This window comes from Balaenoptera acutorostrata, chromosome 12 (genome assembly GCF_949987535.1).
Source record: "Balaenoptera acutorostrata chromosome 12, mBalAcu1.1, whole genome shotgun sequence".
In the NCBI taxonomy this organism is placed as follows: Eukaryota; Metazoa; Chordata; class Mammalia; order Artiodactyla; family Balaenopteridae; genus Balaenoptera; species Balaenoptera acutorostrata.
This window is the reverse complement of record NC_080075.1, coordinates 55,118,668-55,262,846: the sequence shown is the minus strand read 5'-3', so window position 1 is coordinate 55,262,846 and position 144,179 is coordinate 55,118,668. Positions and strand designations below refer to the sequence as shown.

Sequence of the window (144,179 nt, the reverse complement as noted above, 5' to 3'; positions counted from 1 at the left end):
TTAGTGGCAGTGCCACATGGATGGGTCTGTCTGCCTGGTAGCCTTCTCACACCCACAGAGTGTAAATACCAAGAGCAGCCACGTTCCTTGGGATCTGCATAGGGGATGCCTCTGAGGGCATCTGACCTGATTTGAGTCAGCAGAGGAGAATCTGTCAAGCCAGATCTCATTCGGGAAACGTGGAGCTGTTTTTAGACTCTGACCTGGTAGAGTCCATCCTGGAACCACGAGCTGAGGAAAGTTGGCTGAAAAGAGCAAGACTCATTTAAGAAGCTGTGATGGAGGAACACCCATCCTGCCCTGGTGGCTGGCTGCCAAAGTAGATTGGCTCCAGGTAAGTCACTGGCAAAGACAAGAATACTTCTTCCTGCTCTGCCTCAGTACACTGTGCATGGATCGTGAGTGGCTGGAGCAAGGGCACGCTGTGGAATTGGAAGGGCACCAGGAGGTTTTTGCAGTCTGTACTCCTGGGGCTCAATGAATTCTTCCATCTGATCTCCTACTTCCAGGAGGCTTCCTCTCCTCGCTTCTCTCCAGGTACCGTGATAGGCCTTTCATTTGATATTGAACAGCTATTTCCATACCCTCTCTGTCCATGCCTTCATCTAAGAGAATTTGTTGTGTTCTTGGCTGACCAAGGTGAATACAATCTGGGCTTTTTTCCCCCCAGTTTCTTTCACTTGTAACTGAGAAATGAGATTACCATGCAGTAAGTACTCTAGGAAGAAGGTACACATATTTGCTGTTACCAAAAGTATCTAAATCCATAGCAATTCGTGTTAGAGGGAAAGGCACAGCAGCTTTCCTTTTTCAAGAGTTTTCCCTCTCATTGTTCCTTTTGTCCTTGTAACTCTTAGGACCTTGTAGGAACGAGTCAAATTACCTCCGTTTGACAGCTGAGGACAATGCAGCTCCATAGTGACTTGTTTGAGGGAGTCCAGAGAACTGGTGACAAAACTGATGTCTGGTCCTGATTTCCATTCCAGGGTTCTTTTTACCAATCTTCCTTATTTCATTCATTCAGTGTAGCAACTGAAATGAAAAATTGCCTACTACATGACATGGTAGAAACAGGTTTGTAGTCTTATCTCCCACAGCCTGCCCACATAAACCATCTGTCCAGCCACACCAAAATAGCATCGTGTTTCAGCCTCTGCACCTTTGCTCCTGCATGTCACTTGCTTGAACTGCCCTCCCCCAATTCTCTGCTTAATGAAACTTAACCATCCCTCAAGCCCAAGCTCAACTGCCCTCCCTTCTATATTGCTCTCCTGATTATAGCACCAAGAAGTAGTTTTTCTTGCTTGGGATGGAGTTAATAAAAAAGGGGCAACTTTGATGCCATCATATACTGCCTTGGATTATAGCTTTTTGCAGGTGAATTTTATCTCCCCAAATAAACTGTGAGTCAAAAGGAGACAGAAATTTGTGTCACAGATCTTGTGTTCCCTAGAGAGTCTTGCATAGACTATAAGCTCAGTATTTACTGAATGAGCAAATGCGACATGGAGGAGGTTAAGTGGCTCCTCTACAGTTTCACAGTACTGAAACTTGAATTCAGAATTCCAGAAGCTGATCTCCGTGTTCTTTCCACCAAGTCATGCTGAAAACAATGCAGTTTTCACTATGATTAGCCTCTTTGCAGGTCAAAAATGGTTGAAAGTAGGCTACTTCATATTGGCTCAATCTAATACAATGCATATTGAGTTATTCTGAAAGAACAGAATAGTTTAAATGATTGGGCTCAAAAAACTGAACTTCTTGGGCTGTTGGCTTGCATGAAATGAGCAGCCCTTTCCCAAGGATGCCGCTTCCTTTCATAAATTTGAATTGATTCTCACCATGAGTCGATATGGGAATAAAATATGGTGGTCATTAAGGTGCCTTCATGGGCCAAACAAAGAGAATGAGAGAGTGACCCAGTGTTACCTTCTTTTGATCATCCATGCACTATTTACATCTGCACTGACTAAGCATGCTCTGTCTGCCCACAGTGGACCAGTTAATGTAGATACAGAAAAAAGACAAAAGTCCCTAATGGAATGCCAGTCTAGTGACCATCTACGGCTACTGCAAATCATTTAAGTAAAAATCTTAAATTCAGTGGAATTTTTTGTCTCTCTTCTTTTGGTTTCATCTGAAGAGTTGAATTAAGGTTGGAACTCCAGGTATCGTTCTGTAAATGAAATGTATACTCAGTCTGTATACTGAATCAATCTATATACTGAAATGGAATAAAATAGAGCTAATTATGCTTACTTGGAACCTCTCAGGAAGCTGCTTGGGGAGGGAGACTCCCAAGGGAGTTACTCAAGTGACAGCAGAAGTGTGCTCACCTGCCTTCAGAGAGGGGTGGGGTGTGGTCAACTGTAGAGCTCTTCTGCTGAGCAGAGGGTACAAGTTTGGGTCAGAACTAAATTGCTCAAGCCAATAGAGAAGAGACAGATTCTATCCTCTTTCCCTTGTGGTTGTCAGGCTGTCTTTATATAAATATTAAGCCAATATTTAAGATTATGTGTTTGAAGCAATACCAAATTGGCCCATTAAGGCAGCTGTCTGTCTTGGTCTAGGCTTGTTTATCGGTGTCATTTTACTTATCAAAGGAAATAGACCACTCCTTGAGCAGTCACAGAAACCACAATGGAACTCAGGAATCTTAACCCAGTCTTGCATCCTATGCATTAACATCCCATTGCTAATAGCAATTCATTCCATTTGTTTATTTATTAATGACAAGTATCTGCATTGCTCAAATGACTTCCTCATCCAAATTAAACATTAGGATATTAGGTCAACAACATCAGTTTTCTGAAGGCCATTCCTCTCTGAAGTACAAAAGAGAGTTAACAAATGAAGTAAAGACCAACAGCCTACTTCCTACCAGGCACTGTGCTGGGCACTGGATGTCACAGTAGATTAGATCTAGTTTGGTTTATTCAGAAGACAACTCTGGTAGACAAACCAAGGAAAGTTTTTGTAGAAGGATAAAAATAGTCTTTAGTACATAATCTTTACAAAATTATAGACACATCCTAAGCAGCTCTTGCTTCCTTTAACAACTCATTTTGAATTCTTTATCCATGCAGTTACCTACATTCCTATAGCATTTATTTTGTTCATGTCTCCAGTGCTTCTTGGTAAGACAAATTTATAACTCAAAGACTAAAAGCAGAATTTCCTCTTACATGTTCTAAAATTACTCCTTTCAAACTTCAATGGCTCCTTCTTCCCTTTAGTTTTAGTGATGGAAAATCTGGTGGATCATTGCTGATTACACAGTGTATAAACTTCATATTTTCATAAAATCTAATCATGTTTCTGTTCAGTCTTCTTTCCAAAGTGCTTCACCCCATTCAGTAAGTCAACAGTCCTCAAGTCATTTCTGAGACCTTTCTGGAACTTTTCTAGATCTTCATGTTTATATTGATGTGTATTGTTTCCAGGAGAGAAGGCAATAGGTACTCGAGGTACAGACTACCACGATTCTATATATATCCAGGTTGATGTCTACATAGTTCTTTAATAATAAACAGGTCAGTATTTCACACCACAGTTTGTCATTAATCCATGCTTCTTACCCAGATATTTCATTGCTATATAAATTTCCTTACTGCAAAAACAAACAAAACAGCTCTACTGAAGCAAACACCTGTCTAGAACATTCCTTCAAAACTCCTTGTCTACTGCTACATTCTCTTCCCTGATTTTGGTTTTCTGTGTACACTTAAGCACTCATCTATGTGCTCAAAATAAACAAACATGCAAAACAAAACAAAACCAACATATCCTTCCTTTTCTCCTGCAAAATACAAATCAACAAACCCTCTCCTTATTCCCTACACATCCCGATTCTTCTCTTTACCATACTTCTACTCTCTCACTAAACTCCATTTTCTCTTCTGGCCCATAGGGGTTCTTTGTCATCTTTTTTTTTTTCCCACTGGGTATATGTTGAAAACACAACAAAAAGAAAAGACTTCCCATTCTCCAACTAATGTGTAGCCAACGCAGCAAGGAGAAAATAGGTCTCTTAGGCCCAATAAATTTTAGCAATTAACAGTATCTTCTGTGCCTCGTACTTAAAAATACAGCTTTTGACATTTCATACTTCACAAACGTCAATTGTGAAACTTGCATTTAGGTAATAATTAACTGCTTTAAAAATAGACTCCACAACATTGAGTATGATTTAGCATGGTGCCTTGTGTATAGCAAATGTATAGTAAATAACTGATGAGGCTTTACTCTGATAACTACATGAGAAATGCCTCACTATCCTATAGGTTATACTTCTTACTGCAGATGTCTGGTGGTAGTTTAGTTAGCTCTATGAATGTTTTGTTGGATGGATAGAAATCATGTTGTGGATTGATGAGGAATGGATGGAGTGTATGGGTTTTAAGTTTTTAGGAGGTAATATTCCCTTTGGGACCTTCTAGATAGTTTGAGGGCTAGTACTCTGCAGAATTAACACAAATATGACAGCGATATATATTTAAGTAAATTAATTAGTTCTAGAAAATGATGCATTTTAATGTTTCATTGTTGTGTCTTCAAAAAAGGCAGCATTGTATCCATTCACTCAGGAAAAGCTTTTTTTTAAAAAGCAGATTAAAATTGGAAAATTGTCCAGAGTGTCTTTAATCTTTCACTGAACTGTCCACTCTAAGTAATTTTAGTCTAGGGAATCATCATTGTCCTCAAAACTTCCCAAAGAAAGCCTCTACTGAGTTTTCATCCTGAGTTTTCTAGTGACAGGTTCAATGCCAGTAGTGCTGCATGGACATGTAAGTGGGATCTTCACCTTTACATACTCAGGCCACTGAGTAGGTGGCATCATATTTCAGTATTGGGAGTGAACACAAAATTCACAGGGACAAATGTTGACCCAAGCATAAGAAGATTGCTGAGTCTAATATTCTAAAATATATAATTAGTCAATGACTAGGAACCCTTCCACACATCAGTCTGGAAAGATAGTCAAATACAGAATGTTTTCTTTTTCTTAAATATCTGCACTAGTTAAGTAGACAATACTATGTCTGTTGCTAATTTTAGAGGCCTTGGACTCAATTTTACAGTATAGACATAAACGAAATATGAGGACAAAAAAAGCAATTTTTTTGAGAACATAACGAAAGTCCCTGTCAGAAGCTACATGTCGTTCATGAGAATCCTGTTGAAATGGAAGAATATAATAAAAACCAACTGTCCATCCCTGCTGACTTACTTTTTGAAGAAAGCTGAAAAAACACAGACATATGACTTGTGATTTGAGAGTTGCCCAAATAAACTCCTTCAACATATTTATATTCAAACGACCCCACAGAGATCTTCAGTTTCTGCTTCAAAGATGCTATGGCTTATGGAAGGATCCATATGCACCTTCCTCCTGACTGGGCCTCTGAAAGGCAGTATGTTTCCCTGTCCTCCAGCTGCCTTATTCATCTCAGAGCAGTCCGTAAAGATTCTATAAAAATTCTACAGAACTGAAGATCCCACCAGCTCTTATTTACAAAGCTCTCTGATACCTATTCACAGACTTTTGGTTCAGAATGAAAATGCACAGCACATACAGCCTCTTCCTAGAATATTCACTATTCACTATTTTCCTTTTGCTATTTAAGAATAGGAAGTGTATTAATTTAAAGCAAATTTCCACAGAAAGCACAACATCCTCCAGGTAATTTGGTCATATCTACCAAATTTTAAAGCGAGGAGGGAATTCTGGGAAGATGGAGGAAGTGGTAGCATAGCTTTGAATGCCCCCAGATCCCTTCCCCAAAACAAAGTAACTAGATAGCAAAACTCAAAACCCTTGAAAATATTTACAGTAAAGCTAGGTGACACAGTAGCTCCATGAATATCAAAATATCAATGAAAGGGGATAGCCAGAAGACCTGCATGTTATCAGCACCTATGCAGGAGGAAGCAGAGAAATCCAAGAGAAACAGTGTATCCGAAAGATCTGGGGACAGGAAAGTTCAACAATAGCTAAGGGGTATTCACTGGAAAGCATTGTGGGCTCATGTGACAACAACCCTGAGTTCTTCAACAGAGAAATTGGAAAGGAAAAGAAAAGTTTGGAAGGGAAAACTGCATATTTAAAGAGATTTAAAAGATACATCAAAAGTTTTTTTAGTGGACAAAACTAAACTGTCATGTTTATGGATGCTACTTGGGTGGTAAAACCACCAAAAAATAGAAGGAAGTGATTTCTATAAAAGTCAGAATAGTTGTTATTTTCAGGGAGGGAGGAAATTTTGATCACAGAGCACATGGAGGGCTTCTTTCATTGCTGACAAAGTTCTCTTTCTTGATCTGGGTGATGGTTAAAGGGGCCTTGCCTTATAACAATCCATTAAGCTCTGCATTTACTTTGTTTGGTTTTCTGTATTTGTATTTTATAATAAGAAGAGGATTTAAAATTTTTAAATGCACATATCCTTTGTCCTAGTAATTCCACTGCGAGGGATTTGTCTATAAGATAAACTCACCAAAGTATGCAAAGATAGGCATGCCCATTGCATCACTGTTTGAAATAGCCAAAAAGTTGGGGGTGGTGGTGGTGGAAATGAATGTCTGTTAGGTGGGGACTCATTGAATAAATTATGATACAGCCAGCCATACAACAGAATAGTATGCAGTCAAGAAAAAAAAATGAGATGGGTCTGGTCTTTGGGTTCCCAGACATATCGTTAAGTTTTTAAAAGAGAGAGGCATACAATAATATTATTATGATCCCATGTGTGTAAATACACACAGAGACACACATTGTATTCGCATTTAAAATATTTGGAAGAATATCTAAGAAACAGTTAAATTCTTTACCTTTAAAGTTGAGGTGGGACTAGGGATGGAGTCAAAGGGTGAGAATTCACTTGTCATTTTATATGCTTTTATACTTTTCAAAAGTATGTATATATTTTACTTTTATAATTTTTAAAAAGCTGATGCCTTGATTGCAGTCTTGTGAGAGGCCCTGAGTGGGAGAAACCAGCTAAGCTGTACCTGGATTCCTGACAGAAAGAAACTCTAAGATAATAAGTATTGCTTAAGCTCTCAGTTTTGGGATATTTGTTACACAGCAACATAGAACTAATGCGGTTGACTAAATCCCATCCCTTTTGGAAGTAGACCACATAAGGAAAGACACTTGCCTTTGGGAGAATATCTGGCATACTGGGTGGATGTAGTAAAGTCATGATGGTTTGATTTTTAGCAAATGTCCTCACCTGTGCCACTTTGTTTTGTTTCACCCCTTCCAGTGAGGTGACCTTATCTGTGAAGGCTCAGTTCAAAATGGGCTTTCTTTACAAATTCATTTTGTTTTCTGGCATTGAGTTTTTTCAATCTCATTTTTTTTTTTTTTTTTTTTTATGGCTGTGTTGGGTCTTCGTTTCTGTGCGAGGGCTTTCTCTAGTTGTGGCAAGCGGGGGCCACTCTTCATCGCAGTGCGCAGGCCTCTCACTCTCGCGGCCTCTGTTATTGCGGAGCACTGGCTCCAGACGCGCAGGCTCAGTAATTGTGGCTCACGGGCCCAGTTGCTCCGTGGCATGTGGGATCTTCCCAGACCAGGGCTCGAACCCGTGTCCCCTGCATTGGCAGGCAGATTCTCAACCACTGCGCCACCAGGGAAGCCCTCAATCTCATTTTTAATTTGAAAACTGCAATTTGAAAGTGATTTAGTTAAGAATCATCCCAGACTCCAATTTATTACTCTATACACTTATTATTTTCTGTCCTTGACTGCTTTTCTCCATTGTCTGCATTCTTCTACCTTTCTTTAAAGTTTTTCTTAATTCTTTCAGCTCTTGGATGGAGCATAAGAATCTACTTGAGTAAGACCTCATATTATTTCCACATTTCAACATTTTTTCTTTTCTTTTTCTGGCTGGAACTGCATTTTTTATATTATAGTCATTTCTCTGAAAGCTTGTGCATGACTTCCTTTAATTTCTCATTTAATTAAAAAAGAAGGAATAAATTCTACTTTAAGAGATAGACCATATGACCACATTTAGTAGTGGGAGAACAATATTTGCATTATTTTTTGCAGAATTGTCAGAATACTTGTTCTTTGAACAACATAAGGAATCCAGATTTAGGAGGCCTGAAATTAGAGGGTGCTCTTGCCTCCTCTCCCCACCACCTCTCAGAATGGCAATTCCTCAGCTATATGGGAGAATTTAGAAAGATAAGTGGAAAGGGAAGATTTTTGAATACCGTTTTACTTTGTTTACCAAGTTCTGAGAAAGCCTATTTGGCATGAAACACAAAGGGATCCAAAGATTATTTTGACTGAATCAAGATTATAGGCTCTCTGGGACTTCCCTGGTGGTCCAGTGGTAAAGAATCCGCCGTCCAATGCAGGAGACGTGGGTTCGATCCCTGGTTGGGGAACTAAGATCCCACATGCCGTGGGACAACTAAGCCTGCGGGCCACAACTACTGAGCTCAATGAGAGATCCCACGTGCCACAAACTACAGAGCCCACATGCCCTGGAGCCCACGTGCCACAACTGGAGAGAGAAAACCTGCACACCACAACTAGAGAGAAACCCACGTGCCACAACTAGAGAGAAACCCGCGTGCCACAATGAAAAGCCCATGCCACAACGAAAGATCCCACATGCCTCAACTAAGACCTGATGCAGCCAAAAAAATTAATTAATTTTAAAAAAATGGACAATGCATTAAACACAGTTAAAGCATTAAAAAGAAAAGATTTTAGGCTCTCTAAGTTACGAAGAAGAATAATAACAAAACAAACCAAAAAATACATCACTTTTCCTTCTAAAATATTTAAAGAGAGATGCACGCAATGTGAGGAAAATAGCCTTAGAAGAACATAGCAATATATGTCTTCTACTACGAAAATACACATGAGATCACGTCAAATAAGAGATCAAAAAAGCTGACAACCAATCCTGCAAGGTTTTTACTTATTTTACCCCTTTCTAAGTGCAGCACAGACCTGACATAGTAAATGTACTCTTCACCAATCAAACCACAGTGGCAACAACAACAAAGACATGCATAAAAAATTTGTTAAATTTTATTTTGTTTGTTTGTTTAATTAGCACATGGCCCCAGAGAAGCTAACCGAAGACTCAGTCCTCTAGCTCTGGCTGTTACTCTAAGTTGCTCCTCAGGGCAATGCAGACATCAGATATGGGTACTTGAAGAAGAAAGATACTCCTTTCCAACCTAGAAGAAAATATTCAAGGATTTGGGAGAGAGCATATGATATTTTGCAAGGTGCCACCAGTCTTTCTCAATAAAATATCACCAGTGAAAAAACATGGAGGCCAGAAAGGGCTGGTGAAGGAGAAGTATGACAAGGAGGGCTGGCAAGAGTAAACCCTTGGTGAATTCAACCCAAGGGAAGATACAGAGAGAGAACATAAGTGAGTATTTCTCAAAAGTTTTTCTCACCAAATTCCTTTCATTTTAGAGTTTAGGAAACTGAGACATGGGCATAATGACCAAAGGCATACAACTAGTAACTGACAGAGCCGGCTCTTTCTACTATATCGCAGTGCCTCTTCACGTTCCTAATTTCCTACCTCTGTTCTATTCTAAATTGCCCTTGTTAATTGGCATTAAAGTCTCTGCACCTAGTGTTTTAGACATATTCAGAAACTTCTTTTAAACACGTTGATTCATTCATTCAGGGCTGAATTATTTGTGACGGCAGTAACAACTCCACCCTGGGGCGTATCCAACAGGGTGAGGGATTCAGGAATCAATCGTGTTGTGTTCCATTCTTCCAGGCTCTTGATATTTTCACAGAGGAGAAATCAGTTTCCTGAGAGTGCACAAGCCCCAACAAGCCATCATAAGGGTGTCTGTGGAGAAAAGAAGGCAAAGTCCCATGGGTCCAGCTACCCTCCACAATCATCCTTAGGATGACCTTGGGGAACTTGTTTCCTCCTTTGGCAAGGATGTATGTGGATTGGGTGATTTGGGAGAGGCAGGTTAATGAGCTCTTATGTATGTAGTTAAGTCTTTGGTCCTTCTTAGCATCAGCTGGCAAGACCATGTCCTTGTCGCACTGCCTCTGAGAGCCGTTGCCTCTAGGCAGGGAGAGGAAGAGGGGGTGATATTGCATCTAACTTTGAGAGTAACCATTACCGTGTCAGTGTGCAAATGACATGTTCCAATGGGCACAGAATTGTCTACCTATCTTGTATATTATAGGCATAGGTCTAATTCTTCCTCATATTCTTTCTTCCAATAATGAATTGTGAGAGAACAGGATGTACTGTTGTGCTTTATAATTCAGGAAAACAATACAGGTATTGGCTAACATTGACATGATCAGCTGCTTTTTAAAAATTTTTTTAAAGCCAGTCTGGCAGAAAAGCATTGGCCTATTGTGGGAGTTGTGTTGGCCCTTCCAACCCTTTTCAGTCCAGTCCATTAATCAGCAGCAGAATTGCCAAGAGACCACATTACTACGTTGTAGCTCAAAAAGGTCTGTGGTTGTGAGTGAGTTGACTGGGAACAAAGTTATATCATTCCAATTCTGATTGATTAATGCTGAAGTCCTTGCTAAATAATGATCACCAGTCCCAGTCTCCACAAATCATTCAGCGGTGAATAAGGACTAAGTTAAACAAATTTGGGCCTGTGAACACAGATTTTTCTTGCAGTGGGGGGCAGAGGTGTAGAGATGGTAGGAGAGGCGAGAGAAAATTTAGATTTGACTGAATAAGCGAAGAAAAAACAACTGCAGTCTGGGTTCTCATGGCGCCTTGGGCACTTCCCTTCCTCCTGCTGTTGCCTTGTCCCCATCTCTGCATTCGCCATCTCTCTGCAGTCAGATTACCTCCAAATGGTACCACCATAGTCACTCCCTTCTATCACCCTTGGCTCTTTCCTTACAGATGCCCATTACTAGCCAGATGGAGTTATTGCCTAGTCAAATGGTTTAAACCTCCCCTCTCTGAAGGCTTTTCTACCCAAATTCTCCAACTCCCCCCAATTCCTCCCAATTACTTGTTTCTAGCAAAGTACATTCCAAGTCATTCCCTTTGTCTCTTTCTCCCAGTTTCTCTTCTTTTTCACTCCCATATCCAAGTATGCTCATGCGTGGAAAGATAGCATTCTTCTGCTTCAGTTAGATGGCCTTTTCAAAAATGCTTAGTGTATTTCCACCAATCCTGGACATGGAGTAGGTAGGGTATTAGAGTTGCAAGAATGTTTTGGACAATATCAAATTTAAATATTGCTTTTCTGTTTGGGGTTCTTTGAGACATATCCAAACAATAATGGGGAAAATTTTTTTTTCAGTTTTATGTAAGCTCTGGTTGCTTCGGTGTCAGCAATCTCAAGTGTTGCTTCTTGCCAGCTTTCCATTTGGTAGAAGGTGCTTTCTAAAGATGAACTTCTGTGAAGTCAGAACCAGCATAGACTGAGCCAAATCACGATTAAAATGCTTGCTGGCTGCTCCTTTTGCCAGTATAGGTCTGTGTTTCCACTTGTTGGAAATCTATCTGCCTATCAATGTTTGCAAACGCCAGTACCTTTTTGTTATAACAAACTCACAATGTTCCTCTTCAAGAATGCCAGCATTCGTAATTTTTAAGCTTCCAACTTTGAAGAAATGGAAGCCTCTGAATTTAAAAGTAGAAAGGGTAGTATTACATAGCTAGAATTTCTGTAAAGTAGATTGGCAATAATGTTATTTATGCTTTCAAAAATAGGGTTCTTCTAAATTTATGCCTGTGTATCAGTCACAAGCTAATAAATTCTTTGACTTTAAACTACTTCGTTTCTTGTCCTAGAAATCCTGAATGATTGCTATGATGTAGACATTTACAGAAGTTTGACTTGAGACAAAATGTTTCAAAACTCAGGTAGATGTAAATTATAATTTATTACTGGAAGGAAGACACTTAGTTCCAACATCTCTGACTGGAAAGTTTTTGAATTTTCTAGATATGACAAATAAAGATTTATGAGGTGTGATTTCACAGAAGAAAAAGCATTTTTTTTTTTTTTTTTTAATGAGGATCTTGAATCAGATGCGTATGTTTGATTGATTGATTGATTGATTGATTTTGGCTGTGTTGGGTCTTCGTTTCTGTGCGAGGGCTTTCTCCAGTTGTGGCAAGCGGGGGCCACTCTTCATCGCGATGCGCGGGCCTCTCTCGTTGCGGAGCACAGGCTCCAGACGCGCAGGCTCAGCAGTTGTGGCTCACGGGCCCAGCCGCTCTGCGGCATGTGGGATCTTCCCAGGCCAGGGCTCGAACCCGTGTCCCCTGCATTAGCAGGCAGATTCTCAACCACTGCGCCACCAGGGAAGCCCCAAGAAAAAGCATTTTGAAGAAAACTATTTTTGGTAGGTAAAATAGGAAATCACAAGAGTAACCAGGATGAACTTCAGTGAAAATCATCTGTGAACTTAATTGATCAAATGAAATCCATTAAACTCTGGGAAACTAAACATACATGTTTATTATTTAGTTTCTGGTATTGAGTCCTTTCCATTTCCCTACAGAGTTGTTTGTGGGATCTATTATTTGGAAAACATGCTATTTTAACTTGAGTTGTCAATAACTTGATCCTAGTAATTTGGTAGAAAGGGCATTAGATTAGGAACCAGATGGCCAGGGTTTCATTCTCACTCTGCTAGTCACTGAGTTTGTGACTCTGGACATCTCTCTTCCATACTTTGGACCTCTGTCTTCTCATCTGTTTGACAATAAGAAGAAATACCTGATCTTGTTGCCTCTTAATGTTGTTGTGAGGATCAAAAAAGGTCCTAGTTGTTAAATCATTTTGAAACTATAAAGTGCTATATAATATAAGACAGTCTACTCATTATCACCTCAGAATTCCTCTCAGATTACATTGCCTCAAATGCATTATTTAGGAAAAGCACAAACTTGAATCCCATATGGAGTCCCTGTTGACACTGCAGATGTTGGTTAATTTTAGATTCTGAAAGAACAAAAGAACAGAAGCACCACCAAGCAAATTAGCCTCTCTTTAGCTTTTTCTTCGAAATCTCCTATTATACAAATACCAAACTAAAACTGGCATGCTAAATATTATAGAAAATTACATCATTTGAAGCACTGAAATTCTGTATATCCAAGCCTTTTTGCAGTTTATTTTTGCAGGAGTTTATCCCCTTCAAAGCACATCACCAGTGAATTTAATGCTATAAGATTAATTATGGTTATTTCTTCGAGGACCAAGTAAGAGGATTTTAATCTTAAACTTTAACCTCAAATAGCACAGAGACAGGGGAAACATAAATGTTTCAGAAGAGTCACAAAAAGATACGCAATCCATTTTGGTGGTCATAGTCTCTCTTGAACTAGTGGAAAACTGAACTAAGCTCAGCTAGCCTTGGGCTCTGATTCTGAAGGTTCATATTTACGAGTGGGAATTTCCTTGTAGAACAGGTGTGCACATACCTGTTCACGTATGTGAACAGACTTGCACATACTCATGACAACTGCTTTTACAGCCTTATCAGTTTGGGAAGACCCGTTCTGCTCATGTGTGCCATCTGTAAGACATCTCTTTGCATTTTGTCAAATCTGACTCCCTGCTTACACATGCACCAGCAAGAGGTGTTTTTGTAAAATATATAGATGGCATCTGTCTTTCTATCTCTTGTTTGTATACCACCCACTAACAAAAAATATCCTGGAACAAGCTGAGCATTCTGTAAGTGTCTTGAAATTATTTATATTATAAATATATAATAATTATATATATATATATATATAAAGGTCCAGTTGATATTCTAAACCTAGATTTTTACTTTTTATTTTAGAGGATAATCAATGTCCCCAAATTGTTCACTAAGTCTTAGTGCCTTGAGATATTGACAGACTATCACTTTAATTAGAAAAAATTTTCAAACTCAGGCCATAAATGTTTCGCCTACAAGACACTTGCTCTTCTAAAAGAGGTAAAATTTTCAAAGTATGTTTCAACCTATCTTTTAGTGATTTGGTGGATACTATATGATATTTCAAAATATGCTCTCATGTGGATTAGAAATATTAAAAGAAAATCCAAAGAGTAGATTTTATGACACAGCTTATTATGGATGCAGTCTAGGCTGATTATTTTAGTATTAACTATACTATTAATCACCTCCCTCTCCTGCCCATATGCTACCTCTTTTAGCACAAAATGCCTAATAAGACAGGTGCAACTTGATTCTACGTTACATAGTTCTCTCAAACTGGAACAAAATTTTAACTCCCCCAAATATTTTCTCTTTGTGAAGGACTTTGGATTACTGCAGGTGATTACAGGCCTAAACCAGAAATGGATTCAAACAACTCTCATTCACTGCTGAAACTGAACTGGAACTGACCCCCAAAATAAATTGGCTTAATTCCCTATAAGAGGAATATGAATCAGGTTGCCATCTGTTCCCCTCTTTCTTTAACTTCACCAGTGGGCTGGGTTTAAACATAGAACTGGAGGAGTCTTTAGGGGAAGGGGAAGAGATTTCTGGTTTGGTGTCTAGACAGGTATGCTGCAAGGGTAGATTCACTCTAGATGCAAGAAGAAAGGAGTCTGCGTATTAGCTGGGGAAATCATGTAATTTGGCAAACCGTGGGAACAACGTGAGTTTAATTTGTCTAATTTTGTTTGAAGATGTTGGATCAACTAAAAATCCTTTGCTCTCCAGAGGTGAAAAACGTAATCCAAAGTAGCTTAATCAAAAAGGTAAATTTACTGGCTCATGTAACTGAATAATTTAGAGTATCTGGTTCAGGTGAAGCTTGATCCAGGGCTCAAACAGTATGACCTAGGACTTGATTTCTCTCTCTCCATTTCTCAATTCAGCATCTTCAACATTGGCTCCATTCTTGGGCAAGCTCTCACCTCGTGTACCCAATATGGATGCAAGCTGCTACTTACCTGTAGGTTCAAATCCAGAGCCAACTTTTCTAGTAGATCTAGAATGGATCACTGTGACCAGGGGAATAGGATATACTGATGACCTAGACCAAGGTCACATGTTTCACCCCTGAGGCATGGGGGTAGAGATATCGCTATTCTCCCCTAGCCCTGAGAGTATGGAGGACCAGAGTCCCCAGAACAAAATTAGAGTGTGGCCAGTAGAACTGATGTTCTCTACAAACACTCAGGGACCAGATGCACAAATAATTTTGTCAAGTATTATTCCTCACTTAAGTAGGAATTCTGGCTATCTCCTAAAGACAGAGTCCAAGTCTTACCAACTGAAGAGAAAAAAGGGGAATGTATAATTGACATTTCCTAATGTTCACATAGAAGAGTGAGTGCTTAATGAAAACTTGAAGGATAAATATTGCAAATAGAGAAACCAACATATATGAGAAGGAATTTAAAAATTAATTAATTTAAAAACAAAAAAGGTGGGGGTGTGGCGTAATGGCCAAAAGAGAGACTGTAGAATCCTTGTGTGAGACATTTAAAAAATTGAAGATAGTTTCAGTTAGAGCTGGGACTAGATACTCTTCAGAGATATTGTACAGTTCTAGTTCTATAATTTGTAGATTTTGTGATTTCTGACGAAGAGAGCTTTAGAGCTAAGGAAAGCTTCCTAGATGGCTGTTGGCTGAAACTTGTCAATTTCATGGGTTTTTTTTCTTTTAATAAATTTATTTATTTATTTGTTTTTGGCTGTGTTGGGTCTTCGTTGCTACATGCTTTCTCTAGTTGCGGCGAATGGGGGCTACTCTTTGTTGCGGTGCACGGGCTTCTCATTGCGGTGGCTTCTCTTGTTGCGGAGCATGGGCTCTAGGTGTTCAGGCTTCAGTAGCTGCGGCACACGGGCTCAGTAGTTGTGGCTCGCAGGCTCTAGAGTGCAGGCTCAGTAGTTGTGGCCCACGGGCTTAGTTGCTCCGTGGCATGTGGGATCTTCCTGGACCAGGGCTCGAACCCGTGTCGCCTGCATTGGCAGGTGGATTCTTAACCACTGCGCCACCAGGGAAGTCCCTCATGGTTTATTTTTAAATACTTCCTTTCATGCTATAATTAAAACAAACAAGCAAATAAACAAACCTCCCCACACATAAAATGGAACCAAAGAGAAGTTCTATGTGGAAAGATAATTTTATTTTCTAATAATGATAGTAATATGGACAGGCTAGCTTCTTAAGATGTATACATATATTTTTTAAATGGCAGCTCTCACTGACACGTTACTTGTACATATTTCTACATCTGTATATGCTCTCCTAAATATTTCATGTAAATTAAGTGCCCTAGGATTCTTCCATCCTGGTCTCATGTATCTGGAATCTAATAAATAAGAAAAAGTATGGGTGGTGGCTAGTGTAAAGACAAGATACTTACTTTACATGGCTCAGTTATAAAGCACGTTTACCGAAGTCTACCCATTTCACCAAGCCGTTAAACCTATTTTCCAAAAGCAACCATGGAAAACTGAAGAATTACAAAGAGAAATGTAAAGGGGTGCTAATAAAAAATGGCTGAAGGATATTTGACCCTGGGGCTAGGGTAGCACTAGAGCTGTTTGGGGCAGTGTATACCTTACAAGTTCTCAACTCCAAACCCATCAATCCCATCTGAGACTTCATTCTAGAGATGCTTCTATAGGTTGAATTAAGAAAACTCAAGTATTTTCTAGAGCTTGCAATTCATTAACTGGGGCATAATCAAGCTGAATTTTATTCTCTCTTTTTTCTTCTTTTTTAAAACATTATGCCAGCTATTACTGGTTGCAGGAGAAGCAGATTAAATATTTTTAAAATTTCCTTTTTGGGGCTTCCCTAGTGGCGCAATGGTTAAGAATCCACCTGCCAATGCAGGCGACACGGGTTCGAGCCCTGGTCCAGGAAGATCCCACATGCCACGGAGCAGCTAAGCCCGTGCACCACAACTATTGAGCCTGCGCTCTAGAGCCTGCGAGCCACAACTACTGAAGCCCACGTGCCACAACTACTGAAGCCCGCACACCTAGAGCCCGTGCTCCACAACAAGAAGCCACTGCAGTGAGAAGCCCCCGCACCGCAACAAAGAGTAGCCCCCACTCGCCGCAACTAGAGGAAGCCTGTGCACAGCGATGAAGACCCAATGCAGCCAAAAATAAATAAACAAATAAATTTATTTAAAAAAAATTCCTTTTTGGAAAACATACAAAGATATAATTTACAGGCCAACGAATGAGGAACTATTCTTAATGGAATGTGAGAGTTAATCCTTGGAAAGCTAAGGTTCTACTTTGGAAATCTAGTCATACCACCTTAGAATATTCCTTTAGAAGATTTTATTAAAGTGTTTGGGAGACTTCTGGGGATTTATCCTATGGATAAAGCTGCAGACATATGTGTCAGGTTATTCATCACACCACTGTTTGTAACAAATAGCAAAGATTGTAAACAGCCCAAGTGTTCATCAATAGGGGAATGGTTAAATAAACTGTAGTGTAATGCTATGCAGCTGTTTAAAAGAATGAGGAAGCTCTCTTAGTACTGATACGAAAGATCTCCAAGAGACATTGTCAGAGGGAAAGCAAGATGCAGATCAGGAGATATAATATGCCACCTCTTGTGTAAGAAGGGAGGAAGAGAAGAAAGAAGAATTGGTTGTATTTGTGTGAAGAAACACTGTAAGGACACATGGGAAAACACTATAAATAGTTATCTCTACCTATGAGGGTGGGTGGGCATGGAGGGTGGAAGAAGCAGGGTGGGAGGGAGACTTTTCACCATATACCTTTTAATTTTGTTTTGATTTTTGAAACATGTGAATGTATCAGCTGGCCAAATATTAAAAATTAAATAAATACCAGAAAGAAAAAAGCTTGAGAAAAGCCATTCAGGAGTCATATGGTAACTTCATAAAAGTTCCAGTTACAATTACAATAAAAAGAAGAAGAAATCTGAATTCATCCTCAACCAAAGGCATACTGTTGGCCTGGTACGAGTAGGCGTGTACAGCAGAAGCTCAGACCATACTGATTCCCATTCCTGTTGGCTGAGCACCTTGCCTCTGTCCAGCATCTTTAACCTACTGGCTGTTTTTCCATATTCTTCCTTCCTCTTCTCTTAAAAAAAAAATCCAAGATCCTGGAAGATGCTGCTGACAACTATGGAAAGTTATTCATAAAGAGTTAAATTAAAGCTTTATCTAGAATGTGGATTGCTGCACATATTCACAAAAGCCAAGAAAGTGCCCTAGTTATCTTCCCAAGAGAGTAGGGCTCCTGGTTCACTTAGCTGGACTAGACTAGGGGCTCCTTCCTGACACTCTCAGTGTACTCTATGCAGAGCTCTGACATTGTGCTTAAAACATCCCACAGAAGTCACCGGGGTAGGAGGCAGACCTCCCCACTAGCCTGGGTTTTTTGAGAGCAAGTACTGTGTCTTACTCAGTGGGCTTTGTATTCTCAGAGCCTAACACAGCGCCTCCGTAGGCACTGTGTCAACTCAGTAAACTGAACTTTTATCCACCTCACTGCTTAGCTCTTAATCCTGAGTCATCTTTAATGTCTTTCCCTCACTCACTGTCACTAAATCCATCAGTTAGACTGGTCAATTCTATCTGCCAAACATACACCTAAACCTACTACTCTTTACAATCTTCAGGCTACCACCCTAATCCAGACCACCACCATCTCTAGTCTGGACCAAAATCACTAGTCTGCTTTCTGATCCTCTCTCCCATTGCCCCCAGAACGCATTCTCCATATGTAGTTAGGGAGATCTTTTTAAAAAACAATCAAATCATATCATACTCCTGCTTAAAATCCTTTAGAGGTTTCTATTACAATTAGAATACAATTTAAACTCTTTACCCTGCCCTTCCAAGCCCTGCCTGCTTCTTTGACTTCACCTCCTACCACTGCCCCTCCCTTCCTCCACACCATGTCGGCCTTCTTTCAGTTCCTCACATCTACTTTGCCTTCTCCTGTCTCAGGGCCTCTGTCTGTGCTCTTCCCTCTGCCTGGAAGGCTATTCCTCCTTCCTTCTGTAGGATTGTCTCCTCGTTACTGATGGTCAAAGGCCACTTTCTCAGGGAGGCTTTCTCTGACCACTCCTGTTCCACCAGCCCCACCCTCAACATTGTTCTATTTGTAGCACCTTTGACTCTACAGATTACCATCTTTATTTGTTGGTTTGTGCTTACTGTCCCCACTCTAATGTAAGTTCTGTGAAGGCTCTTGTTAGCCTCTGGATGACCAGTGCCTAGAACAGGGCTGGCATTTAATGGCTCTAAAAAGTTTTTGTTGAATAAAAATAAAGGCATTTAAAATTAATCATGGATAGACTATATATTCCATTTCCTCAGAGACCTTTGATGAAACTATTTAATTATAAAGGCAATAAACAGTTATAAAAAGAAATGAGGATGTCATGATTGGCTTTTATATTGTACAAAGTAGGCTAAGAGAGTAAACAGAGAGAATATGATTCTGCAAGAAATGGTAACTTACGTCATAAACCAGTCTAGGCAACAGGCAGCTCTGAGTATTATGTTAGGTAGAAGGGATATAAAGATAACCAGATGCTGGTTTTGCACTCAAGGAGCTCACAATATATCAGAAGATACAGCTTTGTTATTATATCTCTAATATCTGTATAGTGCAAATCACGTTCACATTTATAATTATTTCATTTAATCACCAGAAGAGTCTTATGAGGGGGTTATTATTATGTGTTATCCCAATTTTATAGATTAAATAACTGAGGTTCAGAGAGGTTATGTGACTTGCCTCAGATGCACAGCAAATGGTGAATGAGATTTTTAAGTTAGACCCAGATCTTCTGACTCAGCTCTCCTGTTCTATTTCACCACTCTGTCTGTTCAGTGTGATAAATGTATGTGCAGCATGCTATGGGAGGTCAAGTGTAACAGACAGAAAGATTATTTTTATCTGGAGAGGTCTGGGAAGACTTTACCGAGGAAAGTCATATAAATGGGGCTGTGAAAGTTGGAGGAGTTTCCCGGTGGAGGAAGAGGCACATTTCAGACAGAGATCTGAGAAAATGCACAGAAAGATGAAAATGTATAGCATGCTTTATGTGGCAGGGAGCAGAGGAATCCAGGAGGGGAGGTTGGGACTGTACGGTGAAAGATTTTCAGTGCCACTTTGTATGCAGTTGGGCAGTCTCTGAATGTAGAGGTTTTAAACAGTCAGATCTGGGTTTTCAAAAGAAAATTAGAGTGGCAGATTGGTGGATGAATTGGATCATGAAGAAACTAGTCAGGAGTTTTTTTGTGATTGTGCAAGTGAGATGTGTCTGAATGGGGATACTGGAAATGGAAAGGACTGATTACAAAATGTTTGTGTGAAGTAGAATCACTTTTTTGGGAGGTTGAAGAGAGGGAAGAGTGAAGATTATTTTTTAAATTTTCTAGCTTATATGACTCAGTGGATGATGACTACCTCAGCCAAATTGAAGAATACAGAAAAATGATTTGAGAAGGGAATTGGAAGTAGGAGAGGGGGGTTTTCTTGTAGCTAAGATAAAGCACTTGCTTTATCTTTTCGTCCTGTTTGATTCGAGGTACCTGTGTGTAGTATCCAGGTAGATATGTCAAGTAGGTAGCTAAAAGTATGGGCCTAGAATTTGAAAGCGAGGTTGAAGCTGGTGATCTAGATTTAGAGTAACCAAAATATAAGTTGTATTAAAATTCCAACTGCAAAAGGGGCACAAGGGAACTTTCTGGGGGTGATGTAAATGTTCTATTTCATGATTACAATAGTGGTTACAAGGGTATACGTGTCTCAAAACAGATCAAACTGTACACTTTAAACAGGTTCATTTTATTGAATCTTAAACTCCTTGAAAAAAACCCCACTAAAAATAGAAGTGAACTGCCTTGTACAACATAGTGCTAAATAGTTTTTAAAAAATTGTTAATCAATTGTTTTAGAAGAAATAAGAGAATGAGAAATTGTTCTACATACATCAGTTAAAAACAACTGATAGGCAGCAGGGAAAGCTGCCACGGTTCCAGTTGTTTCAGAAGCCAGTGCCCGATGTGCCAGTTTGTGGGCCATTTGGGAGCCCTCCATTCAAAAACGTATTCCCTCCCCAAACCACCCTCCTCCATCCTCAGCCCACCCTTGTACCACCTGGGTTGACTTCCTCATTTGGAAGAACTGAGATTATAAAGGTACTTGAAGAATATAATATGACTCATCACTGAACAAGAAATCTTTCTCCTTATTGATTGATTTTAGGCTTATGGCCAATTTGGCCTCCTTGTTTGGCACCATTCCCTCAGCATCACTTCTGAATTGTCCTTTCAATGCTCAGCTTAAAATCTATTTTGTTCAAAAAACCATTTTTAATTTGACAGAAGGAGGTGGTATCTGATACCTATATTCATCTCCCAGTGTGGACACATCTACCATGAGTATACAGTCACCAAATTTGCATATTTATGTTAGAATCTCAGTTCTGTCACTAAGTCTTTGAGACCTTGAAGAAAATAAGGATAATAAAACCCACCTTGCAGGGTGGTGTGGATCAAGTCAGTTAGCATATGTGAAAATGCCAAGTATGGCATTGAGTAGGCGCTCAATAAAAGGCAGATGCCTTGTCAAGCCTGACTATACCTGCTGAATTATTTAGTCTGTATTATAAGTTTCTTGAAAGTAAAAGCACTCTTTTCTGCACTCTGTACTCCCACCCTAACTAATACATCCTCTTGAGACATTGTAGAATGATGTTTAGAAAGCTGGCAGATCAAGGATAAAGTTGAAAAAGATTTACACAATAAATATGTAGATGAGAAGAGATCATTCAGGGGACATGGAAAAAAAGGAACTCCATTTAGAGGTGGTGGCAAAGGTCTTTCTTTACATTTCCTCTTTTCATTCATTTAAAATTTTATCTTGCCAAAAAGAGGGGACAGAAGGTTTCATTTTGATGAGCTGAGCTGCAGGACTGTGTGCCAATACACCTGGTATTGATTCATGCCAGCTGGGAGAGGAGCTTGGCTTCTCTGTGTTTTACTACTGTGGTTTTCTGGGCTGGGCAGCTGGGTGCCTAATAATGATAAAAACCATAATAATACTTCATAATTATGCACCGCCCTTTGCCAGAACTTGGGTTTAATTACAATGACTATGTTGGAACTGGCAACATCTCACTCCCTGTTGGGGTGCAATACCCAAGGGCCTGGAAATAGAGTCAAGTGGCAACTGCAATCCTTCTCCTGCAGGGCCTCTCCTGGCAATTCACCCAGAGTGCTCTGGGTTTGAAGCTCGTCATCAGAAACAAAGAATACTTTTAAATTGCCCACATGTACTAGGCACTGTCAAGTAAAGTAGTGCTTATGATGCAACTCCTGCGCGACATGGGGCACAGCATCATGGAATCCCAGGCCTGGAAGGGACCAACAGAGGTAATCTCATTCATTATTACCCTGCCCCCTGCCATGAGGCATCACTGCCTCTACACTCTAATAGATGAGCTCACTGACCTTCCATTCTGATTGGGCTGGAGATGCTTCTGTGGCAGCCTGGTTCAGGGGTCAGGGGATTCACCAGTTCATTTCAACATGCATTTTGTGAGCACCTATTCTGAGCCAAGGCCCTGTGGAGGCACAAAAATGTATAAGGTGTGATCCCTGCCCTCAAAGTAGCTTATCTCCTAGTTGGGGGATTTGTATGAAGGCAGCTGTAACATAAAGATAGAGGGAAGTCCTGGCAGATGAAAGGAAAGAAAATCACTCCAGTTGAAAGGATCAGGGCCATCTTTTCTTCGAGAATAAGAGGAAAGGATGAGAAGGTGTTGAGCAGGGTGGGGAGGCCGAGGGGCATGGGGGAGCGGGCTGGGGGAGATTGACGCGAAGAGCTGGGCAACAACTTCAGGAGGTTCTTGCAGGTTTCCCTGTTTTTCTGGGTCGGGGGGGGGGATCTTTATAGCACATATCACCCCTGAATTATTTTTTTCCTTAAGAAATATAGCTTATTTATTTTTTTAATTAATTTTTATTGAAGTATAGTTGCTTTACAATGTTGTGTTAGTTTCTGCTGTACAGCAAAGTGAATCAGCTATACATATACATATATCCCCTCTTTTTTGGATTTCCTTCCCGTTTAGGTCACCACAGTGCACTAAGTAGAGTTCCCTGTGCTATACAGTATGTTCTCATTAGTTATCTATTTTATATATAATATCAATACTGTGTATGTGTCAATCCCAATCTCCCGATTCCTCCCACCACCCCCTCTTACCCCCTTGGTATCCATACATTTGTTCTCTACATCTGTGTCTTTATTTCTGCTTTGCAAATAAGATCATCTGTACCATTTTTCTAGATTCTACAAATATGCGTTAATATATTTGTTTTTCTCTTTCTGACTTACTTCACTCTGTACGACATTCTCTAGGTCCATCCACATCTCTACAAATGACCCAATTTCGTTCCTCTTTATGGCTGAGTAATATTCCATTGTATATAGTACCACATCTTTATCCATTCCTCTGTTGATGGACATTTAGGTTGCTTTCATGTCCTGGCTATTGTAAATAGTGCTGCTATGAACACTGGGGTATCACCCCTGAATTATTTATTTGCTAATTTACTCATATATACTTTGTCTCACCCTACTCAGGAACTTTGTCCGTTTTGTTCACCACTATATCCTGAGCACCTCAAAAAATGCCTGGCACATTGTAAAATGCTTAGTAAATACTGGGCTAATGAATAAATGGCCCAGGTGAGGCAGTGGCTGTAGAAGTTGAGACAAAAGGGCATTTAGTAAATATAATCAGCATGACAAAGTTCAAAGGGGTAGGGAAGTGTTACAGCAGTGAAGGAGTAGCCTGGAGGACTGCTCGCAGATTCTGGTTTGCTTAAGTGAATGAATGGTAATGTTATCAAAGAAGATAAAGAACAGATGGGAAGGAGCAGGTTTGTGGTCTTCTTAGTACAGTATTTGAGTGCTGATTTGGATATGTCAAGATTAGATTCAAGTGGAGATATCCAAAAGCACTTAGGTATGCAGATCAGGATCTCATTAAAGGTACACTCAGCCATCAAAATGGTTAGACCACCTAGCGTGCAGTAGAATGACTATGCACCAACTGAGGATCAGATCCTGGGACTCTCTTAAAAAGCCAACACAGAACCGATTTATAAAGGTTAACTGAAGAGAAATACAATCTGAGGGTTTATGGTCTTAGGTAAACTGGGGTGAGGGGTACATTGGGGAGGAGAGAAAGGATGTAGTCCATAGAATCAACTGCAAAAGAGATCATATAAGAACGAAAAAGTGATCCTTGAACTCGATCATATGGATGTCACTGGTAGCCTTAAGAGAAGCACTTTCAGTGGGTTAGTAAGGAGTATAATTTAGTCTGTACTGGAAGCATGAATTGAAATAAGGATGAGAACTAGACAGGGTCTCATAGTCAACTTTGTTCTGTCTGGAGGCGTTGTAATACGATCAGGGGTATGTCTAACACAGAAGTGGCGGGTAAGTTTGTGAATGACGACAAGGCTTCTATAAGGCCAGATGGCCTGCCCTGGCGTCGGCACAATGCCTCAACTACGCTTTTATTCTTTCAGCCATTTCTAGGGCGGGGGCCCTTCCATACAAAGTGCAAGCAAAAAGTGGGAGACACTCCTCCATCTGATCATTGAGTCACGTTTGTGACAGCTGGGAGTGGGGATGGGAATGCTTGAATTAAAGTGCCCTGGTTCCCGTGGATCTTGGAATTTAGTAACAGGGAGGCTCCTTGCTGAAGGGAGTTGGGAGACTCATTCACATTTTCCGACCGGGCACTCACGCCCTCCATTCAACATTTTTCCTTTCCTTTTCCCTGACAGACTTGAAACCAGGGACAAAGCTTTCCTGCTTCTCCCACCTCAAGGTTGACCTTCCGCCCCCAAGCCCACCTCTGGACCTTCTCCGACCACGTGACCCTCTTCAGCCCCCGTGACTCGCCGCCGCCAACCCCTCCCCTCCGGCCGCAGCCCGCCTTATCCCGCCTCTCAAGCTCACGTGACCCCCTCTCTCCCACCTGACTGGCTCCTCCCTTTCCCCCGGGCCGGACCCGGCCGCCGTCGCAGCGGCCCGACTCCAAAATGGCAGCCGCGCACAGCGCGCACCCGAGCGGCCGGACCTCCCTGACTCCCGGGCCTCCCCGCTCTCGCTCCCTGCCTCCCTTCTTCGGCCTTCACCTACACGCCTTTGGATTGGCCGTTAGGAATCCCGCCCCTCCAGAGCCCCGCCTGCTATTGGTCACGGTAGGCTGCCCTTCAGAGAGGCGTGCCCCCTCCGTCCCCCGCCCCGGGAGGTATTTTCCATTCCGGTGGGGGTTGGGGGGAGGGGGGGAGGGGAAAAGGGTGAAGAGGGGGAGGTGGCCGGGGAAAGGGGTGGGGGCTTGGCGGGGGCATCCGGCGGAGCTGGGGTCCCCGGACTCCGTCCGGAGGAAGCGAGACTGCACCCGCTCGGGCAGTCGGAGGGAACGGGACGGGACCGGCGGGCGGGCGGGCTCGCCCTCTCGGTGACTGCGCCGTCCGGGCCCGTCCTGCCTGGCCGCAGGTGCCCCTGGATGAGGCCGCCCCGCGCGCCCCGACCGGTGAGTGTCCCCGGTGGCCCGGCCTTTGAGTGCTCCCCGGCCCCCGCACAGCCGTTAGCGGCCGCCTCTCCGGCCCCCGGTGCTCGCGCCCGGCGCAGTCCGCCTCCGGCCGGCGCCTCCACACCCCGGGCGGAGGCAGCGCCGGCCCTCTGGCCGAGAAGAGGACGACGGGCGGGGGACGGCGGACCCGGGCCGCGAGCCCCGTGCAGACCGTGCGGCGCGTAGTGGGAGCTTGCGCTCAGTGGGCTCTTGATGCATTTCGTTGAACTGTTTTTCTGGTTGGAGGAACGTAGGGCCCCTAAGAGGAAGGGGGTCGCTCCGGGCTAGCCGGAGGGCGTTCGTGATACGGGTCGTGGTGAATTGGGGGGGAGGTCACCGGAGACTGTGGGGCATTTGCGCGCGCTGCAGGGGAGGGGGCACCCGCCAAGTCACTTGGGGCTCTAAGGCTCCGATCCGGGGGTCCTCAAGGTCGACGAGAAGAGAGGTTCATCCGGAGATGAGAGAGGGAACTGGGGAGCTTGGATGGGGGAAGTGACTGGAGCACCTCCGGAGTTTAACCCGAGGTGGAAAGGGATGCGCAGGCGGGCGCTGGAAGACCCTCTGCAACTACTTGGGGTCCTCAGATTCTTTGGTGCTGGGATTTGGGGATTCAAGCAGCTGAAGCGAAGCGACTTTCTGGAGAGGGAGTTGCATTTTAAAAAGGATGCTCAGAAGCAGTTTAAGCACACAACTTGCTTGGTTCTGAACTTTGAGAGGCCGGGGTATTGGAGTCACGAGGTGATTTCTGACATTTTCTTTCGGCATTCCAACCAAAAGGTGGACCTTGGCAGTTATCTTTTATTTTAAAAGGTATGTATGCGTTCGATGGTGTTTTACCAGTTACTAGTTTTGCTGGAGATTCTCAAACTGCACCTTGAAATTCTTGTAGCAGCTTCTCCATCTGCTGAAGATCCTTTCTTCAGGTCTCCATCCATAGCAGTGGCTTACTTCCAATTTAACATTTAGACTGGACTGTATTATTACAGTTTGCTATTGGCATTTATTCTAGAAGATTAATAAGTATAATTCACATGCTTTCTTTCCCTTGCTTTTAACTGTTTCTTTACAAGGTCATGCAATTTTAACTTTTTTAAGTGTTGAACTGGGCAGATGTTGGTAAGCTAGCAGCTCTAGAAAGCAGTATGCAAATTTGGGAATCTTAATGTCAGATGCTTAGTTTAATTTTAATAATCTTGTATTTGCATAACGCCCTTGAGAGTTAAGAACATAGAAAATGCATACCAGGGTTGGTCCACAGAATCCACCTCTGTGGCAGCCCACGAGGTGCTTCATGTCACTGAGAAGAGGAAGCTAAGAATTGCACAGCTAGCTTTTTAATCTTTTCTTAATCATATATGTTATCTTACTAGTTCCTCACAATTTACAAAATAAAAGTTTTTTTTTTAAAGGGAGCACTTAAACATGTATGAGAAAATTTTGTAGATTGTATTTTCCCTTTGCTATAAAATGTAATTCATCAGAAAACATTTCTGCAAAAAGGTGTTAATATATTCAGTTGGCACCTTCTTAGTTATTGAATAAATAATGGATAATTAAATTTTTTCTCCCTATTGTCCTTGAATTTTACTATCCGTCTTTAGGGAGAATGTACTGGCACACAAAACAGTAGCCTAAAATATTGAAACCTAACACCTTTTAACATTATAATAGCTTTTACATTATGCACCTTCAGACTCATCTATGGCAAACCAGTGGTCAGGAAGGCTTTCTCCTATCACCTTTGTTTAGAATGGGCTGTTTTCTCCCATTGTAAAACTAAGGAAAAATAACGCTTAATGCCTGCAAAGTAGTGGTAATAACTAAACAGAATGAGAATGGGAAGCTTGGAAAAAAGATGTATGTGTATGAGTCACATTTCTTTTAGAGCTGGAAGAGTAGACCATGGATATGATTATGTTGCAGATCAGGAGACCGAGACCCAGACCAGTGGAAGGGACTAAAATGCTAGCTAGCGACGAGCCAGGATTGGTGGGCAGGTCTCTGAACTCTAGTCCAGGGTTTTTCTACTTTATGACATTCACATTGTTTATTTCTAAAGCATTCTAGTGCCAACTGTAAGTGGTTTTAGGATTATGGGTGATGTTCCCTTCTAAGGATAGAGAAGTTTGGGTTGACTAGTTTTATGCATGAGATGACATAAAACAAGATGAGCTTTTATTGCAAAGTTTAAAACAGTATGCTGCAGTGTTAGTGGAAGTGCTGATGTTCCCCTCTTATTGGGAAGAGACAAACTGTCATCTAGATTGAAGTATTATTGGATGAACTTCTTAGAGTAGGCTAGTGTGCTTTAACTTTTATGCTAAAAATTAATTGCTTAAAAATTTCTCAGAATTCAAAAGGCTCTAGTATTTTCAAGATAAATTATACAAAAATTATTATTTTAAGGAAGTGTGGGGGTTTTGTTACGTTAAAATGGGTTTTGGTACCTTTGCAAAGAGCAGTAGTAGAATTACATGATACTTACGAAAACATGATTTTGATCATAGTTGTAGTAAGGACTGGATTTGTATAATTAACATTATGATCCTTGGCAAGTTATTTAACCATTATGTACCTAGGTTTCCTCACATGTAAAGTGAGGTTAATAAAAGTACCCACCTCAGTAGGGTATTGGTGAGGATTAAAAGTGTTTCCTTAGCACAGAGAAAGGGTGCAACAAATACTAGATATTATTTGTAATGTTCATTAGGTATGTACAGGTACTTGTATGCTCATTTGTTTCCTTGCTGTTAACGAAGTCACTTTGTGGCTACAGAAAATTCCCAGATAAATACATGATCAGTATCTATCATATTTATTTTATAAATAACAGTCTGCTTTAAGGGGCACTTAGTGCAAATGATGCCCTCATTTATTATTTTTTTTAGTCCTTACTCTGCTCACCTTGGACCTTGAATTAGGTGTACCTATCAAGTTAGAGTGAAGGTGGCTGTTTTTCTGAATGTCATTGGGAGACCCTGTTGCAGTTTCATTATTCTAGAATTAAAATGTTAATAATTGATTTGCAGATATTCTACTGAAAATACAGTGAGTTCTGGAGTCCTACTGGTCAAACTTAGCTGAGGAAACCAGGGCTTTATAAGGTCTATTATTATTTGCAACCCCTTTCTCCCAATGGAACCTTGAGAAAATCATTGAGCCTTGTTTTCTGTTAAGTGAATATTTTGATGACTTCATTCATTAAACTGTTAGGTTTTAGTGATAAAATTTGCTTAGCTCCAATTTTGTAACGTTTCGTTCTTTTTGATTTGCTATAGTCCAGGCCTAGTTAGTCTCAAGAACATGTGGTTTAGCAAATGTGCTTTATGGTGACAGTGGTGGATTTCTTCTCCTGGATATTCTGGAGTTCTTCCTTATCAGGTTCTGCAGCTGATTTTATAGCAGCTCGTCTTCCATTTACAGTCCTCTTAACTTTTATTCTCCCGCATGTTTGTGGTCTTTCCTTCTCACAACATCTTTACCATCTGTACCTCCACGTAGCTTCTTACCAGCTGTCACACATGAGCTTACTTTTTTTTATACCTCTTTTTTTTTAACATTAATTTCAGTTATTTTTAAAATGTATATCACATAATATTTTAAAATTGCCCTTATTTTTAGAGTTTCATTGAATTGAGCCCATTTTACAGGTTTGAGATTAAAATCAGAAACAGGTTATAGCTCAAAAGCATCTTTATTATGCCAGTAGTTGATTTTTCCTATTTTGTTTTAGATCTCAGGCAGGCATTCTGTTGGTGGTACTTCAGATGATAAATACGTCCCTTTACTCTGAAGTAATGCTAACCAGCAGGGCTAAGAGAGTTACATGGAGCCATCAAAAGCTTCCAGTCATTTTTTTTTCTTTCATTGATACAGAATTTTAATGTTTGAGAGTGACCAGCTCCTAATCTTCTTCTGATAAATTGTTTTAATAAAGATTATGAAATTATTACAATTTGTTGGCCATTTTTGGCCTCATGACATGCTTTTAGGAAGTTTGCAGAACTTAGACATGCAGATCTTTTCTTCACGTCTATTGCATAATCTAATTACGTGAATAAAATATTTAGTTAAATATGGTTTCAAAAGATACCGTAAATACCGTGCTATAATAAAAAACAACCAACCGTTGCTCAGTTTTTCATTAAGTTGATTTTCTTTATATATTTAAAAATAATAAACACATATATATGGAGTCTAAAAAAAAATGGTTCTGAAAAACCTAGGGGCAGGACAGGAATAAAGACGCAGATGTAGAGAATGGACTTGAGGACACGGGGAGGGGGAAGGGTAAGCTGGGACAAAGTGAGAGAGTGGCATGGACATATATACACTACCAAATGTAAAATAGATAGCTAGTGGGAAGCAGCTCCATAGCACAGGGAGATCAGCTCGGTGCTTTGTGACCACCTAGAGGGGTGGGATAGGGAGGGTGGGAGGGAGGGAGATGCAAGAGGGAGGAGATATGGGGATATATGTATATGTATAGCTGATTCACTTTGTTATAAAGCAGAAAGTAACACACCATTGTAAAGCAATTATACTCCAATAAAGATGTTAAAAAAATAATTATGGCTTATGAATTGCCTGTTAGTCATATTGAAAATTCATGGATACATGGACTGAGTAGATACAGCCCATGCAAACTACTTTCTTAGCTTCAATGTAGATGTTAGAGAGTGAGAGTTAGAGATGTTAGAGAGTGAGATAGTCTAAATTATATTTAGAGGCTGAGTTGTGACCCAGGAAGGGGATCCAGAAGTCATGGAGATAACTTCCTTGAAGGCATTTATTGTAGTTACTGGCTGGCTACAAAGTCCGAGGAAGAACATGTTGAGTGTTGTGGGACATGGTTCTGAAAACAAGAGTGATGTTGTACGTGAAAATAATTATAAAAGGGGTTACCATTTTTTGACTGTTATGTTCCAGGCCAAGTGATTTGCAATCATTCTTTGATTTAATTCTCTTAACAGTTCTGAAAGGTGGGTGGCATTATCCAGTTTTTTTTTTTTTTTAAAGTATATCTTTTTTTTTTTTTAATTTATTTATTATTTATTTATTTATGTCTGTGTTGGTCTTCGTTTCTGTGCGAGGGCTTTCTCTAGTTGCGGCTAGTGGGGGCCACTCTTCATCGCGGGGCGCGGGCCTCTCATTATCGTGGGCTCTCTTTTTGCGGAGCACAGGCTCCAGATGCGCAGGCTCAGCAATTGTGGCTCACGGGCCCAGTTGCTCTGCGGTATGTGGGATCTTCCCAGACCAGGGCTCGAACCCGTGTCCCCTGCATTGGCAGGCAGATTCTCAACCACTGCACCACCAGGGAAGCCCCTATCCAGTTTTATCAAAGAGGAAATTTGATTCAGGGAGGTTAAGTGACTTTCCCAAGTTGGCCAATATGTGGTACGATTGGGACTAAGGCCCTGGTCTTTTGATTGTTAACCCTAAACATTTCCGGGATATTAGAAGGCAGCTCTTAAAACTTGTAATTGTTTAGAGTTTATGAAATGTCATTTTACTTCTTTGCTGTGGCAACTTTGGATGTCATTACCACAAGAGGTAGTATCTAGATATTTTGAGAGGATTTAGAGACATTCCTTAAATTCTTGATTGTTAAGGAAATCTAGGGATGTTTTGGTGTACAGTCTTATCTGCAGTGCTGGCTGCCCATAAAATGTTTCTCCTGTTGCCTTTGTAAAATGCTGGATCATTAATGGGCATTAATAAGGGTAACATTAACAAAGAAAATAGTTTTTGGTGGAAAAGACTACAGAGTAGGCGTCCAGAGACCTGGGTTCTTCTAGTGGTCTGAAAGACTGGTGTGAAAACATTAGGATAGCATTGAAACAGGCTTAACGTTCTTGCTCTGGGAGTACAGCCTGAGCTGTGTCTTAAGAGACGAGCAGGTGAGGAGAGGTTGTAGAGTTGTAAGCAGAGGGAGTACCAGTGTGTTAGATGAATCACTGAGCTGTATTTTTTTGAACTGTAATTTCTTCAAATGTGAGTTAAAATATAAGAAAATATTTTATATTTTACTTATAAGGGTAACGTATTGTATAGAAACTGTTACACATATTTTGTATTTGTTGATTTTGGAATCCCCCAAAAATGAGGTTCTAAGAACCAAGTAAATGTGAAAGTGCTTTGTAAATTTTTAAGTGTTCTACCAGTAAGAGGGATAGAGGAATACTGATACTCTTGTGAAGGATGGACAAAGAGGATGCTGTGAAAACTTAGGTAGCAGGAAGAGAAAAGTACAAGAGGAGAAACAGCAGAAGTGGAGAAGGGAGGTGTTAAAAGATGAAAGAAAGGAAGTGAATAGATGTGAAGAAGATTGAGTTGTAGTTCTCTTTGTGCCTGTTGATCAAAAGGAGGGTTATAAGTCTGTAACTGAAGACTTTTAACATTAATTTATGGTAAGGAAAAAGCTCAGCAGGTAGTTGAAACATTTTATTCACTTTTCGTGTAGTCTACACTGACCATGTTAACAAGGCTATGAAAATAGGCTAATTGAGAGTTGGCTGTATTGTCTGATTGTTTCCTCACTTCTGTATAGGTTTAGCTAATGGCTTTAAATTGTATAAGGGTGCTCATAAAAATAAAATAAGCTGCACTGAGTTACTGTTTATTCTAGATTTATTGAAAATAAAAGGGCATAGTGTGTTTAAGGAAAAGGGTGAAGTTTGATCTGTCAAAATGAGTGCAAAAGAAAATTAGGAAATCAGACTAGAACCAAGGTAGAATGGGAACAAAATGCCATAGTAGGAGTTAGTATTTTTATTTTGTTTTATAGATGAGGCAGTGATACAAATAGTTTGGTTCTTTAAAAACTGATTATAGCTGTAATGAAGAGTACAGGCTGGAGGAACAGAGAATTGAGACATTTATTCACCAAGGAATACATATGGCAGGGTGAATGAATGAGGCATTTTCTCTGGCCTCTGGTAGGCAAATCACAGTCAAGGATGCCATTTAAGGCTCTGCCCTAGTTCAGGAACGAGATTATGATGGTCTGGATTAAGGAATTTGTAGTAGGGATAGAAACAAGACCACTGATTTCAGAGATATTTAGGAGTTTAAGTCCTCCAGACTTGGTTAGTGTTTGGAGGTGATAGAAGTTGAAGACGAGTCTAAGGTTCCTGACTTGGCAGGAGAATAATATGTGCAAGTTTGAGAGAAGGGGAATACTGAGTTTGCTTTCAGATAAGTAGTTACACTTTTTAGATAAGTAATAACAAGATATCAGTTGGAAATAACAGGTCTAGCTCAGGAACATGGTTAAGTTTATAGATGTGATTTGGAAGGCATGATGTTTATAGTTGAAAGTTTTGAAATTAGACAAGTAATGACCATAATTCCTAAATAATAATGCATGCAGAACAAAAAGTAACTGCCAGTGCTGGCCCTAAGTTTGAGAGTGTAGACGTTTTAAAATATGTATTTTAAATTTTGCCCACCTCCAGTCAAACCCCCACCGTGTAGCTTTATAAAGAATATATAGAAATATTTGCTGCCAGAAATATTTTAGTGTCCTTGAAATAGTGTACCACATCCTGTCTGGCCATCAGCATAACAGGGAATTTGTAGACAAATGCACTTCCTTATTCTTCACTTTAGTCTCTTTTTGGAATTCTCTTTGCTTCCTTGAGCTGGTGAGGTAGTCTGAACAGATTTTGAAGCCTGAAGGCTTTTTTCACCTTCTTTAAAATCTAGCCCAGATCAGCCCTATTCAACCATCTCTTTGCCTCTCTTTCTCTCCTACTCCTACAGCCCTATGGAGCTCAAGGCTCTGGCAAATAAAATGGCACTCCAGGAAAGAAAAGTAAAAACAGCACAAGAGAAAGAACCTTGAAGAGGACTGTAATCTTTTCAGTTCTCCCCCAAAGGTTCTACTCTCTAAGCCAGGGGATGGAGTTGGTGAGTCATTAAGAAGTGATGTCCAAATTCAGTAAAATAAATACATCTATTGGGAGCAAGGTCTTCAAGTGCTGAGGGAATTTGGAAAGAATCTGAGGTGGTTTAGCACTTAGTGGAAAAGATGAGTTTTTGGTTCAGTTTTAAAGGAGGTAGAAAGACAAGGCTGTGCAGCAAAAGGTAACAATAACATTATTAAAGAGGGAGGGAAAACAGTATGTACCAAGGAAGTAGAACATTAAGAAAAAACAAAGGAACTGGTGAACAGGACTCTTTATCTAAAATGCACGGTTTGGGATGGAGTTAATGAGAAATTAGGGTTGTTAAATGATTGAAGACTAAAATTTGGAGTTAGTACTCCTTGAACACATAGTAGAAAATTGAACATGAACAGAAGAGTATGTAACATGATTTAAATAGCAATTAAGCAATTATGGAAGATGACAACTGTTATATATAGGTTATGATGTATATGGCACTGATTAATTTATATACCACCCAAATCCCTTATATTTTCTCTTTTTGTTTTCTTATTATGTACTTCTATACCCGTAGTTCTCAAACTTTCCTGGGCATACAAATTATATGAAGCTCTTGTTTGAAATATAGATTCATCCATGTTACATGTAACAGTGTTTAGGTCCTTTCAGTTGCTGACTAGTGTTGCATTGTATGGATATACTGTAGTTTGTTTATTATTATTGTGGAAAGAGTTGTTCTAGTTTTCAACTGTTATGAGGAAAGCTGCTATGAACATTCTTGTATAGGCTTTTTGTGACACATGTATTCTTTACTTGTGGGTGAATACCTAGAAGTGGAATTGCTGGGTATATGGGATAGGTGTGTTTAACATGAGAAATTAACAGAGCAATTTCCAAGGTGGGTTTACCATTTTACACTCCTACCTGCAGTGTTCCCGCTTCCTTTCTTTTAGGGAAGAGTTTGGGTGCAATTGATGTTCTTCCTTAAATGTTTGTAGACTTCACCAGTGAAGCCATCTGGACCTGGAATTTTCTTTGTGGAAAGGCTTTTAATTAAGGATTCAGTTTTTAAAAGAATAGGTCTAAGACTGTTCAGATTTTCTGTTTCTTTTTGTGTCTGTTTTGGTAATTTGTGTCTTTCAAGGAATTTGTCCACTTCATCTAACTTGTCAAATTTACCAGCTTGAAAATAAATTATATATTTTATGAAACAGTATTTCCTTTTAATGTGAGTAGGATATGTATTGATGTTCCCTTTTATTCCTGGATATTGGATTCATTTTCTCCTTTTCCTTCCTGATTAGTGTAGCTAGGGGTTATCAATTTCTTCAGTCCTTTCATATAATCAACTTTTGGTTTTGTTGATTTTCTCTGTGGTTTATCTGTTTTCCATTTCATGATTTGAGCTCTTTTACTAATTCCTTACTTTCTCCATACTTGGGTTTAATTTGCTCTCCTTTTTCTAGCTTTTAAGGTGAAAGCTTAGGTCATTGATTTTTAATTTTTTAAAAAAATTATCAACACTTAAAGCTATACATTTTCATTATCATTATATACAAAATAGTTCCTAATTTCTCTTATAATTTTTCTTTGATTCATGGGTTGTTTCAAAGAGTTTTGCCAAATAATTTCCCAATATTTGGAATTTTCCAGGTGTTTTGTTACTGTGTTTTCATTTAATGCCATTGTGATCAGAGAACAAACTTAATAATTTCAATCCATTTAAGCTTTTTTTATTGTTTTATGGCCCAACACGTGGTATATCTTGCTGAATGTTCAATGTGTACTTGAGAAGAATGTATATTCTCCTGTTGCTGGGTGGAATGCTCTCTAAATGTCAATTAAGTTAGGTTGGTCTTTGTATATCTTCTACATTTTTACTAATTTTCTGCCTGCTTGTTCTGTCAATTACTGAGAGAGCAGAGTTGAAGTTTTCACCTACAATTTTGGATTTCTCTGTTTCTCTTTTCAGTTCTATCAGATTTTGTTTCATGTTTCAAGCACTGTTAGAGCACTGTTAGGTGCATGCACATTTAGGATTGTTAAGTCTTGTTAATGAATTGGTCCCCATGTCATCATGAAATGTCCCTTTTTATTCCTGGTAATTTCCCTTGTTCTGAAGTCTCTGTGTCCTTTTGATTTTGCATGGTATATCTTCTTCCATCCTTTTACTTTTAACCTATCTGTGTCGTTATATTTAAAGTGGGTTTCTTGTAAACAGCATGTAGCTGGGTCTTGCTTTTTTATCCAGTCTGACAATATCTCTTTTAATTTGGTGTGTTTATACCAGGAATTGGCAAACTATGGCTGGCAGACCAAACTCTACCACCTGTTTATGTAAATAAAGTTTTATTGGGACATAGTCATGTTCATTCATTTACATATTGTTTGTGGTTGCTTTTGTGCTACAGGTGGCAAGGTTAAGTAGCTGGGACAGAGACCAAAGCATAAAATATTTTCTGGTTCTTTATAGAAAATGGTTGCCTACCACTAGCTTAGACCATTTACACTTAATGTAATTAAGGTTGGATTAAAATGTACTATCTTACTATTTGTTTACTATTTGTTCTTTTTTCCTTGTCTTCTTTTGGATGGATTATTCTTTATGGTTCCATTTTATTTTTTCTGTTTATAAAATATTTCTCTTAAAAAAATTTTTAGTGGTAGTCCTTATAGTTAATTAATAACAGTCTGCCATCAAATAATATTATACCACTTCATGAGTAATGCAAGAATCATACATAATGTTACAATTTCTCCTTCCCATCTTTTGTGCTTTTTTGTCATACATTTTGATAATGTGTGTTTTAACCCTGTTGCTGATCTTTTTGCTTTTGTCAGGCAGTTACCTTTTAGAACAATTAAAAATGAGAAAAATGTCTTTCATATTTGTCTCATTTTAATCATTTCTTTAGATCTTCATTTCTTTTTGTAGATTCAAGTTTGTGTCTAATATCATATTCCTTTTGCTTGAAAAGCTTCCTTTTACATTTCTTTTAGTGCAGCTTTCTCTCTCTTTCCCTCTCTCCCCACTTTGTCTCTCATTTTGCCTTCAGTTTTGGAAGTTATTGTTAGTAGTTACAGAATTCTAGGTTTTCAGGGGTTTTTTTACCCCTTTGAGCACCTTAAAATGTTATTCTCCATCTTCTCATATGCATAGCTTCTGACAAGAACTCTGTGGTGATTTTTATGTTTGTTTCCCCATATGTAATATGTGTTTTCCCTTTGGCTGCTTTTATGATTTTTCTCTTTATCACTGGTTTTCAGCAACTTTATTATGATGCTCCTTGGTGTGGTTTTATTTGTGTTTATTCTTGTGATTTATTGAGCTTCTTAGATCTGTGGGTGTATTGTTTTCATCATATTTGTAAAATTTGTAGCCATCTAACTTCGAATTTTTGAATTCCCAAGTATTTTTCTCCTCAGACTCCAGTCCTGCATATGTTCATTCAGCCACTTAATATTAGTTCACAGGTCACTGAAGCTCTCTCCATTTTTCTTCTAATCCGTTTTTCTTTTCTTTCAACGTGAAAAGTTTGTGTTTCCCAGTCTTCAAGCACACTGATTTTAAAAAATTCTCCTTTGTCTAATAGGCTGTTATACCCATCAAGTTAAATTTTTATATCAGGTGTTATTTTTTTTTTAGTTCTAGAATTACCATTGATTTAAAAAAAATAACTTCCACTTCTCTGTTAAGATTTTTTTCTTTTTTTTTCATTATGTCCATGTTTTCCTTTAAGCCTTTGAACTCTTTTCTAATAGCTATTTTGAAGTCCTTGTATTAAAATTCTCTTTATCCCTACCACTCCTGGATCCTGATTATAGGTTACCATTTCTTATTTTTTCATACATCTGGTTTTTTCTTTGGGGGTTATGGTGTTGAATATTTGCCTTGATTTTTTTTTTTTTTTTTTTGTCTTTCTTTCTTGAGTATTAAGTTTTATTCTGGCAGGCAGTTGCTTTGTGGATCAGATTGATCTTTTGAGTTTTGTTTTCAGGGTTTTTTGGGTTTTGGTTTTGGGCAGTTCTAGAATAGCTTTCAGTTTAGGGCTAGTTTGGGCCCATTACTGAGGCATGCCCCTTCTTGTGTCTCACTTGATTGCCCCATGTGTTCATCAAGGTTTATTCATCCCAGCTGGTGGAAACTGAATGATCCTGGCCCTGTGTGAACTCTGGAAGTTGTTAGGCTTAGAGCTCCCTGGTATTTGTTATTTTCTTGAAGTTTTTCTTTGTCTAGCCTCATAGATTTACATAACACACATATGCAGATTGGTGTTTAGCCAGAAACTCAGGGAGACCTCTTCTGTAGATTGTTGAGCATTTCTGTTTAGTTTCTTCCTTTATGGTAATATGCTCTGCAAATTCTAGTCGTCTCAGACTCCACAAATTCTGAGCTCTGTCACCTCATCTCAGTGAGACTGTTGGCTCTGTTTGGGTTCCCACTCCTTGTGTTGTAGTTCCAAACAGAAAGCTGGGGCAGTCTTTGGGTTCACCTCATTTCTTTCCCTTTTTTCAGAGGTCATATTTCCATACTGCCTGTTACCTAGTGTCTGAAAATAATTGTTTTATGTTTTGTCTAGTTTTCTACTTGTTTGTGTCAGGAGGACAATTCTGGACTTTGTTGGTCCCTTTTGCCTTCATTTTTGAAGGGTATTTATGCTGGATGTAGAAATTTAAGTTGACAGCTCTTTTTTTTTTTTTTTTCCTTGTAGCACTTTAACATCATAATTTCAATATTCTCTTGTTTAAGTTGTTTCTGATGAGAAGTTAGTAGCCATTCTTACCATTGTTCACTTGATGTAATACGTCTTTTTACCCCCCTCTGGCTGCTTTAAAGATTTTCTCTTTATCTTTGGCTTTCAGCAATTTTATTTATTCCAAGACTAGCTTAGCCCTAATACCAAGGCATGGCCTTTCTGAGATCTCTATCAAATGCATGTCATGTTCATTGAGGTCTCTCTACTCTAGCTGCCAGGAATTTGAACAACTCCCAGGTAGTTGTTCAGCTCATGCTCCATAGTTGTTCTTTCCCCAGATTTTGTTCTTTGACTCGCCTCATGCAGTTTTGCCTTGTGCATATGCAGCTTAGTCCCTAGGCAAAGGATTAGGAGATCTCTCTACAGGTTTTTGAAACTTTCTCTCTCCACAGCTCCCTTCTTTCTTGTATTGTGCTCCTTAAATTCCATGCCTTCAGTAGCCTCAGACTTGGAGCTCTATTTTCTCAACTCAGTGAAATATCTGTGTTCTTTGGGGGGTTCCCCTTCCCTGTGGCACAAGCAGAAAGCCAGGGTGTTCGTGAGTCTTTGTTTCCCTTCTCTCAGAAATCACAGTCCTATGCTGCCTGTTGTCCAGCATCTGAAAATTATACTTAATATATATTGCCCTGTTTGATGGGCAATACGTATAAAGTATTATTTTCAGATGTTGGACAACAGTCAACATAGGACTGCCTTTCACATCAGGAGGTCATAACTGGAAATGGAAGTGTAGAATTTCATTTTAATTTTTCTTCTTTTTAAAAACTTTTTTGCCTCACGGCTTGTGGGATCTTAGTTCCTGACCAGGGATCGAACCTAGGCCCTCGGCAGTGAAAGTGCAGAGTCCTAACCACTGGACCGCTGGGGAATTCCCTGAAAACTTTTATAATTTTTGGTACTGTATATCATACTTTTTAGAGTATGGCTTCATTAAAAAAATAATGCCAGCTCATATTTTAATTTGCAAGCCATACAGAGAGCTACAAAGAAGAAAGTTCACAAGAAAGAAAGAAAGAAAGCTCAATATCCCAAAACCCAGAGTTTACCATGGTTACCTTTATCATTTCAGATCTCATATTGCAAATATGCACATAGAAGAATAATTTATTTTTTAAATGGATTCATGCAGTTCATGCTATTTTTAATTAAAAGCACTTAAATTTAATTAACGGGGTAAATTTATTAAACAGAAGCAACACTGGAAAAATGGCTCAACCACAGATAAATATTTATTTACTACAAGAGATATTTCCTAAAATATTTTTCTCTAAGGTTATGAAATAAGATTATGGAAAAAGCCTAAGAGGTTAGAATCATTATGTCATAGTTCGCATGCTTCAATAGGTCTCTCATATAAAAAAGAATCACGTGTTGGTAAATACCTGCTGTTGGTAGGAGAATAAATTGGTACAAATTTCTAAATGGCTATTTTAGCTCAAGCTGCTATAACAAAATACCATAAACTTATGGTATTATAAACAACAGGTGGCTTATAAACAACAGAATTTATTTCTTACAGTTCTGGAGCCTTGAAGTTCGAGATTGGGATGCCAGCATGGCTGGGTTCTGGTGAGTGCCCTCATCAGGGTTGCAGACTGCAGACTTCTTGTATCCTCAAATGGCAGAAAGAGAGCTAGCTAGCTCTCTGACTGCTTCTTATAAGGGCCCTAATCCCATTCATGAGGGCTCCATCCTCGTGGTCTAATTACCTCCCAAAGGCCCCACTTCCAAATACCATCACATTGGGGATTAGATTTCAATATATGAATTTTGGGGAGATACAAACATTCAGTCCATTACAATGGCAATTTGGCAGTATTCAGAATCCTTAAAAATGTTCACATCCTTTGCCCCAAATTCCATTTTTAGGAATTTATTATAAGCAAATAAGAGATGTGTACATTATGTGTACACATGAGTGTGTGTGTGTGTTATTCATTTCAGTGCTATTTATAATGTTTAAAAATTAGAAGCCTGTTAAATGATTAAATTATGATACAGCCATATAACCAAATACCATAAAAACATAAATTATGTTTTTTAAATTTTTTGTTTAGTATACTACTAATAAAAATAATTGGCAGGTGATAAAAATCATGAGCTTTAAGATGTTTAAGGGTATAAGGTATAAGAAAATATTCAAATATAGTAAATAAAAAAAGTAAGATGATATTTTGGAGTATCTTAAAAAGGATATATTTATTTAAAAAATAGGATGTAAAATAAAATACGCTAACTTTGAGTAGTTAAATTATGGGTTATTTTTCAATTATATACTGTTTAATATTTTTCACATTTTCTACAATAAGCATGTACTATGTTAAAAATCATACAAAAAACTTAATTTTTAAAATTCTGATAAATTGAATGATTGGGAGGATGAGGGAAGAAGGATTTAAGTGATTGTAGTTTTTCTCATCTTAATCATGCCTCTTCTCCATTTTTGCAGGTACTTTAGCTTGAACTTTATCTGTATAGATTTAGTGAAACAGGCATTTATTCTTATACTGTATATGTAATATATATCCTAAACTTTTTCTAATTTAAGGCAATCTCCCATGTTTCATAGTTTAAAATTGTGGGTTTGTATCAAGCACTGCTTTGCACACTTGAAGAGATTTAATATTGCTTTCTTTCCCTTTTCCATTTATTTCCAGAGGTGTTTTTTTAAGTTTTTGTCTTGCTTTCTCAGCCAGTGTTACTGCCCACCTCCTTGCAGATGTGGATGCCTTTATGTTAAAGAAATAAGTCGTAGTCTTTAGTTTTCTTAATAAAATATTACATTTGCTATCTCAATCCCTAGCATCTTAGGCATATGGACCTGGTGCTCTTCAGGAACTCACTCTAGTGACTCAGCTTCACATTTTTTGCTATATATTGAACATGTTAGAAATCCAGTGGAGAAAGTTACTATTCTAAAAAAGAGACAAAGGAATGTTGTGGTTAATGAATAAAGAAATAGACATGTCCTCCAGGGAGGTATCATTTATACCAGACTTCAGAGAATGACCTTCACTTGAATAGTCTAGTGTCTATACCTCAGCAGTTACAGATCCAGAAAACTCATTTTGGTCAGGGGAACTGATTTCATGCTAAGCAAATTTACTGAAGACTCATGTGGGAAACAAAGTTAATTTCTTAATTTACATTAAGAAATAATATCAAGCCATAATATTTTGATAGCCTACATCTTCATTGTAGGGCTACATCTACCAAAGGGATGTGAACAGTTGGGGTCCAATAATCAGACTGTGTTTTCCTGAAGGCTCAAGGCAGTACATTCTTCTTCGATTACCTTATTTTTAGTCTTTGTGAAGGGCTCTATAGCTGTGGGCAAATTTTTTAACCTCCCGAGTCTCATCATTAAAATTGTGATAATAACTAGCTACTTCCTAGGCTTGTTGTGAGAACTAAATAAGATAATCTATGAAAAGTGACTAACCTAGTGCCTATCAGACAGTTGCCATTCAGTAATTGTTCAGATGATTTGTTGTCTTCTACTTCTAGATTTGAGGTCTGGGGTTTAAGAAAGGCACTCTTGTTCTTTTCTTTCCCTCTGCAGGCATTGCTGGGAACTCTACTGGGCTAAGTGGTGTTGAGGTACTAACACTACTTGATTTACAAGAATATTGTTGTTCTGAGTGATAAAGTTTAACTTAATCTAGTGAAGAACTGTAATGAATCTTTGCATAGGTTATGTTTCACTGTGAGATCTAGCCATTTTAATATTTTGAGACTAAGGTAAGAATCATTCTTTTAAGGAATTCAGTAGTGTTTGCTTTTCCAATTTGACATTTGTAAAACAGCTTGCTATTTCTTGTAAAACAAACAAGTAAATTCCAGATAACAAATTTAATAAGCTGTTTTTACTCGTTGCTGACAACTTAGTAAGGTTCGTGCTCTGTAGTTAATATTTCTAATTCATTATATTCATAGATTGTAATGTTGTAAAAGACCTAATCCCTTCCCCTTTCCTTCAGATGAGCTTACTGAGGCCCAGAGAACCAGCCTGAAACTAAGCCAGACAGCTGATGCATCATAGCGGGTCCCTGGGACTGTGAGGTGCCAGTGCAGCTGGGCCCAGGACAGTGAGGCCCTTGATATAAGAGTTTGTACTCTGGAGGAGGCAAGGAGAGCGGCCAGCTCCTTCTTTTGGATGTCAGCATCCTTTCTTTCACATGGTTGTGAGAAGGCGGTATTGAATTCAAGCAGTGAGCTTGCCATAGTCCTGAGTGGCAGACATCCTAAGTGAGTCCCTTCTAGAAGGAGCCCCTGCTTGCCCCTCCTTCCTTGCTTAGCCAAATCCAAATCAGAGTGAATGAACAAATGTCCTTTTTGTGTCAGGTACCACGTCTACTAACTAGGCACTGTGGAGCAGTTGGGACTTACCTGGGAGGTTTTTTTTTTTTAATTATTTATTTTTGGCTGCGTTGGGTCTTCGTTGCTGCGCTTGGACTTTCTCTAGTTGTGTCTGTGGAGCAGTTGGGACTTACCTGGGAGGTTTTTTTTTTTTAATTATTTATTTTTGGCTGCGTTGGGTCTTCGTTGCTGCGCGTGGACTTTCTCTAGTTGTGTCTAGCGGGGGCTACTCTTCATTGCGGTGCACGGGCTTCTCATTGTGGTGGCTTCTCTGTTGCAGAGCGTGGGATCTAGGCCCGCAGGCTTCAGTAGTTGTGGCACACGGGCTTAGTTGCTCCGTGGCATGTGGGATCTTCCCAGACCAGGGTTCGAACCCATGTCCCCTGCATTGGCAGGCGGATTCTTAACCACTGCGCCACCAGGGAAGTCCCTACCTGGGAGTTTTTAATGGCAGAGCTGAGACAGGTCTCTAGACTCCAGCACACTCTTCTTTTTGCCATATCCCTGGCCTCCCTACATCAGATGAATTTTTTTTTCTCTTCTGAATTACTGTTTGACTTATATGGGAGACTTGTTAAAGAATATTTTGACATCTGTTTAGAAGTTATTCTCTAATTGTCCTAAGTAGTACTTTCTTATTTACAGTTCTGGTTTCTCATTATCTCGTGGGTGTGTATTATGTCCTCAGCTAAATCCTTGTGGACCTATACCATTTTGATCTCTTTCCTGTGACCCTTAGGGCTTGGAATATTTTAAGCATTCAGTAAATTGTTGATCAGTAAGTAAATATTGGTTATCAATTTTTTAACTGTACCAGAATTTACATTTTAACATACTTTCAACTAGAGAAGGATCTGGATTTGCTACTTAAAGCTTGTAATCTCAGAAGATTTAAGATTGAAAAGAGTTATAAAAGTGCTGTTGTCATTTGAAAGAAACTGAGTGCTCTCACAGATAACTAACTTCGAATGCTTTAAGATCTAGGAAAAGTTAGGGACGGTGAGGTTGGTCCCTTATTTAAATAAATGACTTGTGGCCATCCGGTTGTGTTTTTGTTTTTTAAAATCACAATCTAAGATCTAACTTTTTTGGCAGCCAGCAAAAAATATATATGGTTATAGAGAAGAGCTGTCTTGAATTATAATCCTCTGTGTGTTTTGGTGGACTAATTTGCTATGGGTTTATTTCTTGAGAAGAAAAAAAAAATTTCATGCCTCCTTAGGATGGTTTACAGAGGTGCAGTTATGACCAGTCTTAGCACGTGGTCCCAGTCAGCAGTCTTTTTTCTCCCCCCAGCTTTATGGAGGTATAATTGGTAAGTAAAAATTGTACATATTTAAGGTATACAGTGTGACGATATGATACACATATACATTGTGAAATAATTACTGCAATCAAGCTAATTTATATATCCATCATCTCACATAGTTACCCTCTTTTGCGGGGTGGCTGAAAACATTCAGGATCTACCCTTTTTGCAGATTTCAAGTATACGATACAGTAGTATTAACTGTAGCCACCATGCCATACATTAGATCCCCATAAATTATTCATCTTATAACTGAAAGTTTGTGCCCTTTGACCAACATCTCCCTATTTCCCCCACCCCCAGGCCCCTGGCAATCACCATTCTACTCTCTGTTTTTATATATCTCACCTTTTCTTTATCTATCCTGTCAGCATTCTTAAAAGTGTATGTTTTTTATATCAAGGAGAATCAGATGAGAAAAATCTGGATAAACCGTTGTAAATCTATAATTGCTATTAGGAAAAAAAAGGGACATACCATACTAATAATGGACAATAATGTCATTTTTATTTCAAGGACCAAATGAATATCTAGTATGAATGTGGAATCTTTCTTTTGACTTGATATTATTTGTTTTGTCTCAAATTATCTTTCTTACATGGTGATGTTAAATATTTATCTTTAGTTGTTACTAGGTATTAACAGCCTCTATGGTTGGTTGAGGGATGTAATTGTTTCTGAGTCTAGAATTTATACTTACGCCATATCTTTGTATAATTTTTTAAAATTTAAGTCTCCTGTCTGCTATCTCTGCATGCTCCCATTTCACTGGTGTTCACATTTATTTTGAGCCTTAATTTGTAAATAACTAGAAAGTTCTAGGATAATTTATACTATGTATTTTTTTTTAAACAAGTTTTCATAATCAGAACAATTTTTGTGGTTTTTTTCCGGCTGTGTTGGGTCTTCGTTGCTGCACGCAAGCCTTCGCTAGTTGCAGCGAGCAGGGGCTACTCTTCGTTACAGTGGCTTTTCTTGTTGCGGAGCACAGGCTCTAGGCACGTGGACTTCAGTAGTTGCAGCATGTGGGCTCAGTAGTTGTGGCTCACGGGCTGTAGAGCACAGGCTCAGTAGTTGTGGCTCATGGGCTTAGTTGCTCTGCAGCATGTGGATCTTCCCGGACCAGGGCTCAAACCCGTGTCCCCTGCATTGGCAGGCGGATTCTTAACGACTGCACCACCAGGGAAGTCTCTACGTATTTTTAAAAGCTTTAAAAACCTTTGATTAACGTACAGTAAAATTGACTTTTTTGGTGGGGAGGGCATATGGTTATTTAAATTTTACCTCGTATATAGATCCATGTAACCACCACCACAGTCAGGATAGAAAACAGTTCCATCATGCCCCAGAACTCCCTCATGCTGTCCCTTTGGATCACACCCCAAACCCCTGGCTATCCCCTCTTAACCCCGGACAATCACTGATGGTCATGTAAATGGAATCATACAGTATGTATACTTTTGAGACTGGATTCTTTCATTCGCAGTAATGCTCTTGAAATTCATCCAAGCTATTGCATATATCAATAATTCTATTTTGTTGCTCAGTAGTATTCCATTGATAAACTGTACTACAGTTTGATTATCTGTTCACCTATTGAAAAACATTTGGGTTATTTTCAGTTTGGGGCAATTAGGAAAGAACTGTTATAAACACTTATGTACAGGTTTTTGTGTGAGCACAGATTTTCATTTCTGTAAGATAAATACCAGGGAGTGGGATTGCTGGGTCATATGGTAAGTGTATATTTAACTTCATAAGGAACTTGCCAAACTTTTTCAGAATTTATGTCCCATTTTGCCTTCCTACTTAGAATGTATGCAAGTTGTAGTTGCTCTGCATCTTCTCCAGCATTTGGCGTTACACTTTTTAAAAACAATTTTAGCTGTTATAATATCGTTATGCCTTTAATTTAGATATCCCTAATAGCTAAAAATATTGACCACCTTTTAATGTAGTCAGTTGCCCTCCATCTAGCTCTTTGGTGCACTTTTTGTTCAAGTCTTTTACCCAGTTTTTAATTGGGGTCTGTGTTTTCTTACTGTTGAGTTTTGAGAGTTCTTTACATATTCAGAATTCAAATCCTCTGTCACATATGCCATTTGTAAATATTTTCTCCCAGTCTTGTAGCTTGGTATTCATTTTCTTGACAGTGTCTTTCACAAAGCAAAAGTTTTTAATTTTGAAGTCCAATTTATAATTTTTTTTCTTTTATGGATCATGCTTTTGGTGTCGTGTGTAAAACTTTGCCTAACCCCATGTCACTACAGTTTTATCCTGTAGATTCTAAAAGTTTTATAGCTTTGTATTTTACATTAAGATCTGTGATCCATTTTTAGTTAATTTCTGTATAAGGTGTGAGGTTTAGGATATATTTTTGCCTATGGATGTCCAGTTGTTACAACACTATTTTTGGAAAAGACTATCCTTTTTCCATTAAATTGCCTTTGCAGACATCTTTGTCCAAAATCAGTTGCCATATTTGTGTGGATCTGTTTCTCAACTATAGTCCATTGATTTATGTGTCTGTTCTTTAACCCAATACTGTACCCTCTTAATTACTGTAGCTTTAGAGTAACTTTTAACATCAATTAGTATGATTCTTTCATTTTTATTCTTTTTAAGAATTGTTTGGCTTTTTTAGTTCCTTTACTGTTGTTGTTAGAACAAGTTTGTCTATATATACAAAAAATATCCTGGGGGGTGGTAGTTTGATCAGAACTGTGTTTAATCTACAGATTAAATGGGAAGAATTGACACCTTTACTATGCTGAGCTTCCAGTTCATGAATGTGATACGACTTTCCATTTATTTAGATCTTCTTTGATTTCTTTAATAGTGGTGTAGCTTTGGCATACAGCTCTTATACCTGTTCTATTAGATTTATACCTCTGTATTTCAAATTTTGGGGAGCTATCATAATGATATTTAAAAATTTTGGTTTCCACTTTTTCATTGCTAGTATTATATACGTGATTGATTTTTGTGTGTTGACCTTATACTTTATGACTTTGTAATTTTACTTATTAGTTCTGGGAGATTTTGTGTAGATTCTTTGAGATTTTTATGTAGACAAACATGTTGTCTGCAAATAGGACTTATTTTTTTCTTTGTAATCTGTATGCTTTTTTTTCCCCCTTGCCTTCTCATACTTGCTAGGACTTTGAATACAGTGTTGAATAGAAGTGGTGAGAGTAGGTATCACTGACTTGTTCCCAATCATAGGGGGAATGTATTCAGTCTTTCACCATTAAGTATGATGTTAGCTGTAAGCATGTCCTTCCTTCTACTTGATTTGGGTTTACTTTGCGCTCTTCTTTTTTTCTAATTTAAGGTGGACACTTAAGATTATTGATTTGAGAATTTTCTTCTTTGATAATGTAAGCATTTAATGCTATAAATTGTCCCCTGAGCATTGCTTAACTGCATTGTACAAATTCTGATGTGTTTTAATTTTCTTTCAATTAAAAATATTTTCTAATTTTCCTTGAGATTTCCTCTCTGACCTGTCGATTATTTGTAAGTGCATCATTTAATTTCCCAATTTTTAGAGATTTTTCTGTTATCTTTCTGTTATTGATTTCTAGCTTAAATTCATTGTGGTCAGAGAACATATTTTGTGTTACTTAAGTTCTTTTAAATTTGCTAAGATTGTTTTATGACCCAGGAGAAGGTCTGCCTTGATGAACATTCTCTGTGGACTTGAAGAGAAAGTTGTTGGGTGGAGTGTTCTACAAATGTCAGTTAGATCCAGTTGGTTGACAGTTTTGTTCAGTTTTCTATCCTTGCTAATTTTTTGTTTACTAATTAGAAAGATTACTGAGATAAGCATGTCGAAGTCTCCAGCTATAGTTAGAGATTTCTGTATTTTTCCTTCCAGTTCTGTCAGATTTCACTTCATGTATTTTGACACTCTGTTAGGTGCACACACATTTAGGATTATTATAATCTTCTTGGTGAATTGACTCTTTTATCATCATATAATGTCATTTTTTATGCCTGGTAATTTTCTTTGGTTTGAAGTTTACTTTATTTGGTATTAATATAGCTACTCCACCTTTCTCTTGATTAGTATTTCTATGATATATCTTTCCCCATTCTTTTACTTCTAACCTACTTATATTATCATAGTTGAAATAAATTTCTTGTAGGTGACATGTAATTGGATCTTATTTTTTTTTATCCATTTTCATAATCTTTGTCTTTTTTTTAAAATTTATTTATTTATTTATTTATATTTATTTATGGCTGTGTTGGGTCTTCGTTTCTGTGCGAGGGCTTTCTCTAGTTGTGGCAAGCGGGGGCCACTCTTCATCGCGGTGCGCGGGCCTCTCACTATCGCGGCCTCTCTTGTTGCGGAGCACAGGCTCCAGACGCGCAGGCTCAGTAGTTGTGGCTCACGGGCCTAGTTGCTCCACGGCATGTGGGATCTTCCCAGACCAGGGCTCAAACCCGTGTCCCCTGCATTGGCAGGCAGACTCTCAACCACTGCGCCACCAGGGAAGCCCCAATCTTTGTCTTTTAATTGGTATGTTTAGGTGCTTTACATTTAATGTAACTGCTTATATATTTGGATTGAGTGCTACCATTTTATTGTTTGCTCTCTGTTTGTTCTTTTTGGTTTTTGTTTCTCTTTTTCCCCTTTCTGCCTTCTTTTTGGTTATTTGAACAGCTTTTGGAGTTCCATTTAAGTTTATCTTTTTTTTTTTTTTTTTTTTTTTACTATATCTCAATCTAGTGTTGGTGTGGGTGTGTGTGGTTGCTCTAGGGATTGTAATATACATATCTAAATTCTTATAGTCTACTTAGGATAAGTATTTTCCCACTTAAGTGGGATGTAGAAATCTTAATACTATATATCTCTTTACTCCCCTCTTTTTTTGTTGTGTTGTCATATATATTATGTCTACATAGAGAAAACGCCATCAGACAATGTTACAGCTTTTACTTTTAACCACCAAACATTTTCAAGAATTCAAGAAGAGAAAAATAGTTTATTGTATTTACCCATATGGTTATTAATTCTTCTTTTTCATAATTCTTTTTCATTCCATTTTTCCCTTGGCATCATATCCCTTCTGCCGTTTAGTAATTCTGTTAGAGCTGATTTGCTTGTAGTGAATTTTCTTGGTTTTACCTTCACCTGAGAGTGTCTTTATTTTGCCTTCATTCCTGAAGGATATTTTCACTGCATCTAGAAATTCTGTGTTGATGGTTCTTTTCTTTCAGTCTTTTAAAAATATGCCATTTCCTTCTGTACTTAATGGTTCCTGGTGAGAAATTCACATCCATTCAAATTGCTCTTCCCTTATAAACACTGAATCACTTTTCTTTTTCTGTCTACTTTCAATTTTTTTCTTTGTTTTTAGTTTTTATCAGTTTGACTTTTATGTGTCTGGGCATGGATTTCTTTTTTTGAATTTTATTTTACTTATTTTTTTATATAGCAGGTTCTTATTAGTCATCTATTTTATACATATTAGTGTATATATGTCAATCCCAATCTCCCAATTCATCCCACCACACCCCCGTCCCCACTTTCGCCCCTTGGTGTCCATACGTTTGTTGTCTACATCTGCGTCTCTATTTCTGCCCTGCAAACTGGTTCATCTGTACCATTTTTCTAGGTTCCACATATATGGGCATGGATTTCTTAGGGGTTTATTCTGTTTGGGTTCTCTGAACTTCTCAAATCTATATATACATTGTGTCTTTTACCAAGTTTGGAAAGTTTTCAGCCATTATTTCCTCAAATGCTTTTCTGCACTGCACTCTTTCACTTTCCTTTTAGGATGCCAGTGACTCCAGTGTTGGACCTTTTGGTATCCCAGTGGTCCTTGAGGCTTTATTCATTTTTTTTTTCTCCTTGTTTTTCAGACTTGATAATTTCTATCCATCTGTCTTCAAGTTCACTGACTTTGTTTTGCCATCTCCATTTTGCTTATTGAGCTCATCCAGTGAATTATTTCAGCTGTATTTTTTAGATCTAAAATTTACATTTGGTTCTATTTCTTTGCTGAGACTTTTTTTAAGTCTTGTAAATTATTAGATTAATTATAAAAATTAGTACATGCTTGTAAAATAAAGATATATGTAGAAGTATATGAAGTTTTAAAATCTCATTGTGTGGCTGTTACTATTAATAGCCATATAAATTTTTACTTTTTTTCTATTGCAAACCAACATGCAAGTTTATATGTGTATATTCGTGCGCACACACTCCCACTTGTACGTCTATAGAGTAAATTTTAGAAGTAGAATTCTGGGTAGGCATCATTGTGAATACCCACAAAAGAGTCCACATAACCTTTCCCCATTGAGGTGTAGTGTGAAGGTTATTTCTTGTTTTGCACTAGCATAAATTCTTGAGGAAAAAAATTTTTTTTTGATCAGAAAAGCTTTTCTTATGTTTTAGATTAGTTCAGTAAAATGGCTTCCCAGAACCAGAATTAGTAGATTAATTGTTATGAACATGCTTAAAGTTTTTGATAATTTGTAAATTGATGTTCCAAAGACTTGGTTGATTGACACTTGTAACTATGGAATTTAAGCTCAGGAATAAAGCCTTTGTGTCTCCACTACCAAAGAACAAGAGAGTATTGGCAATTTGCAGAGACCTTCTATTCATTTCAAAAGTGTTTGCCCTTCTTGGAGCATTTTTATAATAGCTGCTTTGAAGTCTGTCAGATACTTCCAACAACTGTGTCATTCTCAATTGTTGATGTCTCTTTATTGTACCATGCAAGTTGAGATTTTCCTGGTTCTTCATATGCCAAATAATTTTGGATTGCATCCTGAAGTATTATGAGACCCTGGGTCTTGCTTAAATTCAGTGGTGAATGTTCATTTTTGTGTTTTAGCAGCCAGTGGACCCTGTTGGTTTAGGCTGCAAGTTGCAGCTAGCTTTCTGTGGGTTGTGATTTCAATATCAGTTTGGTTTTCAAAGCCTGTAGTGCTTTGCTATTTGGATCTGTCCTGTGTGTACACTGCCCATTGGCCAGTTTGAGATAGGTGACTATTTTTTTCTTTGTTCTATTCTCAAAAGTTTTTGGTTTGCTATTTAGGATAAATTCGATGCCATGTTCAGCTCTGGAGTGAGCCCAGGCGTTCATAAGCAACCTAATGGAGTCGCTTTTCTGAGTTCCTCCCACTCAGCTATTTCCGCTATACTTTCTACTTCCCTGGGAACTCCCCTTTTTAGTCCTCCAGCCAGAAAGCTTTGTCTACTGTGCTCACTTCCTGTGATTGTGCCCACATGCAGGGACCAGCGGTAGGAGCACAGAGAGGGGGAAAAAAAGGTTAGGAGAGGGTTTTGCCCCACCCTCTTGAAACCACAGCTTCTGGGATTGGAGAGGATTTCTCTCCCTCAGACCTTTAGGTACCTGTGGGCCCCCTGTTGTTACTGCCTCCCTTTTCCTGCCCAAGCCTGAACTAAAGCACTTCACGTGAAACACTGTCTACATTGCTGTCCACTTCCAGGTTTCCCGCAGTCCACGTGGCAGGATACAAGAGGGAAAAAAGTAAACCCACCCTTGGTTCCATGACCCTTTGAATTCTGGTCGTCTTCCCCAATCTACCTGCTACCATTTACTTTTTACAGTCTTTAAATAACTGCTCCGTACATTTTGTTTAGATTTGATAGCTGTATTCAGTAGGAGGGACAGGGTGGAGTGTTTTTACTTTATCTTAGCTGGCACTAGGAAGAACCCTGTATTGTGTACTTTTAAGAAGGGCATTATTTATTCAGCCAACATATGTCCTTATCATTTGAGTCCTCACCATGTGCTGGGCACTTTAAATATATTATTTGTTTAATTCTCTGACAACTGTCCCCCTTTTAGACATGAGGAAATTGAGGAGTAAACTCTTAAACTAGGTCCAGAGGCACAGATAGTAAGTGACAGGCTGGGATTTGAACACAGGACCCAAGGTGTGTTCCCAGGACCAGCATCATCAGACCCACATGAGAACTTGCTAGAAATGCAAAATCTCTAACCCCGCCTCAGATCTACTAAATCAGAATTCTGGGAATGGGGCCCAGTAATTTGTTTTGATGAGCCTCTGTTAATCTGATGTATGCTAAATTTGAGCACCACTTCTCTATGCTGTAGGACTTAACAATACTATGTTTTAGTTTCTTAGCAGAACTTTAATATAAGAAACAGAAGTAGCTTTTCACCCTTGCTTGAGACATATGGTAGTATGTGGAGTGAGAACTAATTTTCTTACTCATGTCACTAACATATAGCTTTAAAATCACACTTTTCTATATTATTCAAGCTTATGGTAGTTAAAATATAAATACTATGAATTTTAAAAATTTAAATGTGTGTGTATGCAAAGAAATCAATTTAGATGTGGTTTTTGACCAATAAATCACTTAGCCTCTGGTAATTACGATGTTATATAATGCTCTGTATTTTAAATTTTAGGATATTATTACTGATTTCCCTCAATTTCAGGGTAGCTTTTGATACAGGTTTAGAATAATATTGGGTTGGGATAAATGGCCCGTATTTGCAGGATAGGTCCTATTTTGTGTAATTTTATCTTTTTTCACCAAAGATTAAATGTATCATTATAACTAAATTTAATTTGCATATTCTTATAAGACATTTTATTTTTTTTATTGAAGTATAGTTGATTTAAAATGTTGTGTTAGTTTCTGGTATACAGCAAAGTGATTCAGGTATACATAGCTATATATATTCTTTTTCACATTCTTTTCTATTATGGTTTATTACAAGATATTGAATATAGTCTCCTGTGCTCTACAGTAGGACCTTGTTGTTTACCTATTTTATATATAGTAGTTTGTATTTGCTAATCGGAAACTCCTAATTTATCCCTCCCCACCTCCTTTCCCCTTTGGTAACCATAAGTTTGTTTTCTATGTATGTAAGTCTGTTTCTGTTTTATAAATAAGTTCATTTGTATCGTATTTTAGATTCCACATGTAAGTGATATCATATGGTATTTGTCTTTGTCTGATTTCACTTAGTATGATAATCTTAAGGTCCATCCATGTTGCTGCAAATGGCATTATTTCATTCTTTTTATGGCTAATTAGTATTCCATTGTGTGTGTGTGTGTGTGTGTGTGTGTATGCTACATCTTCCTTATCCATTCATCTGTTGATGGACATTTAGGTGGCTTCCATGTCTTGGCTATTGTGAAGAGTGCTGCTGTGAACATAGGGGTGCATATATCTTTTTGAATTGTAGTTTTCTCTGGATATATGCCCCAGGAGTGGAATTGCTGGATCATATGGCAACTCTATTTTTAGTTTTTTAGGGAACCTCCATACTGTTTTCCATAGTGACTGCACCAATTTACATTCCCACCAACAGTGTAGGAGGGTTCATTTTTCTCCACACCCTCTCCAGCATTTATTATTTGTAGACTTACTTACTTACTTACTTATTTATTTATTTATTTATTTATTTATTTTTGGCTGTGTTGGGTCCTCGTTTCTGTGCGAGGGCTTTCTCTAGTTGCGGCAAGTGGGGGCCACTCTTCATTGCGGTGCGCTGGCCTCTCACCATCGCAGCCTCTCTTGTTGTGGAGCACAGGCTCCAGACACACAGGCTCAGCAATTGTGGCTCACGGGCCTAGTTGCTCCGCAGCATGTGGGATCCTCCCAGACCAGGGCTCGAACCCATGTCCCCTGCATTGGCAGGCAGATTCTCAACCACTGCGCCACCAGGGAAGCCCCTTGTAGACTTTTTAATCATGGCCATCCTGACCGATGTGAGGTGATATCTCATTGTAGTTTTGATTTGCATTTCTCTAATAATTAGCAATGTTGAGCATCTTTTCGTGCGCCTTTTGGCTATCTGTATGATAAGACATTTTAAATAAATTTACCAATCAGGAAAAAAAGTCTATTAGAGCACATCTTCAGAATCTGTTTGTTTTTTTTTTAATTAGCTTACAATCCACATATACTTTGAGGTATGTAGATTAGTAGATTAGATTAGTAGGTATATGTAGATTAGTTATGGAGCATTTTCTTTTGTGATAATCTCTCCTCTTACTAATAGAGTAGCTGGCGGTTGGGGCAGAGAAGATATTCTCTATTGTAGAAATAGGTTTTATAGTTATCATTATTTATATTAGATTTTAGGTCTGTTACCCTCTGGTATCTGCATTAGCAAGACACATAATAATCACTGAGTATTCTTGAGGGAATGTCAGCAAAAAGGGCCCTACCCTCAAGGAGCTTACTGCCTATTGAAATAAACAGAGAAACAGTTATTCAAAAAAATAATTACTGTGACAAAGATATGTAGAGTACTGTGGGTATGGTGTGTTGGAGAGAGGCTGGACCCGTGAACCTAGCTGTTAGTATTTGAAATCATCTGTGGTGGTATGTATACTACACAAATCAGCAGATGCTACATACATACAGTCAGTTTTGCTGTAATGGGATGCATTCCTAAAAATCACTAAGTGTAGGGAAAAATGGGATTGGGCACAATACTCAAAAACTTCCTCAGCAACACATTAAAAAAAAAAAGGAGAAACCAAATTAAAATGGTAACACAGTTTTGCATGTTAAAATGGAAATAGTTAAGAAAAAAATAAATATTAAAATAAATATGGTGCTTTACCTTGAAAAAGACCAGAGGTTTGCTTGAGAAGTGGGAGAGGGAGAGGTTGCCTCTTGTGAATTATTGTGGAATGGTGGAGGGAAGGTGTCTGAAATCTGAGGAAAAGTTAACACCCCATGTGGATGGGTGAGGCTCCCGACAGGAGGTGGGCTGAGGTAGCTGGGAGATGTTTGAGGTAGGTGTGTGTGCTGTGTATTCCCAGGCACTGGGCTCAGTGCAGCTGGGCGCAGTTTTCTGCATTCATCTAGTGTTTAATGGCACGTAAGCAAATAACAGTTATTCAGTGCTCTTGTTGTTCCCTAGTGTAACAAGCACATTGAAACAAATTTGAGTTTTCCAGACAAATGTTAGAGCAGAACTGACTGTAACAGGGCTTTTTTTCCCCTTCTGCGAACTGATTGACCAGCACACCTCTGGAAATGGAGCTCTTCGGTCAGCCTGGAGGAGTCTTGGAAGACTTGACAGAGAAGATGACACTTGAACTGAGACTTGGCAAATAAATACAGCGTTTTGCCAGGTATGGCATAGGTAGAAGGAGGGCATTCCAGGCAGGGGGACAGCAGCATCTGAAAAAGCATGCAGATGTAAGCCTGGTATGTTCAGGAAACTCTTACATAGTTCAGTGTTAAAAGAGTAGTTCAGTGTTAAAAAAGGTTAGAACTTGGAAGGAAGGAAGGAAGGAAGGAAAAGAAAACATTATAAATAAAACATAATGGTTAGGCAGGGGCCAAATTCTCAATATCCCTGTATGCCACATGAAAGAATTTACATTTTATCCCTCAGGGGGTAGAGAACACTGAAAATTTTTCAACAGTGAATTGTATTTTCTAACACTAATTTACATAGCACTCACTGTGACAGTATGGAAGGTAGACTGAAGGAGACTGAACTGGAGTCTGGGAATCTATTGGGATAAGGAGGAACTAGTGTGGATCTTTCATAGGCTTGACCTCTTTGAGAGTATTATAAAAGCTGTAGATGCTTATTAGCAACTGTGTCCTTTCTGTGTTTTTAGAAGCTACTACTTCTGTAACCCTGTTTCTTGGTATTAAGGACTAGGGCCATGAGAGTTAGTCTATAATTTAGTTATAAAACTAAAAATTTATAAAAATGATACATGATTATTGCAGAAAAATAAAAGAATACTAGCATGAATAAAAATTAAAACTCTTAATAACCTTAAAGAGTATTAATTTTTTTTCCTCCCTCATCATTTTTATAACTCTTCTTTGATAGGGAAAGGTGTTTGACCATCAAATACCAAGTTCTTACTATAGACTAGATGCTGTTCCGTTATTACTTAGTATGATACCCTATGATAGCCACTTGTGAAAAGAAACCATGGATATAAGCATATAATAAAAATGTGTTATAATCAGATGGTCATAGTTATACTGTAGTTCACGGACCTCATTTGCCTTAAAAGGCAGATTCTAATCTTTACCTAATCCAGACATTACCAAATTATATATGTATGCTTCCTCTTTTCTGTATTGTCCATATTCCTCTCCCATAGCTCTCAGGACTCGTAATCTTTTCTTTGTGCCAGCTATTTCTTCTAGTCCTCAGCATTTACAGAAATAATAGTGTGCCTTTCTCTAATAGAAATAAGGCTTTCTTTTTCTTCCTGACCCTGTCCTCACCATATCTTAATCCATATTGCTTTGTTTTCTGACTGAGCCATTTGGCTCCTCTAGAATATGCAGAGAATCACCAGTGAAGTCAGTCATTTAATACAACCAAGTACAGGAATAAATCACCCTTTTTAAGCATGGCATGTAAGACCCTTTAGAGTCTTTCTTCCTGGCTTTTCAGGCTGCTTTTTCTTTTACTTCACTCCACCTGTCCTGTACTTCAGCCATCTAAACCACTCCTCACCTTTGGAAAGCCAGATCCTGTCCTCTCTCTCTGCCTGAAATGCCTTTCTCCACTCAGCAGGCAACTAATTCATTCTTTAAAACCTCAATTTTAAGCTCAAAATTACCTTTTCTGTGAAACCTTCCCCGACCCTCTGCATTAGTTAGGATCAGGTACAGTGGCAAATAACAGAACCTCCAAAATAACAGTGGTCTAAAAACAAGAGAGAATTTATCTCTCTCCTATAACAGTGGACTTTGCAGTGTGGGGCTGAAATGACAGCTCTGCTTCATGACGTCATTAGGGAAGTAATGTCTACCTCATGGCTTCAGAATCTCTCACATTTAATCCTTGTCCTCACCATCCAAAATGGAGCTATCTGTTTTATGCTCTATGATGTACAAGGGAACAAAAAAGGGACTAAGGACGTTTGAGAGCTATCTCTTAACATTTCCCTAAAGCTCCCAAATTACGTATCTGCTTGCATCTCATTGGCCTCAGGGAAGGCCTGGAAATAGTCTTTATTCGTGGTGGCTCTGTACCAGCTAATTGTATTATTAGGGAAGAAAGGGAGAACAGGTGCGGAGGACAGCTAGTAGTGTGCCACACTTTCCCAGCTAGAGGTAGTTTCTTTGTGCTTTGTGTTCCCGACAGCACTCTAATTAATTAGTATTTAAGTTGTTAGAATTCATTTGTCTTCTTCACCAGATTGTGGACTTCTAAAGGCATTCAGGAAAATTATAGCAAAAGTCTCAGAGACAAAAGCAGGGAATGATATTTAAATACCCATGTGAACAAGGGAATTGCTTATATAGAGCTGATTTCTTAGACTTACATTTTTTTTTTCTATTTTCTCCATTTTGTAGAGGGAAGTGGACACTGCCAATAGTAGAGGGCATGGCTTCTCCTTTTCAATAATGCCTCAAAATTGATCACACAGAGAGAACACAGTTATTTAAAAGGTGATATATTCTCTGTATTATACTGTTTCTTTTAATTGTGGTAAAATATACATAAAAGTTACCATTGTAACCATTTTTAAGTGTACTGTTCTGTGGCATTAAGTACATTCACACTGTTGTACAACCATCACCACCATCCATCACCAGAACTTTTCTGTCTTCCCTGAGATTCAGAACCCATTAAACACTAACTCCCTGTTACCCCTCCCCCAAGCCCCTGGCAACCACCATTCTACTTTCTGTCTATGAATTTGACGACTCTAGGAATTTTATATAAGAGGAATCTGTATTTGCTCTTTTGTGACTGGCTTATTTCACTTAGAAGGTCTTCAAGGTTCATTGTGTTGTAGCATGTGTCAGAATTTCTTTCCTTTTTAAGGCTAAATATATTGTTATATATATGTACCACATTTTATTTGTCCTTTCATCTATCAGTGGACACTTGGATTTCTGTGTTACACTGTTTTTTTGGTAAGATTTTTGTTTTCTAAAGATACTCTCCACACAAATAATGTCTTATTATAATTTCACCACAACTACCCCCAGACACAAACCACATAATAACATATCTTTTTAAAAGGAAATTTAACAAAAATGCAAAGAAGATAAAAACCATCACCTATATTAGAAATTTATTTTTATAGGAAGTAATCCACCCTCCCAATCACAGTTTCTGAAGTATAAACTAAAAAATAAAATTAAGTTATGAAAAACATCCTGGTGTCAAATCTGGAAAATAGGTACAAGAATGGAATTAGAAAGAAATATAGTAGTTTTTCACAAGAAAATATATTTTGTTATATTTAAGAGTCTCTTGATGATATGATAGAGACACATAGGAGAGTGCAACCTGTGAATCCCTATTCTTTTGAAATATGGAAATTTTACCAGTGGACAGTGAGAAAGAAATGGTTATAGCTGTAGCCTGCTGGATTTGCTTTTATGAAATTTCTCCAGCATTGAAGAGAAAAGGGTTATAAATGGGTGGAGTAAGGAAAAATAGCTCCATTTCTCTCACCTCACCTCCTTTGTTATCAGATGGGAGTTAGTTTAGTGACAGTAATTATTGGATGTTTGATTGCCAGTAATGTGACTGATGCCTAGAAAATTCTGGGTTTTGGCCTCTATCCCACTGTATACATAGTCCAAATTGGTAGTTAAATTCTTACTAAAATTCTGAGTAAGCTTTCAAATAGTTACTTAAATAAAATGCATGTCCAGTGGTTTAAACTGGATCTCACAGATACTTTCCCATTTCAGCTGATTGTTTGGTCAGTTTGGCAAAATGGTGAGTCATACTTCTCTAGCTAGCCACAGACCAGCTGTTGATTTACTACTCAGTTACTTGAGCCAAGACCGAAGCACCAGAATAGAATAGAGCACCTTGGCTCTGATACCGTTTTATCTTTTTCCTAAAAGTCTGGATGTAAATTTCCATCCTTCCCCTAGGTGTTTTGAGTTACAAGAAGCAGTCTAAGAGTTCTTTGTCTTTTAAATCTTCTAGTACTGTTGTAGAAATAAAATTGACATGCCTGAAAGGATCTGAGAAGAAAAAAACACATTGTGGTGTTAGCTGTAAACTCTTCTAGGGAAATTAGAACTTGATGTAGACATTAAAAATAGAATTGAATGGTGAAGGACAAAGTAGTGGAGGTGTTTTACAGCAAGAATTAAGTTTGGATAAAATGGGGCCTAATTATGGATGGCAGTGAGTGAAGGTCAGCCACGAGAAGCTGTGTGTGACTGTTGAATGTTCCTGAAAGGAAATGAGTCTGGCGGTGTTAGGAGTTAGGAAGAGAGGAGAGACTAAGGTGTTGCAGAAATCTAGGAAAGTGGCAATGGAAATCTGGACAAGGTTACTGGCAGTGAAAGTGCAGAAAAAAAGGTAAATTTGAGAGCCATTCTGGAAAAAGAAACTATAATTTTGTCACATGGAAGAAGAGTAAAATAAAAAAATTTCTAAGAAATTCCATGATGTACTGATATCCCATTTTGGGGAGAACTCTTGAATTAACTCTAGATATGGTGAATTTGAGGTGCGATGGGGAATAGCCAAAATAAGACAGATTTTTTTAGGCTATTAGTGGACTGAAAAGTGGGTGGAATGTGTGAACTAGACTTGTGCTTCTGATACAAATCTAGCTGTACTCAAGGAGGTAAGAATTGGTCCTAGAAAATACCTGATTATAACAGTAAAGGCAAGAACATACGTTCTCATAGCTTCTGCATACCTGAAAAGCTCTTAAAATCAAATAAGTTTTTTTTTTCCCCCCATTAGCTTTATTTCAACTGAAGGCACTAGGTTAGTTAAATAGGTGTAATTCATAAATTACATCCAGGACACTGAAGTTCTTCTCCCATACTATTAAATAAGAAAGTAGAATGTAGATTGCCTTACCTAGAAAGATGCAGAACAGGGGCAAGAACTTAGATTCTTTCATAAAGAACAACATCTTAGAGTAAATAGATACTGTGGCAGAATAATGGCATACCAAGGAACATTATATTCTTAAATATTAAGTTATTGAGTTAACTGTATTTAACTTGTAGTGTAATTTGTAACATTTGAGTAATCTAGTGTGTAATTGAACGTTTTGTGTTTTTCTTTAGTGGAGCCTTTAGTTGGAGCTGCGTGCCAAGTGTTTCTTTATGGCTTTCTCTCTCTGAGTGGCTCTTCGTATATGTAGCAAAACATTTAGAACCCTGTGGAGTAAAGTAGAAAAAAAACTTGGCAAAAGAGTATTTCTCTTATAATTAGAAATTGTCTTAAGATACAATATGTTACAGCAATGATAAAGCTAATATATTAGAGAAATAATAGCTTAGTGTAGAGGTGACTGGCATTTCGCTGAAGATACCTAAGGGGGTAGCGTTTCCCTAGTGCCCTAGTGCCTGCAACAAATACTGCTTACTGCTTTCTGCTTTCTTCTCGCTCGAACCCGCGCCCCCTGCAGTGGAATCGCGGAGTCTTAACCACTGGACCGCCAGGGAAGTCCCTCTTCTCTCTCGTGTACACTTCTTTTTTTGCTCTTTATTCCTTCTTTTTATGGTGAAATATAACATATATATAGCACAGTGAATAAAATAGAAAGGTACAGTTTAATGAATAACTATAAAGCGTATTCACCACCCAGATCAAGAAACAGAACACTGCAAGTATACCAGAAGCCTGCTACGTGCCCCTTGCCAGTCAAACCCCGCTTGTAGGCATCCCGTCCTATCCTCCAGAAGTAACCATAGTCTTACTTCGGTGATTATCATTTCTTCCTTCTCTTTGAAGTTTATCACCAAGTATGTGTCCCTAAATGATGTGGTTTACTTTTGCCTCTTTTGTATACATATATACAGATATATGTATATATGTCAATACATAGTTTTTTGTATCTGACTTATTTTTGTGCCATTTATCCGTGTGTGTATAACATTTTCATTTCTCTGATCCATTATTTGCATACTGTTCCACTGTATGAATATGCCATAATATATGTATTCTCTTCCGTTTCCTAATATTGAAAAACTCAGCCTGTGACTGTTCTTGTATATTTTTCTTGGGGCACATGGGCACCAGTATTTCAAGAGTTTATACTTAGGAGTGGAATTGCTGGATCATAGGAAATTCACATCTTCCAATTCACTGCATAATACCAAAGTGTTTTTTAAAGTGGTTATTTATACTCACCCCAGCAGGATATGAGCATTCCTGTTGTTCTCCATTCTCGCCATCACTTGGTATTGACACACTTAAGTGTTTTGGGCAGGAAAACTGTGTCTCTTATGATTTTATTAAGGAGGATGAGCCCCTTTTCATATTTGAATTTCTTTTTGTGAAGTGCCTGTTAAAAAGGTCTTTTATCCCCTTTTCTATTTGGTTATCAGTTTTTTCCTACTGAGTTTTAGAAGTTCTTTATATTTTCTGGATATTAGTCTTTTAGTCTCTAAACACTTTTGTGTATTGAGAACTTTGTTTCCTTCCCTGTGTTTTTGATGATTAGAGAAGCCTTTAATTTTAACGTCATATGACTTATTCTTTTCCTTACAGATTATACTTTTTTTTTCCTGTAAAAATTTGCAGATATTTTCTTAGATTTGTCCTAAGTACTTCATATCATTGATACTATTGCAAATGGTATGTAATTTTACATTTTGTTGTTTGTTGCTGACAGGTAGGACCACAATAGATATTTTATATACTGATTTGTATCTACCAATGCTTCCACATTCTTGTTAATTCTAACAATTTTTTAGATAATTTTGAATTTTTTAAAATACACAATTATTTCATCTGAGAATAGTGATAACTGTTTTTTTTCAGATCTGTAGAGATGAATTTAAACAATGCCTTTTATTCCTTAACTTGCCTTATTCTGCTGATTAGGACCTCTATTACAATGTACAATAGGAAGGATGATAATAGGTATCCTTTTCTTCTTCCAATCTCAGCATTTCTTCAAGGATAACGTTAGCTGTCGTTTTTTGGAAATGCTCTTTATTTAAGTTAGGTAAGGTTACGTTTCAGTCTTAGTTTACTAAAAATTTTCATCAGAAATGGATGTTGAATTTTATGAAATACTTTTTTTCCATTTTATTTTTTATTTCTTTTTTTATGAAATACTTTTTCTACATCTCATGAGATTATCATGTATTTTTTGTTCACTAACTATCAGTGTGATAAATTACATTAATTTTCTAATGTTAATTCAACCTTGCATTCCTAGGCTGTATCTAACTTGATCATTTTTATATACATTGGATTCAGCTCGCTAATATTTTGTTTTAAAAAACTTGTATTTATATTCATGACTGAGATTAGCCTGTATTCTTTCTTCTCATAGTGTCCTTGTTAGGCTTTGGTATCAGGTTATATTAGCCTAATAAAATAAGTTGGGGAATGTTTCCCTGTTCTGATCTCTGAAAGAGCTTGTGTAAGACTGTAATTTTTTTTTTCCTTAAATAATGATAGAATTCACCAATGAAGTTATCTAGGCCTTGGGATTTTCTTTTTGGAAAGAATTTCACTACAGATACTTTAATATTATTATATTTTATTTCCTGTGGACTCTTGTTCTCACTTACGATGTCTTCTGTGTGCTTATATTTGACTGTTCCTAATGCTTTTTGTTTTTAAAATTACTTGTGGGTATTCTTTGAGGCCTAGAATGAAGTTGTCTTCCTTCAGAGAGGGTTTATGTTACCTTCTGCTAAGATGTGTGTAGGTATCATTAGCCCAGGAACATTTTAAAAGAATTTCACAGTTTGAAGTTCCCTGGATTAGGAGTCCATGCAGACACAGACTGCAAACCCCTGCCCAGGCTGCTCAAACTTCTTAGGGACCTACATCCTGGATGTTCTACCCACCATTCTCTTTTTCTCGTGCTTCTCTCTGAGCTAAAACAATCTTCCCTGCAATCTCCTGAGGGTGGGATTAGGATTTAGATTCAGTTGTAGTTTACCTTTACCTGAGGTTATAGCCTTTTAGGATCCCAGTTTAATGTGGGGAAGAGTTCCCTTGCGCTCTCTACCTTTCGAAGAATCTGTGTTTGAGAAATTTGTTGCCCTCATCCTATGAGACCAGTGAAACCAAAGACCTAATTTACTGAGCTCTATCTACAATTGCCCTCAGGGCCAGAGTATCTTCAGGGAGTCCTGTTACCTCTCTAGGTTCTAGTTGCGCCTAGTTTGTCTGGCAGTTTCCCACCATCTTGTCAGCTTTTTATTTAAGGTGTTTTTGGTTTTTTTGTATCTAAGGATTTTTAATCGTTTTCAGTAGGAGGGTTGATCTAAAAAATCCTAGTCTGTCATTACTAGAAATGGTAGTTCCTCTTAATTTTTTCCCCCCACTCAGTCTTCTATTTCTTTTGTTGACTTCAGCCTCCATGTTAATGCCTTAGTTTCACAAATATTCATATATTGAGCATCTAATATGTATCAAGCATGGCACAAAACAAAGTCCTTTGCTTTCTTGAAGCTAACATTGTAGTGGCTTCTGGATTGTGGGGAAAGTTGCAGCACCATTGGACAGCATTTTCCACACTGATTCACAGAGCATTGGTGACCTGTGAAATCCTAGTAAGGTTGCCATTGTCAAGTAAATTTGAGAAATAATGCCCAGGAGGATATCCTCTCTTAGAGAACTAAGGCACTAACTTATTTGAACTAAAACCTTTATTTGTAGAATACCTCTTAATATCTCATTAGCATACTAGAATTCCAGGGAACATGATTTATGAAATGTTGGAGTAGGACTAATGTATTAAACATCTCTATATTATTTACATGTTGTCACAGAGCAGTTTCAACTTCTGCTCTCCCACAGTAATGTCTAAGGGGAACATCTGCTGAGGGAGTAAACCAAGGCAGCTGGGCTCTGCATTCTGAATGACTTTCCTTACTTGGCCGTGGGTAGTTAGACTAGCATGGGTACCCAAATCAAAGATGCCAGACATAGGTCAGTCACTGGCCAACCAGAGAAAGTGTAGAAAGTGCTGAATTAAGTTGTCACAGATCTCATTGGTTGGTTAAAGAAATAGAGCTCCTGCTTTCAACTTTATGTCTAGATGTACTCCGGATTGACAAGTAAGGGAGAGTGGTGGTTTCTGTAAGGATACATATGATGATGTGGATCACAAAACTCACAAAAAGAAACATATTTGGCAGTTAAGCAGTGGAAGAAGCAGAATTTGAAAAATCAAGAGAAAGAGATAGAAGGGACCTATGATGGACCAAGAATTAGCCAAAGGTATGGCAGGTTGGCAACTATGAGATAGAAAAACAATCAAGCGGAGAAGCACAGAGACCAGCTTGTGGTTAGAGGCAAATCAGATACCAAAAGCCTGGTATCCAGGGAGTTGCTGAGCCACAAGAATGGCAGGAGCACTAAAATAAGGACCCACAAACTCCTGAGGCTCGGTGCTCTAGGGCAGCGTTGGGACTGGACCAGGATCTCTGTTCCAGAATCCTTAGGGCCTAGGCCCACTTGTTACTGATTTTGTTCTTGGGTTTTTGTGTGACTTCTTGTTTCCCTTATCATCAAATTCATACTTATAATCAGTTCTCCTCCCCCACCACACACACCTACATCTGCCAACCTGAGTGTCAGTGCCCTGCCACCAGAAGAGACTGATACATAAGGAAAGAGTTGGATTTATAAGACTGATGTATGAGTTGAATTCATATCAGTACTACTTTTTTGATTAACATTTTTATAACAACGGAACACCCACCATTCCTACCACTGCTTTTTATCTTCTCTTTTTATTACATTTTGGAAACTCATCTTCTAAGCTCAGCTGTGCTAGCAGTGTTAATGTTGTATTGCATCACATAATCTATTTCTGTTGGTTATCCTATAAATCAGGGGTCCCCAACCCCCGGTCCACGGACCAATACCGGTCCGCCGCTTGTTGGGAACCGGGCCGCACAGCAGGAGGTGAGCGGCGGGGGAGCGAGCCAAGCTTCATCTGCCACTCCCTGTCGCTCGCAGTACCGCCTGAACCACCACCCCCCAACCCACTCCGTGGAAAAATTGTCTTCCACGAAACCAGTCGCTGGTGCCAGGAAGGTTGGGGACTGCTGCTATAAATAGTATCTCCATATACAAAAGAATGCACATTACTTACTCTTGGTACTCTTTGGCAAAGGATATTTCCTACTTCCCAATCCAATGTTATTTGCTACTGATCCCCAATACTGTTTGAGAATCACGTTGGCTTTAGTGGAGATCTCTGTATTTGTTATTCCTTTCTCCACTGATTGTGTTCATCTGCCCCTCTAACCCCCATTTCTTTGTGTCTTTTTCCTCCACACTCTTCCCCCACCTTTTCTTTAAAAAGTTTTTTTAATACTTCATTATTTATTTCTTCTGCATTTTACACATAATTTTGGGTTTATAATATGAAATTAGATTGGTCTTTTTGAAGATCTACTTCCTTTTTAAATAACATTTTTCCAGCCAAGAAATCCGTACATTTGAATGTAATGTCTTGGAAAGTACAGAAAAGAAAAAAGAAAAAATGAAATTATAATAATCAAAAACCACCCAAAATAGCCACAGTAGTATTTCCTATCCCTAATGTTTTTATTAAAATATGTTTAGGGCTTCCCTGGTGGCGCAGTGGTTGAGAGTCTGCCTGCCAATGCAGGGGACACGGGTTCGAGCCCTGGTCTGGGAAGATCCCACATGCCGCGGAGCAACTAGGCCCGTGAGCCACAACTACTGAGCCTGCGCGTCTAGAGCCTGTGCTCTGCAACAACAGAGGCCACGATAGTGAGAGGCCCGCGCATCGCGATGAAGAGTGGCCCCCGCTTGCCACAACTAGAGAAAGCCCTCGCACAGAAACGAAGACCCACACAGCCAAAAATAAATTAATTAATTAATTAAAAAAAAATCATTTCCCTAAAAAAAAAAAAAATATATGTTTATATGTATATGTATGTGTTGAGGTCAATTTATATACTGTTTTATAACCATATTTATTTTATATCATGAATATTTCCAGAACATTAAATGCTCTGGAAACATGGTTTTAATGTCTATTATTCCAGTAAATGAAAGCACTACAATTTATTTAACCAATCCTCTATTAACTGAACAATACAGTTATTGCCAATTTTTTTGCTAATATTATACCATGGTGAATATCTCTTGTATATAAACCTTTGTGTCTTTATCTGATTATTTTCTTGGAATACACTTACGTTGTGAAACCTTGAGTCAAAAGGTATATACATCTTTTTAAAGTTTTGATACATAATACTATATAAAATTTCCTTCTTGAAATGCCATGTGGATTTATGTCCTCACATCAATGTGTAAAAATACTAGCTTTGCAATACCATGCTTAGATACTACCATTAAAATGTGAAAGAAATAAAAACAAACTTTGCCAAGTTGATAAGGGAAAAATCTTATATCACACTTAAATTTAGATGTCTGATCAATACTAAGAATGACCTTTTTCATGTATTTATTGGCCAAGTGTATATCTGATTTTGTTATTTTTCTGGACATGTCCTTTGCTATTTTCTATTTGAGGTGTGTTTTATCTTCTTCTTATAAATGTATTAACACTTTGTCATATGTTGAAAATTTTTTCCAGCTTATCACTTGTCCTTTAATTTTGTTTATGGCATTTTTTGACATGTAAAAGTTTAAAATGTTCAGTCATTAAGTATTTTGATAATTTCGTTTTGGTCTCTTTTTCAGCATTTTGTTTAAATAGACTTTCCCATCTCTTCTTTGAGAGGTTAAATGGTTTCTTATATTTACTTTATTTATGTTGAGTCTGTTTGTTTTTACAATTCATTGAAATCACCCGTTCTTCTAATATTGGAATATTTGAGATTACAAACTCTTAGATCCAGATGTATAGAGTTTTCTAGTTTCAGAAAATCTGTTAACTTTATTTTTACTCCCATCTACTTCCAAAAAGAAGGAAAAAAATCAATTAACAATAAACCTACACTTGGACATTTAGTATGATGATAATTGATTTAGACTTATGCAGGGGCATGCGAGGGATATCTCAAAGTCTGTCAGAAATTTATAAACTAAGGCCTTCCATTTGGGTTTCCTGTTAGTTAATAGCAGAAAGGAGGAGGAACAATGAATTACATGTTTCTCATTGTCTGCTTAAAGGAAACATCAGTTTTCTTAAAAGAGAAATCTTGGCAGTAAAGTCAAAGAGGAATTTTTTGTGTGGGTCTTTATGTGAGGAATGATGTCTTGATATACCATTTTTATAGAACATAGAATAAAACAAGGCAGTTTATTTTATAAACTCTTAATAAAAGGGCATAATATTAAGTTCTAATTATGGTAAAGTACTGTATCTGCAGGCAGTCAAAATAATACAAACCACATATGTGTCTTTCTGGTGAAGTAATTTGATAAGGGGTAGAGCTTAGAAAATCTCTGGTTAGATATTTCTTAAACTAGCTCTTTCAACATAATAGTTGAGATTTTTAAAAATCAGATTTTGATTCATGTATATTTGTGATTTCTAGTTAGAAATAGCAATTGTGGAATGATTCATACACATTAGGTCCAAGTGTTTAACTGGAAAGTTTGACATTTTATTGTGAGAATTAGCCTATTATTTGAGAAGGTGGAGAATTATCTTATATAAGTGGATTTCCAGAATTACCTGCAATCAATTACAGACAATTTTTGCTTGCTACACTTCAGTTATAATGTGAACAGTTTTAGTAAATCTTACTTCATTTCAGATCTGACAGAATGTCTAAGAATTTTTTGTTTTTCATCAAGTACTGCTTCCTTCATTATCAAAGAATATTGAGAATTAAGTGTACTTTAAGCTGCTCAATTCATCTTTGAAACTATTTAAACTTAACTTTATCTGTGATATAACCCTCATTTTTAAGCTGTGTGTAAGGGAAGTAAATATATCTTAAACTGTGTAGGAAGGTTTTTTTAAGGGAAAACAGGAAGGGGAAAATGTGTTGACAGAACAGTATTGCTTTTATTAGTTTTTTTTTTTTTTTTGCAGCTGACACTAAACTTGCAGTGTTTATATTGAACATTAAATCAGCACCTGACTGAAACATGACTAGCTAGAGAGTTCAAGACTATTTAGATAACTCAGTATGTTGGACGTTAGGGGACTGTACTTTAATCAGACAGTAGTATGATTAGGAATCAGAGTTGTATCTGATGTGCTACCGCTAGACCTGAAATAACTTGAGTCTATTTGTGGAATGCTATGCTTATATTTTAAATTCTAATATTTAAAAAAAATCACAGATCGCTGAGGTTAGTTAATTCAGTTGCTTGTAGAGGAAGGACTACCTGGGCTTGCTAGAGACAGAGGGTTGCTTATCCTCTGTAACATCTCCCATGAAAGACTCCTCACAACTCTCTTTTGGTTGTTTATTTACATTTTTAACTTTTTGAAATATTAATTTTTTCTAAGAGTTTCTTTGTTTTTATCTTCAGAAGGATTGAAGAGTGACCACTCAGAATTCTACTTTTTAGAGAAAGACTCTTTATATACATAAATACAACCCATTGGTTATGTTATTTTTCCAGGTGAGATGATTTCAGCTGTGTCTTTATATTCCTAAATTATAATACTGATAACTGTTGTTTTGTTGCCCCTTTTGTGCTGAGTTCTTAAGATGTGGAGGAAGCAGCCAGACATAGAGTCCCTTGACTTTTCTTAGCTGCTTGAAATTCTGGGATCAATTTTATGGCAGATGTTCTAGAGGGGAGTGAGAGTGGAGGAAGGTACACTATTTAAGCAGCTGTTTCAAGTAATACATGCAAATGATGATGAAGACTGAACCTGGGAGAAGGGCAGTGGAGATAGAGAGGAGGGGAGGACCTGATAGGGCTCTGGAGTGGACTGTAGACCCCATTTTTCCAGTTCACCACTCCCTAGGGGAAGTATAAAGGCAGTGGTAACTCTAGGCTATCTAGCATATTTCTCCCCCTGCAGTTTGAATCTCCTCATCCTTCTGGAACATACAGAAGTTAGGGCTTTGGCTAAAGGCATTATTTTAAAGAAATGTCCCATCAGCCTGTTTCCTTACCCTTTAAGGTCATGTTCTTTGTTGCATCCATTTTAATTTCAGTTTCCATATGTTTGTTTTTAGCATATAGATCTTGTATCCTGTAACCCTGCTGGGTTTTCTTTTCCTTTTTTTTTTTTTTTTTAATTTTTTTTAAGATTCCTTAGGGTTTTCTATGTGGACAATCATGTCATCTGAAAATGGGTAGTTTTATTTCTTCCTTTCCTATCAGTTTTGCATTTATTTATTTATTTTTTCTTGCCTTACTGTGCTGGCTCTCGCTTCTTTTTTGACCCTAACCTCTTGCTCTGGCCACAAGTGATTAGAAATCATAGTTGTTAGACAGATTGACTTTTGCCTGGAACAGAAGTCAGGGTTGCCTGGGTTGGTGCTTTTCTTATGCAGAGATTTTTAATTACTGATTCAAAATCTTTTAGAGTTCTGGGTTTTGCTTTTTCATTTGTTTTTGAGTCAGTTTTGAAATTTTATGTTTTTCTAAAAATCTAGCCATCCCTTTTTAAAAAGCTTTTTAATTTATTGGCTTAAAGTTCTTCATGATGGTTTCTTTTAAATGTTTGCTCCTTTTTAATGTCTTACAGTGTGTATCCCTGTAGTTTGTGACCCCAGGCTATTATGCTTTCTAAGGTTTTTTAGTCTCTTGCTCTGGTCTGTGTACTGGCTCAAAAAAGCGCTTCTCTTCTCTCTAAAGCCCCTGCCCCCACGGCCCTTTTCTCATTTGCAGTTTCCAAACTGCTAAGCACTTCTGCATGTAGTATCAGTAAATGTTAAAATGAATATATATTTTTATCATCTTTTCAGATTACCTGTTTTTCAGCTTTTGATAGGTGAGGTTTTATTTCATTTCTGTTAACAAGGTAAAGGTTTTTTGATTGTCCTATTTTTTTTTTTTTTAAGGGCAGTTGACTTTTAAAAAAATGTTTATTTATTTGGCTACGTCGGGTCTTAGTTGTGGCACGCGGGATCTCCGTTGCGGCGTGTGGACCTTACTCTAGCTGTGGTGTGGGCTTTAGAGCACGCAGGCTTAGTTGCCCCACGGCATGTGGGAGCTTCCTGGACCAGGGCTCAAACCTGCGTCCCCTGCACTACAAGGCGGATTCTTAACCACTGCGCCACCAGGGAAGTCCCTCATTGTCCTATTTTTAAAAAATAAAATACATAACATAAAACTGGGGTATATTGCTTGGAATTTCTGGTCTATAATTTTGGTCAGAGTGCTTCTCTTGGAATTAGTTTTCTTAAATGGTTAAAAGGTATCCTGTTTGTCTTTACCTCTCCCAGTACTCCTCCCAAATATCTTTCTAAAGCATAGACTAATTTCAAGATGTTTAAAATTTCTTTTTACTTAGGCCAGTTTGAGGATCTAGATAAAAAAACAAAGGAAGTTGTCCCGGTTATGGTTTTTTTTTCTTTCTTTCTTGGTTCATTACAAGCTGTCAAATTATTTGAAGACCCTGGTTTCTTCAGGCCTATAATTTGGCATAGAAGAGAGTAGTATCCTTTAGTTTGTAAAGGAATGATAACTATCTTCTAAGTAGTTTTAGGTAAACAATAGAAGGAAAGTGTTAGTATTTTTAAAAAATCATTTTAGTCCTTAGAGTCTTTGTATTTCTTGTGATACTAAACTACTAGAGTTACAAAATGGTTATCCTTCCTAGAGAAGGAAATGGTCCAGATTACAGTTGCTCACTTACCATTGGTAATTGAGTATACTTTGTAAATTATTAGCAGGATCACAGTGAGCTCATTGTTAAGCAGTCCCAAATCAGAGATTCTTTTCTGGGTTAAGGCTAACCAGTGTGGTAGCTTGATCCACTAGGTTTTTCAACTGAGAGTTGTTTTGCTTTGTTGGTCTTCATTTCTTTCTAGTTCACCTTTTGGCCGTAAGGGAGATTTGTGTGCGTGTGGGTTGGGGGGTAGGGGTGGGGTTGATGCCCTTTGCTCTAGGGAACGTTACAGGCATTGCCGAGACAGCACTAATCGCATTCCATTATGATGCTTAGTAGAAACAGTTTTGCTTTTTGCTGCTATCACCAACATGTAGCTTCTGCTGCCCTGTGGATTGGTTGTATAACAGAAGCTACCATTTTTGAGCCCTTGTTATAGACTCAGCTGTATGTACCTTTATGTCGTGTTATCCTCTTAAAAACCCTTGTAAGAGAGGGGTAGTTGTTCCTGTTTTTAGATGGAAAGGCTGAGGCTTAGATTTCACACAGCTAGTGAGTGCTTGAATTTGCTTTTAGGGCTCTCTGAAGCGAAAGCACATGTTCTTTGTGTTCCACCACAGTCTGCCAGTAATGCTGGCCAGATAAGAAATATTTCAATGAATAGTATGTTTGTTAGTATATTACATAAGATACTTTCTCCATAGAAAAGGAAGCCTAACTTAGGATTTTATGCCTCCCTAGTGTGCAGTATCTATATGGTAAAATTTAAATTGTGGTGGTGTTAAAGACTAAAAAGGAATTTTGAAGCAAAAAAATGAATAAGGATTATGTTCCTGGGCCTTGCCCAGTACTACACAGATTGGCTATGTTTAGTTCAGGTTGTAGATGAGCTATAGCTTCAACTGCTAAGGAACACTGAAATCCCTGTAATGTTTCCTAGGGAATAGTATAGAGGTTTAAATGATTAATAATAGAACTTGCAGGGGATTCCCTGGTGGCACAGTGGTTGAGAATCTGCCTGTCAATGCAGGGGACACGGGTTCGAGCCCTGGTCTGGGAAGATCCCACATGCCGCAGAGCAACTAGGCCCGTGAGCCACAAGTACTGAGCCTGCGCGTTTGGAGCCTGTGCTCCGCAACGAGAGAGGCCGCGACAGTGAGAGGCCCGCGCACCGCGATGAAGAGTGGCCCCCACTCGCCGCAACTAGAGAAAGTCCACGCACAGAAATGAAGACCCAACACAGCCAAAAATAAATAAATAAATAAAGTGTTAAAAAATTAAAAAAAAATAGAACTTGCAATCCCGCACGTGTTGTACATACGAAAATACTGACATTTGTGGCATGTCGTAGAAGGAGTGAAAGGGAGAATTATTTTTAAAAAGAAAGAGAAGCTAAAGCTTTATGCTAGATAGTACTGGTAACATTTTAAAAACTCCTGTCTTTGAGTGTCTCCTGGGAGCCAAAGGCTTTATAGATATGGTTTCTAATCCTCACATCCAACCCATGAGGTAGATATTGTTATCCTCGTTTTACCAAGAGGGACATTGAGGTTCAGAAATCTGAAGAACTACATCAAAGTTCACAGCATTCTTAAGTGGTGAAGTTGGAATTCAGCCTCCTCCCTACCACACCCCCTCAACTGACTGTCTCTTGCCTATGCCCTTTTCATTATGTTGCCCTAAGCAAAGTTCAGGCAGAATCACTACAGGCTTTAAGAATCTGGGATTTTGATGGTTCCGAGCACCCTCCTGTATGACACTGGAAATTAGAATTCTGTGAGTAAAATTGAAGAAGCAGAGATGCAAATTTTAGATACTTTTTTTTTTTTTAATCAGAAAAAGAAATAGCTCTTAAATTGTCTTTTTTTGGGGGGGCGGTATTAATGCAGAGTCTATATAACACTGTTACTGTTAATTTGATTTTATGTCCTTTTTCTTTTTTCTTCTTTTTTAAGATGTACTACTGTATTTCCCTTAATATAAAGAAAGAAATATAACAACTTCTTAAACTTCATCCCTTGAAATTAGGCATGTGGTTTCAAACGTATTCTTTTTCTTTTTTGATAATTTTAATGTTTTTATTTATTTTTTAACATCTTTATTGGAGCAAACGTATTCTTAATTGACCATATAGTTGAAAGCAGTATTCTAGAAAAGAAGCGAAATTTAGTCATATAGATCCATTAGTTATAATAATATCAGAACATTTTTGAGTGGTATACAAGCCTACAGAGTTATGACTTTCATAGTAGATAGGCATAGAATACAGACACCAAAACATTCACAATAGGCCTGTGAATATACCTTTTGCTCTGGGTTCTTTTGGTCAGAGTAATGTTTCACACGTTGCAATTAAAATGGAGCAAGCCAGTAGTTTTCTTTTGAGTGTGCACGTGCTGGGTTTGTCAGATTGTAATATCAGTTCCATCCTTTAATGGAACATTTTGATTGATAAACCACCAAATTGCCATACAGAAAAAAATCCCCCAAATATTAATATGCTATTTTCTAAATAGTCTAATTTTCAGTTTTGAATTCTTGTTTTACCTAAGAGTTATGAGAGCCTTTTATTTTCCTAGTGGGTTTTTCTTTGTTTAATATTTGGTTATTAATTCCCATTATGGTCAAAATGTGGCTGTATAATTTTAAAAATTTTATTGTGCAATGTATCATGTACAGGAAAGAATGTGTAAAATTGTAGGTGAAGTCTAAAGAATATTTAATAAGTAAAAACCATATAGCCATTACCCAGCCAAACAAATAGGAAATTAACAGTGTTTTAGAAGCCTTCTGAGTGCCTCTAATTCTATATCCCTCCCCACAAAGGTAGCCATTTACCTGCTTTTTATATTCTTACTAGATATGTATACATAACTCAACAACATATTTTGGACTTTGCCTGTTTAAAAGATAAATTGATTCATAGTGTATATATCTTAATTTCTTATCTTTCTCTAAGCATTATATCTTTGAGATTCATATGTATAGATGCAAGTAACAGTAGTTTATCACCCCTGCTGTATAGTAATACATTATTTGAATATACACTCAGACTGATGAGGTTTCACTAGGATGTCTCAATGACAGTCTCAACTGCAATGTTTCCTAAATTGAATTTATTAACTCTCTTCAACCCCTCACTTGCCAAAACTGCTCTATCTATTGTGTTTTCTGTCTCTGAAATAGCATCTCTTTCCACCCATTTGCCCAAGCTGGAAACTCGTTTTTGACACCTCTTCCTCATTCCCCATTTCAAGGCAATCTTTAATCCTGCAGGTTTATCTTCTAAACACTTCAAATCTATCTCTATCTCCACTATCACCACCCTAGTCGAGTTCTTACCTGGACCTCTGTAGTAGTCTTTGTGCAGTATCAATATCCTTTTTCATTCTCTTACCGTGGATTATAGGCCTGCCTACGTCTTCCACTTCGTCTTGCCACTCTTTCCTTCACTTGCTAGTCTATGTTAACTTCAGCCATTGTTCATGCCATGCTTATTCCTGCTTCAGGACCTTTGCAAATGCTGCTTCCTCTGCCTGTGGAACACTGTCCCTAATTCATTCTTACTCATCCTTTAGGACAAAATTTTGACATACCACCTCCTCAGAGAGAAGTCTTCCTTGCTCACCATCCCTTAATCTAGATCATGACTCCCTGTTATCATTAGGCCTTTGTACTCATCCCACCTGGCACTACTATAAAATTAATTAAATGATTATTAAGGAAGACCTTTCCTTTGATTCAGTCAGTGACAGTAGTCTACAGAGTCTAATAAAGCAAGAAATCATAAAAAGGGATGCATGCCTTAAAATTTTTACTCTAAGAACATGACTGCATGTTCATTTGTCAGTCTTTTTATTAAGGGACAAAGGCCTTTTCTTTGGGAGTAGGTCCATTAGCTGCCAGTTCCATATTGTTTATCTTTCAGAAACCATACCCATAATATATCATCTCAGATTTCCAGTTTGGGTTTTTTAAGTAGAACAAGAATTTAGACTCTTCTGATACATTCTGAGTTTAGAATCCTTATGGGTTTTTGCAATATTTTTTCCAATTTTTAAAACTATTTTCTTGCCTGTACCTAATTCAGCAACGTAAGTATCTCACTTTTACTGAGTATTTCAAAGTCATTCAACTCAGTCTTCCCCACTCCCCCGCATTCTGTTAAGTTAATTAACAAATCACCTAATTACAATAATAAGTATAAATGGCATGAACAGGTCTGGAAGCAAACTCAGTAAAAGTATAACGTAGCTGATGGGAAGAAGTCTCTAAGTGTACTAGGTTGGTGGACTCTACGGTTTTTGAGTGCACATGTACATGGTCTAGTGTATTGATATATTATCTATAGTGCAATACTGTAACTCTGAGGTTGAATTATGTGGCCATTTATTACCCACAAAACAGCAATTTTATATGGTTGAATATAATATTAAATAACAGTATAAAAGATAAACAGGCATCCAGTTGGATAATATAGATCAAGTCACAGTAAAGTATGTAAATAATTTTAAAATAATTTTCTAAAGAACTCCAGTGGTTCTCAGATTCTTTTAAGGGACTATAGCTATGATAGCCATGCATCCCTGGATTTCTGGGTCAGTCTTTAATATTTAACATTGTATTATTTTTTCTAAAAATTATTGAAATGTTACCAAAATATCAATCAAAAATGGAATCTCCTAAACTGCCTCTTGTACCTGACTTTAGCACAGAAATACTTTAATCAGCCATGTGTCCCAATTTTTGTACTGTAACTGAAGAGCTTTCTATTGGAAAGGTATTACCATGACTTAAGTAGTCTAGGTAGACTAAACAGTAGAGGAGGGATTTTAGTTGGGTCACATTCTTCCTCTTTACTCACTGTGGCATGCCATGTAGTCTTAAAACTTGTTGAATTTAATTTATTTCTAATAAAGTGTGGATCAAGTCCCATTGAAATGAACTCCTGGGAACTATTTCAATTATTTTGTTTTGTGGAAATTTTGTAATAGATACTACTTGGTATTAAGAGGGCCATTGACTATGGTCTTTACTTTTTTAATATATGTAAATTTTTGTAGTAATGGAATTTGACCTCTGATATTTCATAATTCTGATTTATAGCTTATCCTGTTAAGTATCATTTTTCAGCAAAAGCTATTTTACTTACTATATTATTATAAAACCAATTTTTAATTATGATTGATTGTCCTTCAAGGAAGGAATGACTTTTTAGAAATTTGCTTTGGATAGTTTTAAGGATAACTCTCCAGGTATAGAAATGTGAAAGATTGTAATAGATGATGAACTTTCAATCTAAAATCAATACAATTGAAATTTAACACTTTTTTATAGCCCTGTGTAACTTTATATAAAACCATAAAGTAATAGAGTTTTAATTTAGTTCTCAAAGGGTTTCATCCAAACACATTTCCAAAAATTTAACAAGAAAACAAATAAAAGAACCTCAGAACTGACATTGTAATTTACAATGTAATTTAATTTTCAATTAAGATAGTTGAAATGCCTTCCTGATTCTTACATGGACTCTTCTATGAATCACTATCAGTGATTTTGTTCCCAGTATTACAGCCGCCCACATAGCATTCCCCATCTTAGGAAAAATCTACTTTCTGTCCCCAAAGGGGTGTGGGAGCATAATAGTCTTTCTTTAAATTAGGGTATTTTGTCACGATGCAATCTAGCAGCAGTCTCCACATTATGAATAGAGAAACCACTAAATTTCATGCTCTGTCTGTGAAACTGAACCAAAGGCTTAGTGTTAGAAACTGCCTACTGTCACCTAGCAAGTACAGATGTTTTCTGCATGTCCCACTTGTTTATACAGCTTACAAAGAACTGTATATGGAATAAGTGGTTTTAAGTTTAGTCGCTTTCTAAAATGGACAGTCATTTTTTTAGGTATAATTTGCTTGTCAAAGAAATATCTTTAGATAGCTACAAAATTTATCTTATAAACATGGAGAAGAGAGATTTCTGTACTTTTTGAATATTGCTCTTTTAGTTTCTGCAGTGGTGTGGTTTATAATCTTAACATACACTAGACCAAGGTCAACAAACTTTTTCTGTAAAGAGCCAGATAGAAAATACTTTAGGCTTTGTAGGCTACATGTGGTCTCTGTCGAATGTTCTTTGTGGGTTTTTTGTTTTTGTTTTTTTAATCCCTTTTAAAAATGTAAAAACCATTCTTAGCTGAGTCTATACAGAAATAGGCCACAGGCCAGATTTGCTTCTCGGTCTGTAGCCTGCTGACCCCTTCTCTAGAACAGTACTGTCCAATAGAAATATAATTTGAACCATATATGTAATTTAAAATTTTCTAGTGGCCACATTTAAAAAGCAAAAAGCAGATGAAATTAATTTTAATACTATATTTTACCAGTTGTATGCAAACTATTTTTATTTCAATATGTGGCACTAGCCACATTTCAAGGACTCAGTAACCACATATATCAGACAGCACAGCTCTAGAGCAGAGCTATTCAAAGTATGGACCATGAACTGGTGGCGGCCTACAGTTTGTTACCAGTTTATGACAGGTTAAGTATAGAAATTAAAAGCAAGAATTTAAAATATTTTATAGCAATTTAACAGTTATTTTATATCTTCAAACTAATAAGAAACTTGGCACTTGTACTTCATATATCTTTTTTTACATTTCATTTTTTAAACAATTTATTATTATATCTTACAAAAGAATCAGTCTGTGAAGTTAAAAAGAAACTGGCTCTTCACTACAGATAATTTAAGAGGCACTGTTCTAGACAGTTCCTCCTAAGATTCTGCAGGCCTCTTGTATACATGGCAAAAATAAAAAAAGAAACGGTAATAAGATTGTGGTAGGTAGTTTATTTAGTACTATTCACATGCCACCAACCACTACAGAGCAGTGTCCTTTTACTTGTCTCTTTCAGAGCTACCATTGGAGCCTCTGACCAGGCTACCCTAGGCCAGTGGTTTTCTTACTCTGCTCTAGAATCACGCAGAGAGCTTATAAAAAATAGCAGTGTCCAGGCCCAACTCCAGGCCAGTTGAATCAGAATTCCTTGGGAGGGGGCCTGTGTACAGTTTAAAAAGGTGTATATTTTTCCATTTACATCCAGGTGATTATGTTTTACAGCCAGCATTATTGTATGGATTCCCTCATCCCAGAAAAATTTGCTCTTTCTCCGTTTGGAAGAAATCATTAATCTGGGTGGGGGATTTTCTATGTGGGACCATTCACTTTCTTTAACAGTGAAAGGGGGACTTTCCGGTTAAATATGTCAGATTGAACTTTGGCATTTTATCTTTACGCCCTCCTAGAACCCCACTGAAATGAAAGGAATAAAAAAAATAGAAGGCATAAATCACAAGTAGAAAGCAAATGAGAGGAGACAGAAGTAGGCCTGATTGGTCAACAAGTTTTTGATAGAAGCAGGTTTGTAGAAATTAGCAGAACTGAGAAAGCTGATCTAAAAACCTGATGTTAAAAAGAAGCAACCCAGTTTATGCTGCTGGCTCAGAAATTCAAGGAACCAGTTACCTCAGAAGGTAACGGTGGAGTATGGAGCTGAAAACAGGCACGGTGGGAAGTCTGTGTATCAGTCTCCCATGTGTCCTCCTTCACCCCGAGCAGCCTGGAAATGATTGTTCCTTTACCTTGGATAAAACAAGAGGTTAGAGCTGGGAGAAATTTAAGAAGTTATTCGTAACTGAAGTTGGGATATCTTGTGAAAATAAGGACAACTTTTGAAAAACAGGGACTAAGCGAAAGTCTGAATATTGAGGTTAAGACCTCACCATTCCCTTTTCCCTGTTCTCAGAACGTGGCAGTCAGGTGTCTATGCCCCAGACAGGAGATTGGAGCATTTCTCTCTGGGATGAGCAGCCCAGAGACAAGGTTTACAGATGCCAATTTCTGAGGATTTCCCTAATAAAAAACCAACTCATTGTCTCATCACCTTGTAATAAAGCCAGTTGACAAGCACCGCCCACCCACCCCCACCTCCCCAAGTGGACAGAGCTTCTGATCAGCATGTCAGTGGTGATGCATCATCAGACACTTGTAGAAAGCCTCTGAAGTAAAAAAACAGAGACCTAAAGATTTAAGGAGAAAAAAATAAGGTACTAAGAAGAAACAGATAAAAATATTTAAAATGTTAAAAAAAAAGAAAACATTTTAAAACTTTGTATCCTTAGAGAAATGAGATATTATATCCAAGAAGCTAGAATAGGATGCTATTAAAAAGAACATTCAGGACTTCCCTGGTGGCGCAGTGGTTAAGAATCTGCCTGCCAATGCAGGGGACACGGGTTCGAGCCCTGATCCGGGAAGATCCCACACGCCGCGGAGCAGCTAAGCCCGTGCACCACAACTACTGAGCCTGCGCTCTAGAGCCCGTGAGCCGCAACTGCTGAGCCTGCGCACCACAACTACTGAAGCCCGCGCGCCTAGAGCCCGCGCTCCGCAACTAGAGAAGCCACCACAATGAGAAGGCTGTGCACCGCAACGAAGAGTAGCCCCCGCTCACTGCAACTAGAGGAAGCCTGTGTGCAGCAACAAAGACCCAACACAGCCAAAAGTAAATAAATAAATAAATCTATTTTTTAAAAAAAGAACATTCAGAGAAGAAGATGGTCTTGGAAATTAAAACTGTGATAGGAAGAATTGTAACTGCAAGAGAACTGTTAGAAAGTGATGCCAAAGAAATCTAGCAATAGAAAATGAAAAGAAATGCAATCTTGAAGATATATGATAATCAAAAGATGAATCTAAGTGGTCGAGTGTCTAATGAAAAGGACTTTCGGGAGGGAGGGAAGATGGGGGAATAAAAAGACACTGAAAGGGCATGGCACAACAAGTGTAGAAAAGGCCCCACACTAAGGAGAAAAAGAAGAGGTACAATGTTTCATGAAATAAAAACAGGTCACATACAGAAGACTGGGAATTGGTGTGATATTAGACTTTTCAACAGCCATGTTGAAGCCACTAGAACAGTGGAATAATACCCTCAAAATTTGAGGGGTAAATTATTTCCATCACCCAATAGAATGTTATCAACCAATAGCAATATGAACATGTTATCTAGAAACAATGAGGAAAATAGCAGCAAGAAACAGCTAACAGAATTCAAAGTAATTTTCCTTGATTCACTGGGAGTGGGAATCAAGAATGGAGAGGATGTTGCAGGCAATGCTCTTTTTTGTTATAAGCCTCGCAGTAGTATTTGACCTTTGGAACTATAAGTGTATGAATTAGGTAAAAATAAAAAGCAACTTAAAGAAACGAGAAGGAAGCCAGGCTAGAAGGGACTAGGGTATCGGAAGAGTAGATCTACAAATTTTGGAGTCAACAGGAATGTAGCAGGAATTAGTCCTAAAAATAACAGGGCTATGAGTGAAATCTTAACATAAAAAACAGTTAAGTGATAACAACAGGCATGTTAAGTTCAAATGGTGTAAGCCTCAAAAAAAGGCTTACAAAAAATTTTTTTTGCAAGGAGGAAGAGACAGAATGTTCTGACAGAGTTTAATAAGATTTAACAGTTCCATCTAATAGATTTTATTAGAATATATACCACCTACCACGCAAGCTTCTATGTACTTAACAGTAAGCTTTTAATAAAGAAGAATCTGAAAGTACAATTTATGATTTTGTAGACATAAATTCTCTATGTTGGCATTGTCACTAGTCCAAGAGCAGTGTTAGTCCAAGAGCCCTTTCTGTAAGAAACTAAAGGGAAGATATGTAATTCATCTTAAGAAAGTTTATTCTTTATTTCTCTTGATCCTACTCAGCTTCTTGAAAAATGCAAGTATTTCTGACAAAGAGGATTAGTCAGTTATGGAAGGATCAGCTCTAATGACTCTCACCACTGTAAGAAACAACTCAGATAGTTTTACGATACTGATTCTAAACTGTGCAGAATAGTACATAATGACATAGTAAACATGAACAAAAAATCCAGCGGAAAAAGTGCCATACTTACTAAATGGCAAAATAGAAAAAGAACACTTTTTAAAAACTTTTTGCTGTCATGTTGTGACAAAACTAGTTGAATTTTAAGTTTAGGCTTTTCCATTTCATCTAATGTTGACTTTTAGGTTACTGAATGAGACAGTGTGCCTATAAATATTGTAGTCTTAAAATAACTCACTTGTAAAGTGCCATAAACTGCTTTAGATTTTTTTTAAAGGAGCAAGAATAAAGATGCCAAATTGCATATTTTTTGTTTTTTTTTAATTACTAAAGTATCATAACTTTTTTTCTATCACTCTGCTATTTTCAAGCTCTTCCAGGGTTAAGAATTGGGAAGCTTAAAGACATGTTCCATTTAAACCTAAATTTTATATTCTCTTTCTTTTCTCCTATTTTCCCTTATACTCAAACTGCTTCTTCAAAATCATGGATAAAATTTGTTATGTCATAGGGCGAGGAGGGAAGATATGGAATTTTTACAAGTGATTGACCTGTAAGGTTTAGACTGCCAGATGAGTAGAGCGGCAGTTAGTTGGTAAGTGAAATTGGTAAGATTACTACTTAAAGGTTTTTTAACTAATTTTAATGTATTACACAAATGTGGCCTTGATTATCACTTTTGAGAAGTTGAATGCAGATACCTTTCAACAATACAGAACATACTTTCCCTTTGTAATACTTGAGGCAGTACCTAAATTATTCAAAGAAAGGAGACAGAAATCAATGTCATAATGAAATTAGGTCGATGCATAGGAAAAAAACAACCAGAGTTTAAGGGTTTGTTTCCTTTCCCCTGAGTTCTGAGTATTCTATCTGAACGGAAGTGGAAAGTGAGGACTAGCTTGAATAATGGTGCCGCAGAAGGGTCTGATGGCCTTACAGCTGCCAAACACTGTAAGAGCCTCATCACCTTAGCAGGGCAATGTAAGGTGAATTTCTGACCAGAACCCCTGAAATTTCCAATGAGAAGAAGGAGGGTGGTGAGTACTTACTGCCTTTTCTGTTTTCACACACTACTTTGATTAACTTGTTTTCTCCTTTTCCTGTTTTTGTCTTTAGGTCTTATAATCAATGGATAAAGTGGGGAAAATGTGGAATAACTTCAAATACAGGTGTCAGAATCTCTTCAGTCATGAGGGAGGAAGCCGTAGTGAAAATGTGGATATGAACTCCAACAGATGTTTGTCTGTCAGAGACAAAAACATCTGTATAGGAGACTCAGCTCCTCAGCAACAAAGCAGTCCCTTAAGAGAAAATGTTGCCTTACAACTGGGGTTAAGCCCTTCAAAGAATTCTTCGAGGAGAAACCAAAACTGTGCCACTGAAATTCCTCAGATTGTTGAAATAAGCATTGAAAAGGATAATGACTCATGTGTCACTCCAGGAACAAGACTTGCAAGAAGAGATTCCTACTCTCGACATGCTCCTTGGGGTGGGAAGAAGAAACATTCCTGTTCTACAAAGACACAGAGTTCACTGGATACTGATAAAAAGTTTGGTAGAACTCGAAGTGGACTTCAAAGGAGAGAGAGGCGATACGGTGTAAGCTCTGTGCACGACATGGACAGCGTTTCCAGCAGAGCCGTAGGAAGTCGCTCTCTGAGACAGAGGTTGCAGGATACTGTGGGCTTGTGTTTTCCCATGAGAACTTACAACAAGCAGTCAAAGCCCCTCTTTTCTAATAAAAGAAAAATACACCTTTCTGAATTAATGCTTGAGAAATGCCCTTTTCCTGCTGGCTCGGATTTGGCCCAAAAATGGCATTTGATTAAACAGCATACAGCCCCTGTGAGCCCACATTCAACATTTTTTGATACATTTGATCCATCCTTGGTTTCTACAGAAGATGAAGAAGATAGGCTTCGAGAGAGAAGGCGGCTTAGTATTGAAGAAGGGGTTGACCCCCCTCCCAACGCACAAATACATACGTTTGAAGCCACTGCACAGGTTAACCCGTTATATAAACTGGGACCAAAGTTAGCTCCTGGAATGACTGAAATAAATGGGGACAATTCTGCAATTCCACAAGCTAACTGTGACTCTGAAGAGGACACAACCACGCTATGTTTGCAGTCACGGAGGCAGAAGCAACGTCAGGTATCTGGAGACAGCCATGCCCACATTAGCAGACAGGGAGCTTGGAAAGTCCATACACAGATTGATTACATACACTGCCTTGTGCCGGATTTGCTTCAGATCACAGGTAATCCCTGTTACTGGGGAGTGATGGACCGTTACGAAGCAGAAGCCCTTCTGGAAGGGAAACCTGAAGGTACATTTTTGCTCAGGGACTCTGCGCAGGAGGACTACCTCTTCTCTGTGAGCTTCCGTCGCTACAACAGATCCCTGCATGCCCGAATTGAACAGTGGAATCACAACTTTAGTTTTGATGCTCACGACCCATGTGTGTTTCACTCCTCCACTGTAACAGGACTTTTGGAACATTACAAAGACCCCAGTTCTTGCATGTTTTTTGAACCATTGCTTACGATATCACTAAATAGGACTTTCCCTTTTAGCCTGCAGTACATCTGCCGTGCAGTCATCTGCAGATGCACTACGTATGATGGAATTGATGGGCTCCCTTTACCATCAATGTTACAGGATTTTTTAAAAGAGTATCATTATAAACAAAAAGTTAGAGTTCGCTGGCTAGAACGAGAACCAGTCAAGGCAAAGTAAACCCTCCTGTCCCCAAAGGGCATTAACTAGATCTGCTTTTATGTGCATCGGGCAGTACACCTCTAGCAAGCACACGTATCAGTGTTAGGTTTTTTTCAGTACAGTATGTAAGCTTAGTGTTAGTGTTTGTCAGGTGCAATCTGCTGTTACTTACTCAGATAAACGTGGTGCCTATTGAGACAACAGAGGATACAGCTACAGGTGTTCAGTAAGGCTACAAAAACATTCTGCCGATTTAGCTGACAGTTTGGTTTTTAATGGCTGTAGTAACTGAGTGAAGCAACTCGGGGGCATTTGCTATGAAGAATTCTATTTCTTACTGAAGAACAAATTATTAATATTGGATGAGTATTTCAACAGTGTGACTAATGTTTGAAATTATTATTTTTTCTAAGAATTTTTCTATAACCTTCCAAAAGTAGTGATGTTTGTAGTTACTATAAATTAAGCTTTGGAAGTCCAAAAAATAAAGACTGCCTTCCTTTTAGAAAAAAAATGCAATTTTCTGGCCACAAGGGCATAGTGCAGTTCACTTAAGTGTTGATATAGTTTATAGTCAGTCTCCTTTTCTCTTCTGCAAAAGGTACTGTTAAGTAAACCAGGTTTTCTAAGTAGTAGTTCTTAAAATTTCAGACTTATGAAAAGTTGGTAGTAGAATTTTATTTAAGGCCTTAGGTATTCATTTTTTAATGAGTGCTTTAACATAACACATTGGGAATAGCTGCTGCAAAGTAGGCCTGCATGTGATTTTTTTAAGTTGACATGTGCAGTCAAATCGCTGATTCATTAAAGTTGGGTCTTTTTCTATGCCCGTGATGAGTTTGTGAACCGTGAAGAAAATGAGACTAAAAGATACCAAACAAGTCAGATACTACTACAGTGGTTGCTGATTGTTGAGATTATTGTTAAACTGTAATTCATAATTTGGATGGCAGTATTTATCTCTTTGTTGTAAAGTCTCATAGCTGAATTGCTTAAGTACAAGTTATAGAATTTCAGTGCACTTAATTTTTAATGGAAAATCTTAAACCTAAATTGCTGATTTAAAAGGTACTGTACAACCATTGAATCTGTAAATAACTTTACTTAGCACCTTTTTGTCACTTAGAATAGTATGCAATACTACTTGAGTGAGCTATTTTGGAAGTAATACCAAGTTCTAGTGTTTGCTTCTTAGTATTGGACTGAATTTACAGTTCCATCCTGGACATTTTGCACTAAAGTAGTCGAATCCATTCTTCTGTCTTTTTGTTAACGTGCTCTGTACCACTGGTGAGTGCTCCTTAGTTTCCTTACCTGCTGCTACAGAAAGTTGTTTTACATCCCAATGGCTATCGCCAAGGCCACAAAAAAGAAAAGCTATATTTGTATGCAACACTAACCCTTTGACTGCTAATGTATGTTTCCGCTTGCTGTGCCTTGTTACGGCTGCTTTTTTGTGCTAATAAAGTACGTTTGGTGTTCTCCTTGTATATCTGCTGTTTTATACATTTGCAACAATTTCTCTTGTAAATGGAATGGTTTGGGGTTTTTAAATAAGCATTACCTGACAACCTACTATAGTTAATGCAGAATTACTGAACAGTCTAATATTGACTTATTCTGACTAAGCTAACTCTAAATTTAATTCTATACATCTTTCCAATCATAATCACATATACTGTGGAACAGTATCTATAGTTACTGCAAATTACTGTGTAGTTTAGATTATAACAGAAAATGAACAGAGAAATACTGACTAAACCTACTGATTTCTCTGCTTATAAGTGAAAGATTGAAACTATCACTGACATGTTATAATAAATGAATATCTATAGCCTCCCACTGCATCAGAAACAAGTTACATGAAGTCTTGTAAACTAATAATACATCAGCGCCATTTATTGGTTTGGGGACCATTTTAATTAATAATAAATGCCCAAAATGTAGAACTTTAACCAAAGACTTGTCCATTTTAAAGCAAAATGGGGATTGAAGGGACTTTTCCTGTTGTTTCTAATAGAAGTCCCTGAAGAACATACACCAAAGTGTTTGAGAACTTCATCCAAACCTACTTTAAAGCATTATGTGCAATTAAGTTGTTATGACATAATTACATTGCATAACTGTTGGGTCCGTTTTCTTGAGCTTATAATGTACCTGGAAAATAAACCTCTTGGGGAAAAAAAAGTTCATACTGATTATTGGAGAAAGACTATATATGCAAGCAAGATCTTATTTTAAAGAGGTAACTTGAAACTCCAAGAAAGCACTTGATGTTTTATATGCTTGTAGCAAATTGATGTTTTAATTGTAGTTTTATAGAAAGTATTAATGCTTTTATGTATTTCAGAAATTTCATATGTTAAATGGAAATTGTTTTAAATGTGTAAATATTTGAGTTTATGTAAGCATGTATGTACTGTGCTAAAAGTCACTTATGTTTCGGTTCGTGTGTAATATTAATATGCAACTTTTGGTTTAAAATTTTTTCTTAAACAATTAGTGGCTTACATTTTAAAAAAGAAAAAGCACCAGCATGAAACTGCACCTAAGTCTATATTCACTGTGTCTTTTTCTGAATCCCGCTGTAGCCTGTCAACTAAATTTGTGTTTTCATGGTCTTTTTGAAGTGCATTTTGATAAGAACTAGGAAATTCTTTAGAAGTTTAGACACTTCATAGTGAAGTAATTATAATTTAACCCAAGGAAAGATTGCTCTGATTCATATCCATTCTCATTCTTACGTTCACTTATTCATTCATTCACACTCCCTATATACATATGGATATATATATATATACACATATATATATTTATGCTGTTATTAATTTCAACATTAATATTGCCATCTGATTCAAAATCATGTAAAGGCCTTATTCTATATATATACTATCCTTGTACCATTCAAATTTGATTATCTGCACCTGAAGTTTAGTCTTACAACTATAATCTTGTTTGTAATACAGTTACCTTACAAAGAGCAAGCATTCATTAGTATTTTTTTTTACTGGCTAAACACAGTAAAAAAATTTTTGAAGAAACAGCTTGGTTTAAATATAGTTATTAAGAGTCATAATTAAATTTATATTTTTTAGACAAAAATTGAGCCCAAGTGATCATACTCCACAAACTGATCTGTGTTCCTGTGGTCCATGAGAAGGTTTATATAAGATTTATCTTGAACTATAAAAATTGATACTTGAACTCTAAGCTTCATTTTGACAAAATTCAAAGTTTATGAACATTTTTATTTGACATTTTGACCTGGTTGCTATTCATTTTCCATCCTAAGCTCCCTTTGCTCCATGGCACTAAATACTAGTTTGGGAAGTTTTATTGAGATTGATGTTAGATCCCTTATTTTTGTAGCAAAGAAAGTTATAAAGTTCCTTTTTGGTAGAGGCAAAGAGTCTAGAGTGAGTCAGAACTCTCCTAGGAAAGATGCAGAGTCTATATCCATCTCTGGGAGTGTGTTACCACCACAGATCACACCAGTTCCTTCATTTATTCTGTACCGCAACACATAACAGTTTTACCTAGATGAAATTAGGTAAACATGCACACTAAGGGCTGACTTAAAGGTGAGAAACGTTTCCAAAGGGGGCAATGCTGCTTGGTGCATAAAAACTTCATATCTATATGGCTCAGGTTTTGTTTCATGTTTTTCCAACAGCCAATCAGTCTCTTATAATGTGGTATATTTCTAAGGAGATTTAGGGTAGGATTTCTGTGGGAGGTGGTTGGTTGTTGTTTTGGGGGGTGGGGCGTGGAGGGATTGTCCTTTCAAAGTAGGGATCAGTTGGAACAACTGTTTCCATGCCCAGGAAGCTTGATTGAATATTTAGACTCATTTCAGCCATTCATTCAACAAATATTCATTGAAGACCCATGTGCCAGTCACCATTTTAGGTGATGGGTATACATTGGGTTACAAGACAAAGTTATGGGGTCACTGGAGAACAGTGACCTTGAGTGATGAGAAGATCACCAAGATCAAAGAAAAGAGTATTTTGATGAAAGAAACAAAACTAAAGGTCTCAAAGCAGGAATGAGCTTTTATACTGAAAGAGAGAATGCCAGTAAGACAAGTCCAGTGAGTGCGCTGAGGAATGGTGGGTGATAAGTTTGTAGAGATTGGCAAGGGCCTGATCACTTGGGACTATGGGCCCGAAGTAAGGAATCTAAATTTTATTCTGAGTCTGATGGTAAGTAAGGGAGTGACATGGTCTGCTTTATATCCCTTTAATAGATGGAGATCAAACTATAGTGGGGCAAAATTAAGGTGACTGTTGCAGTTACCTAAGTGCGAGATGGTGAGAGCCTGGACTGGAGTGGTAGTCATAGGGAGGAGTTTTTTGGTGGAAAAACCTGACAGGATTTGGTGATGGGTTAGATGTGAAGAAGAAAGAAGAAATCAAAGATGAGTCCGATTTTGAGCAAAGGATGGTGATGCTGAGATTTCAGAACAACAATGGAGGAGCAAATTGGAGGGTTTAAATCAAATCTTGCCTTGGATATGTTGAGATTGGAGATTCCTATTAATTATCTCAATGGAGACATACATTGGGTAGACAGATGTATGAATGTAGAGTTAAGGGGAAAAAGTAAAATATGGGGAGTTGCTATATGGATAATATTTAAAACTATAGGACAGGATGGTAACAGCTAGGGATTTTGCAGGGGGTTAAGTATTTCTTCGGGGGAAGTAATTATGGCAGCATTTATCTTAGTTTGTCGATTCAAGATTCTGTATCATTGAAAGCCATCTACTCTCAATAGAGGACTTGCCATTCAAAGAGTTTTTAAATACTGGAATCATAAGCCTTACACTTAGTTTTAAAACTTCATCCATGTCAAATTGGTTGTCATGTTTTCCATGTCAAGTTGACTTGTGTATCTTTTTTAGTACAAATTTTTATATGAGAAATGCAAGTTTATTGTGGAATATTTAGAAAATACTGAAGATTATAAAGAATCAGGACCACGGAAAAGTCCATATTATCATTTTCTCTACCATCACCAACCCCAACCCTGACCCTCTCAACTCCCATTTTGTAATCTTCCAGAGGTAACTGCTATTAACATTTATTATATTCCCTCCCACTATTTTTAATGCATTTCTAACAATTAGAAGATGAAAGTTTATGAAATATGGATACAGATAGATGATAACATACCAAGGGAGGAAGAGAGTTATAGGCCTTGAGTCACTTTTAGAGAGTATACTCAGATGTGCTCCAAATTTTACTTTTTACCTGATTCAGTGTGGACCTAGGTTTCTTGAGACTTTTGAGACAGGTCATTCAATGGATAGAGTAACTGACACTGCTAAGGCCCAGTCACTGAAGGTTTCTTGAAATAAAATTTCAGTAGAAGATGAGAACCCTCATCTCATAGAGCTTTTAAACTAATGGGGACAGAGGCAAATATATAAATGTGTAATGACGAGAATATATGAAAATAAGCAAAAAGTAATTGAGCAAAAACTGGTTGCATGCTTGATAAGGAAAAACACAAAAGTGACCCACGTGGAGGCAGGGTGATTCAGTGCCTTAGATTTGTTTCATCACAAGAATGTCTAAGAAATTGACTTAGCAGATGGTAGAGCAGTCAGGTGTGGAAGTGTAGTGGTATGTAGCAACTGATGAGGGCAGGGTGTGGTAGAAGAATTTGTTGAGTGTAGCATTTGAGTATACTAGACTGAAGAGTCTGAATTTATCTAGGTTCATAAGCAAGGTAGAATTAGATTCTGCCAGCAGCTGTAAAATGGATTATGACCAGGAGAGATTGGAGAAAGGATGCCCTGTGAAATTTGCCTGGGTCAGATTGATAGCACTGGAATTAAGCTGAGGAGCACATCAGAAAGAAACCACAAAAGGGAAAAAAAAAAAATAGCACCAAAAATTTGGGGTAAGGAAGACAAGCAGTTTGCTTGCCTAGAAGATTGTTAGTTAACTATGTCATAATTTCTCCAAATTCAAGCAAATTATAAGAAAGCCAAGCTAGTATCTCCCATTTAATATGAATCCTATCTGTTTTTAAATAAAACTAAATATGGATAGTATATTTTTGAAAGGCACATTATTAATGCAAAAAAGTAATATTTAAATAAGGAAAACTTCATCACTCTTAGCTATACTTACATAGAGAAATTAGGAAAACTATGAAAAATCTAAACATCAAAACTTTTTTTCAACCTGACAAAAATGCTGAGAACAGGTAGCAAAATAAGATTTAAGAGGGAGTTACTGAATTTAACCCCCCAAATGCTATTGTGATTGATGTATTTTTTTCTCATTCTTAATTTGAGTGAAGCCTGCATTGAGTTTTTATTTAGTAGTCAGTCTTACATTTAGAAATGTATAGTATTACTGCCTGATATTTCTTCCTCTAAGTATTTACTAAGCATCCCTATATAACTGGAAAGCCAAGATTTTAGGGTATTTTTTTAAACTTAATATAACTTTATCATTACACTGAATGGTTTAATACTTTCTCATCTGTCTTAAAATACATACAATTATGCACTTAATCCTACTTAACTTTTTATTTGCTTCTATTTTTAAGATGAATTATTTTAAATTTATAGTGTTTTTTGTAAACACTTTAATATATTTTTTAAAATTGAACTGGAATAATTTAAAGCTTTTGTCAGCTAATTTTATAAATATTTTTTAGGTACCCTTGGGTGAAATACAGGCAGTATCGAATTTTAATGACATTATAGGAATAGAGAAAAATTTTGGTATACAGTAGTAGTTACAACACCGTGAATGACAAAATCTGTAAACTATATTTTTAAAATACTGTCTTTTAGCAATTTTTATCCAAATAACAATAGGATTAGAAAACTAAAATTAATTTCTAAAATTTGGCTATGCTTAATTTCTCATCTTTCAAATAGATAATCTTAGAGGCAGTAGAGTTTATTGGTGAAGTGAACAAAATAAACGTTAAGGGCCTACATTTGATCTATGAATTCTGCCAGAGGCCGAGTGATGTACCTAAAATAATCCTAGAGGGAAAGCTGCCAGAATAGCTTCCTGGCCCAGCAAACAAACCATATATAACCTGATGCAGCAGACAGATTATTATGTAATACATAAGATTTACCTGAGCTGCTGTGTTCTAATCCTCTACTTGTCTTTGATACCTGACTTAGAGGTATAAGTACTTGTCCAAGGTCACAGGAAGAGTGAATGTTGGAGCTAGGTTTTAAACACAGGTTGAGGCCAGAACCTAAACTCTTATCAATGATACTTTAATTTTTGGATCCTAATTTTGTTAGCCAAGTTCATATCTCTTCCAATGCTTTGTCCCTTATTTTCACCTCAAGGGGACAACAGATTTTCAACTGATAAAAATAGATTCTAAACCATTGATGAAAGTGTTGAAACAACAGGCCTCTAGAGTTTCCTTAATTCATATTCTCCAGTTCATTATCTAGGGAGTCACCCACATATTTCTCCAACTTTTTCTAGCACTGCTCTTCCCCTTGCTCCTCTGCTGTCACGCGGGCCTTCATATGATGGCTCCAACACTCCAATATCGTTCCCACCTTAGAGCTTTTGCACCTGTTGCCCCCTCCTGAAATTCTCAACTTTCCTCTCTTCCACATAGCAAGATAGGTTCTTTTCATTCTTTATCTCTTAAGCTTAAATGTCACCTCCTCAGAGAGACCTGATTATGCCATTTAAAGGAGATCTCCCCCATATCATTCTCTGTCTCTGCCCTGCTTTTGTTTTTTTCATAGACTTTATTACAAGAAACTTGCAAATATGTTATTCATTTGGGTTTGGGTTTTGACTTTACCTTTTGAGAAACTCAGAAAAGAGACCACCTCTACCTTGTTTGCTATTTTATCCTCAATGCCTAGCAGAGTACTAACCCAGCATAGATTATTAATATTTGTTAAGTGAGTGAATGAATTAATCATCCTCTTGTATATATTTATCCACTTTACTGACAAATATATCATGAAAACCTTATTCCATGTCCTCCTAAAATCTAGATTTCTAAGAGGGAAGTTTATAGTGATACAAAGCTTACCTCAGGAAACAAGAGGAATCTCAAAGAAGAGAAATCCCACAGCCACCTCTAAACACACCCTTTGGCATGGCCCTGCCCACCAGAGGGACAAGACCCAGCTCCACCCAGCAGTGGGCAGGTGCCAGTTGCTCCCACCAGGAAGCCTGCACAAGCCCCTGGACCAACCTCACCTACCAGGGGGACAGACAGCAGAAGTGAGAGGAGCTACAATCCAGCAGCCTGAGGAATGGAGGCCACAAACACAGAAAGTTTGACAACATGAGATGGCAGAGAAATGTTCCACATGAAGGAACAAGATAAAACTCCAGAAGAATAACTAAGTGAAGTGGAGATAGGCAATCTTCCTGAAAAAGAATTCAGAGTAATAATAGTAAAGATGATCCAAGATCTTGGAAAAAGAATGGAGGCACAAACTGAGATGATACATGACATGTTTAACAAAGAGCTAGAAGATTTAAAGAACAACAGAGATGAACAATACAATAATTGAAATGAAAAATGCACTAGAAGGAATCAATAGCAGGATAAATGGGGCAGAAGAACGAATAAGTAAGCTGGAAGACAGACTGGTGGAAATCACTGATGCAGAACAGAATAAAGAAAAAAGAATGAAAAGAAATGAGGACAGGGACTTCCCTCATGGCTCAGTGGTTAAGAATCTGCCTGCCAATGCAGGGCACATGGGTTCTATCCCTGGTCTGGGAAGGTCCCACATGCTGTGGAGCAACTAAGCCGGTGCACCACAGCTACTGATCCTGCACTCTAGAGCCCGCGAGCCACAACTACTGAGCCCACATGCCACAACTACTGAAGCCTGCATGCCTAGAGCCCTTGCTCTGTAACAAGAGAAGCCACTGCAATGAGAAGCCAGCGCACTGCAATGTAGAGTAGCCACCGCTCACTGCAACTAGAGAAAGCCTGCACGCAGCAATGAAGACCCAACGCAGCCAAAAATAAATAAATAAAATTAAATTTAAAAAAAAAAAGAAACGAGGACGGTCTCATAGACCTCTTAGACAACATTAAATGCACCAACATTTGCATTCTAGGGGTCCCAGAAGGAGATGAGAGAGAGAAAGGGCCTCAGAAAATATTTGAAGAGATAATAGCTGAAAACTTCCCTAACATGAGAAAGGAAACACTCATGTCCAGGAAGCACAGAGAGTCCCATACAGGATAAACCCAAAGAGGGACACAGTGAGACACATATTAATCAAATTGACAAAAATTAAAGACAAAGAATATTAAAGGCAACAAGAGAAAAGCAACAAATAACATACAAGAGAATCCCCATAAGGTTATCAGCTGATTTTTCAGCTCAAATTCTGCAGGCCAGAAGGGAGTGGCACGATATATTTAAAGGATGAAAGGGAAAAACCTACAACCAAGAATACTCTTCCCAGCAAGGCTCTCATTCAGATTCAATGGAGAAATCAAAAGCTTTACAGACAAGCAAAAGCTAAGAGAATTCAGCACCACCAAACCAGCTATACAACAAATGCTAAAGGAACTTCTCTAGATGGAAAACAAAAGGCCACAACTAGAAACAAGAAAATTATGAATGGGAAAGCTCATTGGTAAAGGCACAAAAGACAAAAAGGTACAGGAGACAAAACACCTGTACTCTGAAAACTATAAGATGCTGATGAAAGAAATCAAAGATAACACAAACAGATAGAAAGATATACCATGTTCTTGGATTGAGAATCAATATTGTCAAAATGACTATACTACCCAAGGCAATCTACAGATTCAATGCAATCCCTAAAAATTAATAATGGCATTTTTCACAGAACCAGAACAAAAATTTTCTAAATTTATATGGAAACACAAAAGACCCTGAATAGCCAAAGCAATGCTAAGAAAGAAAACCAGAGCTGGAGGAATCAGGCTCCCTGACTTCGGGCTACACTACAAAGCTACAGTAATCAAAGCAGTATGGTACTGGCACAAAAACAAATATAGATCAATGGAACAGGGTAGAAAGCCCAGAAATAAACCCATGTGCCTATGGTCAATTATTCTATGACAAAGGAGACAAGAATATACAATGGAGAAAAGACAGTCTCTTCTATAAGTGCTGCTGGGAACACTGGACAGCTACATGTAAAAGAATGAAATTAGAACATTCTCTAACACCATACACAAAAATAAACTCAAAATAGGTTAAAGACCTAAATGTAAGATGAGATACTATAAAACTCTTAGAGGAAGACATAGGCAGAACACTCTGTGACATAAATCACAGCAATATCTTTTTGGATCCACCTCCTAGAGTAATGAAAATAAAAACAAAACTAAACAAATGGGATCTAATTAAACTTAAAAGCTTTTGCACAGCAAAGGAAAGCATAAACAAAGCAAAAAGACAACCCACAGAATGGGAGAAAATATTTGCAAGTGATGAGACTGACAAGAGATTAATCTCCAAAATATACAAATAGCTCATGCAGCTCAATATCAAAAAACAAACAACCCAATCAAAAAAAATGGGCAGAATATCTAAATAGACATTTCTCCAAAGAAGACATACAGATGGCCAAAAAGCACATTAAAAGATGTTCAACATCACTAATTATTAGAGAAATGCAAACCAAAACTACAATGAGGTATCACCTTACACCGGTCAGAATGAACATCGTCAAAAAGTCTACAAACAATAAATGCTGGAGAGGGTGTGGGGAAAAGGGAACCCTCTTGCACTGTTGGTGGGAATGTAAATTGGTACAACCACTATGGAGAACAGTATGGGTGTTCCTTAAAAAACTAAAAATAGAACTACCACATTATCCAGCAATCCCACTCCTGAGCATATATCAAGAGAAAACCATCCTTTGAAAAGATACATGCACCCCTATGTTCATTACAGCACTACTTACAATAGCCAAGACATAGAAGCAACCTAAATGTCTGTCAACAGAAGAATGGATAAATAAGATGTGGTACCTTTATACAATGGAATATTACTCAGCCATTAAAAAAGAATGAAATAATGCCATTTGCAGCAACATGGATGGACCTAGAAATTATCATACTAAGTGAAGTAAGTTAGACAAAGACAAATATTATATGATATCACTTATAAATGGAATCTTAAAAAAATGATGCACATGAACTTATTTAAAAAACAGAAACAGACTCACAGACTTAGAAAACAAACTTATGGTTATCAAAGGCGAAAGGTGGGAGGGAGGGATAAATTAGGAGTTTGGGATTAACATATACACATTACTATATATAAAATAATCAACAAGGACCTTCTTTATAGCACAAGGAGCTCTACTCAATATTCTGTAATAATCTATATGGGGGAAAAAAACCTGAAAAAGAATGGATATATGCATATGTATATAACTGAATCACTTTGCTGTACACCTGAAACTAACACTACATTGTAAATCAACTATACTCCAAAATAAAATAAAAATTGAATTTAAAAAACAGCATTAAAAAAAGCATGTAAAAAAACAACCATATGAGTATCTCAATAGATGCAGAAAAAAGCTTTTGATAAAATTCAACATCCATTTATGATAAAAGCTCTCCAGAAAGTGGGCATAGAGGGAAAATACCTCAACATAATAAAGGCCACAAACCCATACTAACATCATACTCAATGATAGAAAAACTGAAAGTATTCCCTTTAAGATCAGGAACAAGACAAGGATACCCACTCTCACCACTTTTATTCAACAAAGTTTTGGAAGTCCTAGCCACAGCAATCAGAGAAGAAAAAGAAAAGAAATCCAAATTGGAAAGGAAGAAGTAAAACTGTCACTGTTTGCAGATGACATGATACTATATATAGAAAATCCTAAAGATGTTACCAGAATACTAGAGCTCATTAATGAATTTCGTAAAGTTGCAGGATACAAAATTAATACACAGAAATCTCTTGCATTTCTATATGCTAACAACAAACGATCAGAAAGTGAAATTAAGGAAACAAGCCCATTTACCACCACATCAAAAAGGATAAAATACCTAGGAATAAACTTACCTAAGGAGGCAAAAGACCATACTCTGAAAACTTTAAGATGCTGATGAAAGAAACTGAAGACGGCACAAACAGTTGGAAAGATATACTGTGTTCTTGGATTGGAACAATCAATATTGTTAAAATGACCATACTGTCCAAGGCAATCTACAGATTCAATGCAATCCCTATCAAATTAACAATGGCATTTTACACAGAACCAGAACGAAAATTTTCTAAATTTGTATGGAAACACAAAAGACCCCGAATAGACAAAACAATCTTGAGAAAGAAAAATGGAGATGGAGGAATCATACTCCCTGACTTCAGACTATACTACAAAGCTACAGTAATCAAAACAGTATGGTACTGGCACAAACACAGACACACAGATCAGTGGATCAGGATGGAAAGCCCAGAAATAAACCTACACACTTACGGTTAATTAATCTATGACAAAGGGAGCAAGAATATACAATGGAGAAAAGACAGTCTCTTGTATAAGTGGTACTGGGAAAACGGAACAGCTACATGTAAAAGAATGAAATTAAAACATTCTCTAATACTATATACAAAAAATAAACTCAAAATGGATTAAAGACCTAAATGTAAGCCCAGAAACTATAAAACTCCTAGAGGAAAACAGAGGCAGAACACTCTTTGACATAAATCGCAGCAATATTCTTTTGGCTCTGTCTCCTAGAGTAATGGAAACAAAAGCAAAAATAAACAAATTGGATCTTATTAAACTTAAAAGCTTTTGCACAACAAAGAGAACCATAAACAAAATGAAAAGACAACCTACAGAATGGGAGAAAATATTTGCAAACGATGCAACTGAGAGATTAATTTCCAAAATATGCAAACAGCTCATACAGCTCAATGTCAAAAAAAAAAAATACAACTCAATCAAAAAAAGGAAGAAGACCTGAAGAGACATTTTTCCAAATAAGATATACAGATGGCCAACAGGCACATGAAAAGATGCTCATCACTGTTAATTATTAGAGAAATGAAAATCAAAACTACAATGAGGTATCACCTCACATCGGTCAGAATGAGTATCATCAAAAAGTCTACAAATAACAAATGCTGGAGAGGGTGTGGAGAAAAGGGAACACTCTTGCACTGCTGGTGGGAATGTAAATGGGTGCAGCCACTATGGAGAACAGTATGGAGGTTCCTTAAAAAACTAAAAATAGAGTTACCATATGATCCAGCCTGGGCGTATATCTGGAAAAGAAGAAAAATCTAACTTGAAAAGATAAATGTATCCCATTTTTCACAGCAGCACTATTTACAATAGCCAAGAGATGGAAGCAACCTAAATGTCCATCAACAGATGATTGGATAAAGAATATGTGATAGATAGATAGATATAGATATATATATATATATATATATATATATATATGGAATGGAATATTACTTAGCCTTAAAAAGAATGAAATAATGCCATTTGCAGCAACATGGATGGACCTAGAGATGATCATACTAAGTAAAGTAAGTCAGACAGAGATAGAATACAAACTTATGGTTACCAAAGGGGAAAGCGAGGGTAGGGATAAATTAGGAATTTGGGATTAACAGATACACACTACTACGTATTAAACAGATAGAAAACAAAGACCTATTGTATAGCACAGGGAACTATATTCAATATCTTGTAGTAACCTATAATGGAAAAGAATCTGAAAAAGAATAGATATAGATACAGATGTATAACTGAATCACTTTGCTGTACACCGGAAACATTGTAAATCAACTATACTTCAATTTAAAAATACAAAAAAAAAAAAGAGAGAGAGAGAGACAAGGAGGTAACTAATATGATGGCCCTCCTGTGGTGAATGGGGAAACCCATGGATAATACACAGAAATAATGAATGCTGGAAACACTAAAGCAATAGTCTTAGGTAGTTGGAGGTAACTATACCTGTGAAACTACAGGCCCTAAGTTATATGTTACTGAAAGTCATCTTTTTTAAAAAATGGAAGACAGTGCCCTTGAAGAAACATTGTATGAGATTTTATGAGATTTTAGGGAGTTGGGTTTTAAAAAATGGAAGACAGTGCCCTTGAAGAAACATTGTATGAGATTTTATGAGATTTTAGGGAGTTGGGATGTGATGGGGTTAGAAGACTTGGGTTCAGGTTCGGAGGCTACCACTCATGTCACCTTGGTCAAATCACAATTTCTCTTGGCTTTTGTTTCTTCTCATGGTGAAGGAAATATCTGCGCATTTCACAGAATCACATTTTGGAAATTATCTCAAATAAGAAATGACAGAAAAAGCACCGACCATTAATTTTCAGAATGCTGGCCTTTGGGAAAATGAACATTTCATAATATGTGGCTTAATGTAAGACAGAGAAGATTTACCTAAAATAATTTTTTAACTAAGAAAGAAGTTCTTTATATAACGTTTTTCTTCTGAAGAACTCAAGTTTATTTCATAGCTGTGTAGCTGTTCTCGGCCTGCCGGGGTTGTGCTTCCACTCAGCTACCTACTAACTGGTAAGTTTCTTAACCCTTCTCAGGCTCAGTTTCTTCATCTCAGGCTCATCTATCTACCCTATTGTGGTGTGGAAATATATTCAATAATCCTTGAGAAGTACATATCACAGTGCCTGGCACATAGTAAGTGCTCAGTAAATATTGTTACTGTTTTTTTATCCTCCCATCCGTCATTGATTTCATTAGCAGACATGCAGAACTGCAATCTAGACCTTCTGATCTAGACCTTTTCTGTTAAAGGCTTGACGAAAATGTAAATTCAGCCAGTAGTTCTCTTATGTACTGGTTTAATATGGTTAAATATGGAGGTTTATTGAAGGACATAATCAAAATGTTGAAACATTATCTCTAAACCTCAGAAAATTACTGTGGAGCAGGTAGGATAAAGCAAACCGTAATTCTACCCAAATTTTTATTTCATTGCTTATAAGATGTTTTTGTTTTCCATAAAGTAAAAGATTTTATTTTTGGAATCGATAGAAGTATAGTTATTATGAATTTGGTTCATGTTTTTATATCCCAGTAGAAATGTGGCAATACACATAGAAAAGTTTCAGGAATTATTTTTCTCCAAACACACCATTTTATTTTATAACCTTGGCTATGACTATAGGACCAGGAAACACACACACACGCACACACACACACGGCATAGGCATGGCTACAGGAAGCCATAAGATCTGTTGTAGCCATCTTGTACTACCAATACAGATTACAACTGTGTCATCCTGTGAGAAATCCACATTGCTATCAATTGCTGCCTGAGACTTTGAAAACCAATGTGGCTCCTTTCATGATTGAAATTTCTGGGAAAATCCCCTAGTTTCACTTTTCATCTAATTTGTTTGTCCCCTCCCCACTTTACAGGCTGAATCATTGCTGTTCGTTCCTGTGGGCTTTGTGAGGGCAGAGACCGCACTACCACATTCCCAGGTGTATCCCTAGTGCCCAGCCCACTTCATGGCTCATGGCAGGCACTCAGTAAATATTTGTTCAAAGAGTGGATTAATCTTCAAATATTAAGGAATTTAAGTATCTATTTTGCCTACATTTAAAAAGCATAAAACACAATGTTTTGCCCTAACACTTACATCTCTTCAGTTTGAAGGAATTAAAGAACAAGATAGCATTGTGTAACTGCTAGCTTTACCTTGTCTTATGTCAGAAATGTTAATAAAAGTCATTGTACTTTATTCTAACCTTATGACTTAATTAGCTGACTGCCTTATAGTTAAAAGTCTCTTAATTTTGAAATTGAGACTTAACCTTTTTAGGACTATTGCATCTTTCTGCTGGTTATATAACTCCTTTAAACCATAAAGAGACTGCATTCACACCTTTTGATTCTAGAACTGCTGGAGGTTTAGAAGATGTCAGTTTTGCCTTGAGGTTGCAGTGCCTACCATTCGTTGAGAAGTGAGGCTCAGAGGACCTGCAGTGTATCAGTTAAAGGAGGAAAGTGCTTCCACCTAATTAACAGCAAGTATTTCCTGAAAGAGAGACAAGAGACAGTGGGACACAGGTAAAGGCCAGAGAGCTGTCCCTCCTGAATGTGTCTATCTACGCTGGATGGATATCAGAGTGGTACTTTCATTCTCTAAGGCAAAATGTTTAGAATCTTGGGACCGACGCTGGAGCAGTTTCTACTGGAACGTTCTCAAAACTATATGACAATTTAAGGCAGCAGTCTGCAACCTTTTTGGCACCAGGGACCAGTTTTGTGGAAGACAATTTTTCCGTGGAGCAGGGGGGCAGTGGTGGATGGTTTAGGCGGTAACGCGAGCAATGGGGAGCGGCAGATGAAAGCTTCTGCTCACTTGCCTGCCACTCACCTCCTGCTGTGCGGCCCGGTGCACGGCTGGGTACCGCTCCATGGCCCGCGGGTTGGGGACTCCTGCTTTAAGGAATGTCTCTGAACGCCATTATACAGATCAAGCCAAAGAAAGCACTGTTTTGATTTTAATGGTTTGTGACTTCTAGTGCGTGTCCTGCCCTTGGGTCCTGGCCGCTGTGACACTGTGTGTGCTCTTCACTGCAGAGGCATGTGTTTCTCCAGGTCTGTCAGCATGGGAAGGAAGGTCAGGGTGAAAGAAGGGTATCCTGAAACAAACCACTTTGACCGTATCATTAAATTGAAGCCCAGTTCTACCTTAAATCATTTGATTCTTCTTTGAGTTCAAGAAAGCTAATAATACCATAATCATACCAGAAAAATTTTGAGGAGAGAATAGTTCCAATCTCTTTGGGTGATTCTAGTACCTTCAGGTTAAAAACTTGATATTATTTGATCCTATGATTATTTTATTATGTTATTAAATGAGAGGATAACATTGAATGACCCCAAATATATTTAATTTGAAAGTTTTGGTTAACTATATTAAGTGTTTAAAAATAGTAACTGCCTGGCAGGAATAAAGATGCAGACATAGAGAACGGACTTGAGGACACGGGGAGGGGGAAGGGTAAGCTGGGACGAAGTGAGAGAGTGGCATGGACATATATACACTACCAAATGTAAAATAGATAGCTAGTGGGAAGCAGCCGCATAGCACAGGGAGATCAGCTCTGTGCTTTGTGACCACCTAGAGGGGTGAGATAGGGAGGGTGGGAAGGAGATGCAAGAGGGAGGGGACATTATGGGGATATAAGTATACATATAGCTGATTCACTTTGTTATACAGCAGAAACTAATACAACAATGTAAAGTAATTATACTCCAATAAAGATGTTAAAAAAAAAAGTAACTGTCTGGATCTCCCAAACTCACATCTTGGAAAAAGAATATCTCCATGCCTACCAGGAGTCTCTCTGTCCAATAAATGACTCCTTCAAGAAATGATATGGCCCCCACCCTCACAAGAGGTCTGCTCTAGTCCCTACCAGACCCTCAGGAGTGGCAGTTGTGTGGCCTTTTACTTGTGTCTATGTTCTTCTGTCTCTTTCTGGAATTAGAACCACTTCCTTCCTCTAACTGATGCACACCTCATGTCACTTGAGCCCATTGCCCTGATAATCCTAGGTTCCCATCAGTTTAGGGCAGCAGTTCTCAAACTTTTTGGTCTCAAGACTCCATTACACTCTATAAAACTACTGATGGCTCCTCAAAACTTTTATTTGTTGATTTATCTATCAATATTTACCATTTTAGAAATTAAAACAGAAATTAAAATATGTATTTATTTCTTTTTAAAAATCCATTAACTAACATTTTTTGAAAAATAACATATTTTGAAGAAATTTAGTAAGAAGAGCAGTATAATTTTAATTTTTGAAAGTCTCTTTAACATCTGGCTTAATAGAAAATATTCTTATCTGCCTCTGCATTCAATCTGTTGCAATATGTTGCTCTGGTTAAAGAATATGAAGAAACTCTGGTCTCACATAGATATGTAGTTGGAATAGGAAAGGAGTATTTTAATAGCCTTTTCAAATAATTGTGGCTATTTTTCAATAATACTAGGGTAAAACTCAGCAGATCATAGTTTCTTAAAGGCTGGTTACAAAGCAGAGTCTGAAACTGTATCAATGAACTTTTAAAATTTATTACATTAAAATCCAATGGTCTGGACTTCCCTGGTGGCGCAGTGGTTAAGAATCCGCCTGCCAATACAGGGGACACAGGTTTGATCCCTGGTCTGGGAAGATCCCACATGCCATGGAGCAACTAAGCCTGTGCGCCACAACTACTGAAGCCCACGCTCCTAGAGCTCGTGCTCCACAACAAGAGAAGCCACTGCGGTGAGAAGCCTACACACCGCAGGGAAGAAGAGTAGCCCCGGCTTGCTGCAACTAGAGAAAGCCCGTGCACAGCAACGAAGTCCCAATGCAGCCAAAAAACAAAACAAAACAAAATCAATGGTCCAGTGGTCTATCTTGCACTCTGAATGAGTTTTGTAGCATCATGCATTGGTTATTTAAAAAATATTAGTTCACTGAGTTATGCAGTTCTTCCAAATATTTACTCATTTTAATATATAATATCCAAAAAATCGCATTTGATAATAGCACCCAAATCTCATCTGTAAGTATTGGGCAACTCATAATATTTGATACAAGTTCTCCAAAATTCTAATTTTTGATTGAAAGCTCAAATTTTATCATTAGCAACAAATACTTTCAATTATTTACCTTGAAGTGACATTTTCAAGAAAACGTCTAAAAGATAAAGTCTGAATAACCACAGCTTGTCAGTCATTCTTTCAAGTAAAAATGGTGTTCCATTAAAAAGTGGCTAGTTCAGCTTGAAATTCAGTCACACAAGTGATTTTCATGGAAACAACCATTTACTTCGAGACACAGCAGAATGCTTTTGTGCACTTCCTATTTTGTCATGCATAATATTAAAAAGATGTGTACTCAAGAGTTGAAATTGAATAAATCATCCTTTCTACTGCTTCATCAAGGACTTTCTTAGGTGGAGCTGGCTCTTTTTGTTTTGCCAGTGCATAGCAGTAAAGAATACAATAACTCCTAGTACAGTTTAGTATCACCTCCTTGATTGATATAAGGGCACCGTTTTTGCCCACCACGGCTTTTGCACCATCAGTGCAAATTTTGACACAGTTGTATAGAATAAACCATGAGATTTGAAAAAGTTATTGAACACTTTGACCATTTCAGCACAAGTATTTATATAACAAAAGATCTTCAGTGACTAATCAGGGCTGATATGTACAAATATAAGCAAAACAGCAAATCCAGTCACATCTGCAGATCTGTCAATTTTTAAGGCACAGGTGCAATTCTGTAGATGAGATATTAATCTTCTTGTTTGCAGTGAAATCTGTAATTTGACAAGTTCTTGTGTCTTTGGGAAGTGGCACTGGATGCTTTTACTGATTTTTCATCCAGCAGGCATTCAGCAATGTCAATTTGCAGGACTTTATTATTCTTTCAACTATTGTGTATACTTCTCCAGCCAATGCTAGACACGTAACTCACCCTGGGAGATGATTCGGCATCTTTTCTGTGGCTAGTTTGAAAAACTGAAACAAACAATATTAGCTTTTAAACAGCATATCATGTCTACATGTAAACTATTCCTTTTTCTTTAAACTCTGATCAGTCTCAAAATGACAATTTGAAATTGTTTTGTTGCATAAGACATAATAAGGTGAATTATTAGCATCCATATACAGGTGAGGGGGAAGGTATCTTTCCTTGTATTTTCACTTCTTATTAGTGGTTTCATCCAGCTTCTTTGAAGTTGATTCTCTCTTCCATGTGTCAGAGAACTCTGATATTTCACTTTCATCTTCTTCAGCATCTTTGGACATAGATGCTACATAAGTGGATTGAGAAAGTGAGTCTTATCTCTTGTTTTTAAGCCAACAATCCATCCTTAAAGATAATAAAAGTGTCCTATAGATATTTCTATTGATTGATTGATTAACTGATTGCCATGCTACATGGCTTACGGGATCTTAGTTCCCCGACCAGGGACTGAACCTGGGCCATGGCAGTGAAAGCGCCAAGTCCTAACCACAGGACCACCATGGAATTCCCTATTTCTTTTTATTTAGAATAAAATAATGAATTCTAAAGAAACCATATGAGACTTAAATTTCTCAATTTGAAAAGTTTTCGAAAAAATTTTAAATATTATTGCAACAAACAACAACAAAGTATACTTATTTCTTGTTGAGCTTCCAAATGTATGCAAGGAAAACTTCAGGATTTCAAAACAATACATTGGACAATAAGTTACACAAATTATAGCAGGTGTAAGGAAAGATAGTAAGAACATTGTCCAAGTATTATGAACAAACTGAGTTAATCTCTGAAAATGCACATATTTATACGCTAAACCTAACACCTGAGAAAATTCTAGAAAACACAAGAATACACAAAGCACATCTTCCATTACTGCCAGAACAATGATGTCATCATATACCATGTGGCCTCTGGAAAACTCCACTGTATACTTGTGAGAGAACGAAAGTGAAAAAAGCAAATAATGTCTTAGCATTATTATAAATTACTTTTGACCTCACAGACCTCCTGGAAGATCTCAGAGCCCTCAGAACCCCCCAGACTACACTCTAGGGAGCCATCAGTTTTTTTTGTTTTTTGTTTTTTTTTTTAATAAATTTATTTATTTATTATTTTTAGCTGTGTGGGGTCTTCGTTTCTATGTGAGGGCTTTCTCTAGTCGCGTCGAGCGGGGGCCACTCTTCATCGCGGTGCGCGGGCCCTTCACCATCGCGGCCTCTCTTGTTGCAGAGCACAGGCTCCAGACGCGCAGGCTCAGTAGTTGTGGCTCACGGGCCCAGTTGCTCCGCGGCATGTGGGATCCTCCCAGACCAGGGCTCGAACCCGCGCCCCCCGCATTAGCAGGCAGACTCTCAACCACTGCGCCACCAGGGAAGCCCGAGCCATCAGTTTTGAATGCATTTAAATTATCTTAAATATGCCAAGGGGGTGAGGTATGCTACTTTTTCTTTATTTGATGCACCTTAAAAAGCCTAAATTAGATTTTAGGATTTACTGATGCCTTGAATGAAATAATCAGTGGTTCCCAAGGTTAACAGTCCAAGAGCCATGGATTCAAACTTAGATCCAGCAACTCCTTCCACCTTTGCAGTATGAATCTGGAAGCCTAGTCAGTTCTGATAAAGAAGCTAGAAATAGCTATTTGATAAATTTATGAATTTAAATTCCCACATGCTAATCCTCCAGATCCCTTCATAATCACTAATTTTCCTTCAAATAGGAAACTGAAGCAGCTAGAAATGTTTGTGTATGGTTGGAATTTAATCACTTTATATTTTGAACATTCCTTCTGAAAGAAATTTCCTTCAATTCAATACAAAATACATGAGTACCATGCACCCAATACTAACTAGGTACTTCAGGGAATAAAACAGGTGAATACTCCTCCTTCTCAATTAATTTTTGCAAATACTTACTGCATGAAACAAAGGACGTATAGTTAAATGTTGCCTCAGATGTAGGTTATGAGCAATAAGAATAGAGATTTGGGGGTTTCACAGAGAAAGTGACGGATAGAGACAGGGTGGAGGCCTATTCCAGGGGATTCATGGTTTGGACTAAGGAACTGAAGCTGGAAGCTGGAGCCAAGCCTGAGGGATTGGAGGTCATTGGGACTGTAAATATTTGCACACAGCCACATCCAGAGCTGGAGAGGTGAAGGGAAAGGACTGGAATAGTTCTTTCTTCTTCTCCCTCCTACCCTCCAATTGCCTTTAGTTGAGCCAGGAGGATAGAAAGTAAACCAAGGGACGTGGGGAAGCAACTTCAGAGTGAGTCATAGCCAAAAGAGGTTGTCAAAATAAAATGACCAAGAGTGTCAGGACACCATTGTCCATGGTAGACCAGATGCACTGCTTAGATCTCCATTCCAGAAAGGACCTGCTACCCATCTACAGGAAGCATTGGCAGTCAGCCTCCAACTGTCAGCTCCTTCAGGTTCAGCCTCAGCCACAAAGAGCCACTTCGCTGCAAAAAGCTACCATGCTCAAGGTCAGACGCTTCCCAGGGCAGTTTGCATCCATTAACAGAGAGGCAGGGATGTAAAGGCATAGCCATCCCAGACGACTCTGCAGAACGGTATTTGCTCCAAAGCTCCCTGCTGGATTGGCTGAGGCCTTGATGTAATTCAACTTCTCCTTCTGACCCATGCTTCTTTCTGCTTCTTCTCGCAGGTGGGATCCCTAAGAATATCTTGCACCCCAAATTCTGCCCCAGTATCTGATTGTGGAGAATCTAACCTGTGACATTCTCTCATCCAGAGCATAATATATATATATCATGTTTATGTATATGTGTACACACTTATGTATATGTACATATGCCTATGTATGCATATAATATTTATTAATTACTTTCCCCATTCAAAAGTACACTGCCCACAAATTATCACCAAATTGTGTTTTCAACCTATATTCTAAATATAGCTGTTATTTCCCCCTAATGAAAACCTTTGTTGCCAAAAAATTTTTATAATGGCAAAATTATTTACTTTTCCCAATAATCCCTATGTAGTTTTTGCCCATTTTGGAGATACTAAGATCCTAAATATGCACCATTTGTTCAGAACAGTAGGGCAAGATATAAACATATACAATCAACTAGTTTACTGGTAATTGTAGGCATTAGCTGTAACTTCCATATGACACAGCTATGAATGTTGGTACCAGGCTCTCAAAACTTGACTGGGAGATGGGATAATGTTTATTTTTTATTTTACTTTTTATGTTTGGCCACGCCTCTCGCCTCGTGGGATCTTAGTTCCCTGACCAAGGATCGAACCTGCACCCTAGGCAGTGAAAGCACGGAGTCCTAACCACTGGACCACCAGGGAATTCCCAAGAGATAATGTTTATTTAGACTAGGACGTCCAGCAGTTATACTCAGCTTCAGATCCCTGCACCTAGCGTTATTGTTTTGGCCTCAGTAATATTAATCATAAGTAAGAGCAATTCTTGGTAAGAATGGAAAATATTCCAGTTGTAACTTCAAAAATATGATATCTGGAAGATTGAAAGTCACTTTCTCAGCACTGCCTGGTGTAAGCCTTAGTTTTGACACCTCTATTTAGTAGCACACTCTGTCCTTTAGCCTCGTGTGCAGTGCAGAGGACCAGGGTCTGACTGAACTGGATCTGTTTGCAGGAAACTCAAGCAAGGTCAAGCCTTTTCTGAAAGACCTTCCATCAAAGGAGTTGGACTAGAGGATCCCTAAGGTTGTTCTTTTTCTAACATCCCAGGTCCCAAGTTCTGTGTTATGTTGACACATGGGTTATTTTGAGTCCTGAGAAGTAGATTAAACTATGATTTAAAATGTTTATTTTAGGCAAGGCTTTTTATATAAAACAACAACAAGCAAATGTGACACCCCTAAAATTCGTCATGAGAAATAGGTGTTCCTTTTGTGAAGCCCAGGTGGGAGGGCAGCCCTGGGCTGGACCGGAAGCCCAGCAGAGGCATCTTCAGCGTTCTTCCCACGTCTCCTCTCTGTGCCCTGCCTGGTGACTCCGGCCTGCCTCTCACCATCCTGCCCCTCTCACCACAGCTCCTGAATAGCACTTCTACAGTCGCTGCTCCACTGACTCCCCAGGGCCACAGAATGCAATCCAGACCCCACAGGCTGGCACACAGGACCTCTGTGGTCTGACCACTGGCCCCCTTTCTAACTGCGCTTGAGCCTCTCTCCCACCCATGCGCTCTGTCTCTAGCTGGTCTGGAATCCTCACAGCCCACGAACACACCACTCACTCTCTCGGCTCTGTCTTTGTGCCCGCTGTTCCTCTGTCCTCACACCGCCCTTCCCTCTGTCCACCCACCCCCATCCGCCTGGCAAAGCCCTGCTTAACCCCCTGCCCCATTACCTCCCTCTGTTTTTTCCTCTGACTCCTCCCACCTGCTCTGGATTTCCTTTCTACTCTGTTCATAACTCCATTACAACCAGGTTTTTTGCATTAGAGACCATTAATTTTTCACACCAGACACCTCACTTGAATGTGAATGCCTGAGGAGCAAGAGCAGGATCTGGTTCACCTGTGCATCACCGGCGCTGTCACAGTGCCTGATACACAGCAGGCCTCAGTCACTGCTGCATGTAGAAAACTGAATTAATGGCCTCCTGCCACCACACCCCCCGCCCAACTCTGCTGAGAGAACTGTTTTTGTCTTGTTTGCTTATTTTAATTCTTTCCTTCTGGCCAAAGCATCTCCAACAAATGGGAGAAGTCTAGAGAGTGACTTTCAGACAAATCGTATGCCAACTCCAATGCCCAGCATCTAATAAGCAAGTACTAAAACTTCACTAAATTAATGACTAGAGCCCCCATCAATAGGCAACGCTATGCCTTTCTTTTCTAACCCAGTGGTAACTCAATTTCAGGCTAGCGGGAAGAGATATGGCGGAGGGAGAAGTAGGCCTCTCAATGCCCTCAAGTCATGGCATATGAGGGTTACTGTAGTCTAAATGTTTTGTGTCCCCCCCTTCCCCGGCAAATTCCTACGTTGAGATCTAACCCGCAAGTTGATGGTATTAGGAGGTGGGGCCTTTAGGATGTGCTTAAGTGATGAGAGTGGAATCCTCATGAATGGGATTCATGCCCTTATAAAAGAGACTCCAGAGAGAGCCCTGGCACCTTCCACCAGGTGAGGATACAACGATAAGTCTGCAACCCAAAAGAGGGCCCTTACCTGGCTGTGCTGGCACCCTGATCTCAGACTTCCAGCCTCCAGAGCAGCGAGCAATGCATTTCTGCTGTTTTTAAGCTACCCAGTCTCAGGCACCTTGTTAGAGCAGCCTGAATGAACTAAGGCAGGGGGCCACCTGCTCATACACCTGGTTAAATATGGCTCCCAGAGGGTAAAAAAGGGATTACGTCAACCCTTTTCCTGGGCTCTGAGGGTATTAGTATTAGTTTAGTAAACTGAAGCAAAAAGGTATAGTAAGCCTTGGGAAACTGGGGTTGAGTGCTGGTGTGAAGCTGAAGTTGGTAGAGTCTCCCTCATCTACAGGTTTCATGGATATGATTGATGTTTGACTCTTGTCAAGTGGGGCTGCAGGGAGGTTCCAAGGCAGCCCTTTCACTAGGACTAGGAAACAGAGAAGGTGTGGGAAAATGTGTCTGAGAAGCTCATCCAGCACAAACATATTTGCTGCCGAACTATGAAATTGTTAAATCCAAGCCACTAGCCTGTTATTTAAAACATCGTGGTAAAATTGCCTGCTGAAGCAGAAAAGAGAGCTTTGTGCACCTCTTGAGGGAGCGTTATGTGCTCAGGTGTGAGTCCCTGCCTCCTCCTCTCCTCACTACTTAGTATCTGTGTTTCCTAAGACCCTGTGCTGCTCTCTGCTCCGTGAGTTTCAACTAGGATGTGAGCTCCTTGAGAACAAGGTCTTTACTATCATCTTCCTCTCTTATGCTGGGCACACAGCAGCTGCTCAATAGATGAGCATCTAATTAGACTGGAAGATGTTAACATTGCCAAGGCTGAATTGCCACCATGTGGCAGCATGGAGAGTCCAAAAATAGCTTCCTTTATTGCTCTGCACCAGATATGCATGTTATCCCTTTTAATCCTCATAAACTACCTTGTATGGTAAGTGCCCTTATTATCCCAGTTTACAGATGTGTACACTGAGGCTTGGAGAAGTTAATCAGCTAGTCTGAGGTCACAAAGCTAGAGATTAGTGAGGGTAAATTTTAACTCAAGAACTTTCACATCTGGTATTGCCTGAGAAAGATCCTACCAGACCAGCCCTCCTGCAGATAATAACTATAAACTCTGAACAGAATGCAGATGATAACTAAAGTAGAACACAGCTACCTGAAGGCACTGGTGAGTGAACAAAAGCAGGCAGATTCTGGTGAGGACTCCATGCTTGGAGGAGGGGAGTTGTATGGAATGAGTTGCCATTTCCACAGCTTTTAGTCTAGAGCCAGACAGTCAGTGTGGCACATGGGACAGTGGGAGTGCTGGTGGAACAACTGCTGTCTTTCTGGGGAACCAGAAGACTAAACATGGGGGAACCACAGCTGCTGGAAGGGACTCCCAGAAGAGAGAGAGCTGGAGAAGGGATCCCCAAATTCTGCCTGCCCTGAATCACACTTATGCAGAACAAACTCAAAGCAGCTCTGTTGAGGACAAAAGATCTGAACTGAGATTGGAGGTAGTGGGCAAAAAAAGGATTTGCTGAAGGTTTGAGTCCAACAAAGATAATTGTCTGCTTTAAAAAGAAAAGAAAGAAAGAAAGAAAGAAAAAAATTTTAAGAAAGGAAAAGAAAAGAAAGAGTGCTTATCAGGGTAAAATAACATAATCCATAATCCAGAGTCTCCATAAATTGATGTTCATAATACCTGGGATACAGTCCAAAATTACTCAAAATAAAAAGATACAAAAAATGGAACACATTCTCAAGAGAAAAGAATATCAACTGAGGAAAAAACCTGAGGTGAATAGGATATGGAATTAGCTGACAAATTTTAAAGCAGCTATCATAACTATCCTCAGTGAAGTAAAAGAAAATATGCTCACAATGAAGACAGAAAATTTCAGCAGAAAAATAGAAAAAATGATATTCTTAAAAAATTATATGTAAATATATAATATATATAAAATATATAATGGCTGAATTTTTAGAAAATCTACTGGATAAATTTAAAAGCAGAATGGAGATAACAGAGGAAAAAGTAAGTGAACTTGAAGATAGAGCAATAGAAACTATCCAATATGAAGAACAGAATTTTTTGTGTTTTTTTTTTTAAAGACTGAAAATAAATAAATAAATAAAAGCCTCAGACATCTCTTAGATAATATTAGTCAAAAATGTTTGTAATTGAAATTCCAGCAGGGGAAAAAAAAGAAAATAGGGCAGAAAAAAAAATACTTGAAGAAATAATGACTGGAAATTTCCTCTATTTGTTGAAAACATAAAGCTATAGATTCAAAGTATTCAAAGAACACCAAGCAGGCTGTGCTAAAGCATATTATAGTCAAAATATTGAAAGTTGAATACAAAGGGCAAACATTGCTGAGGTAGCAAGAAAAGAATAGCATATTGTGTTCAAGGAAAAACAATTCAATAAATGGCTGACTTCTTATCGGAAATTATGAAGGCCAGGAGAGAGTGGAACAATATTTCCAAAGTGCTGAAAGGAAATCTGTCAGCCCCGAATTCTATATCTAGCAAAAAAAAATCCTTTAACAATGAAGGTAAAATAAGGACATTTTCAGATAAAAGAAAACTAAGAGAATTTGACACCAGCAGACCGACCTTCACAAAGAAATGCTAATGGAAGTTTTTCAGGCAAAAGGAAATGATATCAGAGTGAAATTCAAATCATCAGAAAGGAATGAAGCAAAAGGAGTGACTAGGCAGCATTAGAACCCGCTTCCTCTCCTTTGGCCCAAACCCCTCTGCCAGCCCAAAAGTCAGAGACAAGATTGCCAGGTTTCCAAACAATCCGTGTCATTTTGTTAAAACTATTGATAAATACCATTTACAATATTGTACCATTTACAATAGGATAAAAAACACCAAGTACCTAGGAATAAATCTAACAAAAAATGTTCAAGGAAAATTGAAAACTACAAAACATTGCTGGGGGGAATAAAAGAGAAGAGAAGACTATGCTGGTGGAGCACATTTGGTCCACCCCCTCTGCAGGTTCTGCCTTGGTGGTCTAATGCCCCAATTTAGAATGGGGAGCAGATGGAAAACATGGGCCTCTGGCTGCTCTCCAGCTCTTGAGTTTATGTTACACATCCAACTACTTAGAAACAGTCTGACTTCCCTCTTGCTAAGTCCATATTCTAAATTTCTAGCCAATTGGCCCACTCCTGAAACAATTAACCATAACCATGCATTATTGCATAAAAGAGCTACCAGTATCAACTGCTTTTACCAAATGAGTTGGTAGGAGGCCGTTTCTACAAAGTGAGCAGGATGGCAGCTCATTTGGTGTCTAGTACAGTAAGAAAAGAAAGAAGAAAACTCTCTTGATGTTCCAGCAGGCAAATGCTAGGGTGAAACTACATCTTAGGAAAGTCTCCTTATTGGGAGGGTGCAGGATGTGCTAGCAAGGGGGAAAAGAGAAGGAACAGGAGGAGCTGGAGACCAGAAAAACATTTGGAATCAGGCATGTAAGGTGTTGGCGGGGATAATCAGCAGGAATATGCAGGTGTAGCTACACCAGTTCTTGTTAATATTGAAACTTCCATAATGGTTGGTCACGAGTGTAATAGTAACTGCATCATGTGGTAAATGAATGATATACATTTTGGCACGTGGCATTTATCTCAAAAACCACACAGCAATGCCATTTCAGAATATTTGTCTGGTTTGGGCAGTGGAGTTTAGAGCTGAGGGGAGGAGTACAGCTTGGAGGGTGGCAGACATCCTGCTGTTTATTTCAGGTGTTGGGGACTTGCTTATTCTCCATGATCATTTATTTTCTAGAGCCCTCTCCAGTATTCTCATCCACTTCCTCCTTCAGGACTCACAACGTTCTTGAGCGGGACTTTGGGTACCTCCATTTCAACTGAAGCGGAGGGCGAGGCTTAGAGGTAGGGGTAGCTGGTCAGGGTTGGCTCTGGGGGCAGAGCCAGCTTTCAAGTCACCAGCGATGACATCAGTGCCTGCTGTGAGAGCCTGCCTGGGGGCCTTGGTCACGGTGGCACTGTGCCCCCGCCTTGGCCCACTGGGAAGTCCTCTGCGGGCTCAGAGGACAGTATGTGCAGATGACTTCCTGCCACAAGCACCTGAGACTCTGCCCAAGGGCTTTGTCTGGGCCCGAGCACACTTTGCCTGTGGGCAGGTCAGACTGAAGGTTTGGGGGAGTTAATTCTTTTCAGGGGCACCCCTCAAACCACAAAGGACCAGAGTGGGTGGAGATACGCCAGCTTCCTCGCTGTTCCAGCCTCCTCATCCCCAGTGGGGTGACTCCGAGGTGAGTTGTACACTGACCCTCCGTGGGTCCTCGGCAGCACCGCCTCTCAGTTGCCCGAGCTCGGGCCCAGAGCTCAGTGACGTAACCCTGAGTGGTCTCCTCCCTTCCCTCTTTCCCTCAGGTCTTTTCCATGCTTCTGGGAATCATCTCCCAAATAAACGACTTGTACCCAAATCCTTGTCTAGAGCCTGCTTTGTGGGGCACCCACACTGGGACAGATAGCAATCCTGTCCAAAGGCACCAGGTGTCTGAGCCAGTGGACCCCTCTGCCCGGACGAGTTGGGAGACCCTTGGTGGGGGGGGGGGGGCTCGAGGAGGGACAGGGTGGGGCTGTGGGGGCAGAGGATGGCATTTCAGGCAGGGGGCCTGGCATGAGCCTAGTCTGGAGGATGTGTGGGATGAAGTGGGAGGGTGGGGGGCAGTGGGAGCCTGCAGGGTGGTGGGGAGGGAATCGGGGGTGAGACCCTGCCTCTGCTAGCAAAGGGGACTGTGCCAACGGGCCTCGGAGCAGATGCCAGAGAGGCCACAGTCACCCTCTCAGCTCAGTCAAGGCTTTTAAGGGCTGGAATTGGAAATGCCATTTTCTGGCTTGCTGTTGGCCCAGTATTTCTTGTTATACATTTTTCCTCTGGAATTTCCATTGTCCTTACTCCTTAGAGGAGACTAGACTTTTGTGGGTAGTAAAATATGTCCTCCAGGTTAAATGTCATTTCAACAAATGCCATCATTACATTTTTCAGTGCCTGGCCATTTATGTAGCCTTTCATTTTGTGCTGACAAAATAGCCCTTTGCAGTCAGAAAGGCAGGGGCTAGAATTTCCATTTCTGAGATGCTGGCTAATGTGCCCAAGGTGACCCGGCTATAAATGGCAACACCAACAAAGGCGAGAGGGGGCTCCTAGAGCCTGGCATGTGGCTTCACTCCTGCAGCAAGACAGAGTGGGGAGTTCAGCAGGACCCCTGGGGGTGCGGCCCCTCCACGGGGCCAGTCAGCACTATGACAATAGTGGGGGGGCAGAGAACCAGCGCCTGGATGCAGACATCTGAGGCCCAGGCAGTGTTATTCACCCTGATTCCATGACACCTGTCCTCTCAGGCCCCCACTGCAGCTAGCTGGACTTTCTAAAAGAAAGCTCTCTTTACCAAGAAGATCTCCAAGTCCTAGTTCTTGCAAGTGGTTCTGGAGATGGCAGCATTTGGACAGAACATTAGCACTTGGCCAGTGTCTGGCCTTGCCAAGGGCGGGCAACCTGGTGACTTGGGGCCCAGCTCAGGATCCAGTGTGACCAGTCTCAGGTCCATCTGAACCTCCCAAAGCACAGACAAATGGCCAACTCTTTGTAGGTTTTGTATTTTTATGGCCTGCTGCAGCTTCCAAATATATGTGCAGGATGTTGAAAATGCTTGTTATTCCTTGTGTTAATATGATGAAAGCAATAATAATAAAGTGTGCTCGGTCTCTCAGAGGCTCTGTGAACAGGACTGGCCTTCCTGCTCTCCTGACCTTGGGTGAGGTGGGCTGCTCTGTGGCCAAGTCAACTTCAGCTCTGGCAGAATACTGTGACCCTCCCAGCAGTTCTGATGCCCTGGCTCAGAGCCCTTAGCCTCTTGCTTCCCAGGGTTGGTCCCAGGCCAGGAAGCATCTCTAAGGCTTCCTGACAGGGCTGGCTGTGGAGCTGGAAGCAGGGGCCCTGCCCCATCCCCACTGACTCCAAATCCTTCCAGGCCTGGCCATGTGGAGTGGGGCCTGCCTCATGGACGGGAGAACTCAGAATCCCAGAGGTGCCCTGAGGTCTCCCGCTTTAGGGGGCAAAGGTCAGGGGGTAGGGGTTGACCAATGCCCTTTTTTTTTTCATTTTTTGGCCATGCTGCGCGGCATGTGGGAACTTATTTCCCCGACCAGGGATAGAACCTGCGCCCCCTGCAGTGGAAGCATGGAGTCCTAACCACTGGACCTCCAGGGAAGTCCCCCAGTGCCCTGTCTGCTTGAACTCCTGCCTCTTTCTCATGCCCACCACCTTCAGGGAATTACAGCCTGTCTTGACCAGCATTTCACTCTAACCTTCTCAGTTTCCTCCCAGGAAAGTGAGGACTTAACGAAGCAGATTATGAAACTCCTCTGCTGGAATCAGACAAAAAGGAAGATCTTTAATAAGAGAATCAATTATGATTGTTACACTGTTAGGCCTAGTTCTCCAAGATGGCAAAGATGACAATGAGAACTAATGTTCTCTTAGCTCCTTTTCAAACCTTCTAGTTCTGAGTCTAGCTGTTGCCTCACAGAAACCTTTTCTCTGTGAATTCTCTAACGTTCCAATTGCCATGAAATTAACCTGGATTTTAGAGGTGACATTTTTCTTCTCTTTGGAGAGTATTGTAAGAAGCCCATCTCTGGACGCAAAAGAATGGCTTTTGTCTCCTCCTTTCTTCCACTAAGGAAAAATCTGTCAGCTGGCCAATCTCGTTTCGTCCTTCACAGCCTCACCCCCATGAGAAGCTGACGCTCCGCCCATCTCAGGTACAACTGCCTAGACCAGGCGGACCTCTGACCTAGGGTACCTAGGGTACCTCTCCCAAGCCTGTTGAGTTGTGGCCTGGTGAAAAAGATGATCTGAGCCACTAAGATTCCTCCTTCAGGCCATAAGTAGGGGAGACTGAGAGGCTGCTGACATTTTGGAAATGGAAACCAAACCAGAAGGTTGTGGTACAGAAAGGGGAGAGAAGCAGGTGATCGTCATTATGGTCACACACGAGATGAGGGCACGGAGGAGACCCTGACAATAGCAACAACTAGAGGCCACGGGTTCTTGGAAAGATGGGGAATGTGGCCTTAGCTTGGGATGGCTTTCCCATCTCAGTCCCAGCTCCCTTGAGAGCTAGCTGAGTCAAGGCTCCCGTTCTAGGGGTCACCATCCCTTCCTCACAGATCCTTGCAGTAAACCCCTCTTCCCTGGGCCAGTTCAAGGAGAGTGGGGAGGTCTATTTCTGAAACACATCTGCTCATCAAGGGAAGGCGTTCAGATCTTTTACACTTAATGTAATTATTGATAGAGTCAGGTTTATATCTACCATCTTGCTACTTATTTTCTACTTGCCCCTGTTCCCTTTTTATTCTTTTTGTCTTCTTTTACATTAATTGTGCATTTTTTAGCATTCCATTTTATCTCCACTATTGGCTAACTATATCACCTTGTCTTATTTTTTAGTAGTTGCTCTAGGATTTAAAATATGCATAGGGACTTCCCTGGAGGTCCAGACTCTGAGCTTTTACTGCAGGGGGCACGTTTGATCCCTGTTTGGGGAACTAAGATCCCACATGCTGCACTGCACAACCAAAAAAAAAAAGTTGCCAATATAATAAATAAATAAAATATGCAGTTAACATATCACAGTGTACCTTCAAATATTATAATACTGCTTCACATATAATATAAAAACTTTCCAACAGTATGCTCCCATGTTTCCATTCTGTACTTTGTGCTATTGCTGTCATATATTTTACTATTGTATATGCTATTAACACAATACATTCTTTTGATTTAAATCATTATTCTTTTTAAATTTTTTTATAAGGGGGAAAAAAAAGGTCTTTTATTTTTACCTACATTATTTACCATTTCCCAATCTCTCCAGGCCTTTGTGTTGATCCAAGTTTCCATCTGGCATCATTTTCCTACTGCCCGAAGAACTTTAATATTTTTTAAGTTCAAGCCTGTAAATGCTCTCATCTTTTGTCTGTCTGAAAAAGTCATCATTTCACCTTCATTTTTAAGTTACTTTTTTGCTAGATTTAAAATTCTGGGCTGACTTCTTTTTCTTTCTTTCAACACTTTAAGATGCATTCCACTGTCTTCTGGGTTGCACTGTTTTTTATAATAAATCTGTGATAAGTGTTATCTTTATTCATCAGTACAAAATGTATCTTTTTCTCTGGACGCTTTAAAAATATTCTCTTTGTCACTTTTTCAGAAACATGATCATACTGTGTCATGGTGTAAGACATTCTGACCTGTAGATTTATAGTGCTCATTAATTTTGGCAAAAATTTTTGGCCATAATTTCTTCAAACATTTTTTCTGTTTCCTCCTCTCTTCCATCTTTCTGTAAGTCCAATTTCATGGACACTAGACTGCTTGCTATTATTGCATGGGTGATTGGGACAGTGCTGTGCACTTAAAATGTGTATATTTTTATACGTAAATTAAAACTAAATAGAGTTGATTTAAATCAATGAGATAATATATAAAAGCCCCCCAGCACCATTCATGGCACACAATAGGTGCTTAATAAATATGATTTTTCATCTCCCCAACCTCACCTCTTTAATTTCCCTCCATGCTCCTGGTCTTTTTACCCTCTTTACACACTCAGCCTCTTTCACTTCTCACACCCCTCTGCCTCTCCAAATTCCTCTCATCCTTCAAGGTGCAGCTTGAATCCCTCCATCCTGAACATTTTCCAGGTTACTCCAGGTCACAGTTCAGATCTAAGCTCTCACTGTTTGTTTCCCCAGAATTAAGCATTGTCGTATATTGACACGTGTCCTTCATAATGTGCGGATGCCTCTGTGTCTTGCCTCCCCTTTGGTTTTGAATTCCTCAGGGATGAGTACGACTTTATCCCCCTGCAACCTCGTCACTACCTACTCCAACACCGCCAAGAGGCATTTCCCATTGTCCATCACCTGGGATAGAGCCTCCCAGGCATCCTGGAACCCCAGAGGTCTCCTGCCACTGCTCAGCCAGCTCCCGGGGGGAAAGAAACTGCACTAGAGTGACAACGTGGTGGTCTGAAGGAAAAGGGACTTTGGAGCCCAACCATCCTGGTCCGAATCTCAGCCCTGTCTGCTTCCTACCTGTATGACTCTGGCCAAGTTACTTAGCTAAACTGAGCCTCAGCTTCCTCCTCAGTTTCATGCCTGGGATTGTTGGAGCAAGAGAATTGTGTCAGCACCTGGTTGCTATCTGCTGTTATGAGAGCTGGGTTAATGAATGCAGCGCAGGGCCCCAGCCTGGCAGGCAGGACATGGAGCTGGTACTCTTATTCAGAGAACACCTAGCCTCGTGGAGTTTTTGCCAGTTATGAACTCATTTCCCCAGGCTGTGTCTAAGGGCTCTGCATCCCTCTCAAAGGCTTATTGTGTTTCTTCAGCCCCATCCACACATCTGGTTGCACTTACTGATCTAAAAATGTATCCATCCTGCTTGCCATTTTCACATTTCAGAACACAGTGCAGCCCCAGGGGGAAAGAAAACTCATAAATACCATGCATTAAAAAAATTAATGACGTGCATTTACATCCTTCCAAAAAAGGAAGGTCTAGGACAAGGAACATAGCCCTCTGTAAGCAGCAGGCACCTGGACAGCTCTGTACAACAGAGGTTGACACACCAGGGTCCCCAGGACTTGAACCTAGTGGTCCAAGGCTAGGAAAACCCTTCCAAAGCAGTGAGGAAGACTTCCAGGGCAAGGCATCCAGAAAATAAGAGGTTCTTTTGACTGCCTAGTAAAGGTTTACTTCCAAAGATGGGAAGAACAGCAAGGAGAGGTCAAGAGACAGGACACCTGGTTCTGCCTTTAGATTTCCTGAGTGACCAAGAGCATGCCTCTCCGTATCTATGGGCCTTTCCTACCCATCTGTACATAGCTGCTTATGTCTCCACTGCAGCTGTGATTCTGTGAATGTCTCTGAAATGAATGAGACAGGGTGTATCTGTACGAATGAGTCTGTGTGTTTGTATTTGTCCGTGTTCTCAGTGCCTATTACAGTGCCTGGCATGTAGCAGATACTCCACAAATGTTTTTTGAATAGATGAATGTTATAAGGTTGAAATTGTAAGCCTCTATTTAGATATGCACTTTGCCCTCGACTACTATGACATTAGCAAGTAACTTCATCCCTGAGCTCCAGTTTCCTCATTTGTAGAATAGACAATAGGCCTACACGTGATGATTGTGAAAATTAATAAAGGAAAGCCTCATTTTAAATGGAATTGAGAAGCCCTGAAGGGGGGAGCTTTCACGTACACACCACCCGTTGCATTTTATTTTACAATTCTGGGCAGGAAGAAGCTTATCTTACTAACCCAGTAAGAGGAAGGAAGATTTTCTCTTCAACCAGCAAAAGCCCAGCCAATGAGTAGTACCAAAACTTACCACCCAGAACCCTCACTTTACTCCGATGGACTTTCATTCAAAGAAGCCCCTCCCAACTTCCTCCTTTTTCTCTATAAAGTTACATTCCTCTCCTTTGTTCTCCAGACCTGCCCATGATTTGCCACAGCTTGCGTGTCCCGCATTGCAATTCCTCTGCTATTCCCAAATAAATCCATGTTGCTAGTAAAATAAGTGCCTGTTTTATTTTCAAGGTAGAAATGGTCAAATGAAATGTTCGTAAAAACCCATAAAGAGTGCCTAGGGACTTCCCTGGTGGTGCAGTGGTTAAGACTCCGTGCTCCCAGTGCAGGGGACCCAGGTTTGATCCCTGGCCAGGGAACTAGATCCCACATGCATGCTGCAACTAAGAGTTCGCATGCCACAACTAAGGAGCCTGCGAGCCACAACTAAGGAGCCAGCAAGCCACAACTAAGGAACCCACCTGCCGCAACTAAGACCCAGTGCAACCAAATAAATAAATAAATAAATAAAGAGTGCCTAATACAGAGAGGGTGCTGACTAAATGATAGCGATCATGGTTATTGTTGCATCTACCACAATTCTGCTTGTTAGTTTTTTGAAATGGCTGTAGGAATTTCCTCTCTTGTCTCTTTTTCCCCCATCCTCCCATGCCCAGTATAATGGTGCAGAGCCTGAATTTTCTCACTAAATGGTCCATGTCTGAGGACCTGACCAAAAGAATTGACCTGTGTTATAGTAAGAGATTAGATTCAAGTTAGAGCTGAACAAGGGGTGTCAGATATTGAGAGAAGTTATGAAAAGAGATGGGGAAACTTTCCCCAGGAAATCTGTTGGAATATATAGATGTTTTCATCAGTGACTGGCTCCCGTGTCGACCCACGAGGAGCCATGTGGGACTATATGACCTTTCACTTGATGGCCTCTACAAGCCATGAACAGCTCAAGGACACTGTGATGAGACCAGTGGGCTCAGCCAGAGATGCTCTGTGTGTGATCTGCTCCACAGCAACCCACAGGTCTATGAGTTTACAGAGCTGCTGAGATGCATTAGTGCTACCCACGACAGAATGAAAAGAAGTAGAGCCCTGCCTGGCACCCAACCAGCCCTGATGCCTGACTCTGAAAGAGGGAATCGAGAAGGGCCTCACTAGACCTGCTTTCTCATGAAACTCACATGTGCTGGGTCTTTCAAGAACCTCCTCGCAACTTTTAAAGCCAATCTAGGGCACTGTGGAGCATTGCTGGGATTCTAGCACAACCTCAATGGCCAGGTCAGGCGGGGTCATGGGCCTACAATGACCCCTTCTCTCCTCCTGCCCATTTCCCCGTGGGCTCGGTTTGTATGGGGAGAAGAGGAGTCACGCTCTAGGCTGAGCTCAGTGTCCTCCAAGGGCTCTTCCATCAGTGCTGGAGACTGCCAACCATCACCGAGGGCCACCTCACTAAAGGAGCTGGGCCCTTGGTCTTGGTAGGAGAGACTGGGATGGCGGCAAGTGGAGTGCAGGGGAAGGGCTTGTTGTGAGTGAGGTTGGGGCAGAGAAGAGACAGAAAACTTCTCTGCTTGTGTGTCTTACCTACTTCACTAGCTCTGTTCTTGGCAGTTGAAGATAGGGAGGGCTGACCTAAGACTGGCAGGTAGTGTGAGGAGCAAGTTAAACTGGGCTGAGCTGAGCTAAGTGGAGTTGGAAAGACAGATCCTGCCCTCGTAGGCTCCCCTGGGCTGAGGCATCCATTCTGTGCAGAGATTGGGTTTGTTTTCCTCAGAACTGCTTCTGGCAAATGAAGAAGAGAAATGCTTTACTTATGGACGAGACACCGGGAAAACCATCTTAAGTCCCCAGAAGCAAGTCTCCAGCAGGTATCCCCACAAACCTCCTGGGCTGCCTCCATTCCCACTGTGCCTTCCCTTCCCTCTGCTCTCACTCCTCTTCCCCCATGGGCCTGGATTCTTCCCCACAGGCCTTTCTGGAATAACCCTGTGCCAGCCAGACTTCTGCACTTACCTGGCTGTATTCTACCTTACACTGACCCCCATTCTCCATTTGTTTTGTCTCTCTGGGTCCTTCCCCTGAATAACTGACTGCTACAAAGGAGAGACTTGTAATTCTTTGGTGTCTCCTAGAATACAGAGCTCAGTATACAGTAGGTGCTCAATAAATGCTTCTTGAATGGATGACTGAAAGGTTGCATTACCTCATAACATAAGATGCAATTCTAAGAAGTTTGGGTCATAACAGGTGTGTACACTCAACTTACACCTTAAGGCTTACTCCTGAGAAACTTGGGGTTTCTCGGGCTCCAGCTCTGAGTGCCCTGAGGCTGGTGAGGCGGACTGGATTAGGGGTAAGGGCATTAGGCCAGTGTGCCAGCCCTGCCACCAATTTGTGTGTGATTGAGAATAAGTCATATAACCTTTCTCCACGTCCCTACCTGTGCAGTGGGTCACCACCACTCGTATAGAGTGTTGTGGGCAGAAAATGGGGCAGAGTTTTGAAAGAGCTTTGGTAAATGCTGTATAAATGAGGGAGATTATTATTCTCAGGGACTCGTGAGGGATTCATTCAACACACCTTAGTGAGAATCTACTCTGCATCAGATACTAGGAATGCAAATATAAAGGTGCTTCAGACCTTGCCCGTGGGAAGCTGGGGAGACAGACTCAAATACTAACAATAGGATAAGCATTACAGGAAAGGGGGAAGGAAAGCATATGGGGGTGCGGACAGAGTGGCATTTGAAGAGGCCTTGGAGAGTCATCAGATGTCACCAGGAAGAAGGGGGGAGAGGCAGTAGCTCGAGCCTGACCGTGGGCTGAAGGTTGAAGGCGTGGATGGGAGCAGGGAATGGTGCCTTGCGGCTACAGCAGAGAAAAGCAGGGTGAGGCGGCTGCAGGGGGGGTGAGCAGAGACGCTGGGAGGCGGCAGGGCTGGTGAGCTCTGAGACTCTGGCAGAGTGGGGGTAGAGCAGGGTAGTAGTGTCGGGGGAGGAGGTTTCAGAACCCCTCTGCGATTCTGGGCAGGTGCAGGCACAGGTAGGGCCTGGAACTACTGGGTGTGCAGGGAGGCCAGGCCTCCGGGGAGCTCAGAGCGGATGGGCAGAAGCATAGTGTCTGGTCCTTCCTTCTCTTAAGAGCTCCAAGGGCAGGCCGGCCAGATGACTCTCCTGCTCCTCAAATGTGTAAAACTCTTCTCACCTCTGTGCCTCTGCACAGGCTCTCCCTTTGCATGGAGTGTTGTTAACGGCTCTCACCCTCCAAGTCCCAGCTTCCAGGTCACTCCCCCAGGGCCCTTCTGTCTCTATCACCGCGCCCCCATTGTTCCTTTCATGACACTTAACACAATTGGTCCTTGGCTTTCTCGTAGGTCTCTCCCCACTAAAGTGTCAGTTCTGTGAGGTTGGGGACTTTGTCTCTCGTCCAGAGCTGTTGCTGGAACCTGGCACACAGTGTCTGGTGCATAGTAGGTGCTGAATAACTGAATCAATGGCCTGACGGTAAAGTGTGACTTGAAAGGCATTACGTTTAAACCTGCAGTATCGTCCATGGGTTACAGTGGGGATCAGTATCCTCCATAGTAGAGATCAAGAAACCAGGGTCATATTCTTAGTCTTAAATATGCGTCACATTAAATTTCACAGTAGGTGACAAGGAGAACCGACCACCAAGCCCCAAGGCTGAAATCTGGCTTTCCACCCCCACTCCCCACTCAAGTACTGAGCATCATGTCCTAAATCCTAAATCCCAAATCCAGCCAGAGTGGGGAGTCCAGGGTAGACACGGTCCTAAATCCAGCCTGGTCAAGGGAACCATGCTGGCACAGAGGGTCTCCCCTGGGGCCACGGCCAGCTACAGAGAATGGAAAGAACAGGCTTCAATGGGCAAAAGCTGCCATTGCCTTACTTAGCAACATACATGTCTTTTTAAAGAACAGATTTAAATAAGTAATGCAAACTGTGAAAATCTATGGCTAAAAATGAAAGAGGAGGAGTGGGAATAAAGACTCTAACAGATGGTTGCCGGGCCTCCCTTTGTGACAGGTGGGACGGAATCATCTGCACCAACACATCTCGAAAAGTCTTCTAGCGGCGCGTTTTTTGGCATCCTGCAGAATGAGCCCTGTACGTTCACACTGCATCGTCAGCCCAGCCTAGAGCAGCTCTGGGAAGGAGGACCTCAGCCTTGGCTGGGCCTCACCTGCGGCCACAGAGTTGCTGGTGGGCAACAAGAGAGATCCAACCACAGGTGGGGAGGAAAGACCCGACGCTAGCCCTTGAGGTTTCTGAGTCAGCATCTCACACACACACACACACACACACACACACACACACACACACACACGTGTGCGCGCGCCTCCTGTGGCCCCAGGGCCTTCCTCCCGTCTGTTCCACCCACTCTCTAATGGCCAGGACTGTGGGGTCCTTGGAAGGATGCCACCTGGTCCACTAACTGGTTCACGTCGGAGAGTTGTGAGCCCCCAGCCAGACTGTGCCCCACTGGGAGGTGGAGACCAGCCCAGGTCCTTCAGCAGTCCCGTGGCCAGGCACAGGCCTCTCATGTCCCACGTCCGAGGGGGCTCAGGTGCAGCCATCCTCATTTCCCAGCACGGCCATCAGTTTGGGGCCAGGCTCTTCTCCGTGGTCACCACTGTGTGTCTTGGGCAGGCCTCCTCCCCACGTCCTCCAGCCCCTGCGTGTGTGAGCGCTGAAGGCCGGAGGCTGATGCTGAGTACACAGGGAGTCCCGCGAGGGGCTGGCAGGGAGCTCTCCTAGGAAGCATACCCTAATCTTGGAGACGCCTGCCACGATCGAGCACTTGTCAGGCCAGCCACTGTGCTGAAATCTTTACGTGCAGAATCGCTTTAAATCTTTATAACACCCTGTGAGGTGTGTCAGCATCACCATCATCATCATCTTCATTTCCTATAAGAGGAACCTGAGACACAAAGAGGGCAAGGAACTGGTCCATGGCCACAGAGGCCGTCATGGCGAGCAGGATGCAGACCCCACGGTCACGCCCAACCCCAGTGAGGCTGTAGCAGTGCTGCACCACCACCCCGACCTCGCCTGTCTCACAGTCACAGGCACCTGTGCAGAGGCCACAGAACCCACAGGACCGTGCAGGCTCAGGGGCTAGTTCTCCGGGTCAAGTCATCACCCCTCCCTGAGCCTCCACTTTCTCATCAGCAATACAGGGTTGTGAGAAAAGCTACCTCACAGGGTAACTAGAGGAAAAATATGCTAATACACGTAACAGACTTAGAACAGACACACTCAGTAAATGTGAGCCTCTGTCACTATCATGAATAATATGAGTGTTCCAATGGAACATTCCAAGTCCCTGCCTGATCCGTAGTCCCTTCTCCAGGGGGTCCATGTACTGACTTCCAATATCTGCTGTCTTTTTTTTTTTTTTTAAAGATTTATTTGATTGATTGATTGATTGATTGATTGCTATGTTGGGTCTTCGTTTCTGTGCTAGGGCTTTCTCTAGCTGCGGCAAGTGGGGGCCACTCTTCATCGCGGCCTCTCTTGTTGCGGAGCACAGGCTCCAGACGCGCAGGCTCAGCAGTTGTGGTTCACGGGCCCAGTTGCTCCATGGCATGTGGGATCCTCCCAGACCAGGGCTCGAACCCGTGTCCTCTGCATTAGCAGGCAGATTCTCAACCACTGCGCCACCAGGGAAGCCCCCTCTGCTGTCTTTCTGACATTTCCCTCCAGCTCATTCTTCCACCTTCCGCTTTTCTCCTCCTTCTACTCCCGACTTGCCACTGAATCTGTTTAATTCATTTTAATGCTCAGAGCTGCAGATCCCTGACTGTGACAGATTGAGGGGGTGGGGTGGAGGTGGAGAATGGAGGCGCTTGTGTAATAGGACATAAATAAACTTGCATATGCTTCTCTGTTTTACTTGCAGATTTTATCCCATCACGGGGCAGTCTTTGCTTTGTCTTCTTTTGAATCGGTGGGAGGATGTTTTATTCATGCCCATCTCCCCAGCACGCAGCACAGGAGGTGCCCAGCGCGTTATGCACTTGGTTCTGTGAGGGCCAATGTTTATGTCAGGTGCTGTTTGTTCTCAGGACCTCACACACTCACTCACTGACGTTCTGATACCATCTTCATGTCCCCACGCCTGGCAGATAATAAGTACTCTGACATCTGGCTAGCAAGGAATGGTGTTCAGTCTCTACCCTCCTAATGGGCACACCATTTTAAACTCCAACTCGGTCTTGGTGACTCATTACTGTCCCCCCTTACTTCTGGCCTCACTCCTCTCTAACATTTAGGGAGGGGGTTTCAGTGCAAACTTTCAACTTGATGAATGGCCCAGGTGAGAGTGACAGGTGAGCACACACCTAAAGGGACAGATGTTTCCCTACAGGGTTTGATTTGAGCAGCATCAAGAAAACCCCTCAAATCATCAAAAAACATCTCCCTCAGCAATGGAAAGACATTCCTTTGCATTACTCTTCCAAGTAACTCTCTAGAAACTGCAAATCATGGAGGCTTAACACATCACGCCAAGTCACGGTCAGATAGGCTTGGATTCACATCCTTGTCCTGTCATTTTTTGAGCAAATTCCTGATGCCCTCTGAGCCACAGCTTCCTCAGTGAAGAAACACAACTTGCGGGCTACCCCTTGGGGCTGTGGGGAGATCACCCAGTTCAAAGATCTGCCGTTTAGTGGGTGCCTTCCTCACTCTAAGAGCCCACCTAGTGCAGGCTACTACGGAAAGAATTTCAAGGGAGAGAGAGGAGGGAGAAGAAAGGAAAGAAGGATGCTTTTAGGGTCTGTCAGGCCTGGGGTGGGACAGGGTGGTGGGTGGAGGCTGGGAAAGGAACGAGCTGTTTACCGGCACAGTCAACAAACAAGGATTGAGACTATAAAGCAAGGCATTGTGTTAAGTGCTGAGGAAGTAAAAAGGAATTTTTATTTATAAGTTATACTCCACCTACTTCCCAAAAGAATCTGAAGGTGACTCATCGTGAAAACCACATATGCAACACGATCACTAAAATTGAAAATCAAATCCATGGAAATGAAGAAAGGAAACCAACACTGATGATCACCATGTGCCAAATTCTTGAGTGCCATCAGTCATTTAACCCAACGCCCCCATTTTACAGATGAGAAGGGCAAGAGTAAAGAGGCGGGTCCAGGCCAAGTGCAAGTACAAGCACGATGGGCTCAGGGCCATGATACTTTAGGAGCCTGTGAAAATGTATAAAAGGTTCTTTCAAAATCAGAATAAGAAAAAAAAAGTTTAGGTCGAAGAAAATGTTTTAATATATAATGTTAATATATACCAACATAATCATAAAATATAATTTTTATTATTTTTTAATGGAGGAAGGGGCCTACAAATGTAAAAGTGCCCCAAAAGTCATCATGCAGCCCCAAACTTTGACCTGCCTAGCTCCAAACATGTGAGTGAGAATATTTGTTGTTATTGAGTATCACGTGCAAGTCAGCTCTGAAACTAAAGAGAGAGCATGATGAGATAAATAATTCTCAGTTTCATAAGAAGGATGTGTAGTGGGGCACATGTCCTTACTTTACAATGCAATTGTGGAAAAAAAATGTAGTTTTCTCATTTTCTTTATAACTAATCAACAATTTCTTATCAGTTCCACCAGGGAGCTGACCCCTACTTGGCTGGGGGGGGTTGACTAAATTTTGTCCAATTTGATAAACTTCCAATCTGATTCAGTACTAAAATTGTCTTTCTAAGTAATGGATGACTCCGTTGAATCTCAAACTTTGGGAGACTGTTTTCTCTGCCTCCTGAACCCAGTGTGGCAAACGGTTCTGACAAGATCCTGTGGCAGCCCAGGTGAAGGTCTTTGGATTCCTGGGTCATGCCCTGATCCCCACTGCTCTCCACTGCCAGAGGCTGGACCAGGTTTCTCCCTGAACTGATGGACCACTGCGGTGGGACAGGCCCCATCTTGCTCTCCAGGGTGCTGTGTTGGGATGCATCGGTGAAGTCTATGGTCCCCACCAGCTGCCCAAATGACCACTTGGTCCTGTCGCCAGGCCTGTCCTCTGCCATCCTGCTGGCTCTCCCAGCACCTCCTCGGGTGCTGTCTCATGCTTCCCCACCTACCACTCCTGCTGCACATCCATGCCATCGTGTGGGTGCTTCTGGACTTGTCATCTTCCCCGTGTGCCTGGGGGCAGATAGAATACTAGCCCAGACACTCACTGTCTCCTTCATACTTTTCTGGATGCCTCAAAAACTCCAATAGGTTGTGCCCTGACATACTGGTAGGGAAAGAGGAGGAGGCAATAAAGAAAGTGGCAGAGAAAAACCCTGGTGCCTGATCTACCTGTTCTCTCTCCATCCTCCTTTTCCTTCCCACTATCTATCAGAGGAGAAGAAACAGGATTTCCTCTCTTCATTTTCTAAGAACTAGTCAGGCAGGCCTAACTCTTGATACGTTCAATGAGAGTTAAAGGAATTCAGAAAACCTTTTCTCTTAACAATGAGAAATTGTTAAGATTCGTACATTCGTACATTCCATCCACAAATCTTGCTACAGACCCAGAAAAAATCTAATCGGATCATACTGATCTAATATTCTATCTGCCTTCCCCTCACCTCCTGCTCCAAACACTGCTTCAGTGGACAAGAAACCCCAGAACAATAAGATTTATAGGATGTGAAAATTCATTTAAAAATAATTTCAAAGAGTGTTAACCCTGTTGCAGAAACATGTTAGTTCAACAGGAGAAACCAACTATGCTATATTAAATCCCAAAAGAAATGTATTCTCTGGGTCCTTATACAAGGAATATTGAACAACATAGTGAACACCATCTTCAATGCTTTTTTTTTTAACCTACTACATCACAGGTTTATTATAAAAGGATATAACTCAAAACAGCCAGATGGAAGAGATGCGTAGGGTAAGGTATGCGGAAAGGACACAGAGCTTCCATGTCCTCTCCAGGCACACCACGTTCCCCACATCTGCCTGTGCTTACCAACCCAGAAGGTCTCTGAACCCTGTCCCAAAAGGGTGTTTATGGAGGCTTCATCACACAGACACAATCAATTAAATCATTGGTCATAGGCAACTGATTCAACCTCCAGCCCTCTCTCCTCCACAGAGGACAGGGGTGGGACCTTCAATGCTTGTTTTGCAAACCTTCTTCCAATAGATATTTGTTATATCAACTGTCAAAAAAAGTAGACTAGAATCTTAGGCATTTCTCTATAAAAGGGAGCTCATTAGGTGAGTTCAGTTGTGCTATACCTGGTGTTCTTACAGCTGGATGCAGCTTAAACACCCAGAGAAGACAGCACAGCACAGCACGCCTAGGTCTTTCAGGCAGGGTTTAGATGGGGGAGCAAAGTCACTGTCCTTCTCTCCCAACTTGAAGGAGATCAGGGAGAGTTTCAAAAAACCAACCTCTCAGCCATGACAGTATTTTTAAGATTAGTCATGATTCAAAATGTGAGCCAGAAGTGGTTTGAGAGTTTCGATAGGAACTGAGTTTGGGGAGGAAATGACCCTACAAGTATGAAATGTTGGAGAATAAGAGATAGACTCCAGGATCTTTTAGATTCAGGCTAGAGATATGCAACTACTAAAGGTCACCCAATACAAATATGACTCTTATTCTGGATCAGGAGAAAGACTCTAGAACAGCGGTCCCCAACCTTTTCGGACCAGGGACTGGTTTCACGGAAGACAATTTTTCCATGGACCAGGGAGGCGGGGGGATGGTTTTGGGATGATTCAAGCACATTACATTTATTGTGCACTTTATTTCTATTATTATTACTGGGTGGGCCAAAAAGTGCCTGGGGGCTTCCTCTAGTTGTGGCGAGCAGAGGCTACACTTCTTTGCGGTGCACAGGCTTCTCATTGCGGTGGCTTCTCTTGTTGCTGAGGACGAGCTCTAGGTGCGTGGGCTTCAGTTGTTGCAGCACACGGGCTCATCAGTTGCGGCATGAGGGCCCTAGAGCGCAGGCTTCAGTAGTTGCGGTGCGTGGGCTTAGTTGTCCACGGTATGTAGGATCTTCCTGGACCAGGGATCGAACCTGTGCCCCCTGCACTGGCAGGTGGATTCTTAACCACTGCGCCACCAGGGAAGTCCTAGTGTTTTAAATAAAAATAAAAGACACATTTTTCATTTTCAGCAAGAACTTTATTGAACAACGTATTCACCCTTTTGTTCCACTACCTTCTGCCATTTTTCAGGCAACTTCATAATTCCATCTTCCCAAAACTTTTTATCTTCTTGAGCAAAGACCTGTACCAGGTGCCTTTTACAGTCTTCCAGGGAATTGAAATTTTTTCCATTAACAGAATTTTGTAAAGACCGAAATAAATGGAAATCCAAAGGTGCAGTGTCTGGTGAATACAGCGGGTGAATCAGAACTTCCCAGCCAAGCTGTAACAGTTTTTGCCTGGTCATCAAAGAAACATGTGGTCTTGCGTTATCCTGATGGAAGACTATGCGTTTTCTGTTGACTGATTCTGAACGCTTTTCGTTGAGTTGGTCTAATTGGGAGCAGTACCTGTTGGAATTAATCATTTGGTTTTCCGGAAGGAGCTCATAATAGAGGACTCCCTTCCAATCCCACCATATACACAACATCACCATCTTTGGATGAAGACCGGCCTTTGGTGTGGTTGGTGGTGGTTCATTTTGCTTGCCCCACGATCTCTTCCATCACGTTGTTGTACAGTACCCACTTTTCATCGCCCGTCACAATTTGTTTTAAAAACGAAATGTTTTCATTATGTTTCAGTAGAGAATTGCATGTGGAAATATGGCCAAGAAGGTTTTTTTCACTTAACTTATGTGGAACCCAAACATCAAAGCGATACACATAACCAAGCTGGTGCAAATGATTTTCAGCACTTGATTTGGATATTTTCAGTATGTCAGCTATCTCCTGCATAGTATAACGTTGATTGTTCTCAATTATTGTTTTGATTTGATTTCTATCAACTTCAACTGGTCTACCCAACTGTGGAGCATCATCCAGCAAGAAATCTCCAGCACGAAACTTCACAAACCACTTTTGACACGTGCAACAGCACCTTCTCCATACACTGCACAAATCTTTTTGTGCGTTTCAGTTACATTTTTACCTTTCTTGAAGTAATAAAGCATAATATGCAGAAAATGTTGCTTTTTTCTTCCATCTTCAATATTAAAATGGCCACACAAAAATTCACCAATTTTGATAAGTCTTGTTTTAAATGCACACTGATATGACAGCTGTCACATGCAATTTAACAAAATTGTTTCAAATGAAGTTAAAGACAACTAAGTGCTACTAGAGCCATCTTACAGAAAAAACCGAAAGAACCTTTTGGCCCACCCAATACATTGTAATATATAATGAAATAATTATACAATTCACCATAATGCAGAATCGGTGGAAGCCCTGAACTTGTTTTCCTGTAACTAGATGGTCCCATCTGGGGGTGATGCGAGACAGTGACAGCCGAAGTGTGTGGCTTATGTCCAGTCTACTCCGCAATCTCGTTTTGGTTGCTGTCACTGCAGAAAACCCTGCTTCACAAAGATAGGATGCTGGAAATGGAAGCAGGCTTTACAGTGCTTTTGTGGCAATCTCAGGATATTCCGCCTTGGCTTTAATCCAGAACATATGGAGATTTGAAGTTGTCTCAAACATAGTTTTAAGGCCACCGTCATTTGCGATCTCAAGCAGTTGATCCTCTTCTAGCACAGACAAAGTCGATTCACCTGGCTTATTCACAAACAGGTCGCGGATCCATTCCTTCCCCGTCTGGGGGTCTTTTGTGGTTGGGAAGTAATGCTCAAACTCTTTTGAAAGCTGAGATAGGTGATCATGCACCAGCTGGGAGAAAGAAGGCCCTGGCTCAGTCTCTTTCAAAATCTCTGCTAATGTTTGAAACATGTCAAAAATCCCAATGTTCACTCATTACCCCCATAATTCGTTTGGCTTTGAATGCAGCCACTTTATTTGCCGACTTAAACACTGTGTCGTTCTCCACTGAAGTGACAGATTGAGTTCGCTGAGCAGGTTGAATATGTTACAAAAGTAAGGAAGTTTTGCGACCCATTCTGTGTCGCTGAAATGTGCTGCCAGTGGTAACTGTTTTTCTAAAAGTAATCTCTGGAGCAGCTCTCATAACGCAGAAACCCTGGGCAGTGATCTACCTTTAGAAACCATCTCACTTCTGTGTATAAGAGAAGACGTGTGTGCTCTGCATCCTCACAGAGCTGCGCAAACAGACGTGAGTTAAGGGCATGTACTTTAATGTGGTTGATAATTTTAATCACATCCTGCAAAACATTGTTAAGTTCAGGTGACACTTTTTGGCTAGCCAGCATTTCTCTATGGATGACACAGTGCGTAGACTCACATTCAGAAGCAACCTCCTTGACCAGAGTAGTAAAACCAGAAAGCCATCCAATCATGGAAGCCACTCCATCTGTGCATATACCAACACAAAATGACCAATCAGTTTTCTTGATATGTAATCATACAAAGACTTGAATAGTTCTGCAGCTGTGGCGTTGATTGGCAACAGAAGCACATAACATATCCTCATGCACATCCTCCTGAAAAATATATTGCACAAAAACAAGCGTTGTTGCCTTGTTGTCAACATCAGTAGACTTGTCAACCTGGATTGCATACCACGGTGACTCATTAATCCTCTCTAACAATTATGCCTCAATATCCTCTGCTACTTCATCAATTTGTCTAGTTATGGTGCTAGCCAAAAGAAGAACGTGTGCCACCTTTTGAACTGCAGCCTCTCCTAAAAGTTAATGACAAATGTCCTTAGCAACAGGCGGGATCAACTCCTCACCAACAATAAAGGGCTTCTTAGCTTTAGCAATGTGGTTAGCCACTAACAATGATGCTCTCAGTGCAGACACATTTGATGAAGTGGTGGCCTTCAATAATTGCTTCTGTTCTTCGTGTTCATGGTTTTTTTCTTTTGAAAAACTCCAAAGTCTTGTCTTTTAATGCAGGGTGCTTCATCTCCATGTAATGAAGCAGTTTTGAAGGTTTCATGGCTTCGCTGGATAGTCGGTCGCCACATGTTATACAAAGCGGGCTTGGAGAACGTGAATCACCTGTTGCAATGAACCCATAGTTTAAGCATGACTCTTGTAATTTTCTTTTAAATGCAGCTTTCTTTTTGTTGGCAGTCTTAGAGTCTTCTGCTGTCTCATCATTGGGTCTTTCCCTCTTTTCAAAGAAGCTCCAGTGATGTTTGTTTTTTACTCATTTTGGTTAGGGTTAGCTTGTGGGAAACTGTGACTGAGACAAGTGAGCAGTGAGGGAAAGAGGCACAGACAGAAGTGGTAAATAAAATAATGAGCGGGCCATGCACGGACTGAAATAAGTGTCGGATTCTGACTTAAAGCCTGCCATCAAATGCAACTGTACAACTGAAGTACATCAATTCACTTGCCACTATAAAGCCTGCCACCAGATGCAGTTTAATTGTCACTTGCCACTCACTGATAGGGTTTTGATGTGAGTCTGCAAGCAATTGATTTATTATGGTCTCTGTGCAGTCAAACCTCTCTGCTAATGATAATCTGTATTTGCAGCTGATCCCCAGCACTAGCATCACTGCCTCAGCTCCACCTCAGATTATCAGGCATTAGATTCTCATAAGAAGCCTGCAGCCTAGATCCCTTGCATGCACAGTTCACAGTAGAGTTCATGCTCCTATGAGAATCTAATGCCGCCGCTGATCTGACAGGAAGCAGAGCTCAGGTGGTAATGCAAGCAATGGGGAGCGGCTATAAATACAGAGGAGGCTTCGCTCGCTCACCCACTGCTCACCTCTTGCTGTACGGCCTGGTTCCTAACAGGCCACAGACTGGCACAGGTCCATGGTCCAGGGGTTGGGGACCCCTGCTCTAGAAGACTGTGAGTACCCGCCTTAGCCAGAAAGAATATATCATGAGGAAAATCAAGATCTTTGCACTGGAAGGGACTCAAGAGATCAACTTGCCCAGTCACTGCCTTCGAGATGGAGAACAAGACAAGGATGGTCACTATCACTACTTCTATCAACATAGTACTGGAAGTCCTACTCATTTCAATAAAGAAAGAAAAAATGTAACAGCTAAAATTGAGAAAAAAAGAAATAAAACTTTAAATATGTACAGATAATATTATTGCGTCAATAGAAAATCCAAGAGTCTACAAATAGTATTAGGCCTAGTAAGAAAGTTTAGCAAGATTTCTGGATATAAAATTAACACAAAAAAAATGATTCTATTTCAATACATAACAATAAACATGAAAAAATGAAAACGTTTAAAAGTGATCACTTACATTTACCACAAAAATGAAGTATTTATGAATGAGTCTAACAAACTTTATGCTGAACTTCTATAAAACATTATTAAACTTTATTAAGAGACATTTTAAAGGATGTACTAAGAAATGCAGAGGTATACTATATTCATGGATGGATGAGTTGGTATTGTAAAGATGTCATTTTTCCCAAATTTATATATAGATTCAATACATCTCAGTCAAAATCCCAACATATTATTACATGTGGAATCTGGCAAGCTTATTGTAAAATTCATATGAAAGTGTAATAAGAAGAAAAACAAGGTGAAGGAATTGTCCTATCAGGTATCATGACTCACTACAAAGCCATAGTAATTAAGACAGTGTGGCACTGGCACAGACATAGAGAAACAGATCAATGAAACAGAATAAAGAGCCCATGAACAGATCCACACATATATGGATACTTGATATATGACAGAGGTAGGATTACAGAGCAGTGGGAAAGAAAAGACTTAAAAAATGATACTGAAAAATGAGTTATGGGGAAATGTGTTGTAAGGGAGGAGTAAGTCCCTTGTAGGGTCTTTAAGGATCACTCCAACATAAATTACACTTAGAGAGGCATATGAAATGAAAGGATTTATGATACTCACAGGTCCTAGAAGAGGGAGGCATGGCAGGCTACGCAAGGTCAGTTACATCTCAATTTAAAAAAAAAGAATGCAGGGATTTCCCTGGTGGCACGGTGGTTAAGAATCCGCCTGCCAATGCCGGGGACATGGATTCGATCCCTGGTCCAGGAAGATCCCACATGCTGTGGAGCAACTAAGCCCGTGCACCACAACTACCAAGCCTGTGCTCTAGAGCCCCCAAGCCACAACTACTGAGCCCATGTGCTGCAACTACTGAAGCCGAAGTGCTCTAGGGTCCACATGTAGCAACTATTGAGCCCGCGTGCTGCAACTACTGAAGCCCACACACCTAGAGCCTGTGCTACGCAACGAGAAGCCACCACAATGAGAAGCCTGCGCACTGCAACGAAGAGTAGCCCCCACTCGCCACAACTAGAGAAAGCCTGTGCACAGCAACAAAGACCCAACGCAGCCAAAGGAAAAAAAAAAAAAAAAAGAATGCATATAGTATATTACTTATTTACCAAGCCTAAAAATAGACTAAACTACTACCTTAAACTACAGTTGGCCCACTGTATCCATATGTTCTGCATCTGTGGGTTCAACCAATTGGATATCAAAACTATTCAGGGAAAAAAATTCCAGAAAGTTCTAAAAAGCAAAACTTGAATTGGCTGTGCTTCAGCAACTATTTACATGGCATTTACATTGTATTAGGTATTATAAGTAATCTAGAGATGATTTAAAGTATAATAGAAGGATTGCATAAGTTATTTGCAAATATTAGACTATTTTATATGAGGAAGTTGAGCATCCTAGGATTTTGGTATCTGTGGGGGTCCTGGAACCAATCAATACTGAGGGATGAGTGTATATGAGATGCTGTTATTCAACCATTTTTGTTAAGACAAAATGGCAATTTCCTACAGTTTACCCTAGTATTGTTTAGGGTGCATACACAGATGGTAAAATCATAAGGAAAGCAAGGTAATGATGAACTGAAAGGTCAGGATAGCGTTACCCCTCTGGGGAGGAGGGAGGGAGATTTGACTGAAAAAGGTGGAGGTGGGGTAGGGGGGACTTCACAGGTACTGGAGAAATTCTACTCTATTTCTTGACCTCATGGGTGTTTACAAAGATATTTGCTTTATAGTCCTTCCTTAAGCTATAAATAAGTTTAATGCATTTTTTAAAAGGAAAATAAGAAAAATATAGATGCCGATTCTGAACTCAGGGCACACTAGCCAAACAAGTCTTCTACAGTTGAGTGGCAGAGAGAGCAGGGTACCTCCTGCTGGAAGCCAGGGGGCCCACATTGCAGATTACCTGTAACAGTTGTCTGGCACCGTTGATTTGTCTTGTTTTGTTTATCCCAGATAACAATTGGTAATACTTTTATTATCCCACTTATAAGGTATATTGATATATACTAAATTAGTTATGTGTGTTTCCCCAATAAAGGGTGAGCCCATTGAGGGCAAGGACTGAGAAGTTTCCATGGATGGCCCAGTGAAGCTGAGTGCCTGGCACACTGTAGATACTCGATGAAAAACTGGCTGAGAGGATAAATTCCAGAGGAATGGATGGATGGACAGATAGATGGATAGAGAGCTTAATGGTTGCAGGTCTTTATTGAATAGGGGATTTTATTTTCAGAACTAGTGAAGAGAGTTTTACAGCCAAACACGATGAATAGAGTGGCTTTATATGTGTAAAAGTATAGTATAAACGGAGTATAGTATAAACTATATTTAATGATTTAGTGACTGGGACAACACACGCTGTGTTTTGAATACTCAGCGCTGCCCCCATCTAATTATGCCGCTAAGACTTGCTTCTAGGACTTGCCAGCCACACAGGGCCTGCTATTTCCTTGCACAGCTGCAGGGCACCTACTCACTTCGTGTTTATGTAAATAGCCCTCCCTGAGTTGTGCAATGAGGAGGTTCTCAAAACCTGCCTTTGTTGGGGGAACTGCAGAGCGAGGGGCACAGGGATGACCCAGGAGGGGGGTTGTCAGAAAGTCACCCCGTGTGCAGGCTGGTTCCTTGATGCATCCTCAGTCTTGGCGGCTGCACTCAGAAGACACAGTGCAGGGAGACAGCTTCCTTCTTCACTCTCTCCCCTTCCTGTTCCCTTCCTTCTTGCCTGCTTTCCTCCGTCTCTCCCCTCCTCCTGTCCTTCTCGCTTTTCTCTCTTCCTCTCTTTTTCTCTCTTCCCTTTCCCTTCCTTGATTCCCTTTGTCCCCTCTGCCTCTCTCCGTCCTTGCCCTTGTCCCTGTCTCTCTCTCTCACTCCCCCTTTCCTTCCCCACCCCTGCACGCGGCACTCTTTCCAGTCCCCTATTTATCTTTCCTACCGTCAGTCAGCTGGACCCAGTGTAAAGAAACCCAAACATTTTACCTATCCTTCCTTGCCCTCCCCGAGGGACAACACTGCCTGTGGTTTTCAGGAGCCTGAATTCCCTCTGGGCCCTTCACCCCATCTACTCTCCATCCATGCCCACAGCCCATTGACCCCTCTGGGTGGCCTGGAATCTGCTCCACCAGGTGGCCACGAAGCCCCCTTGGGCTGGCCTGGGATCCCTTCCCAACCACAGCCAGAGAAGGGGCCATTTGTTACGTGTAAATGTATCCATCCTCAGCTCCATGAGCAAATGCCCCTGTTTCTGGACCCTATAATAGAAACAGATTTTGGCTGTCCTTCTCTTCACCCTAAAGAAGAGCTGCTTTTGCAATAAGGGGCATTAGAAAATTGTCGTCTGCCAGGAACACATAGATGTTTTTTCTCCACAGTCTCTGCCCTGGGCTGATCTGGCCTGATTGACGGGAGAGAGAGAGATCATGGATGAGGGGGAGAAGGAGGCTCGGAAGGGGGCTGGAGAGAGTACAGAGAAGCAGAGAGAAAGAAAGATCAAATTCCAGAATTTTAGAACTGGAGGAGGAGAAGGATGGTCATCCAGTAGGACTGTCCCAAAACACACACCAGCCATTCTGCAGAGGAGGAAACCGAGGCCACAGAGACAAGAAGCAGTCTGCTTCCACCCTTTCCCACATCGATAATTGGCAGAGTCTGGACCAGCCGGCAGGTCTCCTGACTCTAATCCCAGCCCAGCATCGCCTGACTCAAGGCAGAGAAAGCTGACTGTCTTGGCAGCAAAATGAAACCTTTTGATTTACAAGGAATTCTGAGATATCTTCCAGTTGACAGTCTAGAGAATTGCATAAGCCCACACTTCTGCGGGGCAGCATTTAATGAAATGAACACATGAGTTATTCATTTTTCATTAAGGATGACATGCAGAGAGTCCATATCTAAGGATGAAAAATAGGTCCCATGGTCCCACGGAGCACTTGTCTCAAAACACAAACATTGACTGTCATATTCATTATCTCTTGTAATTCTCACAGAGACACGGAAAGCTAGGTAATATTGCTCTAGTGTTAGAAGGGAGAAAACTGAGGCTCAGAGAGAGCAGGTAACAAGCCCAAGTCACCCAGCTAGGGAGTGACAGAGTCAGATTTACATCCCAGGAGGCTTTGGCTCAGCTTCAATAAGCTGTCCAGGCAGGAATGGGAGGCTGACCAGGCAGGGCCTGGGGTCTAATTGTGCACATGCCGCTCAGAGCAGGGCCCAAGTTGCAGACACTCACGCCAGATGGATGCTTCAAAGACAAAGGGGCCCTGGGTCCTGGCGAGGGGATCCTGGGCTTTAGTGTTCAGCCAGGCCCAGCTGGACAGTGGCCAAGCCTATGAAGTCCAGGGGACAGTGGGGCTGTGAAAAGGTTGCCTGATGGGCTCTGATTTCACTGCTTGCCCATTCCCCAGCCTTGGAGCAGCTTGGCATCTGCATCAAGAAACCCAGCCAGGGCCCCATCTCAGATGCAGGTACAAGTGTGGGCCTTGGAGCCAGGCAGACCCGAGTCTGAATCCTAAGCCCGCCACTCAGTAACTGTCAGACCCTGAAAAAGTGCTTCAATAGTTACATAACAATACCTGCCTCTGCGCACTGTACTGAAAATTATTATTAACAGCAACTATTTAATAGTAATGACAACTGATACGTATTGAGGGCATTTTACGTGCCACGCACTAGACTAAGCATTTTACTATGCTCCCTGAGTTAATCTTCAATACAACCCTCTGAAGTGTACTATTATTAGCTCCATTTTACCTATGAGGAAACGAAAGCGCAGAGAAGTTACTTGCTTGCCCAGACCATAGAGTTAGCAAGTGACAGATCAGCCTTTGAACCAAGGTCTGTGTGCACCCCCAGCCCACTGACATGACTATAAGCAAAGTACTGAGCACGTAGAAGACACTCAAGAAATGGGAGTTCCAGTCCCTTCTTTTTCCCCTAAAAGCCCAGATTCCCACAGTGCCCTCCGGGACTTGCTTTTGGGCTTGCCTACACAGAGTTCTCTGGAAGTCAGGAGAAAGCTGGAGGTGGGGGGACGAGGGGGGATCTCTCATTCCAGGCTACCCTCCCCTCCCCTCCCACCCCCCCCCACCCCCCGCTTCCTTGTAGGGTTTGGCAAAAGCTGCTTCACTCAAGGCCTCTTGTGTTGCTGGAAACAATGCAAGTTTATTTTGGCACCGCAAAGAGAGCCCGATTCTCCCGCTCTGGATGGCTGTGTGGGAAGAGGACCCAGAGAATGTGGCCCAGACCCCGTCAGTTCCCGTTATCCTCCCAGCACGTCCATGGCACAGGCACAGCCATCACATGCAGCTTGGAGAAGGAAATGAGATAAGAGCTTTATTTCCACTTCATACAGATAAGATTTGCCCGCCCCTTCCATGTTCCCCCTCCAAAAAGAAGTCAAGCTGAGGGCATGGTGCTGCGGTTAAACGCCCACTCTTCTCCTATCCCGCTCTTATCTCAACCCTGTGGGCACTTCATCTGGCAGCGTCCTCACCGGGGCATCTGGCTACCTGTGCTGATTAAAGTCATCGACACTCAGAGTTGCAGGGGATCGCCTGCTCCTAACCCCTAGCTGGCTTAGATTCACAGTCAGCCAGCCCTTATCTGATGCCAATCCTGGGCCAAGCAAGGAGTACTTCTGCATCTGTGCGTTCATATTTCAGAATCCTCATACTGCCCTTTTTCAGAAAAGCCTTCTTTCCCCGTTTTCACAAAAGCGGAGCCTGTGGCTCAGGGAGGTGAAGCAGCTGGCTGAAGGTCATGGAGCGAGTAGGTCAGAGGTCGAACCAGGATGGGGTCTTCCAACTCTGACACCTGCCTCATCTGTCCCAGCCCAGGAGGCGTCCCTTCTGCAACCCCCTCAATGGAAGCTTCACCCAGGCTTTGTCTGAGCTCCTCTGGTGTTCCCTGAGAAAGCCTCATCTAAACGGTCTTTCAGGTGAGCTAAAATCTGCCTCCTTGTCACTTTCTCTCACGGGTCCCCAAAGTCCTAAATCTGACTCCAGGCAAAAAGGGGAAATCCAGATCTCTGCCCTTGGCCATACCCATTCTTCAGAGATGGGAAAATGGTTCCAGATGGTCCCTCATCCTGTCCCAGGACTGGGCGTGGGTGGGGCTGGGAATGCTCCCAAGGAGACTGGCCGTCGGAACACTGGCTCTGTGGGCCTTCTCTGGCTTTCTCTTCTGACTGCCCCACCTGGCTCTGGGTGGGAGTTAAGGGAAGCTTGAAGTGAAAGGTGTAAGCAGGTGAGCCTGCCAGGCAGGTCCCAGGTGAGAGGAATGGATGGGGACTCCTGCCCTGGCCCAGAGAATCAGAAAGGTTCAGCAACACCGAGGAAGGCACCGCTGAGTGGGCTGTGACCCATGCTGGGGGGAGAGCCCTCGGGCCCTAGAGGGCACACACGCCACACCCCACACGCCCAGCTTGGCCCAGGGCCAGGGAGGGGAGGTGCTGATCTGCCAGCAGTAACGGCCCGGCTGACAGCTTTCAGAGCTCGTTGAAGGAGGCTGGTAGGGCAAGCTTCATCTTGGTTTACAGATGTGGAAGACGAGCCCCAGAGAACTCAGATGCCTTCCCAAGGCCACACAGCCAGTGAGGGGCAGAGTGAGGCCCAAATGCAGGACCTCGAGCTCCTTTTCTGCTCTGCTGTGCCCCGCTCTTCCTCTGTCGACTCTAGGAAGACAGGTCCAGGCACAGCCGCAAAGACGCAGGTGGGAATAAGTAAGCTCGATCAAAGGACAGTGAGGAAAGGGACAGATGGATTGATTTGGTTGATTGAATCAGCAAGACCTCATCTTCCTGAGCGCCCCCAGCCCAGGCCAGCCCCACTCAGTCCACCCTCTCTACTGCCTCTCCGCTCTGAATAGGAGACCAGATCTGTGCTTGCAGTTCCTGCCAGGGCGAGGCTGAAACACTTATGGTTCCTATTTAAAGCCATACCTCATTCTTCATTTCAGCACCAACCAACAATTAAACCTGATTCAATCAATTTAAACCGGGCCTCACAATCGGCCTGTCCCTGGCTATTTAAAACCCTCTCCTGGCCTCTGAGGCCCTGAGGAACCGGGACTGTTTGTCCTGCCAAGAGCAAAGCTCTGCCTGCCTCGTTCCGGATATGGATCCAGATCTGGACGCATGTAGCGTGCACGACCTGCTCTAGCGGCTGGGGCCCCTGCGGCCCTGTGCCCCCTATGGCCTTCTGTTGGGGCTGTCTTTGCCAGCCCAGGCCTGGACTGGCTCTCTGGTGGGGCTCAGGGATGGCTTCTGGGAGGGGTCAGAGATACCGGGGAAGGCAGGAGGGGGAAGCCAAGAAAAGGCAAGAGCCCACTAAAGAGGTCATATGAGCCCCAAGTGCACACACTTTTGGTTCTTTGTTGGTTTTATTCAGGCCCTGAGCAAATGTGGCCACCTGGGGAGTGATGAGAACATCATAACCTGGATTTGAATCCTGACCTGGCAATCTACTACCCAGTCCTGTGACCTTGGCTGGGTCTCTTGGGCATTCTCAGCATCACCATCCTCACCAGTATAATGGGAATTCCAAAAATCTCTCCCAAACCATCTGCCTGGGTTGCTAAGAGATCCCCCACATCTGACCATCCTGGTAAAAGCACTTGGAAAATGAGAAGTTCTATGGCATGGAAGTTACGAGTAAAGCAAGCTTGAGCTTGTACCGGGTCTGGTGATGTGAGGGCAGCATGGTGGATTCCAGCACATGGTCATAAGAGTGATGCCTGGTGTTCACATCACGCTCTGGGGCTGTAGGAACACACAACGGATCACCAAGTGCGGATGATGGCCCTTCCAGGCTGAGGACTCAGTCCAGAATGGTGTAGTCAAGGAGGTCTTCTGGGAGGCAGTGGGCTGGAGCTGAGTTTTGAAGGCTGAGCAAGACTGGAATAAACTGAGAGTGGGAGGGAAGCTAAACTAGGTAGAGCCACTGAGAGCTGGCAAAGAACTTCCCCGGCCATTTCCCATTTAATCTTCATGATCACCCCCATTTTAAATGACTGGCCACTGAGAGATTTGGGCAGCCAGATACTGGCTTGGAACTCCTGACACCAACTGCCTGGTGCACTCTGCCCCACTCTGCCCCATCCGGAGAGCAGAGAACACCAGAGATAAGAGAGGGGAAATCCAGGAGAGTGGGAAGGCGGAAGGTCTCCCAGCAGGGCTCTTCCCTCTGGGATTCCTAACGCATATCCTTCTCAAAGGAAGGAAATGCACGGAAGACGCCATTTGGAGGCTGAGAGATCATGGGAGAAATTGAGGAGGGGGTGCTCTGTCAGGGGAGGAGAATGGGGTAGTGACAGCCTGCCGTCCCCGTCAGTGTGGGGAGCCTGAGCCGCCCTGACAGGGGAGAAGGGTCTTTCAGGTCTCCAAGTGCTGGTGTGTGGGAGGAAACAATAGCCTCTTCTCTGAGGCCCCCGTGACAAGGAGGAGTGAGATCACATCTGGGGAGGGAGGGGGCAGGGACACAGGATGTGAACGAGCTCCGGTGGGAAGCCGGGCCTTGAGAGCGGCAGCCTCCCTCCCTGAAGTCCTCCACAGCCTCTGTCCCAGTCTTCCTCCCTCCTCCAGGTTCCTGGGCCATAGTCAGGACTATCTGACCCTTCTAGGATTCTTCAAGGGTCTCGCAGACCCAACTAGACTGTCAGTCCCTCAATGGCAGCTCCACAGCCGCACACATGTTAAGAGCTCAGGGCCTGGCATAGGGCAGCGCCTTCGTGGGCGGGTGAGGCTCAGTCCTGCCACTTATCAGCTGTGTGATTTTAAGCCTGTCCCTTAACCTCCTTGAGATTCTCTTGTGCAATGAAGGTAAAAATAGGACCTATCTCACAAGGTCACAGTGAAAATTAAATGAGCTAATCAGAGTACGTGCTTACCAAAAATATCTTCATTTGGTGTACCCCAGGGCAGCTAGCACAGACTCAGTATTTTGTAGTATATAACTTGACAATTAGTTGATTAGCTACAGCACTGAGGACCGGGATCGGATAGGAGGGAAAGCTCTCTGACATGGACCCATGGTTCCAAATGCAGGACGGAGGTTATCTGGGGAATTTCCTTCCTTTGAGGCCTCAGGAACATGGCAGTCCCCAAGTCAGTCTGCCCTGAGCGCCTCACACCCCCATATCCTGGGCAAATCAGGAGCCCCTAGACTCTCCCTGGGATCTTCCCGGGGAGTCTTGGCCCCTGCCTCATGATTGGGGTGAGACAGGAGACTCAGGGACAGAGCCGCCCTCCTCTGGTTGAAGCTTAGCAGGCAAGCACGGGGATGCTGGCTTCCTGGGAGAGGGGACAAGGGGAAGAGAAAGGAACCCCTAATCCAAGATTGTGCAGAGGCTGTGTGAAGATTAAGTAAGAGGTCATACATCAGTCTCTAAACCAAGGCCTCTGAAATTTTCTGTAAATGACCAATTTTGAAAAAATCCAATCAGTCACAGACCAGTGTTTTTATAAAGTACAACAAACATGAATTACTAGAAAAAAATGATCACACAGTTGAATACTGTGGCAATATCAAATGGCTCTGAAAATGTGTGTTTAATCTCAATTTCCGGACTTATCAGCAGCTGGTGACAAATGGTTTACACCAGACAACCACCACACTACACTTGGTGCAGACACTCCATGAATGGTCATTTCCCTCTTTTCCTTCATGCAGTCTTACCACCTCCTTGACTGGATGGGCAAAGGGGTTCTGAGAGCCGCTCACCGTGTGTTCAGAAACCACCATCTCCCCCCGCTTCCCCTGGTCCTCATCTGTGGCCATACAGCCTCTGTTTTTCTGGGACAGTCCTAACTATATATATCCTGCCTCGTGGAAATGTGTTCTGACTTTTTTTGATGTCTGCCATATAATAGACATGTTCCCGAAAGGATGAGCATAAATTCTGTATTTATGCAAAGAAGGATGTGGAGAACTGGGTCCCAAGGCAGAAAGCCCTTCCCAGGGGTGAGTGTAGAAACAGAGTGTCCGTCTGTCAGGATATAGTGCAAAGGCTTCCCCTGGGAACTAGAAGAACAGCAGTTCCTATTTTTTGAGCACCTAAAATATGCCAGACCCTGAGCTCCACCAGCAATCTATCTGTCTTTCCCAGAGATTCTACAAGGTAGACATTATTTTGTCTGACTTAACAGGTGACATCTCAACTCTTTGAGTTCCTAGAAGGAGCTATGTAGGTGCTTTACGGCAGCCTAGAGGGTTTCAAAACAGCCCCTCCCAGATGCTGATCCTGAAGGCACTTCTTAAAAATGCAGATTCTCCAGCCCCACACCCTAGGTTCTGACGCCAGAAGCCTGGGTGGCACCCACGATGTCCAAGTGATTCTGAGGATGGGCCGGCTCTGGCATCACTGTTCTCACTGCTGCTCAGGCCTGGAGGCAACCCGAGAGAGCCCATATGATGCAGTCCTCAAAAGTGAAGACTTTTTGGGCCAAGATGGCAGAGTAGAAAGACCCTGAGCTCACCTCCTCTCACAAGCACACCAAAATCACAACTATCTGCAGAACAACCATCGATGAAAAAGACTGGAACCTATCAGAAAAGATCTTCTACAACTAAAGACATAAAGAAGGAACCACAATGAGACGGGTAGGAGGAGGGGTGGACTCGAGATATAATCAAATCCCATACTCCCTCCCCCACTCCGATGGGCAACCCACAAGCTGGGGAATATATTGCAGAGATTCTGAGACTGGAGGGAAAGTGGCAGGACACAAACGCTAGATAAATGAAGAGGGGGAGCAGCTGCTGGGATGCAATAAAGACTGGCTGGAACCAGCTGAGACAAAGATGGCTTCAAGAACAGCCGGGTCATTGACTGTTAGCTCATTATACCTTCATTGTAATACTAAAAATCACTTCCCCTTATGCCATGACAGTTCTGAGACAGACCATAAAAGGCCAAAAAGTGGGCAGTGGCCCAATTCCTGGAAAATCCTCACACTTCAGACCCCTGTCTCATTGTGACATGCAAACCAAAAATGGGGGTGACTACAAGCATCCCAAAGGACTCCCTGTTAGGATGCATGTTAGCTAACTGGGGTAAATTTAGACAGGATGGCTTAAGAAAAAAGAAATTTTCTTTTGCAACACTGCATGGCCCCAATACAAACTAGGGGACCAAGAGATCTGGCCAGAAAATGGGTTATTGAATTAAAATACCATCTTGCAGCTGGACCTATTTTGCAAAAGGGAAGGTAAATGAGGGGAAGTCCCATATGTCCAAATGTTCATGACCCTATTCTAAGATCCAGATCTAAAAAACTCTTGCTGAATGTGCCTGGCTCACACCCCTTCAAAGTGCCTTCTTCCCCAACAGGAGCCCAGTGTTTTAGATGATCCCCTTATGAGTTCACCTCCTTGAGGTCCACAACCAGGAACTCCTACCACCACCCCCAATTCTGAGGAAGGGCAGTCTTCTGGAGTCTACCCCTAGCGCCGCATCTGGGCTGCTGGAAACCCCACCACCTTATCCAGCCCTGTCCTATAACCTCTGTTACCAGTGCCATACTACACGAAACAGGGTTACCTACCAGCCTCCTACTATCAAACTCTGT

The 144,179-nt window shown here is 40.2% G+C and overlaps 1 protein-coding gene across 12 annotated transcripts; it reads left to right on the top strand.

The window, feature by feature from the left end:
* Positions 1-24,796: 24,796 nt before the first annotated feature.
* On the top strand, positions 24,797-86,805 carry SOCS5 (suppressor of cytokine signaling 5). Of its 12 annotated transcripts, XM_057558031.1 has the most exons (6): positions 25,344-25,541; positions 54,914-55,024; positions 57,231-57,326; positions 68,278-68,370; positions 80,953-81,036; positions 81,561-86,805. In XM_057558031.1, the coding sequence occupies exon 6, from the start codon at positions 81,573-81,575 to the stop codon at positions 83,181-83,183; it is 1,611 nt and encodes a 536-aa protein (XP_057414014.1). In that variant the 5' UTR covers positions 25,344-25,541; positions 54,914-55,024; positions 57,231-57,326; positions 68,278-68,370; positions 80,953-81,036; positions 81,561-81,572; the 3' UTR covers positions 83,184-86,805. The 12 variants fall into 12 exon arrangements, with proteins under 12 accessions (XP_057414016.1, XP_057414014.1, XP_057414015.1 ...); XM_057558032.1 differs by lacking the exon at positions 80,953-81,036; XM_057558030.1 differs by lacking the exons at positions 68,278-68,370; positions 80,953-81,036.
* Positions 86,806-144,179: the final 57,374 nt, after the last annotated feature.

What these genes read in the sequence shown, in the direction of transcription:
- SOCS5 (XM_057558033.1), top strand. Translation starts at nt 81,573, where the DNA reads ATGGATAAAGTGGGGAAAATGTGGAATAACTTCAAATACAGGTGTCAG.